The sequence below is a fragment of the Haliotis asinina genome, chromosome 12 (genome assembly GCF_037392515.1).
Source record: "Haliotis asinina isolate JCU_RB_2024 chromosome 12, JCU_Hal_asi_v2, whole genome shotgun sequence".
Lineage (NCBI taxonomy): Eukaryota > Metazoa > Mollusca > Gastropoda > Lepetellida > Haliotidae > Haliotis > Haliotis asinina.
The window spans coordinates 41,710,279-41,816,438 of record NC_090291.1 but is presented as its reverse complement, the minus strand read 5'-3'; the positions used below and the strand labels follow the sequence as shown (position 1 = coordinate 41,816,438).

The 106,160-nt window shown below is 40.9% G+C and overlaps 1 protein-coding gene across 1 annotated transcript; it reads right to left on the bottom strand.

Annotated features, from left to right (window-relative positions):
* Nucleotides 1-3,857: 3,857 nt before the first annotated feature.
* On the bottom strand, nucleotides 3,858-78,078 carry LOC137258921 (sodium- and chloride-dependent transporter XTRP3-like). The gene is made up of 11 exons (XM_067796617.1): nucleotides 77,890-78,078; nucleotides 53,911-54,537; nucleotides 31,034-31,341; nucleotides 29,818-29,979; nucleotides 20,428-20,538; nucleotides 18,327-18,528; nucleotides 14,785-14,909; nucleotides 13,889-14,090; nucleotides 11,109-11,268; nucleotides 10,074-10,236; nucleotides 3,858-7,147 (listed from the first exon to the last, which is right to left on the bottom strand). Exons 2-11 carry the CDS (start codon nucleotides 54,233-54,235, stop codon nucleotides 6,914-6,916), a joined length of 1,992 nt encoding a protein of 663 aa, XP_067652718.1. The 5' UTR covers nucleotides 54,236-54,537; nucleotides 77,890-78,078; the 3' UTR covers nucleotides 3,858-6,913.
* Nucleotides 78,079-106,160: the final 28,082 nt, after the last annotated feature.

Below are 106,160 nucleotides of genomic sequence, written 5' to 3'. Positions count from 1 at the left end.
CGGGACAGGGGTGGATGGAAAACCGGCACTGGTGGGTTTCATCTTGAGACCTGCATCACTGTTAGGTATCGCTGTCCAAGCCGACACACCGTGATATGACAGGAAGGGGTGTGTGCCCAGTTTGCCAGCAGACAGCAGGGGGATTACCTTTCATTAGAGGACACGCGTGAATGAGTGTGCAGTGCAAGTTGTTCCCGGTGTAATAATGACCGGGGTAAAATGGCTACCCCTAAATATGACGCTGTGACTTCATTCATTCAATTATTTCAACATGTGTCACTTTGCCCCTTACTTTCTCTTTATCACCTGTTACCCCCCTGTCGTAATCATCTGCGGATTAAAGATTGACTTTAATCCTAAACCCAAACAGTAATTCGCTAAATTGGCAAGTGCTTGTCAAGAACGATATTCTTTCACTAAGACCACAGGCACTCATACACGCACGCACGCACGCACGCACGCACACACTCTCTCCTTTGCCATTTCATCTTAAAAAATCGTATCAGGACACACGCATTCACTGTATACATGTGTTTAGGTACACAAATTAATACTTTAGAATTCCCAGACAATAAGGCTGAGTCGCTACAAGGCTCGTCGACCGAACGTAACATAAGAATGACATGTAATGACCGCATCACTGAATTGGTGGATATTGTCGATATGTCTGCCTGTAGGGAGCCTGCAAGATATCACCACGGAAGTTGTCCTGTCAGCCATGTCACATTCTACACCGTCATCATAGTGTCTCATTTACTGGTCCATCTTATGGGCAGTGAACAGTATTATCTCCCCTTCCACCCTGCCGTCCCCTGCAATATTAAAGCCCTTATTGAAGCGAGTCTATAGTCTGTTCGCAGTGAAAACGTACCGATGATGTTTACTTTAAACAAATTTTTACTTTAAAGGCCACATGCAACCAAAAAATCGAACATAATTAAAACAAATTTATCACTTATTCATGACATACAATGTACATTGCTGCTTAAGAAACCCCAAATAAACAAAATTATAAGCGTACAATATCGATTCAATAGTGCAGTATTTTGTACTTGGGCTCACTTCCCCCGAAGCCCGCGGGAGACCGAACCCAGTCATAGCGGGTGGATATGCACTCAAGTGAAACGACGGCTTCCGATTGGCTGCTTCATTTGCTGATATGCTAGGTTTCATTGTGTGTACAGAAAGATGATCTGTTTGATGGGCATTTTAGAAGTATAGGCAGTCACAAGAAAGTAAGATTCTTTATGGATAATAACTTCTTTTTGTGTACTTGATGCGTCGTTTCAGTATGGATTCATACACTGTTGTCAAACAAAATCATAAACACTAAACGAAGTCGTTATCCATGAAGAATGTATATAGAGATGTTGGGTTTGGAAAATACATGTTCTCTGAATTTGCGCTCGATCCAATCAATGTTAGTAGAGATGGTAAACTACTGCGTGGCTGGAATCTGTCATTCGTCCAAGTACAAAGCAGGACTTGAAACTGACAAGAGTTTGCACCACTTTCCGTCAGATCCAGTCATCCGAAAAAAAATGAATGTAGTTTGTTTGCAACCCACACACATAAAAACATGTCATGTGTATCACACGTGCCTAATTACATAATGTGGCAGACACGGGACTCGGGTGCACGAGTCGTAAATCAACTTATTTTCTTTATGTCGTATAGTCTGATAGGTGTTAAGTTCAAATTGCACGTGGTCAATGATTGAAGCTGTGTATTGCATGTTGTCTTTAGCAGACAGGCAGACAGACATATAGGGGCGAATAAACCAGACACTGAGCTTTCTCTGTGACAGAGACTGCTTACCACAATGAACATTTTTTTTTTACGTAACGAGTAGATTATTTACTTGTTTGTGTACACAACCAAGATTAGACTACTGCTCACGACCTCAGACGCTGGGCATGCTTTCAAGCTCCGCGAATCTATTCACTGCGCATGCGTTATGGACGCAGCGCAACACAGCTGTTGAAACCAGTTTTCCCCCCAGCGCTGGGGGGAATTTAGTGAAACGTTTGAACTCCGATTTCGCGGGCTTTTTTTCCATCGCTTTTTTTCAACTTTATAGGTTGAATTAGCATTTCTTATGATTTTGTTTCGGTAAGTGCATAACGAAAGGTACCAGAATCTGCAAAGTTGTGTTTTACGTTGCATGTGACCTTTAAGTAAACCAAATGAAGTGAAATTAAGGTTGCGAATCCTCACACTTTTCGTTTGCCGATTGAACATTTAAGTCTCAGAATTTTATTCAACTTCGGATAAAAGCTGCCAAACAAACGATCATACTTTCAAATCGCTGTGATTTGTTTGTATTATAAGAAGGTAAGCACATTAAATGAAACACCGAGAACAACGCGAGGACGATTTAGAAATGGATGTTGGCCAGACAATCCTGTGATCTACCGATCTACATAAGTAGGATACAATTTCCATGATCCACTAATCTGACCACCCGACTTAGACGGTCATCTCTTCAACAAAAGTTGTCTCCTAAGGCCAATTCGAACCCAGACATTGGCGAGTATTCGTGGTGTCATCATAAAACCGTATACACAAAGATGGGTGAATGGGTGCGTTTGGTTTTAGGCCGATTTGGGAAATATTCCAGCAATATCACGGTAGGGGACACCAGAAATGGGCTTCACACATTGAACCCATGCATGTGGGAGATCGAGTCTTCCGAGTCTTCCTTTAACGACTAGGCTACCTCACCGCCCCTCAACACCAATGAGGTTGCTGAATGACTGTTATAGTCATTTTCTCATTCATGATTCTGCAGGTATTGAGCAGTCTCAATGACTCACATGTCATTCTCTCGTATCCATGTCCAATTAGCTTCAAATTGTTTGTTAAAAATAGAATTCTAATCATGTCCTTTCCGCTGCTGTACCATATGCCGGGAAGCCTCGAGAACTCATCTTAGTGCATTCATGGTGTTTCAGATAGTGTGAGGACAAGCGTGCATTTGCATACAAATAACATGTAATCTCTTCCCCACAAGGAAATTGAAGCCGGAATGTAAATACAGCGTCTTTCCTGGATTTTTTGGCTAGCTTTGATTGAGGGCTGTGTTTGATATGACTGAATTCGTGTATGGTGACGTCTCAAGCCATTTCCTTTATCCCAGGAACGCGAGTATTTGGACATTTGGAATAACAAGATTACAAGTGTTATTGGCCTTTAATGACGTGCTATGGGAACACGGGTTGCCCAGTCGTCAGAGGGGTTACTAGTCGCTGTCCAGAGTTGCTTCCCTTTACACTCCTGACGCTCATGATGATGGATTTGTATTTCGGTTCGTGCCTATTCTGTTTCTTGGTTTGCTTGTGAGTTTCACCAAAGTAAGACCTGCATATGTCACTTCCGGCTTTTTTCCCCATATATCACTTCCGTTTTTTCTCCCATTCACCACCTCCGGTTTTTCTCCCGTTCACAACTTCCGGCTTTTCTCCCGTGCATCACTTCCGGCTTTTTTCCCATATATCACTTCCGGCTTTTCTCCATGCGTCACTTCCGGCTTTTTCCCCCGTTAAGCTATGACAGTGCTGGAACTTAATTTAGTACTTTCTGACACCTCATTATATTCAGTATATATATTTCGTACGAAAAGGAAAGGTCTAAATGATGTGACCTCGATTGGTGACTTTGTAATTTTAGTGAGAGCACCAACCAACCAATCAGGATTTTGAGATTCGAACCTACCAATTCTGAATTCTCAGTAAGGAACCCAAATCTGCACAGAGAACTGTAACGTTTAATTTTAAACTTTTTTAAAGGACGAAATATTCTATCCAAAATTAAATAGAATGGAATATACCTGTTAACAAAAACAACAAACGAATATGTCCAACTAAGACATTTTATTGTATAATTTAACGTCATATAAGAATTCTTTTGTCTACAGATAAATCTTTCAACAATAAACATTCTAAGCTACTTCGTCATCACAAAATAAATCTGATTTTTGGAAATCGAATCCGGCATTAAAGGATGAAATTTTAAATTTAAATTTAGCCAAAGCCAAAATGCGCGCAGCATCTCTTGTTTCCACGGAAATGACATTTTAGCTGTGTAAAAATACCGTAAGAGTCGATTAACAAGTCGCCGCCTTGGTTGAGACATGTCATCGGTTCCGAATTGTTCAGATCGATGCTCATGCTGTTGATCACTGGATTGTCTGGTACAGACTCGATTATTTACAGACCGCCTACATAGAGCTTGAATTATGCTGAGCGTAAATCTAAACCCACTGTAAACATACAGCTGTATTGTACTTGTGAGACGGGAATGTTGAGGAATGGATCGTTTCTTATTCAGCACCGTGCTTTCCTAGTTACAGCATAGGTACAGGCATCATTCATTCATTAGTAGTTTACCGTAGAATCCCTTCTAACACACACCAAGGACGTGGTTGACAACCATCTTAATCTGTACTTTCATCCTAAATATTTCTATACTACGACCGTACATACTATTTCCAGGTGTACATGTATATACTATGGACGTACAATATACTTTTGTTCCTAATCATTGACCGATCCTAAAAAGCGACGCCAAATTAAATTAAAACGAAAAAAAAGTCCACATCTACATTTCAGTTTGTACCTTACATCCTCGAACTAATCATTACATCTCTACCCACAGTCTTTTAAAAGAATAATAAGAAACACTATTTTGGAGTTGCTTAAGAAAAACAGAAAATAATGCAGAATAATGAACGCTAACTGTTGTTTCCTTTCCAAGAATTGTCATCATATCACATGAATATCTATTCGATATTCTATTCAATTCTACTAATTTCTGTCATCATGACATACTATAGAATTCTACCACACTATGTGAGTACGGCGACTCGGTCATGAAAACACACGCTGTGAAATGCGTCCCAAAGGCGTGCCCGACAGTTCGAATTTAGGATACATGATCCCGGTTTGCCTGCACCATACCCGTGGGTTTTACCATAGTGCAAATGTCACATCTGGCTTGTCTCCCGAATAACGCTGACACGCCGTGACGTAGTCTACATACACCTTTTACGTCGTTAATGCAAATTCTGCGGCATAAAGCAATACTCATTCATTCATTAAAACAATGTAACTCGGTGTTATATCACAGCCCTGTAGTATCACAGGCAGGCCCATCACACAACACAACCTCGGTATATCACAATGTTGGGGGCGATGGGGTAGCCCAAAGGTTAGGGCGTTCGCTCGCCACGCCGACAACCCGGTTCGATTCCCCCACCGTGATATTGCTGAAATATTGCTACAAGCGGCGTAACCATACTCATTGATGTCAGACATAGCCTGCACTATCAGAAATACTATATATAACTTTTAACAGCTTCATCCCAAACACATATTTTAACACAGTTTGAACAAACATTTCGAGAACACATCTATGTATTTTTATGTTATATTGCTACAGATTGTACAACAGCCTGACATCCACTCACAGCAAACCCCATTTTTACAGTGAAAGCTTTCACTCACCTATTCATTGTCGTAGGTTGGGTAGTCCAGCGGTTGAGGTGTTGAGGCTTCACGCCTAAGACCTTGGTTCGATACTCTACTATCATATACAGGGGCATGGGGAATCATCCACAGATGATGTTGTCTTTAGACCCTAGAGCAAATCCTTTCTCCTGTCGATATATGGTAAACGGTTTACTTAAAAAAGCATCAGACTACGTCTTGCTGTCTCAATGTGTCTGAAGCGTTCGCCCGTGACGTCGAAGTATTGGATTTCTCACGTGTGTGAAACCCGTTGCTCCACCCTGCCATGACGTTGCTAGACCATTCCTAGAAACGTCGAGAAACCACACTCACTCACTCATCCTTACTATTGTCTGCAGGTTTGCTTTAATGCCTCACCGAAACCCTCCCGACAATGATCATTATTATTACATATGCGATCGTTAAAGAAACGAATGGTCATACATGTGCCATGTTAACATGTTAACCCAGTTAACATCACATTTCCAGTCGTCTCAATGTACTTATCTACTATGCATGAATGTATTTAATAATGATATGGGATGTTTCCTATAGTGATATAGGATGCATACACCATCACCTGACTCTGTTAGCGTGACATTTGACTGCAGTACAATTGGCAAAGATCACACATTGTAACTCATCACAACACAAACATCAACGGCTCCTATCTACGTACATGTTCTCACAACTAAAACTTAATACAGACGAAATTTCACGGCTTATTTCAGTGCTACGGTTGAAATCGACAGTGCGCACATTGTTCATTAAATAAATACGAACAGAAAACATTAACTTGCGATTAATCTATGAGCTTTGGCGTCCAAAGCACGCTTTCACTACCAGATGTGACGTCATTAGCCTGCATTTTTTACCCCAGGAAGTGACGTCACCAGTCATGTTGGTGTTCTGAAGCTGCATCGGTGGGCTTGTAGTGTAGTTACCTCACAAGACAACGACAAGTAGCTGTACAAGCTCGGAAAATAGATTCGATGTTACACATCTTCACTTCAAAATATACATGCATAACTATAATTGAACATTTGATTGTTGCATTGGTGAATTATGCTCGAACTCCTTGGGCCTTTGGTATTCGGTAATGGTATCCGGAGCACTTTGAGAACCGCATCTTCCATTTCCAATTTTGCGCTGTCAATCCGACTTTACAAATATGCTACACACTTATAGTTCACTCACACAAATCCACTGCAACAGCTACAGATACTCATCACGTTGTTACAGCCTCTTTTTTTTTTGATACCCGGAAGTCGTCTGCTTCAGGTTAAAAGAAGTTCGTGTGATGGCAGTCATAAGTTCGATCACGTTTCCTCATCGCTGCTGATTTGTCCATTACCGGAAATAGTCTGCTCAATGTCGGATGAAGGTCAAATAGATGTAAATGAAGGTCAGTCCCTAAAGCCGAACAAGTATTTTTCCACTGGTGTAGAGTAGTGGGGCTGTATCCCCCTTTCTTCTCGTAGTTCCTCTGTTGGGAAGAATGCTGGAGGTTCTTCCTTGACCTCCACGAAGCCGAAGTATTTGACAAGTGCGACTCCCGGGATCCACAGAACAGAGGCCAGGATTAGAACGACAGCCATGATCTGACACCACCATGGCCACGGGAGGAGTACTGGCATGCCCTGTGAAAAAACAAATGTGACGTGATAACTGATATTATATATGAAGCACACCTAGTGCAAGGGGAGAGAAGAAAAGGCATACAGTTCACACAACGATCAGATCGTCACCATAACCTATCCTTTCCGCGAATATCATCCATAAACTTTTCAGTGAAAATTTCCCCGTTCGTTGATCTAGAATAGAATTCTCTAGCATTCAATGTTTATTTGAACTGGTTACAAAATTATCGGGCAGAGCCATAGATGCATCCAGGGTGTAGTGGATATGTATCGTAACGTTTACCCTGGAGATATCGAGGATGATTGCGAGTAAGTCATTTGAACTTGCACTTAAATTTATTATTCTTTTTTTGTCTTTTTTAAAGCACATTCCCTCTATTTAAGCGGGATTGGTGAGTTAACTGACCCAGGACTTCTGCAAATGACAATGCCCTGAAACAAATCGTTTTGGTGAATCGGTTTACCAATTGCGACCGTAGATCTAAATGCTGATTGTACGGCCGGACATTTAAAACCTGGACCAATCATAACTATTCATTGACAATAAGTTGAATTAGAATGCTTGATATGAACAGGTTATTTGATGTAATTAAAATAATCAAACAGTAAACAGGCCTGTGTGTATGACTGTACATGTACATGCGATGTACATATTCCGTGTCAATTGCAAAATACATCTCCCGTGTCAACTGCAAAATACATATTCCGTGCCCTTTCCATCTATCAGTATTCTGTTCCTTGCAACGACTTCACTGTCGTTCGAGGTAACCGCTGTTGTTCCCGTTAAGGGATGGTTTCATAACACGGACCTCACAAAGAGCCAGTTCCGGCTCCTTTGACCCCCATTAATAACGCGGCATTGATCAGTTAATGGAAACCTCGTTACAGCAATGCCTGCTATCGTTTAGCCGCCATGTGACAAGAGTCTTTATAGCCCGTTTACAGATTTGTCGATATATTTGCATACTCGTTGGAAGTAATAAGTAATGACAATATTTTTAGTCAACAATGTGTACTTTCTGAACGCTGATACGTCTAGACACGATATTACAACGGTACAATGTCACTTAAGTACGTTTCATTGGTTTTTTTATGTTTAGTATTCATCACCACAAACTCAACCAAAGGCAACTGTGGTTGGGGACACGTAGTCTGTTAAGATTAGGTGAACGCTTTTATCCTTTGCCTTACCTTGATGCCCAGTTTTCAGTGAGTGAGTGAATGCGGTTAGTTTTACCCCGTTTTTAACAATATCCCAGCAATGTGAAGGGGAGGTCACCAGAAATGGGCTTCACATATTGTACCCATGTGGGGAATCGAACTCGGATCATCCTCGTGACGAGCCAACGCTTTAAGCACTACACTACCCCGTCAGTTTTCAATGTCTTGTTGCAATATTGAAAAGTTACAGATTACTTTGATAAATAAGTCATTATCAAAACAGCCGTAAATCTTTAGGAAGTCAATTCCATCGGGAATACTTGTGGGTAGGATAATGAGATTTCGATTCGGATTTCGATGTAAACGTTTTAAAAATTGTGTTCAGAAAAACGTACTGGTTCTGAATTTTTTCGCATGGACCTTTTCTTATTCGTCTTTGAAGGGGAAATGGGTTTTATTCCTGGAAATGTTGGCATTCATCACACTGCACAAAGTCAAATAGTAACTGATCAGATTAATTGAAAACGCAACCTTGAATCGATCCCGTTACCCAAACGCGTTACCCTGTTTCCATGGAGTCACGCGGAAGAGATCTCGTCTCGTGAGAGTACATCTTAGACACCGAGGTTGTTACTTGATTGTAGAGTATCTCCGAGACCACTGAAATTCTGCTTGAAATTTGGTTAAATGTAAAACTGTTTATTTCAATCGGAAGACCACAAAGCTCCCGGCTCCACAGCAGGGTCATGCTTAATCAGTAATCGATATAGGTTTCATGGGGATGTAATCTCCTTAAAGCGGGTTTCCAATACACTTGAGATGGAAGCCAAAGATTCACTTGCATTTAGTCAATATTTTGATTCTATTGGTTCTAGCGTAGTTTCTTCAGTCAATATGTGTTATATTTGATTGGAGACTGTACCGTCCAACGTTCATTTGATAGTTAATATGTTGACATTGACGAGCAACAAAGAACATGTGTCCTAAGAAGGATAATCACTACACAAGGGTACAGACACGGTTGTCAGCAACCCAGCTTCTACAGAACAGAGTCGACTTGCACAAAGCTATAAGGATGCCACGACTATCATGCGTCCATATTAAAATGTGGGAGTTACGATAATCGTAGAGTTAAGATTGTCTTGTACCAATCGTTTACAGAGCAGGGCCCACATGCACAAAGCGCTACCACTATCTTCTGTCTGTGTTAGAGCATAGGAGTTACCATTATCGTAGCGGTAAGACCGTTACACTTAGCTGCAAACTGCTATTTATCGAGCATTTACATAGCAGGACCCACCTGCATGAAACTTAGTGGTTAGACTGACTTTAGTCTGTGTTAGAGTATCGAAGTCAGTCTAGCGTACAATCGTTACATGTAGCTTCAGGTTGTCATATATCGACTATTTAGGTCATCTATAGAACAGGATCACCTTGAATAAGGCAAGCTTACCCCTACCTTACACGAAATTCTCATTCTCGAACATAAACTTGAGATAGTCCAGAACTGCCAGAAACAGTCACACATACGCAAATGTACAAATCAAATCTACTCAGTAACATTCAGGCACACTCTCAAGCATAAACACACTTGTAACTCCGAAAAAGATCTTTCAAGCGTTGACTACAGTATCATAAGAACATACACATACATACTGCATCTTACAAGTACGCTGAGACTGACATCACAGCAATCACACACACATACGTACACACAAAACGCTTAAGCAAACACATTCATACGCACGGACGAAAGTGTCTCTACCTGGTCAGCGTCCCACGCCTCGTACGCTACTCCTTCCTTGAAGATGGCCAAGAGGCTGGCAATGAAAATGACCAACATGGCGGTGGGTGCTAAGAAGCGCCAGCAGAACAGGAAGAAGTAGCTGGGACGGGTACCCAGCATTAGCTCAATGTCTTCGCTCAGTCTGGAAGTAGAGTTAGACGTGTGAGTGTGTTGAGTATAGCAGTACAGTGAGTGATTGTTGCTTGATGTGTGAGGAAAAGCTCATGGACATAAGCTTTATCGACATTTGCCACTTAAAAGGTGACACACACAAACATGGACTTAGTACTGGCAAAAATAATAAATCATATCCTGGGTTCGAACCAACCCATAGTGGCTCATGGTACGGCGGTACCTTGTACCACTTGCCAACTCTTTCTGCTCCACTGAAGGCATGTCCCTGTGTGCACAGTGGACTGCCTGCACCCAACACAGTAGAATACGCTTATAACAAACTGGCTGATATTATGAACTGTTTTACTGTCCTTTAGTGCAGACAAAAAGCATACAACAAATCACATTTGTAACAAACTACAACGACTGGTTCCTTTGAGTTCGTGGATGTCACTGACTGTAATCCTGTCAGTATTACTGTATGTTTTCCATGTAGATCTTGCCAGTGATCTGTGTGTTCTCAATGGATCTTGTGTAGATACCACATGTACTCCGTAGTGATCCTGCCAGTATTACTACATCTACTGCATAGGGATCTTGAAAATGATCTACCTAAGCTCTGGATGTATCGTGTAGTTGAGTGAGTGAGTGAGTGAGTGAGTGAGTTTAGTTTTACGTCGCACCTAGCAATATTCCAGCTATATGGCGACAGGTATCGTGTAGTTGCTAGATGTACCTTTATAGTGATTCTGGCAGTGATCACTATATCACAGGTGGATAAATAGAGCATGCGTTGTAAGTAGACTGGTAGGAATTCCAGGTGTACAGTTGAGAATCCTGTCCCATGTCATTGTTTTCTATTGATTGTGTGCACAGAGTATCACAATGTTGACTACTCACTGTTTCAGACCGTAGATGTAGGACACGGCGATGCATTCAGTGAAGGCGATGATGAGGAGGGGGATGTTGGCCGAGAAGGAGTCGAAGAGGGAGAAGACGTAGGGCCCGGTCGTCGTCCCGAAGCAGAGTGAGACAACACAGGAGACGAGGCACACGATCCCTGTACAAGAGAGGATGGCACATGCGGCTAAGTGCACAACACACTCAGTGTGCGAAATAGCTACCGGCCCACTACCCCGTGACTAGTAAAAACCCAGTCGGGCCAGCAAATCTCCACAATCACTGACCCGACTGGCTAGTGAATTTTCATGGGGTCTTTTTGTAAATATATCACTTTCTCCTCTTTGTTATGTACTTTTAAATTGTGCTAAAATATGGTCTGGTAAAAATATTCGTCATATTAGCAAACTTAATGATGAAACCCGTGTCTGCATTCAAATATCAGACTGTGGGCTCGTAACTTTCAGGCATAGTCATCCAGATTGTCTTGCAAAAACTGAAAACTATTTCACACTGTACACACTATACATAAAAACACACACAAAACAACAACCAACCAACCAAACAAACAAAAAACAAAACAAACTAAAAACAAAACAAAACAAAAAAAACCCCCCAAACAAACAAACAAACAAGTAAACAAAACAAAGACATCAGCCAACAAAACAAAACAAAACAAAACAAAACAAAACATTGCTGGTCCAGTAACACAAAACTTGATCATATGTCGGTATGGCTGAGGACAGTGAGGTAATAGTTCAGGTATTAACTCGAAGAATCGAGTTAAAATCTTTAAGACTTCGATTAATAATCCTGCACCGTATTACTAGCTTAGGGTTAATGTATGTGATACATGTTTTTTCTGAATCTTTTTCCTGCGCTCCCGTCCCTGGTATTTTGTTTATTCTTCTTACAACTGAAATAACTATTAGGATCATGTAAGCTTTTAGAAAAATAGAAGGACGAACTGAAATACCCACATTTTTGCCACAGGGAGTCAAATTGATAATAAAATCGAACTTTTCATACTGACGAGTGGGTATCATTCTTCATCAATATTCTTCCTATATCGGTCAGTCAATACTCGAGTCTTGACCAGACACACTCCACAGCACGAATTGTCATCCACGCCTTCGGGTCCTATGCCGCAAAACCAGCGTTACAAGTACTCAATCCTGAAATAAGTCTTCGATATAGCTTTCCTAAAACGGAAACCCCTTAGGGTGTAGCACCGCCAGTAAATATATAACGATAAAGCCAGAGAAAAGTCTGTCTCGATCACCAGATGAAACGGATCCGCTGGCATAGAGGCCAAAATATTAATGGGACACCGAAAATCAGTGATGACACCAGGTGTTCACGAAAAGAGGAAGGATTTCCTGCCCCATCAGTAGCATCCGCCACATACACTATCCATCAGAAGTTTTGATGTTATTAGGGCTCGATTTGAGAGATGTTGACCTACTTGCACCAGGTGCAACCTAAGATAAAAACCTCCTAGTTGCACCACACAAATTCCAGATACACTGCTTTTATTGCAATATGTAATGAAATAAATATGCTTTTGAATTATTTAGATGTTTTACATAGACGTTTACCCACTCACAAATTGGCATGTACCTTGGTGCAGGTCACACTATATCGAAGATGATTTTCTCCTCTAACTTTGGGGAACCAACTACAAAATCTATACAGATGAACTGCACGAGTATCATGCATCAAATTGATTGCTGAGGCTACGTGCAAATTTTGTGCATGTGTACTGTTGCGTTTTAGTGTAAAGTTTTCTTTAGAATTCACCATTTTACTTGCTGAGTTCCATCATTTGTTAAACTCATGACAATAATCTTTCCAACGTTACGGACTCGCTTTACAATGCAGGTCATACCTCAAAACAGTATGGAATGTTTTGCAAAATTTAGTTCAGGACAGAGGACCAAAGTAAAGGGCTGCACTAGTGAGTCTGAACTTGTGATGTGTAGTATAGTTTAAAAACGGTTGAGCATTTCTTGAAATAGATATATAGAAAATCTCACCCAAATGTCTACTGATATTTAATATATCAACACGAGTTGATAAGGTAAGAGAGGCTTGGTGACGATATTTTTGCCTTTATTAACGCTTGTTGATATGACTGATATCGGCAGACATGCGGGTGAGATTCTGTTTACCATCCAAAATCATTCTTCGTGAGTTTTCAATGAAAAAATGTACATCTTTGAACACGGCACTCCAATTGCAGTGCAGCGATGTCACAGCATTGTGACGTCATCAAGTTCATGATGTCATAGCATTGTCGGGACATTATCCAAACAATATCTCCAAGGAGATATCGTCTGATCTGACACAAGCGATATCTCCTGTAGAACACAATTTTAGATGATAAATAGAGTATACTAAACGACCTTTAGTGTAATTCAATTTTTATTAAACGAGTTAATGATTTGGTATCAAACAAGCGAAAGCGAGTTTAATACTAAATCTTTAACGAGTTTAATAAAAAATGGTATTTCACGGAAGCAAGTTTAGTATTCTGTTTATTACTCGCCAACATAAATTGACAGAAACTGCGACGAAATTCTCTACAGTGTGAGGACTCTAAGCTTTCAGGGAGTCAAGCAAGGTCTAGTAAAGCTGCCACAACTACATTACCATTGTGACGTCACAACTTTGAACCATTTTGACAGCATACGTCAAGCGGTATTACACTAGTGTAAGATTGCCGTAAAAATATTACACTGCAGTATCTTGAACGGGCGAGTAATAAATAATGATCTTACCACACACGACCTCCTTTCTGATACGGGGGAATAACATCATGTCGTTGATGGATGTAAGAGCGCCCTCTAACGTCCCAAACATGGAGTCCAGACCCAGAGTAAGCAGCATGAGAAAGAACAGGACAGCCCAGAGAGGTGCAACCGGAAACTGGTTGATGGCGTCTGTGAAGGCGATGAACGCCAGACCCGTCCCTGATGCTGACTGCAAGATACGTTTATAATTAAACACTCTTTTTGATTTTAAAGGCAGTTTAATCAGTTGCTGACTAAAATATATATCACAATAGGTTATCTGTGGTGACATGACTGATGATAACTTTTTCTCCTATAATAGCACATCCCGGTCTGGCTAAGGGACGCAACTCGATAAGATCTTAAAGAGGCTGATCGACTGCGAAGTGAAATAATATCAGAATAATCTGTCTGTGATGTTATCACCGACGATTATCTTTTTTCCTGCAATAGAAAATAGCTGGCTAAAATAATATCCCATCGTCGCCAATCACATGTTCTCCTACAACCTTCGGATCCTGGCTAGGGTAAGGGGAACTACTCTACTGTATGGGATGTCTTTGCATCAGACCAGTGTAAAACATGAAGACAATGATATAGTAAGATGTCGAAACAAATAAAATGATTGATCTGCCTAATGATAAAAAAGATAAAATATATTATGCTAAGATGACAGATTTTCCCTGGGGCCATCCAGCAAACTAACAATCATTGGTATCAACCTTTGTTTTAGACATCTGAGAGGAATGAATCTATTCATAATTGATAGGATCTTTGCAACGTCTCTCACCCACTCACTTGGGCTAGACAGACGTGCGCTAACCTGACCATTAACACATACAGTTAAGCTCGTTGTTCGCCGCGGATCTATAAAGTCAACTTACCTCTTCAATGAGTTTCTTAAAGTTACACTCCGAGGTATTGTGAGAAGACTCGAGGTGTGGACCCATTGTCGAGTGGTTGGTGTGGTCAGCGAGACACTGTTCAAAGGCCATGGTGGCCTTGAAGCCTGGACAGTGAGGGAAACTGGGTGTTAGGACTTCACGTCATACAGATGAATGACGTATTATATATGCGCTTAACGTGCTGATTGTTTACGTCAGACAGATGAATGACGTGTTATATATCAGCTTAACGTGCTGATTATTGACGTCATATAGTGAACCGCAAAAGAAATTATTTTTTATTATATAATGTTCGAAAAAAAAATGAAATCTCATAAAAGTAAGCGTCCATGTGTATGTCTTCAAATTGACAAAAAGCCAGAGTTGCGTTTCTTTTGCTGGCAGTATACATCTACCTAATAGTATCTATCTAGCCATATATCTGTATCTAAATGGCTGAGGTGTGCGGGTTGCCTAGTGGTTAAACCGTTCGCTCGTCACGCCGAAGACTCGGGTTCGATTCCCCACATGGGTACAATGTACAAAGCCCATTTCTGGTGTGGTATTGCTGGAAGATTGCTAATAGTGGCGAAATTCCAAACTCACTCACTCACATCTATTCTCTCATCATCAAGTTCCCATATGAAATAAGTATGTGTATCCGGGTTTCTAAAATGCATCTGAGAGACACTCTGATCCGAAATATACCTCCAACTAAATTTTCCAACTTGGAACCTGGAAATTTGGGGACTGACATCCGGATGCAGACTATTTTCTGATACGAGATATTTTCATCTTAGTGTCAGTGTGATACGCCTGGTGTTTATCAGCGGTCTTTTAAAAAGGAGAAGTGATGAACACATTAAATTAGTGTTTACAGATAAATTTAATTATTCGTTTGTTACATAGTAGAATTCTTTTTTGTTGTTTTTTTATAGTCATGTCTAAAACTCCCTAAAAGTTTTAAAAAGATCTGAAAATCTCATTTTATTGCAATCGAGCTCAACGGCGCCACACCTGCCAAAACAATCCTGATTTCAATTGTTACAGCAATGTTCCATTACACAGAAAAAATACAGCTAACAAACAAAACATGTATTCAGTTTTTAACTCAGACGCGATCGTATAATGGGATAAGGTCCACGACCTAAACGGAATGTTCATCGACAATGTCTGATGCAGCCAGACTTGTTTGACAATAGCGGTCTTGCGTAATTGTATCTAACTGACTTGCCTTGTCTGTTAAAATACTGGGGTTCCAGAGGTCACAAGGAACTATCATCAGCAACTGGTTCTTGCAATCTCGTGTGTAAACGCCATCTATTGGCGGTTGTGTTTACGTCACCTAGCGGCTTCAATGCAAGGGCGGGTAATTGGGTAGTGTTGGCCGTAATTGCGGTGTTGAGAGAGATCATGATCGATTCGCTGCAATTCTTTTCATTCCAAATTTGTTTGAAAGTCAATCACCTTTATGCCCTACTCTCTTCTGCGTGGAGTCGGATAGGCAAGTAGTTGAAAGCGTTCGCTCGTCACGCCCAATGTTCAAGTTTCAATCCAGAAATGAACGCGTACATTGAACCAATGCTGATACAAAGCGGCCAAAACAATATAACCTCACATTTGTAATACCGTACTGTTTCTTTTAAACGCCGATCACACGACACACAAAGGTAAGTATAACTCGAGTGTGTTAAATTAAACACAAAACAAACTTTATAAAAAAAATTCTTAACAGTGTGCGATATTTCCATGCACTATGAGCGATTTTGGTCCGATATTGCCACGCTTGGTGTATTTTCTTTGTTTATTTGTGCATGCGTCGTTCGTGCATGAGTTCTTAGAGGTAAATGTCTTTAGACAATGTTTTTGGACTAAATGGGTTACGCCTAAGTAGTTAAGATGTCTGTGACCAGTATCAGACAATAGAGATTCGATCTCTCCCAAATTCCAAAGACACCAGGAACCACTAGCAATATCTATTCTACCGAGTCTAAGTGCGTTCCAAAATAACTACAACAATATTTCATTTGAACAGTAAATCTGAAGTAAAAAATACAAACAGCATTTGAAGGTGAGGTCACCGTGAGTCTGCAGGAAGCTAAAAGAATCAATAATTTCTTTGAAGGACGCGATAATGGTTCCCCGAAACAAGGTAATCTAATTTATTTAGGACCAAATTTAGAGCAGGGCTTAAAATGTGTCTCCTTGTGCGCGGCTGCTCAAGGTTAGAAAGACAGACACAGTGTCGTTTGTTTGGGCACAGGGAACGAGAGGAGACGAGAATTCTCGTGATACAGAGGACGTACCGAGTTTAGAAACTCGGTACTTTGTTAGATATGTGTGTGCCACTTCACACGTAATCCGATGTTTAATCGTTGAAATGGTTTAAAGGATTACTTCAAACATCAAACATCTGATCGAAGTTGTCTAACCTATTTGAACCATGGGCAATATTCGTTGAGCACTTAAAATGTACAAAAATAATATTTTCGGTAACTTCGTCAAAAACACAATGCTAACTGTGGGAACATTGCGAGTGCCCCTATTAATCTATCAATTGTTTCCTTTTCGTATAGGAACAGCTACCAAATGTCTCCCTGTTGCACCCTGTTGCACCAGCCAAATTTACGGATGGTCATGATCGTGTTCAGAGCCCATATTCTCGAAACGTTAGAAGCGAATTCTTAACTTTGATCGCAGCCAATGTGTTAAGGATGGGCTTAAGAAGTTCGTAGAGCTACTAACGCTTCGAGAATAGCTCGGCTGATTTTGATTTGATTTAAATCCCGATGATGTTCAGGCTGCCGCGATATAGCCGTTATTGATGTTACTTACTAAAATATCGGGCAACTAAAGCAAAGCTTAATCTCTGATAATATATATTTAATAATAACTCCTTTTAAATATAGGAGCCTTTCTGAGATAATATTGATCAGTTGTAACTCTGGGCTTGCTTCTAGTAGTAGCATTATAGGAAGGGCTTGACTAAATGAATAGTGAACTAAAAGCTAGTGATCATTTATTTGGGGATATTTGTTTTTAAGTGAAGACTGCTCACATAATGTAATAAAATACTAGTACCCCAAAGTGTTCATCATCAATGTTTCAGACTGAGCGTTCACCGTGTGACCGTTTTTTATGTAAAACTCGTTTAACATTTATAATACAGTGGAAGCTGTCTAAACCGGCACTCAATGTGACAGAAGAAAATCCAGTTTAGTAAAGGTGCCAGATTTTTAGATCTGGTGATAAACGTGCGAGTTATGAATGGGACTGAGATTTTATGCCGGTGTTGACAACTTACCGGATTGGGCAGATGACAAATTCCACTACAGTACATATTTCACCGGGACTACAGGATTAATACATATTTCGTGCAAGTGCGGAGGAGCGTGAGTCGTCATACAGATGACATCCAAAACTTGCCATCTTCCTTTGGGTGACAAGCGGTTTAGTCATGTGGACAAGGTGTCTGTTCTCGGACCAGGTTTTATACGTTACACCTGTCATACAAGCAATTTTACACGCATTTAGTAACGTACCTAGCACCGAGAAGACGACCGTGGCGGTGAAGATGGAGGTGAAGAAGTCACAGATGGTGACGAAGAGCGTCTCCTTGAGGAAGTTACTCCTCACAGGGTTGTAAGATGACAGTGCGATCAGACAGCCAAACGCCAGCCCGAAGGAGTAGAAGATCTGTGTGGCCGCGTCCAGCCAAACCTGGGGGTCCTTAAGACGGCTCCACTGTACAACATGTAAATACACATTAGGCCCGGAAATAGACTTTATTTATATAAATATACATTTACCATGTAAATACCATAAACCAACATGAGACCAGAACAACACAAACGTTAAGGTGTAAAGATGAGGGAATGAATGAATAAATGAATGAATGAAGCTGAAATGGAAGTCCCCTTTCTGTGTATTTCTTGGGGTCAGAGAAACAATCTTTATAATATCCTGTTTAGCTCATTGTGTAATTGTCCGTGGAACAGTGTTTACTGAAGTGAAAAAAACCCGACCATCCTAAGAAAGGCATCGGAGTATTTATCTTTCATATATCGAAAGAAAATACACAAAGCAAACCAACCCAAACCAAAGTAGAAACCAATGTACCACTCAAACATTGACCACGCATAAACAAGACACGGAAAAGACATGACATGAACGGGCGTTTTTCACAGTAAGACTTAAAGCTCTTAATCAGCGGAAATGTGGTTTACTTCATTTACATATTTAGCTTTAGCTAGCGATACAGAGTAAGTGACATTGTCAGTTTGTGCAGGTGGTAACGGCAGTTATCAGAGATCACCTGTGAGCGACTTAAAGACAGCTCTGACGGGGAGGACAGGATAAGCCATCAAGTTATCAGCTAGTCAAGATCCAAACTCTTCTCATTGAGCAGCTATACGACGTGCAGCTGGTAACCATTTCATAACGATGGTAACTTACAAATCAAATCCATCTTCAATTGTACATGTATTTTTGACGGGCTCACTGGTAAAATTCCCTAGTGGCCTCGGTGACCATTAAATAATCTGTAATGTTTATAGCCCAGCTGATGTCTGATTTCTAATTGGCATCTCATCTGAAAGTCATATATGTGTCAGGAGACACGCGTACCAGCATCCGAGATACGGTCCTCGTTAATCATCCTTGGGGAAGTCTAGTCACTTTAGGCAAGCGTAAAAGTACATTTCTCACCCATACTGCGGTATTTCATGAACACTTTTCAAACAGGAACGTGTCGGTTCGTATTAATGTATTTACGTATGGGAATAATGGGACCAATATGGGTGCAGTTGTCTCGAGTTTCGTGACATCTGAGTTTAATAAAATAAGAATATACCAAAACTAGAAAGGGTCGCAGTTTCATTATTATCAGCTAACGGTGACTATGTAGACAAGAAATCACAGGGACCAAAGCCCTAATGAAGCATTACAAGAATTAAAAGCCAATGCTGGACAATGTCCATGCTGGTCTACCAGCAGCGTCGTAACCACTGTTACCTATGATAAAGCTATATCAGTTCTCTTTATGCAAGATAATCGACAAGCTTCATAGGCAATCCCTTAATATTCGGCTGAGGTCACCTAGCTACTGATATAATGCTCCATAGAGCGAGTAACCTCGGCTTACCTAGGAAGAAATGAACACTGAAGATACCGTATTAGTAGTACTTATTTCATCCCACTAACGTAGATGACGTCGCAGGGCAACACAATGTAACATCTTTGAGTGGCATGTTTAGAGGTTGGTGAAGCAGATAAGGGCCCACCTCATTGCTAAAGACATTTATTCGGGCGAAGCGATGTTTCGATACAAATTCTTGTATCGTTGTCAAGCAAGATTCTTGTATCGTTGTCAAGCAAGATTCTTGTATCGTTGTCAAGCAAGATTCTTGTATCGTTGTCATACTTGCTTGACAATGACAGAGGAATCTGTATCGAAACGTCTCTTCACCCGAATAATGAAGCTGTTCATGCATAAAGCTTATCTAACAAAAGGTACTACAGTTTGACATATTTTGGTTTGGCGAGGCCAGGATCGAATCCAACCGCTGTGCGAGGGGACACTATGTCTACAAGACCACGGTGAGCAAGGTGCAATGCAGGATAGGAGAACATGCTAAGTCTTACCTCTGGCACAAACAGGTGCTCCAGGCCCTTCTCAAAGCCGTGCAACGTGACTCCCCTGAAGAAGAAGATGATCAGCACAAGGTACGGGAACGTCGCTGTCACGTACACCACCTAGAGGACAAAGAACGTGATTGTATATACGTCGTGTTATTTCTCTTGTCACGTACACCACCTAGAGGACAAAGAACGTGATTGTATATACGTCGTGTTATTTCTCTTGTCACGTACACCACCTAGAGGACAAAGAACTGGATTGTATATACGTCGTGTTATTTCTCTTGTCACGTACACCACCTAGAGGACAAAGAACTGGATTGTATATACGTCGTGTTATTTCTCTTGTCACGTACACCACCTAGAGGACAAAGAACTGGATTGTATATACGTCGTGTTATTTCTCTTGTCACGTACACCACCTAGAGGACAAAGAACTGGATTGTATATACGTCGTGTTATTTCTCTTGTCACGTACACCACCTAGAGGACAAAGAACTGGATTGTATATACGTCGTGTTATTTCTCTTGTCACGTAAACCACCTAGAGGACAAAGAACGTGATTGTATATACGTCGTGTTATTTCTCTTGTCACGTACACCACCTAGAGGACAAAGAACTGGATTGTATATACGTCGTGTTATTTCTCTTGTCACGTACACCACCTAGAGGACAAAGAACTGGATTGTATATACGTCGTGTTATTTCTCTTGTCACGTAAACCACCTAGAGGACAAGGAACGTGATTGTATATACGTCGTGTTATTTCTCTTGTCACGTAAACCACCTAGAGGACAAAGAACGTGATTGTATATACGTCGTGTTATTTCTCTTGTCACGTACACCACCTAGAGGACAAAGAACGTGATTGTATATACGTCGTGTTATTTCTCTTGTCACGTACACCACCTAGAGGACAAAGAACTGGATTGTATATACGTCGTGTTATTTCTCTTGTCACGTACACCACCTAGAGGACAAAGAACTGGATTGTATATACGTCGTGTTATTTCTCTTGTCACGTACACCACCTAGAGGACAAAGAACGTGATTGTATATACGTCGTGTTATTTCTCTTGTCACGTACACCACCTAGAGGACAAAGAACTGGATTGTATATACGTCGTGTTATTTCTCTTGTCACGTACACCACCTAGAGGACAAAGAACGTGATTGTATATACGTCGTGTTATTTCTCTTGTCACGGATACCACCTAGAGGACAAAGAACGTGATTGTATATACGTCGTGTTATTTCTCTTGTCACGTACACCACCTAGAGGACAAAGAACGTGATTGTATATACGTCGTGTTATTTCTCTTGTCACGTACACCACCTAGAGGACAAAGAACGTGATTGTATATACGTCGTGTTATTTCTCTTGTCACGTACACCACCTAGAGGACAAAGAACGTGATTGTATATACGTCGTGTTATTTCTCTTGTCACGTACACCACCTAGAGGACAAAGAACGTGATTGTATATACGTCGTGTTATTTCTCTTGTCACGTACACCACCTAGAGGACAAAGAACGTGATTGTATATACGTCGTGTTATTTCTCTTGTCACGTACACCACCTAGAGGACAAAGAACGTGATTGTATATACGTCGTGTTATTTCTCTTGTCACGTACACCACCTAGAGGACAAAGAACGTGATTGTATATACGTCGTGTTATTTCTCTTGTCACGTACACCACCTAGAGGACAAAGAACGTGATTGTATATACGTCGTGTTATTTCTCTTGTCACGTACACCACCTAGAGGACAAAGAACTGGATTGTATATACGTCGTGTTATTTCTCTTGTCACGTACACCACCTAGAGGACAAAGAACTGGATTGTATATACGTCGTGTTATTTCTCTTGTCACGTACACCACCTAGAGGACAAAGAACTGGATTGTATATACGTCGTGTTATTTCTCTTGTCACGTACACCACCTAGAGGACAAAGAACGTGATTGTATATACGTCGTGTTATTTCTCTTGTCACGTACACCACCTAGAGGACAAAGAACTGGATTGTATATACGTCGTGTTATTTCTCTTGTCACGTACACCACCTAGAGGACAAAGAACGTGATTGTATATACGTCGTGTTATTTCTCTTGTCACGTACACCACCTAGAGGACAAAGAACGTGATTGTATATACGTCGTGTTATTTCTCTTGTCACGTACGCCACCTAGAGGACAAAGAACGTGATTGTATATACGTCGTGTTATTTCTCTTGTCACGTACACCACCTAGAGGACAAAGAACGTGATTGTATATACGTCGTGTTATTTCTCTTGTCACGTACACCACCTAGAGGACAAAGAACGTGATTGTATATACGTCGTGTTATTTCTCTTGTCACGTACACCACCTAGAGGACAAAGAACGTGATTGTATATACGTCGTGTTATTTCTCTTGTCACGTACACCACCTAGAGGACAAAGAACGTGATTGTATATACGTCGTGTTATTTCTCTTGTCACGTACACCACCTAGAGGACAAAGAACTGGATTGTATATACGTCGTGTTATTTCTCTTGTCACGTACACCACCTAGAGGACAAAGAACGTGATTGTATATACGTCGTGTTATTTCTCTTGTCACGTACACCACCTAGAGGACAAAGAACTGGATTGTATATACGTCGTGTTATTTCTCTTGTCACGTACACCACCTAGAGGACAAAGAACGTGATTGTATATACGTCGTGTTATTTCTCTTGTCACGTACACCACCTAGAGGACAAAGAACTGGATTGTATATACGTCGTGTTATTTCTCTTGTCACATACACCACCTAGAGGACAAAGAACGTGATTGTATATACGTCGTGTTATTTCTCTTGTCACGTACACCACCTAGAGGACAAAGAACGTGATTGTATATACGTCGTGTTATTTCTCTTGTCACGTACACCACCTAGAGGACAAAGAACGTGATTGTATATACATCGTGTTATTTCTCTTGTCACGTACACCACCTAGAGGACAAAGAACGTGATTGTATATACGTCGTGTTATTTCTCTTGTCACGTACACCACCTAGAGGACAAAGAACGTGATTGTATATACGTCGTGTTATTTCTCTTGTCACGTACACCACCTAGAGGACAAAGAACGTGATTGTATATACGTCGTGTTATTTCTTTTGTCACGTACACCACCTAGAGGACAAAGAACGTGATTGTATATACGTCGTGTTATTTCTCTTGTCACGTACACCACCTAGAGGACAAAGAACGTGATTGTATATACGTCGTGTTATTTCTCTTGTCACGTACACCACCTAGAGGACAAAGAACGTGATTGTATATACGTCGTGTTATTTCTCTTGTCACGTACACCACCTAGAGGACAAAGAACTGGATTGTATATACGTCGTGTTATTTCTCTTGTCACGTACACCACCTAGAGGACAAAGAACGTGATTGTATATACGTCGTGTTATTTCTCTTGTCACGTACACCACCTAGAGGACAAAGAACGTGATTGTATATACGTCGTGTTATTTCTCTTGTCACGTACACCACCTAGAGGACAAAGAACGTGATTGTATATACGTCGTGTTATTTCTCTTGTCACGTACACCACCTAGAGGACAAAGAACTGGATTGTATATACGTCGTGTTATTTCTCTTGTCACGTACACCACCTAGAGGACAAAGAACGTGATTGTATATACGTCGTGTTATTTCTCTTGTCACGTAAACCACCTAGAGGACAAAGAACGTGATTGTATATACGTCGTGTTATTTCTCTTGTCACGTACACCACCTAGAGGACAAAGAACGTGATTGTATATACGTCGTGTTATTTCTCTTGTCACGTACACCACCTAGAGGACAAAGAACTGGATTGTATATACGTCGTGTTATTTCTCTTGTCACGTAAACCACCTAGAGGACAAAGAACGTGATTGTATATACGTCGTGTTATTTCTCTTGTCATGTAAACCACCTAGAGGACAAAGAACGTGATTGTATATACGTCGTGTTATTTCTCTTGTCACGTACACCACCTAGAGGACAAAGAACGTGATTGTATATACGTCGTGTTATTTCTCTTGTCACGTACACCACCTAGAGGACAAAGAACGTGATTGTATATACGTCGTGTTATTTCTCTTGTCACGTACACCACCTAGAGGACAAAGAACGTGATTGTATATACGTCGTGTTATTTCTCTTGTCACGTACACCACCTAGAGGACAAAGAACTGGATTGTATATACGTCGTGTTATTTCTCTTGTCACGTACACCACCTAGAGGACAAAGAACTGGATTGTATATACGTCGTGTTATTTCTCTTGTCACGTACACCGCCTAGAGGACAAAGAACTGGATTGTATATACGTCGTGTTATTTCTCTTGTCACGTACACCACCTAGAGGACAAAGAACGTGATTGTATATACGTCGTGTTATTTCTCTTGTCACGTACACCACCTAGAGGACAAAGAACGTGATTGTATATACGTCGTGTTATTTCTCTTGTCACGTACACCACCTAGAGGACAAAGAACTGGATTGTATATACGTCGTGTTATTTCTCTTGTCACGTACACCACCTAGAGGACAAAGAACTGGATTGTATATACGTCGTGTTATTTCTCTTGTCACGTAAACCACCTAGAGGACAAAGAACGTGATTGTATATACGTCGTGTTATTTCTCTTGTCACGTACACCACCTAGAGGACAAAGAACGTGATTGTATATACGTCGTGTTATTTCTCTTGTCACGTAAACCACCTAGAGGACAAAGAACGTGATTGTATATACGTCGTGTTATTTCTCTTGTCACGTACACCACCTAGAGGACAAAGAACTGGATTGGATATACGTCGTGTTATTTCTCTTGTCACGTAAACCACCTAGAGGACAAAGAACGTGATTGTATATACGTCGTGTTATTTCTCTTGTCACGTACACCACCTAGAGGACAAAGAACTGGATTGTATATACGTCGTGTTATTTCTCTTGTCACGTAAACCACCTAGAGGACAAAGAACGTGATTGTGTATACGTCGTGTTATTTCTCTTGTCACGTACACCACCTAGAGGACAAAGAACGTGATTGTATATACGTCGTGTTATTTCTCTTGTCACGTAAACCACCTAGAGGACAAAGAACGTGATTGTATATACGTCGTGTTATTTCTCTTGTCACGTACACCACCTAGAGGACAAAGAACTGGATTGTATATACGTCGTGTTATTTCTCTTGTCACGTAAACCACCTAGAGGACAAAGAACGTGATTGTATATACGTCGTGTTATTTCTCTTGTCACGTACACCACCTAGAGGACAAAGAACGTGATTGTATATACGTCGTGTTATTTCTCTTGTCACGTACACCACCTAGAGGACAAAGAACGTGATTGTATATACGTCGTGTTATTTCTCTTTTCACGTACACCACCTAGAGGACAAAGAACGTGATTGTATATACGTCGTGTTATTTCTCTTGTCACGTACACCACCTAGAGGACAAAGAACTGGATTGTATATACGTCGTGTTATTTCTCTTGTCACGTACACCACCTAGAGGACAAAGAACGTGATTGTATATACGTCGTGTTATTTCTCTTGTCACGTACACCACCTAGAGGACAAAGAACGTGATTGTATATACGTCGTGTTATTTCTCTTGTCACGGATACCACCTAGAGGACAAAGAACGTGATTGTATACGCATGTTATTTCTCTTGTCACGTATACCACCTGTAGGACAAAGAACATGGCTGTTTATACGTGTTATTTCTCTTGTCACGGATACCACCTAGAGGACAAAGAACGTGATTGTATACGCATGTTATTTCTCTTGTCACGTATACCACCTGTAGGACAAAGAACATGGCTGTTTATACGTGTTATTTCTCTTGTCACGTACACCACCTAGAGGACAAAGAACAGGATTGTATGTGTCTTGTTTCTTTTGTCAGGTTCACCAGTCACGATCACATTGGACACGTTTTATGCATATAGTTTTATGTCATGCACACTACCTGTAAGTCAATAAGGCGGTTATATACAGAACTTAAGTCCAGTGTCACGTACCACACCTAAAGGAGAAAGGTCGTGGCTGTATATATGTTATTTCCCCTGTCGCGTAACCACCTGGAGGACATAAACCACTTTACTGTATATGCCACGGAATAACCAACTTCGGCTAGCGATATACGTGACAGATTGGACACATGGTCATGCTCCATGATACTCCACAGTAGGTCTAAGTGATTAAAGTTAAATGTCTTTATGTAATTAGGGTCGAGCATAACCCTTATATTAAACTCATGTACCAATATTTGTTTCATAGTGTTTGTTTTTGGTTTGACTATGTGAAGTGAGTAATGTTGATATGAGCTGAAGGTATGCCGTTTCCTTTAAGCAGGATCTGAACTGAACGTTGCCCACCAACCGGTAGCGTCGTTATGACAGAACGTATCAAATCATTCGATCAACCTGCCCCTGCACAAACTGGACTAAAACACTCCAATTAACCCTACCCAATGTGGATTAACGTAGCCGACCAACCCCCAGCCAAAAAAAATCAAGCCAATTCCCCTTGCCCCCTGGGACTGTAGCTAACATGTGAACATGGACGACCAACTACCCATCTGTACACATTAACTGTCCAACATCGTCACATGCCTTCAAGTAACCCCTGAAGTTGCCCCCGGTGGTAGTTAATTCCGGATATAGAGCTTTACAACGCTGAAAGTATATACAAGCACCATCAATCTCATCACTATAACCACACTGAACCCAGACAGATGCAACCATAATCAGCAAATAATTCCGCTTTGGCAAATTTCTTCCTCTTCCAAGCACTATAAAGCCGCCCGAGTTGATTGAATACTCACGACTCTCCACATGTAATGGGAAAGCAATCAAAGGCAGAATCGATTCATCTGAGGGGACGGGGTGTGGGGGTGTGGGGGTTGTGTGATGCGAATTGTCAGCCACATGCACATTTGGGAGGAAGGGTACGAGGGAGAAATGGTTTCGTCGCCGAATGCAGCGGCGGGGGGTGGCTTGAGCTAGTGGAATTGGCTGCCGCATGGGATTGAAAGAAAAGAGGAAGAAGGTTTTACAGGAAAGTTAACACTGAACGTTCAAATAATTCCATTACTTAATTTGTCAGTGTTACTGCGCATTGAAACTCGTTTAGATCAAAGATTTTCCCTGAATTTCGCAATATTCATTTAGAAGTCTGCAGACCCGTCTCCTTCACACAGCTCTGGTGTTTGTGTGCCTCCCTTGTAGGATCAAGGAAACGTGCATGTTGCCACATGGCGAGGAAGTCAATATTACAGCAGGAATTAAACTTAGTGTCACGATGAATGAAATACATTTTGAAAATGGGTCAACAATGGTCAATAACTTACTACATTTATTAACCACATAGTTAAAAACACATAGTTAAGCACATAGTTAAGCACATCGTTTCACTAAAAATAATTAAGAACAGCAGCAGCAGTAGCAACAACACCACCACCACCAACAACGACAACATTGCGATATTTGTCATTGGAGAAAGGGCAGACACAGCGAGTGGGATTGATGACGTTTAACATCACTTTATACTGCTTTATCTCGGAGGTTAATGGGCAAAACACGTTGAATGTTCAGTTTAACTACTCTGGTGAAAAATGGTTTGATTCAAAAGAGATGAATGGCCGTAATCTTTAAGAAACTGTGACTCGACCCAGAGCCATGTTAACCCAGAGCCATGTTAACCCAGAGCCATGTTAACCCAAAGCCATGTTAACGCAGTTATCGTAGCGCCGCGACCAGGCAGTGTTCATGTGGATGAGTAGCGCTACTTCCGCCGCCAAGTTTGTGTCGTGAAACCCTGCAACGGCGACGGATGAAGGAAAACTCACATTAGTCCATACATAGGATGCATAGGTTTTTCATCACTCCACCCGACATGGGTACAATGTGTGAGGCCCTTCGTTTGCGTCCCGCGCCCTGATGATGCTCGGCCACATTGGTCCTTTTCTCACAACCTTTTGACAATATCCATCAATCTATCCATCCATCCATCCATCCATCCATCTATCTATCTATTTATCTATCGGTCTGTCTGTCTGTCTGTCTGTCTCTATCTGTTGACTTATTACAAGTATTGATAACATGTTTTTCTTCTGTGGGATAAAACTAATGCGATCCATCAGTCCAGAGTCCAGAATGCGGTGATAAACAACCAGCCAACCAAGTAGCTGTACCAAGTAGAGTGGTCCTATACAAAATCACCAGCTTGCATTAAACTAGAGAATATGTCAGTGTACCTTTAGATTTATTGGGTGAACTGTAAATGTACGCTGACACGAGTATTTGTTGAGGCGATACTATCTAAGGCAGACAGAGAGGTTCACTTTGTCAGATTAGAAACCAGTCTGCTCAGAAGGTGCTGAAGAATCGATGGAGTCTTGTACTGATGAATACCAGCCTCCGCAGCAGACGTGTGGTAGTGAATGGTTCTTGTCAGGTAGATTTGGTCTTCGAGGCATCCCCGACTTCCCACACACCATCGGACGGGTCTATGTAAATCTCTGATGGACATCATCGTCCCTACACACGCAGACAATTAGGCTATAGATATTGTTCTAGAGACTCCAGTGCTTGGATTCCTTCGGGGCGGGTCGCTGGTTTAAATAGAACAGGTATCCCCAATGCATCAACCACTCATCTTGTAATTGTTCCCTGTGCTGGAAGCTAATAATTAATTCAGTGTCATCGTTGGGTTCAATGGAGATTGTAGTTAGGATAGCGGGGTTTAAGGCAGGGCAATGAGGATGAGCTTATCTGAACTGATGCAGGAATGTCTTGGAAATAGAGGGTGGGGGAGTTGTCAGATGTACCGAAAATGCTGGTGTCGAGTACAGTCAACCAGCGTCCTGAGTACATCTCAAGCTTTTGATGGAGCGAGATGAAAACACAAGTTATTTCACAGGGGTATATGGTAAAAGAAGGAATGCCCTAATGAGGTGACAAGTTACAATGTTAACAGTGAAATGAAGCTAATCCGACCATTTTACGAATCGTCGGACCCGTGAAGATCCGGTTTTTGAGTTGATCTTCAGTAATCCTTGCTTGTCGTAAGGGGCGACTAACGGGTGGTCAGGCTGGCTGCCTTGGGTGACACATCGCATCCTAACTGGGCAGATCGATGCTCATGTTGTTGATCACTGGATTGTCTGGTCCTGACTCGATTATTTACAGACCGCCGTCATATAGCTGGAATATTGCTGAGTGCGGCCAACAACCAACCAGCCTATATAAATAAGTCAGAGAGGTCAGCAATAGTGAGTTCAGTTCAGCAAAAAAGAGAGAATAAATAAAAGGGAGAATAAATAATCATAATTATTTAAAACACGTGACTCACTTTTCCCGATGACTTGATACCCTTAATGATACAACAGTAGACGATGATCCAGGCCGCCACCAACCCTACACACATCTTCCAGTTGAGGCTCGGAGGGGACTCCACCGTGGGGGCAGTGTTCAGCGTCTCACGGTACCAGAAGTACGTAGTGGGGCTGCTTTTCTTATGAGGGAGGGAAAAAGACAACATCAGACAAACATTGAATAGGAACAAGTAAAAGGAAACAGACTTAGAAACGTTTTTGTATAGTAGGAACAAGACTTGCGTACATGTAGTTTGCTCATTATCAAGCAGGGAATATTCGACCAAAGTAATCAGGAATTCAAGTCTCAGATTTTGAGTTGAGTCACATGTAATTTCTTAAATCCTCCCCCAACAAGAAAACCCAAGAACTCCCCCTCCCCCACCTGCCACACCGAACAAAAGCAAAAACAAACAAAAAACCCAAACACCCCCACAACAAACACACCCCAAGATTAAACAAACCAAAAACACAAACAAACCAAAAACGTCAATAACACACAAATACAAAACAAAACAAAACAACACCCGCCCCCACTCCCCAAAGAACAAAACAAAACAAAACAAAAACAAACAAACCCCAAACCAAACAAAAACAAAAACAAACAAACAAGCAAAAAAAAACAAAAAAACAAAAAAAACCCAAAAAAACCAAAAAAAAAAAAAAAAAAAAAAAAAAAAAAAAAAAAAAAAAAAAAAAAAAAAACAAAAACAAAAACAAAAACAAAAACAAAAACAAAAAAACAAAAACAAAAACAAAAAACCCAAAACAAAAAACGAGTCCATTTGGTGAGGGACCCCAAAGTTAAAGCCACATAGGTGTGTCAAAGTGCATTGTGACTTTCGGAATCAAGGACAATTCAGGCAGGTAAGAATGCTGTAAACCAGATTGTTTTTTCACGTTTTTATCGCCAGAATTATGTTTACAGACTTTACCTGAGTAGTACAGTACAGTAAAGAACTTCATAGTACACAAGTACGGTGTTTCATTGATCACGTCAAACATCATGCACTTCACTAATATGTAAAATGGACAAACTAAGCATGTATATGAAGTGTTACGTGTTTACAGACTTCACCTCAGTAAACCAGTATGTTGGTAGATCGTGTTGGGTGGCGAGAATGATGTCTTACTTGAATTCCGTCATGAGTGAGATGCAGACAGATGTCTGACTAGACAAGAATATTGTCTTACCTCACATTCTGGGTCCAGGATAATCGTACTGTTCCCCTCCACCCGGTGGGGGCACGACGCCCAGGGGAGAGGGCTCTGAAAGCTCTGGCCGAGGTAGATGAGGCACCATGCCATGATGGTGTTGTAGTAGAGGGCGACGTTGAAGGAAACTACGGCAGAGGCGATGCCGAGGCCCCCCAGGTAGGGGGACACCTGGGTCCAGGCTCCTATGGCACCTTTCCTGAGACGCTGACCGATAGCAAGCTCCAGGAAGAAGAGGGGGATACCCTCAATGGCCAGCATGATGGCGTATGGGACAAGAAACGCGCCTGTAACGAATTCAGCGCAATGAGAATCATTCATCTGTTGATCAGTATCATTATATATTACTACCCACCAAACGTTTAGATTCACTGGGGGAGCCACTTACTTCAACCAACAGCTGTAAATTAGATTTTGCGAAATATTCCATACTGTTAAAAGATACTGTTTACTCATCAACTGATGTATTGTAAAACAACAACAACGAGTTAAAAAAATGTTAAAAATCGGTAGAAATTGGCGAATCCTAACATGCACGATATTTGCACATGCTCTTCAACATGATCCTCATGCAATTCATCTGCATAAAGTTTGCAGTTGGTTCCCATGCTAGTGGAGAAATCAATCTTCGATGTAACCATATGTATATATGTAACATAAGTAAGTGCTTTAAGTGAGTCCAAGCATTTGATGGGTGGTACATGTGTCACGGAGCTCCTGATACTTGAATGTCATTGAATAAAAATATACCACACAGATAACAGCTTTGTTATTAGATACTAACCATGAATATGAACAATTCGTAAAATTGCAAAGATTATTGTCATGAGCTCCAAAAATGATGAAACTCACTGAAAATTGGCGAAATCTTAACAAAACTTTACACCAAACTTTACACGATATTTGCGCATACCTTTTCAGCAATTTCATACATGATCCTCAATTGCGCAGTTCATCTGCATAAGGTTTGCAGTTGGTTCCCAAGTTAGTGGAGAAATTCATCTTCAGTGTAACCATATGTGTATTACAGTAAATGTCTACAGGCAATGTGTACAGTGACTGAAATACCAGTATCCAGACCATGTGTACATTGCCTGATTCACTCAGTCATTGTGTACATTGCCTGATTAATTAGTCCAATTAATGTTGAGATTGACTATTGATCACCGATGCCTTTTTTAATCAAGTAATGTTTATAGTCTAGATTAATACATTAACCCAATGGTTATTTCAGTCATTGTCCACTTTGCCTGATTGTAGACATTACCTGTAATATTGCCTCAAGCACAGTGAGTGCTTTAAGTGAGTCTAATTTTTAACATGTAGTACACTATTTCAAACAAGTGAAAAACCCTTGGCCATTCACGGGACCATGATTAATGAGTCATAATATGTCATGATAAATTAAAAATTGCAACATGCAAGAATTTTTTCATGATAGGAGTACTGTAGTGCAGCGTCAGACAAAATACTTCTTTTATAGACACTTTTTTGTGAGTAGCGAGTGATACCGGTAGGACGGGACGTGCGTACCCTGTTCGCGAACACCTGGTGTCATCACTCATGATCAGCGATCCATTCATACAATTTTAACAGCTATTGTCTCCTTTACATCAAAAGGGATTTGTATCTGAAGATAGTCAAGGATGGGTATAGTCAAGGATGGGTATAGTCAAGGATGGGTATAGTCAAGGATGGGTATCCTTTGCCCTGACGTTCTGTATTTAACCTTTTCGTGTATTCAGAAATTCTTGTTACATGATGGCGGAGGGTAAAGTATCGAATCTGGGCAGACAAACCACTTATTAACTTATGATAAAGGGTACGAAGACAGGCTATAATCGCCTGGGGTAACGTGTCATACAACCCGATGCGTTAAGTCACCCCGTACAGAATAACACTCTGACTAGCAATCGTATCATTCGTTCATGACTGAAAGTAATCTATATCTGAAACAATTGTTACTGACTTGTGTCACAGTAATACATCGGAATACCAACTTCAATGCAGGTACAAATGCGACTTTTAAATGGCCAGATATTTTTCACAGGCACAGTAGTTGTATCCTTATGCATCTGTATGGCCATTAACCAGTGAAGGTCAGGGTTACCACTGGTCTTCAGTTAGGCTAAATAAAAAAGGTGAAATGTATCTCGGGCATCGGTGCGTCGCTTTTATTAATTTTTTTTATCTCCATTTAAAAAAAATAATTTTGACTTGGCCACGTCCTGATCATCCATTTGTCCACTACAAAACTGAGTATCTGTAAGAACGACTGTGACTGAATCTACTATTCATAAACCTCCCAAGCTGTATTTCTGAGAGAAAAAAAAAATAAAAATGTGCTCCTCCCGCGTCACCTGTTTTCTATAAAAAAATATAAAAAAGTCCTACCGCCCTCGTCACATTTGAAAACAATTGTGCCCGAGAAACATTTATTTTTTCCATGCAGGGTAAGCTACACATATTGAAAGAGGAGACTTAGTCTAGCGGAATCAGGTGGTCAGGCTCACCGACACTTTGACAAATATCATCGTATTCCAATTCCTTGAATCGATGTTCATGATGTTGATCACTGGATTGTCTGGTCCAAACTCGATTACATGCAGATTGCCGCCATATAATTGGAATATTGCTGACAGTGGCAAAAATCAACCATCCAACTGCAGGATCACTAATTGTGAGTACAAACACATCATATTGTAACCACTATGGGGTTAGCATTGTTTTACTGTTTCCACCCCAATCGACCGATCCATGTTGACCCACCGTGGGATCAATTTTCATTCAACGCGAGTGTAATGAAACTTAAAATACTCAATGTTAACCTAATACATTCTTTACACTGGCAATCCCACCTCAAATCGAGGACGCTGCTTGCGTTCCTAAATCTCCTTGGTATTATCAACATTAAACAGTTTTCTTTTCATGTAACTCCTGTTTACATTAGTTTTCAATCTAACTAAGATCCCGCAGAGGATTTGACAGGAAACACCATTGTGCTATTGAAGACCGTAATGGGAACATCATAGGTTGTATTGATTAGTTTAGTTTTCTGACAAGAGGAACCACTACGAGTTAGCTGCATGACTGTCGATGTTTAAACACCTTAGCGAAAGGATCACTTACAGTCTATGAATCACTCTGCGGTTGTCTCCCTTCGAAGAGTCCTCTCGACCAACATAAGATCGAGTAAAACTGTAGCTTTATTAGCTGTGGGCCAAGTCAATCGATGAGAACAGAATAAATAAACACCTTTACATCCCGCTTTATCATCTTTCCTTGATAATACTGCTGATACCATTGAAGGCGGATCAACTCGCCTGACAACGCTTGGCAGGACAAGATGGCGCCGGATGTACGACTCACGTGTCGAAGCTTGAATGAGGTGATGAGGTACAACTGTTGACGTCATGTTGCGTGACGTGGAATCTTTGGGTTAATCAGAATCATTTCCCGCCCCCAATGTCGTGCGACAGAAATTACAGTTTATTACAGCCACGGATCCCTCTGTACACAAATCTGTTCCCAAGGTTATTATCTAAAAAAAATCTTTGTGTTTAACGAGAGAGTATTATCCTCGTCTTGACACGGACATGTTTTTATCATGTGGTCTATTTAGTAGACAATACAAAATGATCTGATTCATATTCACTGAATGTGAATGTACACGGGGTGGCACAGCGGTGAAAGGCGCCATAATTAGCTGTAAAGAGTTGCCTCCCTTAGTCAGACCCGGAACCTATCATTGTAGGCCTTAATCCCAGTTCTCCATTATGTTCCTATTTCTGTCAGCACTATCTGAATTATACTTTTCCCACCTAATTGGTCAAACCACGAGACTTGCAACGCGTCAGACATGATGCCCAGATAAATGAGTGTAGTTTTACGCCGCTTACGCAAAGTAAATTGAATGTGTGCATGGGTATGCGCGCATATAAACTATTAGTAAGTTTTCAGTAATTATATGAGTGCGTGAGTTCAGTTTTACGACACTTTTAGCAATATTTCAGTCGGCAATTTCACGACGTGGGACACCACAAATGGGCTTCACACATTCGGGGAATCGAACCCGGGACTTCGGCTTGACGATCGAACACTTTAACCACTAAGTTGCCTTAATGCACCCCATGAAACAGACGCCATAATGTGACTGGTATACTGTAAAAGCAGTGTCAAACAAATTGCTCTTTATCCCTTGAAGACCCTTGAAGATCCTGGTTAGAGTACTGATCTTCAGCCTATGCTTGTAGTAAGGGGAGACTAACGGGGTCAGGTGGTCAGGCTCGCTGACATATTTGACACATATCATAGGTTCCCGATCCCGCAGATCGATCCTCGTGTTGTTGATCACGGGATTGTCTGGTGCAGACTCGATTATTTACAGACCTTCGCCATATAGCTGGAATATTGCTGAGTGCGGCGTAAAACTAAACTCACTCACTCATTTCCTTACAAAATTATCAAGAGTAACCACACGTTCGTTTTATTCCATTATAAGAAACTAAGTACGTTCAGTAACACAATACTGAAATATTACAAAGTGATGAGTTAAACAACAAACAACAACCTTTGACATTTTTATCTCGTTTCATCGCACGACGTATAATTTGGCATTAACGTCTGTTTGTGTACCAGAACGACATGTTGATAATTAAGTTTCAGTGATCTTACAGATCGATTTTAATTCATTTGATTAAATTTGAATTAAATCAGGTGATCTGCGTGTTCTTAGGTAGCAAGTCCATAACTTCCAATCCAGCTTCAGCTACCTTGAGGCACGACCCAACACGAAGGTCGAGTGTTAAGAGATATCCTACATCACGAGGTCAATTGGATATTGAAGTATTTGCTGACAGTTATCGATCTCAAATGAAGCCAACATTGTTTTGGATGTTTAGCGGTCGAATGTCGGCTTCAACAGAACTATTTTGGAAAAAGGTTGGCCTGAAAATGACCTTTCGTGGGAGAAAACAGAAAGGACGACCCGGCGAACAAACGAACCAGGGTTAATTAACGAATGAGTGCATGTTTACATCGTCTTCAGGAATGCTCAAGAACTCAGCAGTTCCAGCAAGGGAGACCAGAGGTGGGCCTTCACACTTTTTACGACGGGAAAAGATACTAGATCTTTACAATTGAAGTGGTGTGTGACATGTCCCTATATTCAGGATCTCCTACAACGTTAGGGTGGCATAAGCTATAACTAGACGTAGCTTAAATACTACTCACATCCCTCTCAAACAAAACTCACCCATAGACTGTAAACATGTACAAAGCCTACCCACGTGCGATAAACTTTAAATGGGAGAGAACTATCAATTTTCTATATTATGTTGCACGTATATATATAAGCTAGAGACTTGCACCAAACCATGTTCTGATTAGTTTCTTAGTTTCTTCAAAATGGCGATCCTTTGAGTCAGTGACTATTGTTTTTCCCTGCAATATTCCAGAAGTATCACTTCAGAGGACTCGGAAATGGGCCTACCCATGTGAGAAATCGAACTCGGATCATCGGCGTGACAAGCAAACGCTTTAACCATTAGGCTACCCCATCCCGCCCTCCTTTGTTTAAGGTGTAAAACTGATTCACCTCTTCAAAAGACAGGACTGGTTTCGATGACGTCATAGGTGAAACATGAATCACAACTATTGCATTCAATATTAATACTGTCGGTATTTGCGTAATATCGCCGTCACCTTTCTTGTCTTTCCAGTCGACAGTATAACCGGATACCTCAGTAATTGCCATAAATTTATGACATATTCCGAAACTCTCATATGAAACTTAACCCTACTTTTCTTATCATATTTGCACCAATCTGCTCAAGACCTCTATAAATAAGGGCTTTCAACGCTAATTCATTCCCTGCATCGCAATAACTCAACAAGGACTGACATTTCCGACAATGAACAGGAAGCGCCGAATCGATATATGGTAAACATCCTGCACGGTAGATATCACACCTATAGTCGAGGAAATCCTGGCATTAATGTTGACTTAAAGCATCGGGACAAAACAGGTACGATCGAGCGCATAAGTTCCATGTTTCATTGAACGCTCGCCTACACATGATCTGTAGGAATGGTTTTCCTGTGCTTTTTACCCGTGGACTACAATGTCGCGCCAATGTTTTCATTGGTAATAACGATGGTAAATAATGGCTTGTCATGATTACATCATGATATGTGTTTGTCACGAATGCTCTGCACAGTGATGACAGAACAGATACATAGGCGGTAATTTACAGGTTTGTATATTTTAGCAGCCACCGGCATCGACAGACGGTATGGGCGTGACAGACTGGGCTCATAAATGGAAGAATGGAATTCAGCTGTCCAGGCTGGGCGATTGCAACCCCAACTGCGTGAGTATGGTCTTACGCTGCGTTTAGCAATACATCTGCAATATTACGGTTGGGGACACCAAAATGGGCTTCACACATTCTACCCATGTGGGGAATCCATCCCGGGTCTTCAGCGTTTAACCACTAGGCTACCCGTCCGCCCCTCAACGTTTTCTGAAGTAATATAACTGTGAGACCACTATAGGCATGGTTAAACGGGGCACCATTCGAGTCATGACATTGTCTATAAGCATTGACATTCGATATACAGTGTTGAAAGTTCACAGTACTTAGGGGCGGTGGGGTTAGCCTGGTGGATAGTGAGTCAGCAAGTCATGTTAAAGACTGGAGTTCGATTCCTATGATGGGTACAATGCGTTAAGCACATTTCTGTCCCCTGCAGTGATATTGCTAAAGGTGGCGAAAAACATTAACCAGTCACGTTACAAAAATGAACATTCAAGATTAACATAAACCTGTCATACTTTTGTTGAAAATTCAATTTGGAAAATATTCATATTCCATACTGAGAATCATTCAAGTTGAAACCTGAAGAAACTGCACATTATTCCAAGAATCGTATACTGAAGTTTCATATTTAAAATACTTAAGTTAAAAATATCCTTATGCTATCTTGAAAATGGTTCATTCTATCAAGCTGAAAATTAAAACAAATCAAGATACTATGAAACTGAAGTCATTAATGGAACTTACCAAGCCACCTGCTCTTTTTGTGTTGACCTGGTAGCAAGATAATAACTAAAAGTTTAAAAGTGATTACTTCAAAGTTCAAGACAGCATTTTTACGTGGTCCGACCCCACGCTCGCACTCATACAAGTTCCACTGTGAATGTAAGAACTTATCAAGCTTATAGTCACTGATACAAATATTGCCACACCATCATGATGCCATTACCCGGCCTTCAGAAGAGTGTACTGATTGAGCGAATATGATTTTATGCCGCTTTTAGCAATATTCCCGAAATAAAAACTCATACATCCAAGACATACCTTGGGGATATCATTGTCCACGCACATTGGGAACCTGTAACCTTTGAAAGGCTGACCCTTACTCTTGTTGTTACGTTTCAGAATACAAAAGCAGCGGTTACGCACCTACGATTTCGCAGTTTCTGAATGAGCGAGTGATCGAGTGAGTGAGTGAGTGAGTGAGTTGATATTAATAGTATCCGGTAGTTGCTGCTCGATGCGGTTGTTGGAAATCATCATCAAAGGTACGCGCTGACAAACCCAGAAAACTAGACCGGGATTCGAACCCAGGATTCCGAATAACATCACCAAGGACAACAAGGCCAACCATTCCCAACTGAAATCTGTTTGGTACCGAGGTCGATTTCAGTTTTTACTTCTCTGACTGAAAACCCATTACACTGTGATAGAATTTTGTCTTAAATTATCTTGTTCAATTCCTACTCAAAGGCAAACTGTCATTTTCACACTGCACGTAATCACGAAAGAAATTCAATCTCAGATTCCTTCACATCGCTAAAACGGGAATCCACAGCTGTCAAAATGCAATTTCACTTATCAAACCGAAAGTTTTCATCAAAACGTCGAGATTGGAAACTACAGCATATAGGAATTGTTACGACTTTAAAACTATTGAAAATGTTTCAAACATTCGTAAAAAATATGCCCGAATGATATGTATTCAAAGATTTCGACTTCATTTCCGCATATCAGTAAACCTGGTGGAAAATAGGCCTTCAGCAACCCATGCTTGCCATAAAAGGTTTCTATTCTTGTCGTAAGAGGCGACTAACGGAATCCCTGACTTGGTTAAATCATATCATCGGTTCCCAATGGCGCATATCGATGCTCATGCTGTTGATCACTGGATTGTCTGGTCCAGACTCGAATATTTACAGACAGCCACCATATAGCTGGAATATTGCTGAGTGCTAAAACTAAACCCACTCACTCACTCATGACGGAAGTAGTGTGAAAAGGCGAGGGGATTGGAGGTGAAGTCAGTGGTGCGTGGGTGAGTGGGTTTTAGCAATATCTATTTGGATACATCAAAACTTTCCTATGTCGGGCGTGGCAAATCTTGACGAGCGAACGCTTTCCCCGCTAGGCTATCCCACGTAAGTAGTGACTGAGAGTGAACGGCTGTGTGATAAATACAAAGGTACTGGTCGTAGTATCATCTACAACCCATACTGCTAGTCATAACGATAAAGAGAACAATAATATATCCAAAAATACAGAAGTATTCTTTGTCGAAACAACTGCTGAAAACCTGGTTCTTTCATATTACTTCAGTCTGTCAAGTCATGACGGGTTTACTACAGTATGAGAAAAGACAGGAGTCTTCTTTCAGTTTTTTTGAGTAGCATGGCAGATAAAGTATGGGAATAGGAAAGAATGGGTGTTCTTAACTTCCTTCAAATAGCATACATCGAGATCTTACATGTTATGACTCGGCTTGGCCGATATGAAGTCATGTCACGTTTTACGAGTATCCGGTAGTCGATGTTTTAATGTCCCGTTGTCTTATAACACACACACTAAGTTGTTTCATATCCGGTATATGGTCCTTTTTGAGTGTAAATTAAATAACATGCACATTTCGACATATCTTATTAAGTTTATAGGAAGCCTGAAGAATGAAGTCCATAGCTAAGACGAAGACATCCCAGTTATAATGCCAGTACCACACTTCAGTGTTTCAATAAACCGTTACAATGCTCCCCACAAACGGCCCCCAAGGGGAAGTAACTCAATTTATTATTCGACTTAGGTTCTTGTGTTTTCAAATTCAACAAATAACAAACACATTACCATGTTCTGCGAAAATATCTTAATTCAAATTACCGTCACATCCATAGCCACACCTCACAGACCGGCCACAATGGCAGTGACCGAGTTTAGGACAGACTGCAATATTGCCGCCATAGGCCCCTATGGACAAGATAACGAGGCACACAGCTTCGCTTGAAGTTACTCCACAAATGTAATCAGGTTGCCAACAATGTGAAAGTCAATTCAAGCATCTGGCTCTGGTTGTCTGATCAATTCCGCCTTGCACAGCCAGTACGTGATATGTGTTGAATGATCGGACTCTGAGCTGGGATAAATGGAATGTTATCTTATATACATTATGGTAGGGACAAATGTATTGATTTGTCAGCCTTTCGTGTCAGGTTTGGGTGTAACTTCGTATCCCCATCTATTGAGAATCCAAAATACAAGAGTCGTCTCAACTCCCTGGGGATAGTCGGATGTCTTCAAAGAGAATCCCCTAACCGAGGGTCTGATTTAATTACCTTTACAGAATACTCATCGACACAGACATCGGAATCTGATGCCTGGAGCAGGAACTCCGAAGAATGGTACTTTCCCCAAGATAATAGCCATATCTTACTTGGAGGAAGATCTGTTTATGTCCATTGCCCGCCATACTCCTTATCCTCAGTTCCGTACATATTTATCAACTCACTGAGAAAAAAAATTGCCGTCATTTACAGCAGGAATACGTCAAAAACACCGGTGTCGTTATTTGCATGTATAAAACAGGGAAGGGAACCTGGCGACTATAGTCTGGTGATGGGGGTATGCCTTTTGTTTACTGCACATATTTTTTCAAGATGAAAAATAGCTGACGTGGATGTTTAAGGTTTCAACAAAGTATTTGGGTTGGAGGGTAGTGATTCTCACGAAAGGCTTTCCACCTGGGGAATCGAACTCGGACCTTTAGGCGTTACGAGCTAACACTTTAACTACTTGACTGACACATTGTCGGAATGTATTGATATTACAAGACAGATAAGATCTTGCAAAACAACTAATGTAAAATACGGAATGTGACTTGATAATCTGCACTGACTGTGACGTAATTGTGACCATACATGAATGTCCAAGCAAGAGATTTTTTGTTTAAAAAAAATGACTTGTTCACAACATAAATGCAACTAGACTGTAATGTTTCGTTATTTTAACGAAATTGGTTTGTTTGTTTCTTAACCACAACCGAGCGAGTGACTACTTTGATTAGCTTAGTACTTGACATGAGAACAGAGCATTGAAATGAATCCTTATTGAAGGGAAAACGAGGTGACACACTGTCAAGAGCTATACAAACAATGTCCATCTACTATCCATGTAGTGAACACAGTAAAAACTGAATTGAACCATTACCCAACTGCTCACCGGTTTATTGAGCCGGTTTAAGACTGGGGTTGACGACAGTCCTGTCATCTCTGTGGTAGAATGCCTGGGTGCTCTTGAACAAAGCGATCTTGGCGCTAATATGATCATAACTGTCATACGACAGACTTAGACGCTCGTAGTGTCAAGGCTGCTTTGTACAACGGCGCCCTGGTCCGGCACAACTGACGTCTTTGATGACGTAGCTTAGATGGATATTCATAACAACAATCACCCGTTGCAGAGTGAGTGAGGTACGTGGGGTATGGGATGTACGTAAGTGAGTGAGTGACTTTAGTTTTAAGCGGCACTCAGCAAAACTCCAGCTGTATGACGGCCTGTTTCAGAGACAACTTTTTTCTGTTGCCTTTAAATGAACAGAAGTACCGAAGATATCTAACAAAAATATTCAAAAAAGTTGACGCTTTGGTGGAACCACAAGACAAGAGATTGGCCCAGACAAACCAAGAATCATAAACTGGTCAGTTGTGGAATTCGAACCCAAATGCGTAGGATCATTACACTTGAAAGAGGAAAGCTCTTAGACAACATATTGAACTGGGGTACCTGAAGACAGGGATGTCATCTCGTTGGTCGAGAATCTGGTGGAAGTCGCGGTGGCTGAGTGGGCTAGGCGGCTGGCGATTAGGTGCCTGACTTTGAGGGTGCGGGTTTGAATCCCGGATGAGACTCAATCCCCAAAAGTACTAGAGGTTGTACTTTACTAAGAAACTGAAATCCCAAATATGACATATGTTGCATTTGACCACTTTCTACATGGCATTGTGTAATCAGAGAATACAGTTGTTGGTGGCGCCTCGAAATATCCACAGCTGTGTATATTTATATGCGGGTGTGTACAAAAAAAAAATCTGATTTCACAGTAGACACATTGGTGTCCATATGTACCTCATACGATCCCACGCATGTAATTTTATTGACTTTCTAGAACATCTAGCCGTAAAGGAACACGCGCTGCCGAATGAAATAGCTTAAACAGCCATAAGAACAGGGCAGCATTTAACTCTGAGTGTGCAAGAGTCGGACGTGACTTGCTCAGAAACGAGACAACAATAGCTTACGTATAAAATCATTGCCGTGCAAATTGACACTGGGTAATTCTCATCGATTAATGCAAATATATTGGCAATGAAGCTGGCAGCACCACGGTAGTCGAATGGTGGGAATAGCATTGACGGAGCAGTTGCTCCTTCCAGGACATAAATAGTTTAATAGCTTGAGAAATATTATCATACAAACTAGGAGTAGTATTTTTGGACGAGGGTCAGTGCTTATGTCGATCATCCACCATCATCTTGCTGGCAATTTACGTGAGTTTGGGTCGACTTCATCAGAAGGATCAGATGATTGTGGACTTCGTATTCGCGTACTGCATACAGAGGTGTAACCTATAGGTTTTTCGTCAATCTTGGTGTTAGTTTTTAGGTTTTATTGCATTTTATTACTCTAATTCCAGAAATACAGTACTCGCATTTGTGCAAATGTACAATTTGTATTAATGCATTTGTGTCAGTGGTTGCTGAACCACGGTATTGTATGAAGCCATCCAGTTATTTTAGCAAGGCTGATTCTTGGAGGCATCGATGTTCATATGAATTGACGTTAAATTGCAGAAATTCTGCTAGTATTAAACGATGCATTTCGAATGGAAAAGATTCGGATTTGATGTGAACTTAATGAATGAGAACTGATGCTTCTGTCATTCAGAGTAATTGAGTGAGTTAATTTCATCAAGAAATACCTTGCATCTTGACATATTCTGTTGATGCGAGATGGCACACGTATGATGCGAAATAACACATTGGGATTCGAACCCATGCCTTTATTGTTGCAGGTGAAAGTACAATAAGTTCCCAGGGTGCCCTCCGGGAGTGAACATTGGCAAACCTGCCATTTCCTTAGCTAAACAGTATAATCATTTCAAGGTATGCGAAGTCAACTCTTTTCATTTCCTTTAATATCAATTATTAATTCGGTGAAGGGTCCAGTCTGGATATTTATGTATGACATTTTGTTCAGTTATCTGTTTACGTTGAAAATGTATCACTCTTCGAAATATGTTTCTTCGCAGGTGTTATAATGATGCTTGATCGAAGTAACTGTTTTGAACTAGGTCTTTACCTATCATCCCGTGCATTAGAGACCACGGACATGACGAAAAAACAAGGAAGACGTTGAACAAAATCGACTCTTCTGAGGTACATCCCATTTACGAACACACGCACCTACGCACTACCACAACGCCGACTTTACCCCAGACAAAAGTTTCTCAATCCTTGCAAACTTGCAGCATTGTACACTGGACGTTTAAAAAATCTATAGATTTGGAAAACCTCTAATCTCTCCGTTATTTACAACAAAAGAAGACTGACTTTGAAGTTCGCAAACATAACGGGTCCTTTAACGACGTCAAACATCGTCTCCATGACAGCAACATCAACGCCAGCATTACAACAAACATGAATATAACATTGTCACTGATAGCCAACAGCGTCTAGTACCAACAAAGGACAACAAGAAGGTGTGAGGCTAATTTCTTCAGTGTTGATCGACTCCCAGGAGAAGTCTCGAAAACAACATTACTTTCATGAAATTACGCCATAATCAGCAAAGCGAGAAAGGGAGCCGTTATTTTATTACTCCCTTGATGACTGTGTCGAAGAACGAATTATACAATGACGGATGAGATTGTAACTCGGCCGGTTTTCATACCAATCGGGGAAGTATTGGACTGGATGATTGAAGGACTCAAAGAATACGAAAACAAAGTTGTTATTCCACGAATGAACAACATTCTGCAAGGTGTAACAATATCACAACAAGACCTGGTTAAGACGTAATGAAGTATTTAAAAATTCATCATTCGGAATACAGAAAAGTATTACTCTTACACGAACAGTATGGAAAACACGCATTTTTTTAAAAACAAATTTTCTGAATCGTGAATTGTAAGATGGCGTCAACAAGAATTGTGTGTGTTTCAGCAACACTTCACAAACAGTTTGAGTGTTGTGAAGTTAGCAATGTGTGGCTTTGAAAAAATGACCTTCGTGTTTCGTGTGTTTCTTAAAGAATCAACGTTTATCGTATATTGAGGTGAGTTAAAATGGTTTTACGCTGCTTTTAAGAAAAACATGGTTGGGGAGAGCGGAAGACAGTTTCACTCTTTGTACCTGAACGGAGCTAGGACAAAAGGACGACCCATAAGGTCTTGACTAGGGAAAGTCAGTGTGGTACGTTTGACTCCGCAATGGAAGGAACAAAAACTGAGTGAGTGAGTGAGTGTCAATAAGTGGATCCGGACAGAACAATCCTGTGATTGAAAGTATTTGATCCCTTGTCCAAGCAATCGTGAACATCACCCATTATATTACATCATGTATATTCTAACCTCAAATGCTATGTGAGGATCTCTACAATGTCAAATGATACAAAGAACGGACTTCACAAATTTACCGATCTTTGTATCGAAATGTGATCTTTGGCATGACCAGAGATAGGCTTTTGTCTGCATAACCTTGGTTATGTGTGTGACGTCATGCAGATTGTTGATGTAGATTTGGGCAACAGGTAATGGTTGTTGGAGGTCACCAAATGGACAGAAGGATAAGGCCCAGTAAGTAAATGATAGCGTGTCATTGTACACCGTCGATTGTACACAGTCCTGACTGGATTATTTTTAGACCTGCTTTACATAGATAAAATATGTTGCGGTGAATGATACAACCCCCACCCCCAAACAAACAAAACACCTAAAAAAACATTAACTACAGAAACGCAAGGCAGAAGACGGAATCAGTGTACAGCGTACAAAGAGCTAGAAAACTGAAATGAGACATAGAAACAAAAATCAACTACAGTAACAAAACAAACACAAACGGCAACAACAAAATGAAAACTAACCCAACAGTAAGACAATAAATACCCAACAACCTCCTATCCCTTCCGAAAAGAAGACAAATGCAAAATGATTAATCGAACCCCCCCAAAATAAAGCAAACAAAACAACAACAACAACAACAACAACAAAAACAAACAAACAAAAAACAAACAAGCAAGTAAACAAAAAAGAAAAAAAAACAGAAGTAAGACACATAAACCAAAAATCACCCCCAAACCCCCAGCCCTCCAAATACAAACAACAAAATTGTTAGAGCTTTATCAAACAAGGATTCAATTAAACACAGAACTCCAAGATCAAACAATTCAAGGCGATCTGCTGATGTCACAATAATCTGCAAAGCATTGTGATCTAATATCAAATTGTTTCATCCCAGCCAGGCAACAGACATTCTTGGATGATGAATTAGCTTTACCCGAGCCTTGGGGTTTATTTTTGTGGTTACTTAGCATCTGGCAGCATTGAAGGAACGTTAAAACACAGCCTGCATTCCACTGGGACCATTATCGATAATTCCACTTTGTAGTACTCTAATGTGTAGCTCATTTATACTAATATCACCCTCAGAGGTCTGTTTTCAAATTGGTTGTAATCGGTGCGTTGTACAAGCATGTTAGGTCTTGTCAGTGCATGGTGTCTGAACGTTGCTGCATTCTGTAGAAGCTGGATATTTTCTGTGGACAATGGTATATAATTCGTATATTAGTATACAGAACTTGTGATATAGGGCTTAGAAGGGATATAATGGCTTCTAAAATCTTCATACCGTGGTCACATGAGAATAACATGATTTTCATCTACAGTATTATAACACATTCATCTGGATTGGTTCTCATTTGCATGACATACTTTGTAATACATTCAAACATAATACCCATCATCTAACAATCGATAATGATACTTTACATTTCCTTACATTTACAACTGTCGAATATTTTTCTCACATATAATGTTTTGAAAATGTTCTTTAATAAGAAATTACGAATACGAACATTTTAAAGTTTGAGTGCTCCTAGTCAGTTCTTGGTGAACTTCAGTTCTTTTCATTTTTGGTAAACAATGGATACAAAGCTGTAATATCTCCAAATGCACACATTTCTTTGCAGGGTAACATTATTTCTTTTCTCATAAGATTTATTTTCCGTGATTATACCAAGAAAACCCATCTTAATGACATGTCAACTGTCCATCATGACAACGCTTCATTCTAAAGCAATTATTTATACCACGCGTGGTCATGAATTAAAGAGCCCGACTTGTGCATATACAGAGGTCTGAACTTCTTTCCCTCTTCACAAATTCAGATCATGAGTCGAATATTGATTTGTCAGTCTTAACATAACTATTACATTTCTTTGAATTCACGCGAGTTATTTCCCTTTGCGGAAGATCGACGTGATCAACGTGACGTTATACGATCAACATGTAATCAACGTAACACTCAGATCACAACACGTTTCCTTGGAAACGTGTCTACGACATTTGAAGTGTGTCTTCAAGGTTGAATAATGACTACAAGTTATTGAGTTTCATGTCCAATAAATGTGTTACATGCTGCTCTACTTTCAGATTCCATCATCGCTTTCGTGCGGCGCCATACGTAACGAATTGCATGTCAGTTTCAGGATTGTCCAAACACGTTACACTTAACAATACATTTCACCGGGCACCAGCTGCCCCAACGTAAAACCCTCATCACTGAAATGCCACCATGGCCCAGGGCTCAGCAAATGTAGGCTAATGATGTTCATATTAACATGTTTATTAACGTCCATCACAGCGCCCTTAATTACCAGTTCTTAAAATAAACACATCAAAAGGCCACGCTAATTCTTAATTTCCTTCTTCACTTGGTATAATGTAACAAGGAAAATATCATTTCACGAGTGAAAAAAGAAAAACAGCCACGGCCATGTTTTTAAGCATCTTGTCTGTGTGATGACTTTGTTATTGGGGCAGTACTATAAACTGTTCATTAGGCATTTGTAACGTAATATACGTAGGTGACTACACAGGGACTGAGTTCTCTCCTGGGGCTTCTATTGCTGGAGGCTAGATATTGGATTTAGACCACAACTCTGTATGGACAGCTCAGATGACAATGGACCTCATTAAGGAATTTATACACAGATGAAACAGATGGGTGTTTTATGAGACGTAATTAGGCCTGTTATTGCTTTGTAAAGAATATTAATTTAATCTTCAAGAACGTATTTTTTAAAAAATATTTTCACGGTCATGTTTACTTCAAATGACCTTCTCTGTCTTTGAAACCCGGTTCAATAAGGTTTCATATAAAAAAGTGGTTCTGAAATGAACGTGGATTAACTGTGTCTCTATGAGATTATTCAGGTAACCAAATTAATGAAACGTCTACTTGAGCTGTTATTTATCTGCATATGAAACTACTTACAGGTAGAATCTGTAAAATCTGAACACGTTATTTGGCCAAGAAACGTTTAACATTTTTAGTTTACGGTATATTAGTGATCCGATGTAGTTCCATAATGAACAAAAAGCCATTTTCATTTATTCAGTTTACCCATCTGATCCAGAATCAAAAGTGACCAACGGGACTGTCTGACCCGTTTCATGTTGACCGAAACTTGAAAGCGGGACGACCTGAACTTTGATGAATCAGTGACAAAGTGATAATTCCATGCAATTTTCAGCTTTGAATTCTACCAGATGTTCCCGCACTTTTTACGCCAATGATTTACTTTCCTTTGCATGTGTTTGTGACAGGCGCGATCAATATGGCGACCATCTAGTACCGTCTGTATTTCACAGTGATAAATCAACAGGTGGTCCTAACATAGTCGGAATCACACATTGGACTTTACAGCTAGTGGAAATTTCTGAGACGAGGAAAATGTTTTCGGTCACTTTGTTACGTCTCATAATGACATAGAAGTGGCACACAGTACACGTTCAGTACAGATGTGTGTCCGGATATTTCAGTATTTGGGACATGGCTTGTATGCTTCCACGCAATGTCATGCAGCTCTGTCTGTCTTCCAAACGTTATAGCATAAATGTAATGAAAATGTTTTTGTTTGAGCATTCTCTTCCGAATACAATTTCATATGTATGGAATAAATACCAGTTGCAACAGAAATGTATCAAAAGGTATCAAGGCCGGGTGGGAAAACTTAGGAATGGCCAGCGAGTCCTAACTTGACACACAGAAGGGAGCAAGCTACAAAGACATATTTTATATCATTGGAAAGGTCTCGAGGAGATGAACACGAAAAGTTTATGTGCCAGTGTGTCCAAGTGTTAATAAGCTCGCAAATTGGCTCTGAAAATGCACTTCTGCAGAAATTTCTGGCAGAAATTTTTATTTCTGCAGAAATTTCTGGCAGAAATTTTTATTTCTACAGAAATTTCTGGCAGACATTTTTTTCCCTGCAGAAATATTTTTTCTTGCAGAAATTTCTGGCAGAATTTTTTTTATTTCACTACCAGAATTATCTTAATTTAACAAAATTAGAGAGATAATGTAATGATACTGATGCGTGAGTGGTAGTTTCATGTTTAGTCCAAGTAATAAGCACTTAGGTGATCAACTGATCTGATATATTTGTTTCGCTACCAGAATTATTTTAGTTGAATAAGATTAAACACCATCGTTATATATTTTGATATAGGCTGTTTATAAATGATGTCGTTTTCCCTGTTCAAAGCCAATTAGTACCAGATAACCGAGTATTTTACAGTGAAAGATTAATTTAAAAGTATTGGGGTGCATTTGCCAATCCCAATAAGCCTACATTGTTTTTGTATGCGATATGGGTTGAAGGCGAATAGAGGCGAAACCCGACATATACTACATACATACAATAATAACAATGTAAGACATGTGAGCCATAATTTGAATTCATCAACAAGCCCGAAAAGACCAGCGTACCAGATGAGATGATAAACAATGCCTATGCGACAATGCATGAGTGTTCAGAGTGACAATGCCCGCGAAAATGTAATTGCCTCGTAGAAACAATGATTTATGCCAAAGTGGCCACCGAGTATTTACACCTGTTAATTGGTGGTTTATCAGGTTGTCTCTATAAGCGGTCATCGTTCCGGTTTGGTTGTTCGGTTGGACACCGCGGTTAATAATTGCGCAAGCCAGAGAGCGACCACTCGTGGAATACACCGAAACAATGCCAGTTGGTGCTGCATGGACAATAGACGTTTTATAGAGTATGTGCAGTACGTCTTGTCGGTTCAAGGTCATATGCAACACAAAACAGTTCTTTGCAGATTCTGATTCGGTTCGGAAACAAATTATCAAAAATGCAAATTAAAGTTATGAAGTTGAAAAATAACGCGATTAAAAAACGCTTCCCCGGCGCAGGGGAGGGAAAGTGGTTTCACCTCCCATAGCACATGTGCAGTGATTAGCTTGAACCGGAAAACCAACTCGTCACAAGTGATGTGTGCAAGATTATCGTTGCAGTCGAAGAGGGAGAACAAGAGATGTTTGTTGTGGTTACAAGCATCCTGGTTCGGCAGAAATAACAATACACTGGTACAGTACCTGCATATTTGCAACCCATGTTTTTAAAAAATGTGTAGTATTAGAAATGCTAATTTCACTGTTCAGCCTGAAAACTAAAATGTTTTAAATCATGTATATGGAAACATAGAAAATATATTGATTGTGACAAGCAGTCTATGTCAAAGACAAAGCGCAATGTCTGTTAATTGTCACCTGTCACTCTGCTTGTCTGCTAATGTTAATATGCAATACTCAGCTTCAATCATTGACCAACTTAACACCTGTCAGGCTATACACCATAAACAAACTACAATGAATTATGGCTGGGGTCTGTCTCTGTCACATTATGTAATTACACAGACAGCCGGGGGCGATTCCTGTACACATGACATGTTATTACGTCTGTGGGTTGCAAACAAACTACCTCCATTTTTCCGGGATGACTGGGTCGGACGGAATTGGGTGCAAACTCAGATTGTCAGTTTCAAGGTCTGTATGTACAAAACCCAACATTTCAGTATATAATAGTTATGGATAACAACTCTAACATGTAACTGATAATATGCCGACGGTACATTAGAACAGTGATATAAACTGTCATCATCACAAACACATTTATGCAATTTAACATTTCAACCACTGGCCTCTTCTACGAAAACACGCCAATCAACTTTTCTCACTAGCTTCTGTCATGATGGGACGACAATCCGCTCACTAGGGTCTTGGTGAAAAAAAAGGTAGGAATAACAAATATAAAGTGGATATTGTACCACATTAGTCATTCTTGAATGGGATTAACAGGTGTGAAAACTCGGTCGCCACTTCGGCATAAATCATTGTTTCTACGAGGCAATTACATTTTCGCGGGTATTGTCACTCTGAACACTCGTGCATTGTCACATAGGTATTGTTTATCATCTCATCTGGTACGCTGGTCTTTTCGGGCTTGTTGATGAATTCAAATTATGGCTCACATGTCTTACATTGTTATTATTGTATGTATGTAGTATATGTCGGGTTTCGCCTCTATTCGCCTTCAACCCATATCGCATACAAAAACAATGTAGGCTTATTGAGATTAGAAAATGCATCCCAATACTTTTAAATTAATATTTCATGACGTGAATCCACTAAGAAGTTACAACTGTCTTATAATGAAACAGATGGGAATAATGCATAAGCCTTTTAAATTGTAAAAGCTATAATGAAATACGGTCTAATTCACACTGTAAAATTGTCTGGTACTAATTGGCTGTAAACAGGGAAAACGACATCATTTAAAGAAAGTCTATATTAAATTATATAACGATGGTGTTTAATCTTATTCAACTAAAATAATTCTGGTAGCGAAACAAAAATATCAGATCAGTTGATCACGCTAAGTGCTTATCACTTGGATTAAGCATGAAACTACCACTCACGCAGCAGTATCATCACTTATGCTCTCTAATTTTGTTAAATTAAGATAATTCTGGTAGTGAAATAAAAACATTCTGCCAGAAATTTCTGTAGAAATAAAAATTTCTGCCAGAAATTTCTGCAGAAATGCATTCTCACAGCCAATTTGTGAGCTTATTAACACGTGGAAACACTGGCACATAAACTTTTCGTGTTCATCTCCTCGAGATCTTTCCAATGATATAAAGTGTGTCTTTGTAGCTTGCTCCCTTCTGTGTCAAGTTAGGACTCGCTGGCCATTCCTAAGTTGTCTCGCCCGGCCTTTATCGCATGAACTGTTTCAATTATTAGAGAAAAAGTCATTTATTTGAAAGCAAATGTGTTTCTCGAATACATCAACATCCCACACATGTCGTTTCAAATATGATACTTCTGGTACTTTTTTTAAAAACAAATATATACTGGCACGATACTGGAATTGTAATACATGTTATGAGTTAAAATATATCACATCCTGAATAATCTCTATTTTCTCAGTATCTCATATATTTATGTGGTTACATTAGTGTGTATGGTTTTACACCGCTTTTATTCCAGTAATATCACGCGGGGACACCAGAAATAGGCTTCCCGCATTTAACCCACGAAGGGAATCGATCCCGTGTCTTCAGCGTGACGAGAAAACGCTTTAACTATGAGGCTACCCCACCGCCCCGATGGAATTAAGGAAAATGTTTATCGAACATTGTGTCTTGAAAAGATGTCCCCGAAATCCATTTATATATGCATGTGTTGATTAACTCAAACAATTATGCCATGAAAATAACCTTACATCCTTAATGTCAGACAGTCTTACGGTTTCTTTACCACATTTGGGATGCGATGAGGTGTCAATCAAGTCAGCGAGCTTAACCACTCGATCTTGCTTGTCAGCTGTTGGGCAACACATGTTGCGGAAGATCAATTCTAACCCGGATCTTCACACATATACACCTATTGTTAAACAGTGGTTCTGTTTATAACATTGATGGCTAAATTATCATTGCAGTATTCCCTTTAGAAGAAAACCAGAAATTGGCCATTATAAACACAATAGTAATGCAAAAGGTCCTCAAGCGTTTGTTTTGGGTCTGCTCTCACCGACATCGAGTGAAGCATTGAAGTGCCATCTGCCGGACATTTCAGCTAGTTCCCATGGCAGCATCTGGAACTGCACTTTTGTGACGTTATTCCGACTTAACGTCATAATATGATTTGAATCACGTCACTGCTGCTGACGTCGCAACATTGCAACTGTGTGCGATATTTGTACGTATTTATACGCGGTCTAAGTAAACTTATCCCCAGTACTTTTCGTTACACTCCACTACTGAGTCTAACAAAACCTTATGGGAGGTCGGGTCAGGTAACCTTTAAGACTGACCAATCAGAACACAGCTTACCAAATCACGAAAGTGGACATTCGCACATACCTTTTGAACTTTTTATCTCGAAATGATTCGTACCCGAACGATTCAGAATGCTATTTCGTTTCCGGGTGATGCACACGACGTACGTACAACCATGACAAGTGTGAGTAAACAGTCGCTGAAAATAGTTTTTGGGCAATATTCAAGAATGTCATCTTGCGGAAATATTAGCTAATTGTAACTAAAGTCAACAGAAACCATATATACTGCAGGTCAAATAACTGTGTCATGTGCGGATTTTTGTTTGTGGAGACATCTGTGTCAGTGTCTTGAATATTTTGAAAGTCTGATTGGTTAAATCTACTTAACCGTCTCGCGTTTGATTGGACGGCCATTTGTCGCTCAAATGTTACCTGACGCGACCTTCTACTAGGTTTTGTTAGACTCAGTGGTGGAGTTAACGAAATACACAGAGACTAAGTTTACTTAGACTGTATTTATACGCAGAGTGTGAGTGAGTTTTGTTTCACAACGCACTCAGCAGTAGTCCAGCTATATGGCGTAAATAGTCAAGTCTGGGCCAGACAATCCAGTGATGGACATGAGCATCGATCTGCGCAATTGGGAACCCATGACATGTTTCAATCAAATCCGCGAGCCTGACCACCTGATCACGTTAGTCGCCTCTTAAGACACGCATAGTCACCTTTTATTGCATCGCCTATCCCGTACCTTCAGGGCGAAAGAAGAGAATAGTCTTACAATTTCAGGGAAGTGAGTACCCACCCATAGGTTTTTCAACCAATCAAACTAATGAAGACAGTGGATTTTGTTTGAAATGTCAAACAGATACACCTGCAGTTCGCACAGTATAATATTGATCACTCATGTCCACTCAGAACAATCTAGGTTTACTCCATAATCGAGGTATATGAGCGAAATAAGTACAACGTTAAACCACATTTCACGTCGCCAGACCTAATTCACGATTTAATGACACTGCAACTCACCCTAGGAAAAAAAATCTTAGAAATACACAGTGATAAAAAGCAAAATGTATACCAATCCACATCAATTAAGCGTACGGGAATATAAATAAAACGTACCGCCACCATTTTTCTGTGTTAGATAGGGGAATCTCCAGACGTTGCCAAGGCCAACAGCGTAACCAATCAGCGACAGCATAAACTGAAACCGGTTATCCCATAATTCCCGCTCCTCGCCAGTATGGCGACTTATCTTCTGCTCGAGATCGATGCGCAGAAGATTTGCAGTGGATGCTATTGGTCCAATACTGAGCGTACTGCCGTAAGATGGCGTTGATGCTGTGAGAGACAACCTAGGATCGTTGCTAGGCTCCGGTTCCTTATTCAAATTTGGCAGAGCCAGGCGGTCCATCTCTATCCCCGGATCCAATTCTTGGTCCGACATTTTGCACCAATATTATTCCGAACGTTTTTTGAATTTACACTTCCTAATGCGTGTCCTCCTAAGTCTGCCCTTACTGATGCTGATATATCACCATGGCAACGTTTATTCCGAATTCCAGGAAATGATAGCAAAATGGATTCCTCTCTGTGCTTCACAATATTTGCTTCACTTCCGATACAGTACAGTTACCTCCCTTCCGGTGACTTCACTTCCGGTGTACACAAGTGCCCGTGAACGGGTTATCCTCATACATGTTCCAGTGTAGTCAGACCCGGATGTAGCACCATTGTGACTTATTAGACCTGAAACAGAAGGATACGGGTCTTTTTATGTACATTTTGTGAGGATTAAACAAGAAAGCTTATAAGACTGTAGGTAAACTACTACCCTGGACGGTAAATCTTTCGGAGCTGTAAATGTTGGAATATTAATATGCGGGGCGGTAATAACGTCAGTCTGAAACAATACCCTCCTGTATTCAATATTCATGAAAAGACATTTAGCGCAACTCTCATAGTTTTATCGATTAACACCCACACGTTACAGAAAAGGCATAACTTTACCATGGAGTCCAGAGACATAGATATAAATCACGTGAAAGCTTTTGTTTGTGGGTAGTGAGGACAAGGATCTGGTTGTGGAGGGAGAAAATGCTTGTGGGGTGTTACATGAGACAATTACTATTCCGTTTCTTTTGAACGTGGGATTGGTGTTTCTGCTGTTTATTGAGTTAAACGAAATTCTTTTTCTTGTGAAAATGATATTTCTTTTGTTGCACGAAATTGATATTACCCGCTTTTTCTGTTACACGAGATTGTTATTTCCAGTTTCTTGTGTAACACGAAATTAGTATATCCCCGTTTCTTGTGTAACACGAAATTGGTATATCCCCGTTTCTTGTGTTACACGAAATTGGTATATCCCCGTTTCTTGTGTTACACGAAATTGGAATTTCCTCGTTTCTTGTATTACACGAAATTGTTATTTTCCCGTTCCTTGTGTTATACGAGATATTTGGCCATTTCCTGCGTTCTCTGAGATTTATGGTGATGTGTTACACGAGATTGTTTATTCTTGTTGTACGTGTTAGACGAAACTGGTATTTCCCCAGTTCTTGTGTTACAGTACAGTCACTGTTTCAATACAGACTAGACCTCGTTTACCCAGAAACTCATAGGTCTGGAAAGAGGGAGAAAGGTGTTTCTCCTGTTACAGAAAGGTGACTACCGTTAGACATGGCCTTGTTTACCTAGAAACTCATTTTTCTATCGCTAACATATAGAAACACGTTCAAGCGACAATTCCCACCGAGCGATGGTATGTTGTTTCATTAACACTTTTGTTAATGAAAATAAAATTGCGAAATGCATACAACCATTACACGACGCCTCTGTAGCCGATGTTTTACTTGTAAAATGATGCTTGCCCTGTGCCAATACGTCCATGTCTACAATAACAAACCTTTGTTTTTTTCTGCTAGTGCTGTTAGCACTATGCTGTGCTTTCTCTGGGTTTTATTGTACAGCCTTGCATTAGACGACAATCGAATATCGATTCTTTAAAGGTTAAAGAGGCAGCTCCATATTTGCGTCACTTGAAGTAATGGCAATTCAGAGAATACTTCAAAGCCATAGCAAAACGTATTTGGTCGTTCAAACTGGCAGCATTAAGAATTCAAAGGGATTCCATTCTGATATTGATGAACTTTTAGCAATCGTCAGAATTCAAAGGTGTTAGAGAATTATTTGGATAAGTGTTTCTTCGCGGGTTAGGTGATTGCAGTATTGGCAATATATTAGAAAAACGAAAAAAACCCACAGATAAAAAAACAACAACAAAAAACAAAAAACAGAAAACCAAAAAAACCAAAAAACCAAAACAAAACAAACAGGACCAAGGCGGTCTGCAATCGAAAGAGAGGGTGAGTGAGTTACGACAAGCATGGGCCACTGAATTTTCCCGGATCTTCATGAGTGAAACCAGTCCAGGAAACCAGTGAATGACATCATGAACACCTATCAGTATCGCCGGGGCACGGTGACATACTATCGACCATGGCATACTGTGACATAACCAGTCTAACATCAGTGGTCTGCAACTGACGACAACAATTTAAACAGATGACCTATTCTGTGAGGGAAACAACGCTGAGAAAACCGTTCCTCATAATTTGCGCGCAAGCAACGATAAAGTTACACACATTCCCTTTCAAACATTTTGTATATCAAATGTTGTAGCCAAAAGCTTCATGGTAATACAACGATACTGAAGGTACTAGTGAGTGAGTAAATGTGATTTTGGCTTTTAGCAATATTCCTGCATCGGCACGGAGAAGAACCACCTTCGGGTGATGAGCGAACGCTTTAACCACTGTGCCCTCCTATGTTTTGAAGGCCCCTAATCAGTTTGACATTCTCATCAAACACCTATAAACTACGTTTAATTCAGTTTACTTGTCAATTACTACACTCCACATATGTTCTTATGAAACAGAGCACGTCACTGATTCACAATTTAATGCGTTTTCGTTGAACAAACATTTCTATTGATTTTTCAAAAGCTTCAACGTGTCGAGTGAGAACTGTCAGATCTTTGATCATGAAACATGACAAACAAATGTCAAACAAATGTCAAACAGAATTGCATCAGTGAAAGTAACTACTTTTGCCATCAAAGATGTATTTTCATGTTTTATAGATCTTAAAAAGGAAGGAGAAAAAAGCGACAGCAGATATTTTTTGGTATATATTCTATATAATGTACAGCATTTACAAAAGATATTAAAAGTAAGACCTTTTAGAAATACTTTCCTATCAAATAGCCTAAAATAAAACTAATCGTGCTTTTGTGTGACGCTGCACCGTACAGTGGGGCATGGGATGTACGTGAGTTTAGTTTTACGCCGCATATGACGGTGGTCTGTAAATAATCGAGTCTGGGCCAGACAATCCAATGATCAACAGCATGAGGATGAATGTGCGGAAATGGTGTGGGTGTGGGGGTATGGGGGTGTGTGTGTGTGGGGGGGTGGGGGGTGGGCCGTATGGGTGTGTGTGTGTGTGTGTGTGCGGGGGGGGGGGATGGATCTACATGACAATTTTTTGTATTTTTCTTTTTCAGTAAACTACAGATTCAACTGCTCCTAAAGTATAGCATATTTTACATTTGATCTCTTCCTTAGTGACTTTGTGTATTGCGTTTCATAAACAGTAGCACCACAGTTGATCACTACATGTTCCGGACTCGATTATTTACAGACCGCCGGCATATAGTTGAAACATTGCTGAAAACAACACTCATACACACAAGAACTGAGAGCCCATATTGTCGACTAGAGTGAAGAGGTCTTCATATAATATACTTGCTTTAAAAGTTTGAGGAAATCACCAGAGAGTATGGTTCTTTCTTTCAAATTTGAAACAATTGACTTGGCTTTGCGTGTGTTTGTGACATCTGCGGTCAGGGCAGGGCAGGGCAGGGCAGGATGCTTTCGCCTTTTTAGCTTTTTAGCGAACAGCAGAAGTTAACACTGAGTGCGAGATAATGGAAATGGCTTTTCTGCATTTTATTATTTGAACTGTCACAAATAGGAGACCGCAGAACTCAATAACCTGTCAATAGAGCAAGACGCCATGTTGACTTTGTATGTAAGTAGCACAACACCGTCGTACCGGCACAACAGATCGGGACGCTGGAGGTCACAGATAACGGGTCTGTGTAAAAAAGTGGGTAAATAAACAGTAATCAATAGAACACGGATGTAAGGCAGTGGGCTGATAAGGCAGTTTCCTGTCTCCAGTATCGCGTAATATAGAATGTTATGGAACTAATTGAGTGAGGTGAAGTTCCACCGGTGAACAATTTGATGTTGTTTTTCAAAGTATGACCAAATGCTTGTGAAAGTTCAGAATAAACGGAATTATCGACGTTCTGTGAGGCATACTTGAGAAATTAAAAAGTGTGATAAACATTTTTTACATTTTGAATCAAATTATCAGTCAAACACAATCGTTTCGAACTTTGATCGTTGCAACTTATGGTTGTCTCGAAGTAGAACCTAGATCCTGCATATCCCTTCTTAATTTATCATATTTCGGTTGTCTCGAAATAGAACCTAGATCCTGCATATCCCTTCTTAATTTATCATATTTCGGTTGTCCCTAAGTAGAACCTAGATCCTGCATATCCCTTCTTAATTTATCATATTTCGGTTGTCCCTAAGTAGAACCTAGATCCTGCATATTCCTTCTTAATTTATCATATTTCGGTTGTCTCGAAGTAGAACCTAGATCCTGCATATCCCTTCTTAATTTATCATATTTCGGTTGTCTCGAAGTAGAACCTAGATCCTGCATATCCCTTCTTAATTTATCATATTTCGGTTGTCCCTAAGTAGAACCTAGATCCTGCATATCCCTTCTTAATTTATCATATTTCGGTTGTCTCGAAGTAGAACCTAGATCCTGCATATCCCTTCTTAATTTATCATATTTCGGTTGTCCCTAAGTAGAACCTAGATCCTGCATATCCCTTCTTAATTTATCATATTTCGGTTGTCCCTAAGTAGAACCTAGATCCTGCATATCCCTTCTTAATTTATCATATTTCGGTTGTCTCGAAGTAGAACCTAGATCCTGCATATCCCTTCTTAATTTATCATATTTCGGTTGTCCCTAAGTAGAACCTAGATCCTGCATATCCCTTCTTAATTTATCATATTTCGGTTGTCTCGAAGTAGAACCTAGATCCTGCATATCCCTTCTTAATTTATCATATTTCGGTTGTCCCTAAGTAGAACCTAGATCCTGCATATCCCTTCTTAATTTATCATATTTCGGTTGTCCCTAAGTAGAACCTAGATCCTGCATATCCCTTCTTAATTTATCATATTTCGGTTGTCCCTAAGTAGAACCTAGATCCTGCATATCCCTTCTTAATTTATCATATTTCGGTTGTCCCTAAGTAGAACCTAGATCCTGCATATCCCTTCTTAATTTATCATATTTCGGTTGTCCCTAAGTAGAACCTAGATCCTGCATATCCCTTCTTAATTTATCATATTTCGGTTGTCCCTAAGTAGAACCTAGATCCTGCATATCCCTTCTTAATTTATCATATTTCGGTTGTCCCGAAGTAGAACCTAGATCCTGCATATCCCTTCTTAATTTATCATATTTCGGTTGTCTCGAAGTAGAACCTAGATCCTGCATATCCCTTCTTAATTTATCATATTTCGGTTGTCCCTAAGTAGAACCTAGATCCTGCATATCCCTTCTTAATTTATCATATTTCGGTTGTCCCTAAGTAGAACCTAGATCCTGCATATCCCTTCTTAATTTATCATATTTCGGTTGTCCCGAAGTAGAACCTAGATCCTGCATATCCCTTCTTAATTTATCATATTTCGGTTGTCCCTAAGTAGAACCTAGATCCTGCATATCCCTTCTTAATTTATCATATTTCGGTTGTCCCTAAGTAGAACCTAGATCCTGCATATCCCTTCTTAATTTATCATATTTCGGTTGTCCCTAAGTAGAACCTAGATCCTGCATATCCCTTCTTAATTTATCATATTTCGGTTGTCCCTAAGTAGAACCTAGATCCTGCATATCCCTTCTTAATTTATCATATTTCGGTTGTCCCTAAGTAGAACCTAGATCCTGCATATCCCTTCTTAATTTATCATATTTCGGTTGTCCCTAAGTAGAACCTAGATCCTGCATATCCCTTCTTAATTTATCATATTTCGGTTACCCCTAAGTAGAACCTAGATCCTGCATATCCCTTCTTAATTTATCATATTTCGGTTGTCCCTAAGTAGAACCTAGATCCTGCATATCCCTTCTTAATTTATCATATTTCGGTTGTCCCTAAGTAGAACCTAGATCCTGCATATCCCTTCTTAATTTATCATATTTCGGTTGTCTCGAAGTAGAACCTAGATCCTGCATATCCCTTCTTAATTTATCATATTTCGGTTGTCCCTAAGTAGAACCTAGATCCTGCATATCCCTTCTTAATTCATCATATTTCGGTTACCCCGAAGTAGAACCTAGATCCTGCATATCCCTTCTTAATTTATCATATTTCGGTTACCCCGAAGTAGAACCTAGATCCTGCATATCCCTTCTTAATTTATCATATTTCGGTTGTCCCTAAGTAGAACCTAGATCCTGCATATCCCTTCTTAATTTATCATATTTCGGTTGTCCCTAAGTAGAACCTAGATCCTGCATATCCCTTCTTAATTTATCATATTTCGGTTGTCCCTAAGTAGAACCTAGATCCTGCATATCCCTTCTTAATTTATCATATTTCGGTTACCCCTAAGTAGAACCTAGATCCTGCATATCCCTTCTTAATTTATCATATTTCGGTTACCCCGAAGTAGAACCTAGATCCTGCATATCCCTTCTTAATTTATCATATTTCGGTTACCCCGAAGTAGAACCTAGATCCTGCATATCCCTTCTTAATTTATCATATTTCGGTTACCCCGAAGTAGAACCTAGATCCTGCATATCCCTTCTTAATTTATCATATTTCGGTTGTCCCTAAGTAGAACCTAGATCCTGCATATCCCTTCTTAATTTATCATATTTCGGTTACCCCGAAGTAGAACCTAGATCCTGCATATCCCTTCTTAATTTATCATATTTCGGTTGTCCCTAAGTAGAACCTAGATCCTGCATATCCCTTCTTAATTTATCATATTTCGGTTACCCCGAAGTAGAACCTAGATCCTGCATATCCCTTCTTAATTTATCATATTTCGGTTACCCCTAAGTAGAACCTAGATCCTGCATATCCCTTCTTAATTTATCATATTTCGGTTACCCCGAAGTAGAACCTAGATCCTGCATATCCCTTCTTAATTTATCATATTTCGGTTACCCCGAAGTAGAACCTAGATCCTGCATATCCCTTCTTAATTTATCATATTTCGGTTACCCCTAAGTAGAACCTAGATCCTGCATATCCCTTCTTAATTTATCATATTTCGGTTGTCCCTAAGTAGAACCTAGATCCTGCATATCCCTTCTTAATTTATCATATTTCGGTTACCCCGAAGTAGAACCTAGATCCTGCATATCCCTTCTTAATTTATCATATTTCGGTTACCCCTAAGTAGAACCTAGATCCTGCATATCCCTTCTTAATTTATCATATTTCGGTTGTCTCTAAGTAGAACCTAGATCCTGCATATCCCTTCTTAATTTATCATATTTCGGTTACCCCGAAGTAGAACCTAGATCCTGCATATCCCTTCTTAATTTATCATATTTCGGTTACCCCGAAGTAGAACCTAGATCCTGCATATCCCTTCTTAATTTATCATATTTCGGTTACCCCTAAGTAGAACCTAGATCCTGCATATCCCTTCTTAATTTATCATATTTCGGTTGTCCCTAAGTAGAACCTAGATCCTGCATATCCCTTCTTAATTTATCATATTTCGGTTGTCTCGAAGTAGAACCTAGATCCTGCATATCCCTTCTTAATTTATCATATTTCGGTTGTCCCTAAGTAGAACCTAGATCCTGCATATCCCTTCTTAATTTATCATATTTCGGTTGTCTCGAAGTAGAACCTAGATCCTGCATATCCCTTCTTAATTTATCATATTTCGGTTACCCCGAAGTAGAACCTAGATCCTGCATATCCCTTCTTAATTTATCATATTTCGGTTGTCCCTAAGTAGAACCTAGATCCTGCATATCCCTTCTTAATTTATCATATTTCGGTTACCCCTAAGTAGAACCTAGATCCTGCATATCCCTTCTTAATTTATCATATTTCGGTTGTCCCTAAGTAGAACCTAGATCCTGCATATCCCTTCTTAATTTATCATATTTCGGTTACCCCTAAGTAGAACCTAGATCCTGCATATCCCTTCTTAATTTATCATATTTCGGTTGTCCCTAAGTAGAACCTAGATCCTGCATATCCCTTCTTAATTTATCATATTTCGGTTGTCCCTAAGTAGAACCTAGATCCTGCATATCCCTTCTTAATTTATCATATTTCGGTTACCCCGAAGTAGAACCTAGATCCTGCATATCCCTTCTTAATTTATCATATTTCGGTTACCCCGAAGTAGAACCTAGATCCTGCATATCCCTTCTTAATTTATCATATTTCGGTTACCCCGAAGTAGAACCTAGATCCTGCATATCCCTTCTTAATTTATCATATTTCGGTTGTCCCTAAGTAGAACCTAGATCCTGCATATCCCTTCTTAATTTATCATATTTCGGTTGTCCCTAAGTAGAACCTAGATCCTGCATATCCCTTCTTAATTTATCATATTTCGGTTGTCCCTAAGTAGAACCTAGATCCTGCATATCCCTTCTTGATTTATCATATTTCGGTTGTCCCGAAGTAGAACCTAGATCCTGCCTATCCCTTCTTAATTTATCATATTTCGGTTGTCCCTAAGTAGAACCTAGATCCTGCATATCCCTTCTTAATTTATTATATTTCGGTTGTCCCTAAGTAGAACCTAGATCCTGCATATCCCTTCTTAATTTATCATATTTCGGTTGTCCCTAAGTAGAACCTAGATCCTGCATATCCCTTCTTAATTTATCATATTTCGGTTGTCCCTAAGTAGAACCTAGATCCTGCATATCCCTTCTTAATTTATCATATTTCGGTTACCCCGAAGTAGAACCTAGATCCTGCATATCCCTTCTTAATTTATCATATTTCGGTTGTCCCTAAGTAGAACCTAGATCCTGCATATCCCTTCTTAATTTATCATATTTCGGTTACCCCGAAGTAGAACCTAGATCCTGCATATCCCTTCTTAATTTATCATATTTCGGTTGTCCCTAAGTAGAACCTAGATCCTGCATATCCCTTCTTAATTTATCATATTTCGGTTACCCCGAAGTAGAACCTAGATCCTGCATATCCCTTCTTAATTTATCATATTTCGGTTGTCCCTAAGTAGAACCTAGATCCTGCATATCCCTTCTTAATTTATCATATTTCGGTTACCCCGAAGTAGAACCTAGATCCTGCATATCCCTTCTTAATTTATCATATTTCGGTTGTCTCTAAGTAGAACCTAGATCCTGCATATCCCTTCTTAATTTATCATATTTCGGTTGTCCCTAAGTAGAACCTAGATCCTGCATATCCCTTCTTAATTTATCATATTTCGGTTGTCTCGAAGTAGAACCTAGATCCTGCATATCCCTTCTTAATTTATCATATTTCGGTTACCCCGAAGTAGAACCTAGATCCTGCATATCCCTTCTTAATTTATCATATTTCGGTTACCCCGAAGTAGAACCTAGATCCTGCATATCCCTTCTTAATTTATCATATTTCGGTTGTCCCTAAGTAGAACCTAGATCCTGCATATCCCTTCTTAATTTATCATATTTCGGTTACCCCGAAGTAGAACCTAGATCCTGCATATCCCTTCTTAATTTATCATATTTCGGTTACCCCGAAGTAGAACCTAGATCCTGCATATCCCTTCTTAATTTATCATATTTCGGTTGTCCCTAAGTAGAACCTAGATCCTGCATATCCCTTCTTAATTTATCATATTTCGGTTGTCCCGAAGTAGAACCTAGATCCTGCATATCCCTTCTTAATTTATCATATTTCGGTTGTCTCGAAGTAGAACCTAGATCCTGCATATCCCTTCTTAATTTATCATATTTCGGTTGTCCCTAAGTAGAACCTAGATCCTGCATATCCCTTCTTAATTTATCATATTTCGGTTGTCCCTAAGTAGAACCTAGATCCTGCATATCCCTTCTTAATTTATCATATTTCGGTTGTCCCGAAGTAGAACCTAGATCCTGCATATCCCTTCTTAATTTATCATATTTCGGTTGTCCCTAAGTAGAACCTAGATCCTGCATATCCCTTCTTAATTTATCATATTTCGGTTGTCCCTAAGTAGAACCTAGATCCTGCATATCCCTTCTTAATTTATCATATTTCGGTTGTCCCTAAGTAGAACCTAGATCCTGCATATCCCTTCTTAATTTATCATATTTCGGTTGTCCCTAAGTAGAACCTAGATCCTGCATATCCCTTCTTAATTTATCATATTTCGGTTGTCCCTAAGTAGAACCTAGATCCTGCATATCCCTTCTTAATTTATCATATTTCGGTTGTCCCTAAGTAGAACCTAGATCCTGCATATCCCTTCTTAATTTATCATATTTCGGTTACCCCTAAGTAGAACCTAGATCCTGCATATCCCTTCTTAATTTATCATATTTCGGTTGTCCCTAAGTAGAACCTAGATCCTGCATATCCCTTCTTAATTTATCATATTTCGGTTGTCCCTAAGTAGAACCTAGATCCTGCATATCCCTTCTTAATTTATCATATTTCGGTTGTCTCGAAGTAGAACCTAGATCCTGCATATCCCTTCTTAATTTATCATATTTCGGTTGTCCCTAAGTAGAACCTAGATCCTGCATATCCCTTCTTAATTCATCATATTTCGGTTACCCCGAAGTAGAACCTAGATCCTGCATATCCCTTCTTAATTTATCATATTTCGGTTACCCCGAAGTAGAACCTAGATCCTGCATATCCCTTCTTAATTTATCATATTTCGGTTGTCCCTAAGTAGAACCTAGATCCTGCATATCCCTTCTTAATTTATCATATTTCGGTTGTCCCTAAGTAGAACCTAGATCCTGCATATCCCTTCTTAATTTATCATATTTCGGTTGTCCCTAAGTAGAACCTAGATCCTGCATATCCCTTCTTAATTTATCATATTTCGGTTACCCCTAAGTAGAACCTAGATCCTGCATATCCCTTCTTAATTTATCATATTTCGGTTACCCCGAAGTAGAACCTAGATCCTGCATATCCCTTCTTAATTTATCATATTTCGGTTACCCCGAAGTAGAACCTAGATCCTGCATATCCCTTCTTAATTTATCATATTTCGGTTACCCCGAAGTAGAACCTAGATCCTGCATATCCCTTCTTAATTTATCATATTTCGGTTACCCCTAAGTAGAACCTAGATCCTGCATATCCCTTCTTAATTTATCATATTTCGGTTGTCCCTAAGTAGAACCTAGATCCTGCATATCCCTTCTTAATTTATCATATTTCGGTTACCCCGAAGTAGAACCTAGATCCTGCATATCCCTTCTTAATTTATCATATTTCGGTTACCCCTAAGTAGAACCTAGATCCTGCATATCCCTTCTTAATTTATCATATTTCGGTTGTCTCTAAGTAGAACCTAGATCCTGCATATCCCTTCTTAATTTATCATATTTCGGTTACCCCGAAGTAGAACCTAGATCCTGCATATCCCTTCTTAATTTATCATATTTCGGTTACCCCGAAGTAGAACCTAGATCCTGCATATCCCTTCTTAATTTATCATATTTCGGTTACCCCTAAGTAGAACCTAGATCCTGCATATCCCTTCTTAATTTATCATATTTCGGTTGTCCCTAAGTAGAACCTAGATCCTGCATATCCCTTCTTAATTTATCATATTTCGGTTGTCTCGAAGTAGAACCTAGATCCTGCATATCCCTTCTTAATTTATCATATTTCGGTTGTCCCTAAGTAGAACCTAGATCCTGCATATCCCTTCTTAATTTATCATATTTCGGTTGTCTCGAAGTAGAACCTAGATCCTGCATATCCCTTCTTAATTTATCATATTTCGGTTACCCCGAAGTAGAACCTAGATCCTGCATATCCCTTCTTAATTTATCATATTTCGGTTGTCCCTAAGTAGAACCTAGATCCTGCATATCCCTTCTTAATTTATCATATTTCGGTTACCCCTAAGTAGAACCTAGATCCTGCATATCCCTTCTTAATTTATCATATTTCGGTTGTCCCTAAGTAGAACCTAGATCCTGCATATCCCTTCTTAATTTATCATATTTCGGTTACCCCTAAGTAGAACCTAGATCCTGCATATCCCTTCTTAATTTATCATATTTCGGTTGTCCCTAAGTAGAACCTAGATCCTGCATATCCCTTCTTAATTTATCATATTTCGGTTGTCCCTAAGTAGAACCTAGATCCTGCATATCCCTTCTTAATTTATCATATTTCGGTTACCCCGAAGTAGAACCTAGATCCTGCATATCCCTTCTTAATTTATCATATTTCGGTTACCCCGAAGTAGAACCTAGATCCTGCATATCCCTTCTTAATTTATCATATTTCGGTTACCCCGAAGTAGAACCTAGATCCTGCATATCCCTTCTTAATTTATCATATTTCGGTTGTCCCTAAGTAGAACCTAGATCCTGCATATCCCTTCTTAATTTATCATATTTCGGTTGTCCCTAAGTAGAACCTAGATCCTGCATATCCCTTCTTAATTTATCATATTTCGGTTGTCCCTAAGTAGAACCTAGATCCTGCATATCCCTTCTTAATTTATCATATTTCGGTTGTCCCGAAGTAGAACCTAGATCCTGCCTATCCCTTCTTAATTTATCATATTTCGGTTGTCCCTAAGTAGAACCTAGATCCTGCATATCCCTTCTTAATTTATTATATTTCGGTTGTCCCTAAGTAGAACCTAGATCCTGCATATCCCTTCTTAATTTATCATATTTCGGTTGTCCCTAAGTAGAACCTAGATCCTGCATATCCCTTCTTAATTTATCATATTTCGGTTGTCCCTAAGTAGAACCTAGATCCTGCATATCCCTTCTTAATTTATCATATTTCGGTTACCCCGAAGTAGAACCTAGATCCTGCATATCCCTTCTTAATTTATCATATTTCGGTTGTCCCTAAGTAGAACCTAGATCCTGCATATCCCTTCTTAATTTATCATATTTCGGTTACCCCGAAGTAGAACCTAGATCCTGCATATCCCTTCTTAATTTATCATATTTCGGTTGTCCCTAAGTAGAACCTAGATCCTGCATATCCCTTCTTAATTTATCATATTTCGGTTACCCCGAAGTAGAACCTAGATCCTGCATATCCCTTCTTAATTTATCATATTTCGGTTGTCCCTAAGTAGAACCTAGATCCTGCATATCCCTTCTTAATTTATCATATTTCGGTTACCCCGAAGTAGAACCTAGATCCTGCATATCCCTTCTTAATTTATCATATTTCGGTTGTCTCTAAGTAGAACCTAGATCCTGCATATCCCTTCTTAATTTATCATATTTCGGTTGTCCCTAAGTAGAACCTAGATCCTGCATATCCCTTCTTAATTTATCATATTTCGGTTGTCTCGAAGTAGAACCTAGATCCTGCATATCCCTTCTTAATTTATCATATTTCGGTTACCCCGAAGTAGAACCTAGATCCTGCATATCCCTTCTTAATTTATCATATTTCGGTTACCCCGAAGTAGAACCTAGATCCTGCATATCCCTTCTTAATTTATCATATTTCGGTTGTCCCTAAGTAGAACCTAGATCCTGCATATCCCTTCTTAATTTATCATATTTCGGTTACCCCGAAGTAGAACCTAGATCCTGCATATCCCTTCTTAATTTATCATATTTCGGTTACCCCGAAGTAGAACCTAGATCCTGCATATCCCTTCTTAATTTATCATATTTCGGTTGTCCCTAAGTAGAACCTAGATCCTGCATATCCCTTCTTAATTTATCATATTTCGGTTACCCCGAAGTAGAACCTAGATCCTGCATATCCCTTCTTAATTTATCATATTTCGGTTGTCCCTAAGTAGAACCTAGATCCTGCATATCCCTTCTTAATTTATCATATTTCGGTTACCCCGAAGTAGAACCTAGATCCTGCATATCCCTTCTTAATTTATCATATTTCGGTTGTCCCTAAGTAGAACCTAGATCCTGCATATCCCTTCTTAATTTATCATATTTCGGTTACCCCGAAGTAGAACCTAGATCCTGCATATCCCTTCTTAATTTATCATATTTCGGTTACCCCGAAGTAGAACCTAGATCCTGCATATCCCTTCTTAATTTATCATATTTCGGTTGTCCCTAAGTAGAACCTAGATCCTGCATATCCCTTCTTAATTTATCATATTTCGGTTACCCCGAAGTAGAACCTAGATCCTGCATATCCCTTCTTAATTTATCATATTTCGGTTGTCCCTAAGTAGAACCTAGATCCTGCATATCCCTTCTTAATTTATCATATTTCGGTTACCCCGAAGTAGAACCTAGATCCTGCATATCCCTTCTTAATTTATCATATTTCGGTTGTCTCTAAGTAGAACCTAGATCCTGCATATCCCTTCTTCATTTATCATATTTCGGTTGTCCCTAAGTAGAACCTAGATCCTGCATATCCCTTCTTAATTTATCATATTTCGGTTGTCCCTAAGTAGAACCTAGATCCTGCATATCCCTTCTTAATTTATCATATTTCGGTTACCCCTAAGTAGAACCTAGATCCTGCATATCCCTTCTTAGTTTATCATATTTCGGTTACCCCGAAGTAGAACCTAGATCCTGCATATCCCTTCTTAATTTATCATATTTCGGTTACCCCGAAGTAGAACCTAGATCCTGCATATCCCTTCTTAATTTATCATATTTCGGTTACCCCGAAGTAGAACCTAGATCCTGCATATCCCTTCTTAATTTATCATATTTCGGTTACCCCGAAGTAGAACCTAGATCCTGCATATCCCTTCTTAATTTATCATATTTCGGTTACCCCTAAGTAGAACCTAGATCCTGCATATCCCTTCTTAATTTATCATATTTCGGTTGTCCCTAAGTAGAACCTAGATCCTGCATATCCCTTCTTAATTTATCATATTTCGGTTACCCCGAAGTAGAACCTAGATCCTGCATATCCCTTCTTAATTTATCATATTTCGGTTACCCCTGAGTAGAACCTAGATCCTGCATATCCCTTCTTAATTTATCATATTTCGGTTACCCCGAAGTAGAACCTAGATCCTGCATATCCCTTCTTAATTTATCATATTTCGGTTACCCCGAAGTAGAACCTAGATCCTGCATATCCCTTCTTAATTTATCATATTTCGGTTACCCCGAAGTAGAACCTAGATCCTGCATATCCCTTCTTAATTTATCATATTTCGGTTACCCCTAAGTAGAACCTAGATCCTGCATATCCCTTCTTAATTTATCATATTTCGGTTGTCCCTAAGTAGAACCTAGATCCTGCATATCCCTTCTTAATTTATCATATTTCGGTTGTCTCGAAGTAGAACCTAGATCCTGCATATCCCTTCTTAATTTATCATATTTCGGTTGTCCCTAAGTAGAACCTAGATCCTGCATATCCCTTCTTAATTTATCATATTTCGGTTGTCTCGAAGTAGAACCTAGATCCTGCATATCCCTTCTTAATTTATCATATTTCGGTTACCCCGAAGTAGAACCTAGATCCTGCATATCCCTTCTTAATTTATCATATTTCGGTTGTCCCTAAGTAGAACCTAGATCCTGCATATCCCTTCTTAATTTATCATATTTCGGTTACCCCTAAGTAGAACCTAGATCCTGCATATCCCTTCTTAATTTATCATATTTCGGTTGTCCCTAAGTAGAACCTAGATCCTGCATATCCCTTCTTAATTTATCATATTTCGGTTACCCCTAAGTAGAACCTAGATCCTGCATATCCCTTCTTAATTTATCATATTTCGGTTGTCCCTAAGTAGAACCTAGATCCTGCATATCCCTTCTTAATTTATCATATTTCGGTTGTCCCTAAGTAGAACCTAGATCCTGCATATCCCTTCTTAATTTATCATATTTCGGTTACCCCGAAGTAGAACCTAGATCCTGCATATCCCTTCTTAATTTATCATATTTCGGTTACCCCGAAGTAGAACCTAGATCCTGCATATCCCTTCTTAATTTATCATATTTCGGTTACCCCGAAGTAGAACCTAGATCCTGCATATCCCTTCTTAATTTATCATATTTCGGTTGTCCCTAAGTAGAACCTAGATCCTGCATATCCCTTCTTAATTTATCATATTTCGGTTGTCCCTAAGTAGAACCTAGATCCTGCATATCCCTTCTTAATTTATCATATTTCGGTTGTCCCTAAGTAGAACCTAGATCCTGCATATCCCTTCTTAATTTATCATATTTCGGTTGTCCCTAAGTAGAACCTAGATCCTGCCTATCCCTTCTTAATTTATCATATTTCGGTTGTCCCTAAGTAGAACCTAGATCCTGCATATCCCTTCTTAATTTATTATATTTCGGTTGTCCCTAAGTAGAACCTAGATCCTGCATATCCCTTCTTAATTTATCATATTTCGGTTGTCCCTAAGTAGAACCTAGATCCTGCATATCCCTTCTTAATTTATCATATTTCGGTTGTCCCTAAGTAGAACCTAGATCCTGCATATCCCTTCTTAATTTATCATATTTCGGTTGTCCCTAAGTAGAACCTAGATCCTGCATATCCCTTCTTAATTTATCATATTTCGGTTACCCCGAAGTAGAACCTAGATCCTGCATATCCCTTCTTAATTTATCATATTTCGGTTGTCCCTAAGTAGAACCTAGATCCTGCATATCCCTTCTTAATTTATCATATTTCGGTTGTCCCTAAGTAGAACCTAGATCCTGCATATCCCTTCTTAATTTATCATATTTCGGTTGTCCCTAAGTAGAACCTAGATCCTGCATATCCCTTCTTAATTTATCATATTTCGGTTACCCCGAAGTAGAACCTAGATCCTGCATATCCCTTCTTAATTTATCATATTTCGGTTGTCCCTAAGTAGAACCTAGATCCTGCATATCCCTTCTTAATTTATCATATTTCGGTTACCCCGAAGTAGAACCTAGATCCTGCATATCCCTTCTTAATTTATCATATTTCGGTTGTCTCTAAGTAGAACCTAGATCCTGCATATCCCTTCTTAATTTATCATATTTCGGTTGTCCCTAAGTAGAACCTAGATCCTGCATATCCCTTCTTAATTTATCATATTTCGGTTGTCTCGAAGTAGAACCTAGATCCTGCATATCCCTTCTTAATTTATCATATTTTGGTTACCCCGAAGTAGAACCTAGATCCTGCATATCCCTTCTTAATTTATCATATTTCGGTTACCCCGAAGTAGAACCTAGATCCTGCATATCCCTTCTTAATTTATCATATTTCGGTTGTCCCTAAGTAGAACCTAGATCCTGCATATCCCTTCTTAATTTATCATATTTCGGTTACCCCGAAGTAGAACCTAGATCCTGCATATCCCTTCTTAATTTATCATATTTCGGTTACCCCGAAGTAGAACCTAGATCCTGCATATCCCTTCTTAATTTATCATATTTCGGTTGTCCCTAAGTAGAACCTAGATCCTGCATATCCCTTCTTAATTTATCATATTTCGGTTACCCCGAAGTAGAACCTAGATCCTGCATATCCCTTCTTAATTTATCATATTTCGGTTGTCCCTAACTAGAACCTAGATCCTGCATATCCCTTCTTAATTTATCATATTTCGGTTACCCCGAAGTAGAACCTAGATCCTGCATATCCCTTCTTAATTTATCATATTTCGGTTGTCCCTAAGTAGAACCTAGATCCTGCATATCCCTTCTTAATTTATCATATTTCGGTTACCCCGAAGTAGAACCTAGATCCTGCATATCCCTTCTTAATTTATCATATTTCGGTTACCCCGAAGTAGAACCTAGATCCTGCATATCCCTTCTTAATTTATCATATTTCGGTTGTCCCTAAGTAGAACCTAGATCCTGCATATCCCTTCTTAATTTATCATATTTCGGTTACCCCGAAGTAGAACCTAGATCCTGCATATCCCTTCTTAATTTATCATATTTCGGTTGTCCCTAAGTAGAACCTAGATCCTGCATATCCCTTCTTAATTTATCATATTTCGGTTACCCCGAAGTAGAACCTAGATCCTGCATATCCCTTCTTAATTTATCATATTTCGGTTGTCTCTAAGTAGAACCTAGATCCTGCATATCCCTTCTTCATTTATCATATTTCGGTTGTCCCTAAGTAGAACCTAGATCCTGCATATCCCTTCTTAATTTATCATATTTCGGTTGTCTCGAAGTAGAACCTAGATCCTGCATATCCCTTCTTAATTTATCATATTTCGGTTACCCCGAAGTAGAACCTAGATCCTGCATATCCCTTCTTAATTTATCATATTTCGGTTACCCCGAAGTAGAACCTAGATCCTGCATATCCCTTCTTAATTTATCATATTTCGGTTGTCCCTAAGTAGAACCTAGATCCTGCATATCCCTTCTTAATTTATCATATTTCGGTTACCCCGAAGTAGAACCTAGATCCTGCATATCCCTTCTTAATTTATCATATTTCGGTTACCCCGAAGTAGAACCTAGATCCTGCATATCCCTTCTTAATTTATCATATTTCGGTTGTCCCTAAGTAGAACCTAGATCCTGCATATCCCTTCTTAATTTATCATATTTCGGTTACCCCGAAGTAGAACCTAGATCCTGCATATCCCTTCTTAATTTATCATATTTCGGTTGTCCCTAAGTAGAACCTAGATCCTGCATATCCCTTCTTAATTTATCATATTTCGGTTACCCCGAAGTAGAACCTAGATCCTGCATATCCCTTCTTAATTTATCATATTTCGGTTGTCCCTAAGTAGAACCTAGATCCTGCATATCCCTTCTTAATTTATCATATTTCGGTTACCCCGAAGTAGAACCTAGATCCTGCATATCCCTTCTTAATTTATCATATTTCGGTTGTCCCTAAGTAGAACCTAGATCCTGCATATCCCTTCTTAATTTATCATATTTCGGTTACCCCGAAGTAGAACCTAGATCCTGCATATCCCTTCTTAATTTATCATATTTCGGTTACCCCGAAGTAGAACCTAGATCCTGCATATCCCTTCTTAATTTATCATATTTCGGTTACCCCGAAGTAGAAACTCGATCCTGCATATTCCTTCTTAATTCATCCCATTTCGGTTGTCTCGAAGTAGAAACAAGATCCTGCATATTCCTTCTTTATTCATCATTTTTCGGTTGCATTGAACCTCCAGTATTTAGTATGTAGAACTAGTCCATTCCACTTGGCTACAGTGTTGGGCGGTGGGGTAGCCAAGTGGTTAACGCGCTGGCCTGTTACGCCGAGACCTGGGTTCGATTTCCCCACATGGGTATGATGTGTCAAGCCCATTTCTGGTGTCACCCGCCGTGATACTGCTGGAATATTGCTGAAAGCGGCGTAAATCCTTACTCACCCACTCACTCACTCGATACAACGCTGTCTGGCTGTATTACTTTATTGTCCTATTTGCCTGCATGGTCTCATGAACTAACCTTTACATGAAGGCGACACAACTCTTATAGTCTTTTCACAATCATAAGGATTCCCTGCTCTTAAGCAGAGAATGTGTGATTTCGGATAGATTAGCATGCGTCAATGCACTATCATGATCAAAGACGGATGATATCAGATGTTCGTGATAAGTTTTGATCCGATTTACGGATGGGGAAACATGTGTCAGCGTTTTAGCGCATCCTTCACTTATGATTTCATATATCTATTTGTTATTATGGTTATGTATTTTTAGAGGAGATGTGTTGTAAAATCCAGGAATAGTCTCCATCCAACACATCTACCGTGACATGACGCATCTTAGAGAGCGCACGTCAATAACATTCATTGACATTAACAAAACCCAGCGCGATGACACATATCAGATATTTAAACCCGATTCCAATGAATAAATCATACAATACTTGAAACATAAAACCAGTAGCACAGTTCAGCATCTGTGACAGGGAATTAACATGTCAATCGTCATCATGAACTGAACACTAATGCCAAGGTAGACTGGCTGTAGCGCACTCTGGATGTTATGTTTTCCCCATGCCGTAGCTTGCACATGGCGTCTCTCCTCGCCCTGGTTAACGAATACTTTCTTATGATTGGTTGGTTGGTTTGTTGTGTAACGCCGCTCTCAGCAATAAGCCGTCGGCGATCTGTAAATAATCAGCTATGGACTATGACAATCCAGTGATCAGCAGCATGAGCATTGATGTGAGCAACTGGGCTATGATGACCTGTTTCAGCCAAGTCAGTGAGTCTGACCACCTGATCCTGTTAGTCGCCCTTTACGTTACTGAAGACCAATTCTAACCCGGATATTCACGGGTAGAGTTTCTTCTGAGCCTACAAGATAATATACGACCGGAGGCAGCAGACACCTTGGTAGACCGGTCAGTGGAATAGTATTGGTTTGACACTGGTCATTTCAAAGTTGTCATATGATCTCGTTCTGGGGCCATGAGGTTTGCATATGATAAGAAATCCATTCTGACATGCTCGTTGGAGAGCTGTCCTTGAAACAGTTACACGTTCTTTAGAGGTTCATGCATTAATGTAAACAACCGGTCAAAGAAACACATATACATCTACTTGTAGTGTGGAATTTGATCAAGATTACAACAGTTATTGAAAATCACATCCGAAGCTCTGTAAACGTAGAATAGTGGGACTGTCTAGGGGTACATGGAACGAACAACAGTAAGCTCAAGGCGGTATCTGGGTTAAAATAGCTTTGGACAAGAGAAACCCTTTCCCCGAAGGTGCGAGATTCGACCTGCTTTGTTGGGGTGTTTACAACATATAACCATCTACTTAAGGCGGTTTATACGTCGGGTACTCGACGCGATTAAACCAAACATATTCAGCTCGTTTTCTACAGGAAGAGAGGAATACCAACACTACTAAATATAGCATAAACCATGCGTTAGTAAAGGACTGCCTCTGTCATCAAGAGAATAAAGAGTGAAATGTTGGCGGTTCGATTCCTTTGGCTGTATCTGTACAAGAGTCCTTAAAAGATGATACTTGTTGTTGCCATGCCTCTAATGTGTCTCTGGGAGAACACATTAAACCGGTGTTTCTGTTCGGTCCCGATACAGTCAACTGCATCCATAGACTGACATCACATAACGTTTTACAGTACAGTCTCCGCTGTTCCGAATAGTGCAGGACTGTACAGGTTATCTAATCTGATCACCCGACAGACAAAGACATGTTTCTGTAACATGTTACACCTGGTGTTTAAACCATGAACATGAATTTGATTATTATTAAGCCGTCCAGCGATTAACGGGCATACTAAGGGGTTGTACAATCGATTTGGACGGCAGTTCCGAATACTTCTAACTTGCATTACACTAATTGCTATGGCAGCCCTCCACAACATGATCAAAACAAAATGCGGTTTGTTTGTTGAATTTGTTTTCTCTGTTTGTCGTGTGACATGGCTAAATGGAGTCGGTGTGTAATCGACTCTGGAACAGACAAACCAGTGATCAACAGCATGAGCATCTATCTCCGCAAATGGGATACGATGACGCATGTCAACCAAGTCAGGGAGCCACACAACCCTTTGCTGTCATTAGCCTCTTACGACAAGAATGGGTTACTGAAGACCAATTGTGTCCCGGATCTTAACATGGACGATGTACCAGGAATCACCAATAATATCGGATATGTACAATCTCATACTCCAAGAAAAATTCAGTAACATTTCAAATCTAGTCTTTGTAGGGCATTTTGAAGTGGAATGCATAAGGCAAGCATGCGCATGCTCCGAAACGTCGCGCTATTCACAATAAAGACGCTGACATCTATAAATCTTTTCTTATTTAGAATCTACCATTCACCCCAAGGTCACACTGAAAGACAAACAGCATTTATTATGTCACGAAAACTATAGAATATACAGATGGGGAGATGCACATGTTGATAAGAATTGACTGACATTGATAAATTCAAGACACAGCTAGAGATTTGACATCAAATTAAACCCCTGGCTAACATGAACTCAGTCAACAATACATTCACGACTCCTGAATCACGATACTGAAAAGAGACAGCGCTGTCACTGCAACCCATAATGAATCCAGGCAACGAAAAAAGGGTTATTTAAAGTGACGTTTGAAATACAAGTGTTAAACAAATATAGGAGGATATCGATTGACCACGATTTGTTGTGAACCGCAATGAGTGACAGTCAGGGCATGGCGCAGGTATTCTTCAGAGCACGGATGTGTTGCGCAATTAAAAAAAACATGTCGAAATTGGTACCATGTCAAAACATTTAGGTTAGATAGAAGTTGTACTAGTAGTAGTAGTAGCAGCTGAAGTAGCTGTAGCAGTGGTAGTTGTAGTAGTAACAGCAGTGGTAGTAACAGTAGTAGTAGTAGCAACCGTAGTAGTAGTAGCAGCTGTACTAGTAGTAGTAGCAGCAGCAGTAGTAGTATTAGTATAAGTGGTAGTAGTAGTAAAACAGTAGTAGTAGTTGTTGTTGTAGTAGTAGTAGCAACAGCAGAAGTAGTTGTAGTAGTAGTAGTCGTTGTAGTAGTCGTTGTAGCAACAGCAGCAGCAGCAGTAGTAGTAGTAGTAGTAGTAGTAGTAGTAGAAGGAGGAGGAGGAGGAGGAGGAAGAGAAAGAGGAGGAGGAAGAGAGGAGGAGTAGACCTTTTTCAACCCGAACGGCCCATTGCACGCGTAATTATTATAATGAATATATTTCTGGATAAACAGTTCATTAAGACATAGAAGCCTCCGAAATATTGATTTCCTTCCAGAAAATGGGGAATGTGGTCTACTGGTGTCCGCACTGGTCAGGTTCCAGTTCTACTGACAGAAACGAGAAGATCAATACATCTAAAACATTGACATATTCAATAAATTCACTTTGTACTAAGCACTGGGATGACGTCTATCTGGGCCGACATGATGACGGCGTTGGTGGCTTACGTTTCTAAAAAGGTTGTAATGAAACATTTACCCTGGGGTTTTACGTAAAGAAAAACATCGTCCTGTGTATTTGCTGTTCAGAAAGTCTGTGGCGCTGCTATCAAAGTAAGCATCTTTGTTTTTCAAAGGTTGACTGAAAATATGTTCTGTTTCAAACAATTGGAGGGATTGACTGGAAAAAATGTACGTCCCCTGCAGCGTTAGGGACTCAAAGAACGACAAACTGCAGCACAGAATGGCAATTTAGAATTCACATTATGTCGACAAATCTCTTTCTTCTTGTGTGAATGCCTTCCCAATGTAAAACACTAGATCGTCACGTTTTAGCTATAAGCTAACTGGTCAACCGAAGGTCACGAACAAGTCGTACTTGACTATAATAACACCTTCCTCAATTGGTTAACGTATGGATGTTGCGACGAGGTCCATGGAGTTGTGTCGAAGTCGTGTCAGTTTCAACCTCAATCACTATCACCAAGAGCAACGGTGTGGACAGCCAAGTCAGGTCTAGATGGGATTTGATAGGAAATCGATTACTCCTTGGGGTACCAATAACGATCAGAAAATGAACCGTATTGATAAGGAGCGCCATGATTAGAACCCTCTGTTTACTTACTAAATCCATACCAAGAATTCCTTATTTCGTGATTTGCGTCAAGAGGACATGTTAATACCATCAATAGATGTCGAATACGTGTACATACAACTGCAGTAAATCGATATATTATATTGATTTGTTGGTTTAGGCCAGTTAATCAATCATTAAAGTAGCGTTCATAAGGGATCTCCAGAACATTATTGCAAATTACCGAATCACCCATACTCAGTTAAAGGAAAAAAACGGTTAAACTTTTTCCGTATTTATTGTCTCAATGATTCGATGGAAGACCCGAAATGAACAGGAAATTTCTCTTCATACCTTACCTGAACTCGGGGTGAATAGATTCCCAGCGTTCGGTATAGAATTGAATACAGGCGGTAGATCCTTGGAATCAAAACAATCCAAGAGTCCGAATCACAACATTTTCTTTCCGGCGGAACCAAGGTTTTGTTAGTAAGGAATTCCTCCGCTAGAGAAAACAGGTCCCAAGTCAGGGTAGACGCACGCTCTGAGAGTCGTGGAATGGTGCCCGTAGACCACTCACTGCTGTATTGATCGTGGCTCGGTCAGCTTTAATCAGCCACCAGAACTAGTTGTACTGCAAGCAGTTCTCACTGTCTCAACTGCGGCCGCTTAATTAGAACCAGTGACAGCAAAATAGCATTTGCTTGTAACAGCAGGTGTTGAAAGGTGTTTTGGGGCGATGTAATGAGAATTCGACGATTTGATCAGAGCTAGCGTGGGTTTGAAGAGCAGGATAAATATTCCTTGATTAGATATGATCTCTTAGGATTGTGGGTGTGATTGTGGACAATCAGGTTTGCTGTCTGATTAAGCCATTGTGGTATTTGTATTATTTGATAGTTGTTTGTTGGTCAGCCGTATTCAGTCAGAAAAACAATCGAATCTGAAAATGGTGAACAAGTGGTTGATATTATGAAAGACATTCCATGCCGTCGGTGTCCAAACTGGCAAAGAGTTACGCCACCGAGTTGGACAAGCCGGCTCGTTCAGTTTCCTTCCTGCATCGTGTGCATCGTGTGCTTTTAACCAGCCGTATTCACAACGCTGCTGACCCGCGAGAGTCCGGGGTAGAATAAACAATCCATGCTTGCCACAAAAGGCGACTATGCTTGTCTTAAGAGGCGACTAACGGGATCTGGTGGTCAGATTCACTGATTTGGTTGACATATGTCATCGGTTCCCAATTGCGCAGATAGATGCTCATGCTATTGATCACTGGACTGTGTGGACCAGACTCGATTATTTACAGACCATATAGCTGGAATATTGCTGAATGCGGCGTAAAACAAACTAAACTCACAACGCTGCTAACCGTAAAACTGGGGGTTAGAATTGACAGGCCCATGCTTGTTCTCCTTCCCAACAGAGCTCATTCCAAATAGAAACACATCACATTCAGAACAGTGAAACGGCCGCTCGGCGACACATGGCGGATTTATTCGTTTTACAAAATCATCATATAACCACATTTCAGCGCTGATAAAGAGATACGTACATCACACAACATGCAATACAACATCATCATATAGAGTAGAACCAGCCCGCCACATGAACCAGAGATAACAACATGAGAAACAACTCTGAAACTGTGATGTTCCAGTGAATGCTAAAGTTCTTTATTGAAGTTTATAGTATTTACTGCATGATGCAAGATGAAACAAACATTGTTCCACGACAGGACAACAAAGTCATAGCAGTGTTCTCATGGCTCTGCAGCCTAGTTTACAAAACATTGCTGGCAGTTCATTATGTACTAAAATTATGATATATCCAGTGTATAACAGGATATTACAATGGCTTCGCAGCCTTACCTGTGAATGAAACAAATTCACATCAAATCAGAGTTATGAGGCTCTGCAACCTGACTATAAACATTGCTACTCATTACATACTAACAATTATAATGCGTGTGGTAATAGTCGAACAACATGATCGAGTGGTCAGGCTTCCTGACCTGGTTGACACATGCCATCGTATCCCAATTACGTAGGTCGATGCTCATGCTGTTGATCACTGGATTGTCCAGTCACGTTTAGTGGGGTGGATCTGCATGACATATTATATTTGGTATCTCACTACAGATTCAAGTACTCCTAGAATAAAGCAAATGTTGCATTTGACCACTTTCTAAATGACATAAATTATATTATATTGTGCTTTGGTGGGTTTTATAAACGGCATTAGCCCGGCTGATCAATGTCTGATTCTGACTCTGTTATTTACAGACTGCCGCCATTCACCTGGAAAAATGATGCGTAAAAGAACAAATAAAAAAATACAACGTTGCTCACAGAAGATTAGCAAAACCAGAAAGGAAAATTCCTTTGAAGTAATTGTGTTGGCAAAATATGCAATAAATAATATTTACTACAAACGACAGTTCACCTTGACATTCATCCTTGACGTCGGATTGCCTGTTACTGGTGCGGTATTGAATGAGGCTAACCGACTTTTTAGCTGTCTTAAAAAAAAAGAGAAACCTGATACCAAAATCCACCAACTGTGTCTCCCAAGGACAATTGCTCTGTTCAAGGATCAAAGTCTAAGATGCCGTTATTCATAACATACCCTTGCTGTAACCATTCGTTCATTACTAGGAATGCGAGCGAGTGAGAAATTAATCGTGACAGTGAGGGCTTCATACAGAGATTCCTCCCCGTCCGGGATTGGGTATTTGCTTAGAAGTCCAACACTATTCACACCGTCTTTGATTACTGCTTCTTGTGCTTTATGACCACAGGGTCGGATCAGATGACATCAACACTCATGGAGATAGTTAAAGGTTAAAGGTGGAGTTGAATTGTGTTTTACGCCGCACTCAACAGTATTCCAGCCATGTGGCGGTAAAGGTTAAAGGAACCACGAGAGTGAATGTTCATGCTACAACGTTAAAACAACCTTCACCTTCGTCTACATAATTGGCTTGATGAAATAACTGATTAAAACTGAATAACACAGTTACGAAATAATATGATAAAATATAATAAGATCCAAGCAAGCAACTAGTCAATAAACACACCCCAAAACGAAATGGTTAACCTATCAACAACTTCTCGCAAAAGCCCGTAATAAAACAAACAAAAACAACTAGAAACTAAACAAAATAAACTAAACAACCCTCTCCCCCGCCAGTAAAAGCAAAAAAAACCCCAAACAACAAACAAACAAACAAGACACCCCTAAAAAAATATATATAAAATAAAAAAAATAATAATAATAAACAAAATAACAACAACGTCGACAACAAAGACACAACAACAACAAGAACAAAACAAAACTCCCCAAGACAAAGATAAACCAAAGAAATTTTACGGCTGATGTATATGCTGACTGTGCCAAATGATGTTTAAGTGTAACAATCACTACAAATCTAGGATCGGGACGCACAATCAAATGATCAGGCCATGTATAAGGGCCGCAACTCTATACAGCCAACTGTGACGGGAAACCTGATACCGACGGAGTGTCACTTGTAACTAGGTTATTATCTTATTATCTATGATGCATACAACAGCAAAGACGTAAATGTAGTCAATCTAAGGTAATGAGCTCTGGGAGTCGCTGGCCTTGGATTTCACTTTACCGTATTTGTACATACATGGTTTATCAAGGTCCCATCTTACATTGTACAATACTATACAATGATATAGAATAACATACGATGATATAAATACATGTATATACAATTAGACAAATTATACAATAATATACAGTGGTATACGATGATAGAACATAATGCACCCTCTGTAAGTATATATGTAATCACATGGACACACACTCTTCAAACAAAGTAGGGGATGTTTATTTTTTAAAGTTACGATTAAAAATATTTAGAAGGTTTATCGTTGATATGATATGATTGAATGTTTTGAGAGTGCATCACCATTTACAGTTCCTTACAACCAGAGTTATTTGGAATGTAGACGCTTTTGAAAGATGACTGGTGTATGGCATGTAATTTGTATGAGTACGATTTTCATTTTAAAACAAACGACTAGAAACAAGCACTAACAAATGTGTGATGCAAGATGAGTGTCAAAATTAATGTTCTAAGTGATTTCTCGACCTTCTTGAAAAAACGTCAACATCAAGAATGGGACCCCATGTACGTGCATGGGGCTACTGTGCTGTGTACGTGCATATCATGCGTTGTGTTTAGGGGTGGTCATAGAGGGAAATGGTGGTGCATTATTCTTCCCATCCAAACTGAAAGTTCATTATCCCGAATTTTTTTGAAGAGTATATTTTAAATCTGAACAATGCAGAAATGTAACCAGAAACTTCCACTGCGATTTCAGTTCACGAATCTGTTGTCTGACTGGAAATGAACCCTTTGTAGTCAATGACAATAGATGCGTCTATTAACATATTCCTCTTTATCAGATCTACACGCACCGATGACATCAACTGCAAGACATCAAGCGTGATGGCATGCATGCCACAACCGTGCATCATTACCAATACTATTGAATATTTTCAATCTGTACATTCTATGCGATAGTTAGATGGCAATGTTGTTAAATAGAAGCAGTAGTATAGGGAATAGGGGTTCTGGACCACTTTCAAGAAATGTCTCTACAAAGCCTTATTTACTAAATAAGGCTTTGGTTGGGCCATTAGCTCTTGCTACTATTACCCCTACTACAAAAAAGTTGGCGGTAATTACTATGCCTACTTTGTATTGGTTGGAGGTAACACTGTGCCGTACGGTACGATCAATAATTCTTCTCTTACAAAACCCCTACCCGGCCCATCCCTCAAGTAGTACAAGTTAGGTTCGTCGGCTTTCATATCCACTTTATCTATGTTGTAAGTTTTGACTGACCATATAGGATCGGTGGCCCGCTTACGGCTATCGCCCTCGTGTTCCCCCGGCTGGTATAGATACCTCACTTTGGCGGCCTATGTCATGTTTATATCGATGAAACAGTTTAACATGAACCGCCTACGATCTCTTTGGTGTTCATAATAAAGGCTTGCTGGGCTTTTTGTATCCCCTGTTCTATGTACTTTTTTTTCTCGTCCTCGCTGATAGCAGACTTACGAGACTTGGATCGAATATCTTGTTTCATTCCGTTATATTTTTTGAGTTCAGAGAGGATTGAACGAAACTCCTCTTCTGAGATCTTACTATCAGAGAGTGCCGTGGAAATACGCTCACTCACTGTGTTCAGCTTTGCTTCGGCCAGAACCCTGATCTCGTCGTGTTTCAATGCCTTACGATTAAGTCTGCGTGATACTAACTTAAGCGCCAACCCTGCCAACCCTGCCACCCCAGCCGTTATTTCAATACCTAGCACTATAGGTGCAGCCACGATGGTAGCCAACAACCCAACGCCTGCCGCCCCTAGTCCCATGCTGGTTGCCATAAGGGTAGTGTCAACCCCGTCCACGATATTGAAAGCTCTATTGTACTTTTTACATAGTGCTTTCCGCGTGTCACGGTCTTGTTCTAGTTGACGTTTCACATCACATAACTGTCTCAAGCGGAACCCATCTACGGTTTCCAGCGTCTTCGCTACTTCCTCTACGACTGGGTACAGACCCATCTATAATATATATTTTGAAAAATATTTTAATTGGGTTTCAGTTAATATTTCACGAATGAATTTGAAGCCTACAAGGGATAGATCATAATTAAGGATAATAGGTGTGAAGCCAATAGACTTTTCTGTTGTAATAAAAACCCCAGGGAGGCTTATTAAGCGGTTTATAGGACCCGTGGGGGTATCCCGTTGTATAACAATACGGCAATATTGACCTACGTGTTCGTTATACCAGTGTATTGTCAACCCAGGTAAAATTTGGCGTCCTTTCGAGGAGTTTTCCTGGTTAAAATACGTAAAGACGACTTCTATGATGATTGTGTAGAGGTAGTTTATTTGACCAAGATGCTCCTTGGGTAAAAAAAACTTACTGCTAAATGTTAATTTACTTTCTGTGTCAGAACTTAACCTACTTTTTTCTTCAATATAATAATCTATCGAGACTGTTGCGTTATTCTCCGTAATGAAATCCCCGGGCAAGATACCGTTATTCCTAATCTTAGAGATGTACCCCCCCTTTTCTTCTTTTAATGTGATATAAGGTGAGGCGATTGTTAAGTTGAGCAGCCATTCAGGCTCTTTTAAATCTGATAACCGCACCCGTCTGTACACGTTGTCTTTGAAGTGTAGGATGTATAATTCATCTTCCTCACCAGGTTGATCGAATCCCTCCGTGTCTCCTAGGTCGTTAAGCGTAGTGTTGGGATGATGACTGGTCATTATTATACTATTACGATATAATTTCCAACTGGTTTTCTGATAATAATTCATGGGTTAACTTCATACCTATGAAGTGTATGTTGTCAGGCAGGAAGATATTGGTTAGTGATATCTTATTTTCCACGATCACGTTGACCCCCTGCAGACTGGTCTTGGAGTCGACACCTATCCGCACGTAAACATTGCAAACTTGAAACTGATGTTGTTTGCCCCACCTGAGTTTGATCCCCTTCACGATCTTGACATCATTCCCCGATGGTTCCCCTAGGTAGACTTTGATGATCAGTGTTCCGTTTCCTGTTAGACTCTCTAGTATCTTGACCACGCCTTCGAATTCAGACACCAACTGCAATTTCACGTTTTGTATGGCCGGTTTACTCGATAGCATGTGGGCTGCTATAGTGTTGGCTGGGCTGACGACTACGCTACGTCTCTGAGTTGGGACGTAAGCCACGAGCAGGATTCCATTGTTCACGACTTTGTTTAGGTGGTTGTCTTTGTTATCCGTGAACACGTAAGGGGAGACGAGTCTAATATTGAGAGGCCAGTCGTCGTTATCGGGTAACAACACCCACTTGTCATCTTCGGTGAAGACGAGCATATATGGCTTGTTTCGGACGACGGTAGTGCTCTCAACATCGTCTAAGTCGAACAGTTTACCCCCGAACGATGGGTATATTATCCAATTATTATCACCGGTGTTGACAAGGGCGTACTTAGTGTTGACTGTTGCTCTTGTGGTATCTATCATATCACTTAGGGTTCCACCGGAGGGGATTTCAACGCGTTTGTAAATGTTGTTTTTCAGTTGCAAGGCGTACGATTTACCATCTCCTCCGGGAGCGTCGAAACCGCGTGTGTCTCCGAGGTCGGAGATCCCGATATTGACGCATTTTTTCACTCCGGGCCCTTGTGCGCTGGTCATTTTACATGAAGCGTTAAGCTGAGGTATCCTATATTTACAGGATTATGATTTATATCTAACACCGATATTGTCAGCTCAGGTATGTTGCCCTGGGTTAATCTCTTATACTGCCGTGGTGAAAACGACTCGGTTCTACCGTCGTTGAATTTCTCAGTTTTCACCGGCACTGCTCTCAGTATAGTGGAAGGGTGACCTCCTTGAATGTTGTACGTTGTGCTCACCTGACCGAGATGAATGTACAGCTCTCGGTACGGTACTAGGTCGGGTAACTTCGTGCCTGTGACGGTTGTTGTTGGTTTTATCTCGTCAGGAGACATACCGAGTATCCTCGCTAATGGTCGGCCGAGCCTCAATGAGGTTCTTCCGTTGTTGATTAACACCACTGTACCGTTTGAGTCGTTCATCTTGAGTTCGGCTCCCAGGGGTTTGAAGACCTCGTCGTTTAGAGAGCACACGCTGTAGTAGCCGTCAGTTATCTGGCTGCGAGCCCCACTGACGAACAGCTTATTGTTGCTGACATTGATGTTAGTCCATTGCGGTAGGTAGGTGATATCGCAGAGTGCGACTTCGAGTTGACCTGACGTGTTATCGATCGCGTGCGTCAGCTGAACGGCCTCACCGCTCGTTATTCCTGGAAGTGTTATGTACATGTTAGAGTATATATGCTCATTATATAATAGTTTTAAAATGTATTCCCCTGGTGTGTTTTACCCTAAACTGGACGTAGATTTCTCCCCCATGAAGATCGTGGTTGCTCCTGAGTTGTATTTCAATGCCCAGCTTTTAGATGTGTTCGATAAGTATAAGCTTTCGGTGACTAACATCAAGGCAGTCCACGCTTGGTTCAACAACCCTATGCAGTTCTGGCAGAATCAATTCAACTTTGCCGTGTGGTGCGCTACAACGGGGTGTGGTGTGACATTGGCCGACACTCGGCGTGGACCGCTGAGTCAGTCTGTGTTCAAGTTCCACGTGTACTACCAGGTCAGACGTATCCTTAAAGAGATCAGCGCCCCCCTCCCACAGGACAAAGCGTGGGACGCAACAAACAACCCGTACGATAGACGGGCCTACGAACGTATTTGCAATGAATTCGAAATAAACCCGAAGACGGATTGGCGTTTGCCGGGGCCGAACCACGGGTTGGGTATTCCTTATGATGGCGCGCGATCAGTGAAAGAAGTCAGTGATGATTTACTGAAACGAGATATACTACGCCAGGACTTTGCTTTGTCGAGTAATGGATGGAGGGATGATCGTATGAACTTTAAAGGTGGTGTTGCTTTCACAGTCCAGAAAGTGGAGCAGTCAACCGCAGACGGGTGGAAAATGTTCATGCTGGACACGTCGAAAGGATTCACTCGTGCCGGGGTAGTCAGGTTGAACGACTCGATTCGAACGTACGTGTGGGTGCTGTTGGGTGCGCAGTCTATGACGCGTTCCAACATCCTCGGTAAGGGAACTGCTTACGACGCTCAGAAACAGTTCGTTTCCAACGTTGAGGATGCTATCAATTCTCCAGTTGATCTCCCGAGGGCCATCGACCGTTACCAAAACGTGTTAGAATACGCCAGATCGAAAGTCAATTACGTGTTCGGCGTGGGGTTGTACATGGCTCCGAGTGATATGCAACTGAGAATAAAAAAAAGTGGTGGGTTATAACAACAAAATAGTCATAGCCACGGCGGACCAAAAGTTGGGTATCAACCCCGATATTAACACCCCCTATATCCCACACATCCCACCACGTGAAAAGGGTATAGTGGCGCCACCCCCGGAGTCTAAAGTTCATGTGGGGGTACCCCCCACACACCCCCATATTCAGGCCTCCAATCACATCGATAATAAAACAGCCCTAGTGGTTGGTGGGGTAACTTTGGGACTTATTTGGTTAAAGATTTCTTAGCCGCTACGTACACCAGACCCGCCACGGCGACGATGGCTGCCCACAGGTTTTGACTGAGCCACATGGCAGTTTTAGACAGAGCGCTCAACAACCACGAGACGATGCTACCCAGGATGCCGGGAAGGGCTTCGGCGGCTTTACCAGCCAGTTTAGCTAGGCCTTCCCCGAGTTTTTTTATCCAGTCTTTAACACCACTTGGAGTTCCCCCGCCGGCAGGTGTGGGGGTTCCCCCTGTCAGTGACACCACCAGGGTTGATATAATGAAACCCAATGCAGTCAGAATGCTGGCGATGGTGATCCCTTGCTCCCGGAATAATATCCGAATCCTGTTGGCTAAAGTTGTATCCTCATTCAGTATTCTATCGATTGTTTCCCGAATACGACTGATCTGGGATCGAAGCTGTTCACGATTCGAGGAAGCGGCTTCCAATCGTGTACGTCTCTCGTCTTCTAAATCACGTATTCGTTCATTGATACGACGCTTCATATCATCGTTTTCAGTTTCGTTGAGTTTGGTTTTTTCCCTAGCGATGTGCTCGTCGATTTCGTTCAGTTTCCCCATGTTGTTCACGAGTTCTCCACGCACGCGTTTCACGGCTTACCGGCTTTCCTTACCGGAAAGTCAAACCCCGGTAACGGTTTGTCCCAGTAGGTGCTCAACAGTTTTTCTATGCTGTCCGAGGCTTCTGTAGCACGCTGTGGTGTCATTTCATCTCTAATGGTGAGGTGGGATCTGGTAGCTTGCAGATCTTCTTTAACGGCCTTAGGTATTGCACCACCGTAATCATTCATGTTTAGATTTTTACGGATAAATTCGACACCATGGCGGCTGGCTAGAGTTGACAAGGCCAGTGGTTTTTTATTGCTCTTGTTAAAGAGGTCAACCCCTGGGTCAGACTTAAGGCGTAGAACACCCTTTGTATCAATAAAAAAATTCTTATGGTATCGACCCTGTGGTTCAACGTAGTTTTTATCTCTTCTTAAACTTTCGTAATTTACCGTTGTTTCCAAGAGTTCTTGGTTCAATGGTGAACTAGTAAATGAGGTCTCCTGCTCATCATCGAATGCCTGGGCACTAGCGCCCGGCATCTCCGTCATATCTATGTCTTCATCCATTAGTATTAAAAATATATTTCTTTTATATAACAATGTACGGCAGAAAATTAGATCCTTTCAGAAGATTGAGAGAGCCATTAGGAGCCAGAGCCGTGCGACAGTCGGTGACCATCACCAACAATCCCAGCAAGATAGACCAGAATCAAACTCTGCTGGTTAGATTTCCAAATCTTGGTGAGAATGACCTCATTGTACCAGGCACTGTTCGACTGGCGTTCAATATCACGTTGACCTCCGACAACGACAAACGCGAGCTAGTGCGGAACGTGGGTCGAGCTATCATCAAGAAAACGACCGTCAAGATCAGCGGTAACGAGGTGTTGAGTATCGACGACAGCGACGTGTTTCACTGCTACAAGGATCTCTGGAAAAGCGAGAGAGAACGAGTCAATGATGTGTACCAGGGCATCAGCAAATCAACCCGGGCGCGCATAGGATACGTCTTCACGCAAGACCAGCAAGACAAGCTATCGGACGGTGAAAAGGCCATCGCTCTAGCATACGGGAATCGATTCTGCGTGCCGCTCGACTTCGAGTTGCTCACGGGACACGCGCCGTTTTACCAGGCCGCGCTGGGTGATAGGCTCGAATACGAGCTCACGTTTAACGACTATAGCAAAGTAGTGCGTACGCCGAACGGTGATGAGGCCAGTTATACCATAGACAACATCTCCCTGGAGTTCGACATGGTCACTAGCCCGGAGCTGGCCAGGCAGGTTCGAAGCCAGTACTCTGGGAAGATGGCTATCCTGTACGATCGCGTACTGAGGCATAGATCAGTCGTGCGAGATAAGAGCGACACTGTGTGGAATATCAACCTGAACGTGCCGGCGCGATCGATGAAAGGTATCCTGGTCGTCCCCGTGGAGGATTACGATCCATTCCGGAGGGACAGTGAGAAGTTTTTCAACCCCGAGATTGAAAAGGTGGAAGTGACCATCGAGGGCGTGCCCAACCAGCTGTTCAGTCATGGTTGGACATGCGATCCACGGATGATGATAAACTGCACGGTAGCGGGCGCCGTATAGATAACGGCAGCGAAGGGATAACCATCCAGATTACTAAGAAGGCTCAAACCGCTGGTAAGTTGAAATTATATCTGTACGTTATTATGGACGCGCAACTTAATATAGACAATGGGAGATTCGTGCAAGCCATCTACTGATGGGGGGTACCCCCACCTCCCCACTGACCCACACTGTGCCATAGTGTGCGGGCAGACTGGCTGTGGGAAGACCGTTTTCGTGTTGGATATGTTGGAGGGTTACTACAAGGATGTTTTCGATAACATCGTTATCATGTGCCCTACTCTGAGCATGAATAAAACGTACGCGCGACCTTGGGTGATGACGGACCCGGACGTACACAAAATCGACCCTGGAACACGCCTGCAGGACTGGTTGAAAGCTCTTCACGAGAAATTTAAAGGGGAACCGACGCTGTTCATACTGGACGACTGCAGCGCTAATCGCGAGATAACAAAAAAGAGAGACATGCTATCGTACCTGGCCTTCTCCGGCCGGCATGCAAATCACAGCGTCTGGGTGCTAACGCAGAAGTTCAACTCGGTGTTGAAAGACCTCAGGGAGCAGACGCGATGGGTGGCCTTATTTCACTGCAAGGACAGGGATTCGTTCGAGGAGTGTTTGAGAGAGAACGATGTGATGAGCAAATTAGAACGGGAACGGGTAAAGAAACAGCTCGCTGAAACTAAACACGCTAAGCTCGTGCTAAAGACCGACCAACCAGTAGCATATAGAGTATACTAAAGCTAAGCAAAGCTAAGCAAAGCTAAGCAAAGCTAAGCTAAAGCTATGATATTTGAAGTGTTTGTCGTGTGCAACTTAACCTTCATTTCACTGTGTTTTGTCTGCATCGGGTATTATATAGTTAAAACTAAATCTTACTTGTTATATTATAAGATGGAGTGTGAGGAATTGCTCGAACAGTTGGGGGGTACCCCCACTGGGGGTGTGGGGGATTCCCCCAAGCGAGAGAAACTGGTGGCGTTGGCTGTTGGCGGCAAAGCCAAACATTACTTTGGAGACTACACTCCGGATAAAATTCACAAAATGTCAGCCGAAGAAATCGATAAGCTGTACGCTAGATACGAGTCCCGGCTCGGAGCAGAAATGACAAAGACAATAGGATCGGCTATGACCCAGATATACACCGGTATTGTATCACACTTCCTTCCCATTCCACCAGAGCGCCGACTTTACCTGTGGGAAGACCTCGAGAAAGACCCTTTTATCGGACACGCCGTGAGCTCTATCAGCTGCGGGCTGTACCACAAATATGGTATGTTGTTGGCTCCAGTGACGGCGGCGATTATCACGGCAAAACATTGTCAATTTGAGAGAAAAAATAATAATAATAGTATAGATGGATGCTGCACAGGAACCAGTGGAGGTACCCCCAACAGTGGAGGAGACCCCTTCACAGGAACCAGTGAGGGAAGTGACCAGACAGAAGAATCCTAAGAGAGTAGCTGCCGGTAAAAAACGGTGGTGTAACCAACATGAAGTGACCAACCCCCGACTGTTGTTGGCTGTAGGTGTAACTGCTGCCTTGGCTATCTCGTGGTTATACGTGGGGGTACCCTCCCACAGTGAGCCACCACCCAACAGTGAGCCCCCCACCCCCACGGTAGACCCGCATATCATGTTATAATTTTAATATTTTATATCATATACATAATGTCTGAGGGGAAAACGTTCGTCAACGACGCATACCACGCCACAGTGGTAGCCAGTCTAGCCGTAGGGTACGCTCGGTTGACTAAAATGGTGCTTAAACAACCAACTATCAAGCTAGATTTCAACCTGCAGGATATGGGTATGCTCATAATGAACCTTGGTATGGCGATGGCCACAAAAGACATCCTAGTAAAACAAGGAATAATACCTGATAATATAATGAAATAAATATAGGGATGGCCACGATAGCTATGATGGTCGGTGGGGCGTTAGTGAATGCCCTGGCATTTTCCGGGAGTAATTTCCTCTTCTTGAAACTACGAGATGATCACGCGGCTGAAATACAGGAAGAAAGGAAGCGGCACGATCTCGCTACTGAGAAATTACAAAGAGCACAGGACGAGTACGCAAAAAAACGTCTCCAGAGGATCGATTTTATTAACGAACAACTCCAGCGTGAAAACCATGCCGTTCAAACATTCAACGATGTCGATGAAGCAATGAAAGAATACTACCTACTAACTGGTAAACAATTGGAACCGCTCAATAAACCCACACTCGCTCAGTACTACACACCATCCAAGGGACAAATGAATCGTGAACTGGGCTTCATAGTGTTGGGTATAGCAGCTACTGCGTTGGTTGCGAAGCAATTAAATTAAAATACCTATATAAGTAAACATGAGACCCGCTCCATACCGATGCGAATACATACTTATGGGGAAGACCGAGGCCTGTGGTAGGAAATGCAGGAATCAGGGGTTCTGTTGTTTCCATATGGGAAGTCCTAACTACACGTGTTCTGTGTGTGGTATCGGGGTTAAAGGACACTACTGTCTATGTAAAGCTCACGGAGCGAACGTAGTCAGACATCAACTCATCTACGAGAATAAAAAAGGCTACATAAAAGAACGTAGGCGACTGCTCAAGATAGCCACTTAAGGGTTACCTCCCCTTACTGTGAACCAATTAGACATTGGTTCTCTTAGGTGTAAACACGATGTCTACTGTAAGCGAGCTGAAGAGGGTCGCAAAACAGAGAGGTGTGATCGGGTATTCTAGAATGCGGAAGTCAGCATTGTTGAGATTACTAGGTTTAGAAGCCCCTCCTACGGTAAAACAATTAAAAGCTCAAGCAAAACAGCTTGGATACACGGGTTATTCAAACCTGGGGAGAGCCGGGTTAACCGCATTGTTATCACATGCCCCCGTAGCAAAACCTCTCACTGTAAAACAACTGAAAGTCGAGGCACACGATTTGGGTTTAGGCGGGTATTCCCGTATGAGAAAACCACAGCTTTTAGAATTATTACGACAGAATAGAGCTATTGACCTACAGTTCGTGCGCACTGAGCGCGCTGTAGGCAACTATTTGAGAGGTTGGCGCATGCACGTTGATAGAAACATAGACATTACAGATATCAAGCCTCTGATAGCTGATAAGGTCAACCAGGAACTAAATAATCTAGGAAGTATCAAGTTTCAGATCACAGTGAAAATGTCGCTCGATAAGCAGGTTGGGGGCCCCACAGGGGCCACTGAGTATGTTCAGCCTTACTTCCGAGGTCAACAAGAGGTCGCCACACATACAGAGACCATTGATACATCAATCGATACCAGTTTTCAGCAGATACGAGAATACCTAGAACGCTACACACACTTGGGGTCCGGGTGGGCTGTAGATAAAATCGATAATGTCTATCTAGACATAGCTAACTACGTGCCGTTCAGAGGCGGGTCATACCTAGCCTTGCCTCCCTACTATAGGAACAAACATGCCATAGTAAACGTTAAGAATAGAGGAAACGATTGCCTGAGGTTAGCTATCAGGTCAGCCTTATTTCCAGCTGGCACTCATTCAGATAGGCTTTCTAGCTATCCCCAAGACGATGGGCTCAACTGGGATGGTATAGATGAACCCACCCCCATATCCCAGATCACTAAAGTAGAAAAACAGAATAATCTGGCTATAAATGTCTTTGGGCACGAAGGTAACACAACAATAGTACACAGGGTCAGCCCGGTGAAGGATCGCCAAGTTATCAATATATTCATGATCCAGCGAGGTGACAAGTATCACTACACATGGATAAAACACTTTAGCAAGCTGTTGTATGACCAATCAGCATACAAAGGAAAGACCCACTTCTGTGAACGATGTCTACATGGTTTCACCCGAGCTGATTTATTAGAATCCCACCGGGATGATTGTCAAGGTGTGGGGCAGACGGCCATACGAGTCGACATGCCTAAGGAAGGTGACAATATCCTAAAATTCGGTAACCACAAGAACCAAATGTCTGTGCCTTATATCATATACGCCGACTTCGAAGCCTTAGTGGCTGCCGCTGTCGAGGCTCCCAGTGGTAGCTTCACCCACAAAACACAAGAGCATAAAGCCTGTTCGTTTGGATACATTGTCGTCCGTTGTGACGGGGAAACGAAAGCTCCGGTAGTGTATAGGGGGCCTGACGCGGCTGAAAGGTTTCTAAAGTGTTTGCAGGAGGAAGAAAAAATTATTAGGAATGCATTGTATAAAATCGCTCCCATGCGTCTGACCCGAGTCGACAGGCTAGCCCACGCTAGTAGCACTAACTGTCACGTGTGTGAATCACCACTTAACGGTGATTCGGTGAGAGATCACTGTCACATAACTGGTAAGTATAGAGGCGCCGCTCACAACGCGTGCAACCTCAAGCTTAAAATCAACCCTAAGACAATAAACATCCCCGTTGTCTTTCACAACTTGAGAGGGTACGACTCACACTTGATCATGCAGGCCATCGCGAAAATCGATGGTAATATAACGTGCATCCCCAACAACATGGAGAGATACATCTCCTTCAGCTTAAACGGACTTAGGTTCATTGACTCGTTTCAGTTCCTCCTGTCGTCACTCGACAGTCTGGTCAAGGCCAACAATACCTTCCCTATCACCGATCGATACACAGACGCCGAGACTAGACCCCTGCTTATGAGGAAGGGTGTGTACCCCTATGAGTACATGGATAGTTGGGCTAAGTTCACCGAGACCAGACTACCCCCTATTGACTGCTTTTATAGCAAGCTGAATGAGGCGTCCGTCTCACGAGATGATTACTCGCACGCGACTAACGTATGGAATAAACTGGGTTGTAAGAACCTGGGTGATTATCACGACCTGTACTTGAGGACAGATGTACTGCTGTTAGCCGACGTGTTTGAAACGTTTAGGCGGACATGTTTCAAGCAGTATAAACTCGACCCCGCATGGTATTACACCAGCCCAGGTCTGTCGTGGGACGCCTTGCTTAAAAAGACCGGAGTTAATTTGGAATTGCTCACAGATTACGACATGCACCTATTCATTGAGAAAGGTTTGCGAGGTGGGATTTCCATGGCATCCAAACGATACGCGAAAGCAAATAATCAATACGTGAAAGGTTACGATCCTAACAAACCAACCAATCACATTCTCTACCTCGACGCAAACAACCTGTACGGCTGGGCCATGAGTCAGTATCTACCTACAGGGGGATTCGAATGGGTACCCCACGTTGATGTTATGGGGGTTGCACCAGATTCGAACAAAGGTTATATCCTCGAGGTTGACTTAGAGTATCCCAAGGAATTACACACATCGCACAACAGCTACCCCCTGGTCCCCGAACGTATGAGGGTTAACCCAGACTGGATGTCTGAGTACCAACATAACTTGTCAGGTGGGCGTGTGACAGATGTTGAAAAACTCGTGCCTAACTTAATGAATAAGACCAAGTACATCGTTCACTATCGCAACCTACAGCTGTACCTGTCGTTGGGTATGAGGCTGACCAAAATACACAGGGTGCTCATGTTCGACCAGAGCCCATGGATGGAGCCCTACATCAGAATGAACACAGACCTACGAAAAAAAGCCACCAGTGATTTTGAGAAAAATCTCTACAAGCTCATGAACAACTCGGTGTTTGGTAAGACTATGGAGAACCTGAGGAAACGCGTGACCGTGAAGCTGGTTCGGTCGAGTGAGGAAGACAAGCTCAGGAGATTGATAGCCAGTCCGGCATTCAACCGTAGTAAGATATTCACAGACAACCTGGTTGCCCTACACATGAAGAAAAGTCACATAAAATTCAACCGGCCTGTTTACGTGGGGATGAGCATCCTTGATTTATCCAAACACCTGATGTACGACTTTTACTACAACGAGCTCAAGAAACAGTACGGCGACAGGTGTGAAGTGCTGTACACTGACACGGATTCCCTGCTGATGGAGATTCGAACCGAGGACGTGTACGAGGACATGAAAAAACACCTTGATTTATACGACACCAGCGATTACCCTAAGACCCATGCCATACACAGTACTGTAAATAAAAAGGTCCTAGGTAAGATGAAGGACGAGTGTGCTGGCACGCCCATAGCCGAGTACATAGGGTTGAGACTGAAGATGTACTCCATACTGAAAGCCGACAATAGTGAGATCCGGAAGGCTAAGGGGGTTAAGAAGTATGTGGTGAAACAACACATCAAACACACCAGATTCAAGGAAGCCCTGTTCAAGACCCGTACCTTTAGGCATAAAATGAACACACTTAGAAGTGATGGGCATAAGATATACGGACTGACTATAAACAAGACGTCCCTGTCACCTATGGACACGAAACGTTGGATAGCTATTGATGGGATAAACACATACGCGTATGGACATGAGAAAATTTGAGGCTATTTACTACAGCCCGCGTGGGTACTGGAAAGGAGCTAGCGCAGTAGATAAGCTAGCTAAAATAGCGCGAGTACCCCCGGAGGAAGCCAAAGCGTGGCTTGAAAAACAAGCCCTGTGGCAGATCTATTTACCGGCACCACGCTACGTGCCTAGAAGGAGGTTCGGTATTAACATACCTAATAGCGTTCACCAGGCAGACCTACTGTTCCTACCCCACGACAAGAGGTACAAGTATGCCTTAACCGTAGTGGACGTAGCCAGTCGTTACAAGGAAGCCGAACCCTTGACCACGAAAGATTCGGCCCAGGTAGCCAGAGGATTCGAACGCATATATAAACGCAGCCCGCTGACGTGGCCAACAGAGCTGCAAGTTGACCCCGGACGGGAGTTCATGGGTGCCGTGTCACAACTGCTAGCCAAACACGATACAAAGGTCAGGCGTGGCACGGCCGGAGCCCATCGCAGCCAAGCCATAGTTGAGAGATTTAATAGGACTTTGGCTGAGCGCTTGTTCGGCTATCAGTATGCTAGGGAGATGGCCACCCCTGGAAAACGATCGACTGAATGGGTCACGAGGTTACCCAAGGTGGTGTCGGCAATCAACCATGAAGTCACCCGTCTCACCGGTAAGAAACCGGCAGACGCTATCAAACTAAAATCAATAGTTGCAGAGTCGGCCGCTCCATTGCGTGCGAAGGAGAAACAGATACCAGATAGGGCCCTAGTGAGGTATCTATACCAGCCGGGGGAACACGAGGGCGATAGCCGTAAGCGGGCCACCGATCCTATATGGTCAGTCAAAACTTACAACATAGATAAAGTGGATATGAAAGCCGACGAACCTAACTTGTACTACTTGAGGGATGGGCCGGGTAGGGGTTTTGTAAGAGAAGAATTATTGATCGTACCGTACGGCACAGTGTTACCTCCAACCAATACAAAGTAGGCATAGTAATTACCGCCAACTTTTTTGTAGTAGGGGTAATAGTAGCAAGAGCTAATGGCCCAACCAAAGCCTTATTTAGTAAATAAGGCTTTGTAGAGACATTTCTTGAAAGTGGTCCAGAACCCCTATTCCCTATACTACTGAAGCGATATGACCCTTTTAACATCAGTAAGTAATATTTGCCGAAAAAGCATATTTGTAAACTTTTGATCGTATTATGAATATTTGAGCCCTCTACCTCCCTTTAGTGCCCATGGTGCAGATATTGAAAAATACTCTGAAATGTTCCTCTCCACAAATTCACATTAAATCCCCTCTAGCGGTGCGTTGTTTCCTGGACATATTCCCCGTCACTGCAGCACCAGTCATCTTCTCCAAGACTCTGCCAATATCCGTTAAGTATTATCCAGGATCGTACTTCTGCCGCTCAGGCAGCCCAGAGAAAAGTCGCTTTCAGGAGAAATCAAATCACGATGAATTTACCGACCGCTTCTGACAGCAACAGAAAGACGATTGCCGATTCGCACCCACACGGGCAAGATAGAGATCCACCTTTGAGGGAAAAAGAAATTCGATAAGGAAAATCTTATCTTCCTTACACGTTAATCTTCGCCCCTCTCTAGTCGGCCCGTCGTGATATCCTAATTTGTTGTTGAAGTAGATTAACGTGTAATGATATTTCTACCCAACATTCCAGGAGCACACAATTGATGTCGTCTGCTCCCAGATGCTTTCCCCCCGTTATCGCGTCAAACCGTCCTGGAAGTCAAGCGATCGTTTGAACCATGTATCCCAGTTTCGAGAGCTCTTGTCTCTATCATTCTCTGCAGAGGAACTTTAATGGAGTTTAACCGATGGCGAATAAAGCAAACAAAGCTGTATTGACCGACATTATGGGTAAAAAGCAAGATGGGGTCGAATGGTTGCCACTGTGATTTTCTACCTCAAGGTTAATCTAATTTGACAAATAGCAGACGTCGACCTGGGCCAGGAAGTCACTGCACATATGGTATGGAGGCACAGGCGACAGGTTCCACTACACTATATTAGAATCACACGCTCCCTTAGCGGGCACCGTAAGTAAACAACTGAAGAGACAAGGCTTGTGACAGTTGTGATAGGATGTAAATAGTGTAATGTGTTTATGTTTTTGGAAAGCACTTAAAACTGGCCACAGTTGTAAGCATTTAGTGCTGTCATTTTTATCACGATGACGTATGCTTATATGTGTAAGGATATTTTCAAGTAGGTGATATTTGGTGCGAAACTAGGGTTGATGTGTTCCAATTCCTGTGCTTGGAAAATACGCCGGACAAATTGGCTAGAAATTGTGCTTTATTTGAAGGCCTGACTGTACCCATGTTACTTGTAATGAATGTTGAAAGCCTGGATGATTTTTGAGAAAAATATAAGATTACTTTGGAGGTGTAAGGGAAAACATCTGGTGTTGCGTAACCGTCAGTTGTAACGAGAACATTCTTTAATCTCTAAAAATCTCTACCACGGTATCAAATAACAAAAGGGACGCCACTCTGGACAATAAATTAAGTAAGACTGGGCATTGTGTGTCCGCTCACACGTATTGGATCATTTGTGCTATTGACACTGCTCTAAACGGTATTAAAGGTTTATTATCGGAGGAAAATCACTTGAGACACAGACGCTTAAACAGGAAGGATTGTGATCAGGATCCTCATATAGCTAAGGGACGTAACTCCTTGCATGGAACTGTGATGCCTTGCACTATTGTTCGTCTTCCCCAGGACGATATAGAAACGAGTGAGTGACTGAGCCGATTTCAACAATATTCCAGCAATATCACGGTGCGGACACCAGAAGTGAGTTTCACACATTGTACCCGGATTGAAAAGCGATCGCTTTAGCCACCGTCCCTTAAAACAACTAAAGCAACATGTGACATCAGGTTAGACACAAAGGAAGCACACAACTTGTAATGTCAGTTAGATCTGTTTGCACTTCAGTTGAACACCACTGGAACACACACTCACCACTTGATGGAGCGTTAAACTCGAAAGTGATGAAAGAGGCACTGTAAGTTGACACAGAGTCAGTCTCTTGGGTCAATAATCACTGGAAAGGATAAACGTCCTTTACCTTATTTTAGCACGATGATAAAACTTGCTGATGTTGTTTGTATTGCACTTGTTTGAACCATGAGCGAATACTTACAATATCAAAAGAAGGGTTACACTGGGGAGGACGCTGTGACCTGTTTTCCTTCATGGCTCGAGAATGCACAATTTGCCCTCAGTGATCTCATGTAAGATTCAACTAATCCATTACAAAGAATATCCTGTTTTCTACAGTGAGGTGGAAATGAATTTGTCACAATGCTAACCAACGCGCTAGGAATGTGTGTAATTTTTTCATTTTGCATTATTCATTGAATGGTCCAAATCTTTGTTATGTTTGCATTTTTGCAATGTGCATATCAACGAACATGAAGCTACATGGGAACATGAAGATTGGCCTTGAATCTGTTCATCCTGCAGATTATATCACAAAGACATAGAATTCCTCAAATCCGCCTTAAGTGGACACATATAAAAGTACAAAAATATGAATGAAATTTATGTTATTGCAAACAGTCGAAAATTTTTGAATACTCCATTCGTCATTTATGTGCCGAGCATAAAGACAAAATAGAAGCCATGAAATTGTTTCAGCAAAAGCAATTTCTAGTGAAAGCTGACTCCTGCTATATGAAGAATTAGTATTTATGAATTGAAATGAGAACCTTTAGGCTATGTTTCACGTATTTGAGAAATGAGAACCTTGAGGCTATGTTTGACGTACTTGCCTTGCAGGGCCCTGAAGAACTCGAGTAACTAGCAGATTTAAACAGAGATGTATCTGTAGCAGTATTCTGTGCAGAATATCTGTACTGTACTTTGAGCAAAAGCAGCAGAAACAGAATATTCTACATTTCTGTGACATTACGTGATTGTAATTACCGTGGAGTTCCTTATGTATCACAAGTTGCCATCTTGTGTGAACATGCCTTAATCTCAGACTGTTGAATGTTGGTAAGCAGACTCCGAAGCCACGTGGAAAATAGTGCGTTGATTGGATTGGCATGCAATAAGTCCATAGGCATAAGATACCGTTGACCATAACAACTAACAGGTTCCCCTAAAATATTGAACATGAGTCTGTGGATCAACAGACGTGGGGGGGTGGGGTGGGTTGGGGGTGAGGGTGGTGGCGGATGTTGCTCGTCTTGATGTCGAGGTCTTTCTTCAGTGTTAAACATGAAGGAATCGTAGTCTTGCGAACTTGCTACTGCAAGAGGCTGTGCTTTCAATGGGGATTGTGCATTACTAAACTGTTTGACCTCCAAGGTACAAAAGTCCTCAGGTCGCAGTGCATGAAAAATATTTTTCATAACACATGCTTTCGATCGTAGCATTAGTGTTCGTTTTAACTGTTCGGCTAAACACTCTAATATTCGTCAGTAGCCTGTGCGTGTGTATGTGAGTGCGTGCGCACGTGCGTATGTGTGTCAATCGGGCTGGGGCTCATGTCGGTAGCCAAAGTACTGTAAGTCCTTTTAGTCCCTAGCATTGGCTGCTGGTGATGGTTGCCCAGTTTTATATTGTATCCTATTAAGATTGATATTCTAATGCTTACATATCTAATTCAAAATGAAAATAAGTACCCAACTCATGTAAATAGAGTGTCGTTGGCATTATTGTGTTTTCCACGTTAAGTATCACATTGCAAACCAAATCACCAAGAGATTGCCAACCAGTTCTGACAGCAACAGAAACACTGACGCTGACTTGCATCCCTACGGGAAAATACAGATCCACTTTTAGAGGCTATATGACATTCGATGAAGAAAATCGTATCTTCCTCACTCGTTAATCTTCGAAAAGTCCCCAGTTCAGCCGTCGTGATATCTTAATTTGGCGTTGAATGAGATAATCAAATAATGATATTTCTATCCAGCAGACTAGCAGCTCACAACTGATGTCGTCTGCTCCCACCAATACAACCTCCGTTTTCGCGCCAAATCGTCGGGGAAGTGAAACGATCACGTGAATACATGGACGTTTCTGAGAGCTCTTGCCTCTCAGTCTCATCAGTGGAACTCTTACATATGGTAACCTGTGATATTTTAGGAAACATGTCATCACCGTGTGTCACCCGTCAGTGATAATGGTATTGTACTGATAGATCACGAATATATATTCAGGATGCTGATACCGTTCAGAGACGAACATCAGACTCCAGTGCTTTAAACTACACTCCGATATTCCTACCTGGTAATGTCAGTTAGATCATCATGACTTTAGCCGGCAGGGCAATCCGATGGATGCGAAAGGCTACTTGATGGAGCATTGAACTTGATAGTGATGAATGTGACACCCTATGTCAGATATATGAGAGTCAGTTTCTGTTATAATCATTTGAAAGAAAAAATCTATTTCACATATGGTTGTGGTTCTGGTAATGCAATGTATTTGAACCAAAATGCACGTTACAACATGTACTGATGGACTACATGTGGACAGAGTGATCTGGTTTCATTCTTGGATAAAAAGGACAGTCTTTTCCCATTGTGTCATGTAAGGTTCAACTACTGCTGTGAGACATGAACACTGAATGTATTTAGAATGCAGACGTTTGCGAATCAGTAGGGCCTGGCATATCTAACATATGCAATCAGTGTTTCATTTGTCACAGACCAGTTGGAAAAGTACAGATTTAAAGCTACAGACCCCAGTAATTGCCAGGAATTTGTCAGTGGTGCCCGTATTTCCTACATTTTTCAAGAAAAATCCATAGGTCATTTGATCGTATTTGGCATCTAAGTCACGGCAAACAAAACTGATTGTTAATGTGAAGCATCAGGAATTTGACAAAACAGTTTCGACATAATAATGTTCATATCTTGTTTTACAAAGAGACAACCACCATAAAGAAGTCATGCACTGTGACGGTAAATTGCTGTTCTTGATTGTAGTGTATTATATTTCTTATATCACAATAAACACCATGAACCATTCATAAACACAACTGTGAGAAGTCATATCATCAGCTAGGCCAATGCATATTTAGCTTTGTGTTATTCTAACACAGTTCAATCTCAAGCTACAACAGAGAATGGTTCGAGGTTAGCTATGGCAATAGAGCTGGAGCATAACAGAAGGATGGGACGGTCCTACGCTGAGGCAGCAATACCGATGTTCAGCGAGCTGTGAACACTGTCAACATGAGTAGTGTTTCTGTTCCACTGGACTATGGAAACATATCTTGCTTCTTAAGGTTATGTACAGAGATCTGTATCCACCAGAGCTCTACGGTTACGTTTTACTATTTTCTGAATATTATGGACATACAACTGAACATGTGTGCACATCCTAGCCTTATGTCTACAGTCTCTTTTTCAGAGAGCAATGAAACTGAGCATACCAAATCACTGTACTTCTGAAGGATATGGTCGGAAATATTCTTAGATACACTGAGTGAGTAAGTGGGCGGGTGAGTGATTGAGTGGATGAGTGAGTGAGTGTCCGTTTAAGCATCACCTAAAACACATTACACCTATTTCATGAGTCTAACTCGTTTCATTTGGAGCTTCAACTAGTGGGCTGGCTACCTAACCGCCCCATCAACACAAAAGAAAGCAAATGATCTTTCATGCCCGCACAGAGGACTGTACTGATATGTAAGTCACGTGATATATGAACAGACAGAGATATAGAGGGCGTCGTCAGCGCGTGTCTGTTCATAGAGCAGCCAGATTCAGGCGTTAAACCTGTAACAAAAATGACACCGGTGAAGACGTTGATCTCGTCGACGAAGACTCCAACAGAGACGCCACTGTGACACGGGCGATATAATAAGCCTCGATTTGTTTAATTTTGGATACTTTCAGAAAACATCCCAGGAAAAAAACGGAATGGTTAGTTGAAAGGGACGAATCCAAACAAATCAATTCCTGTGTAATTCTATCCGGTGTTCATTCTCTCAGTAAGTTTTTATGGCGGTTTACTGCCCTTTATATCTGCGTTCCTGAAGATCCGTGTTGTAGATTGAGCACATGACACAGTGACTAAATCCAGACACTACTATCAACCAATAAGATGTTCTGACTTCATTGTTGAGAGGACTTGGCGTGTTACCATAAGTGGGTTAATGGCATTTGAGCTATGGTTTATTATCCAATCAATTAGAGGTAATTTTAGTGTTGTGTACAGAAATATCGTTTGAGCATGACTTAAACGCAAATGACAAACCCTCGCTTTCAAGACATGACACGTTATGTTTCGATTGTCGGTTTTGTATCTTAAGGTGTTTTACGTTGGTTATGTCAAAGGCAGAAATCTAGTCCTCATTATAAGTTATGCATTATTCCAAGACGAGATTCACATTGTTGTACGAAGTTACCAGTGTGGTGAAAGCTAAGGTGTGGGTGCACACTCGTGAGAAAAGGGGCAAAGGTGGTGGGGTAGGGGACGCACACATAATTTTCACCCATTTTTACGAGAGTTTCAATTGTCCTTTAACAAACTTTCATGACAAAGGAGGGGCGAGCTCCCCTGTAACTCCGTAACCCCACCCTCCACCCCCCTTACACTCCCCCTAGATAGCAGCTTTTTCACCTCTCAGTATGTGATAAGATTTGTGTAAACATCAGTTGCTGCTTCTCAGATAATGTTGAGGGATCTTTAACCTAATCACGACATGCATGATGCACTCTGGCGGAACCATAAGACCTCTCGCACGCATACCTGTTTATTATTGAAGACAATCCCTGAAGTAACCATGGCATCAAGACGGGCAACATGCCCCCGTTCATTGATCTACAGGTGTGTGTTCAATATTTGAGTAGAAGCTGTCACTTGCTATATTCAACATGGTCTCGTTCGTACTGATCTGCTGTAGTCGAATTATCTCGCCATTGCTGTGTGGTTATCTTCGATCTGTTCAAACATCTTGCTTGAATGAATCGTCTTCTGTTTCGTTTCCTGTAATATTTCAGCAATGCCTAATCTGTAGATGGTGTTTTTGTACTGTTGGTTATTTTCACCAACCCCACTGCATGTCTGGATTATATTTTATATGTGTGGTTGAGAAACCCATGTGAGGTTATTTGTATCAAACACATGTGTAAGATTGAATTCCCGCTCAGTGATTGGCTACTCCATTGCGATGACCTCAGGTCAAATTGTGGCTCCTTTCCTGGTTGTAATTTGATGATAACGTCTAATGGCGTCACATACGATCGTTGTGTTATACATTGAGGCACCTGAGTGATCCCGAGAATAAACAAACTGTATGCCGTTTCGATATTAAAACGACATGTAAGGAATACATCACTACAGTCGGACCTGTCAGATACTATTTTTTCTCACCAAAGACAAGAGTCAACAGTCACGTTTCCTAGTGACTGGGTTCCGTCATTTAACTGGAAACATAGATATTTATCAGTGTGATTTGATACGCCTAAGCACGTAGATGTACAGCGCGCTCTGTCGCATAGCGAGCTCTGACAAACGGAAACTAGGAAATCTTAGAAACCTGAAAACGAGGCTGTGCCGCCTGAAAGCTTTGGCGTTCTGGTACGGAACTGATGTCATATCAATCTGATTGTGCGTTACGGATTTACACTGAATAAACGCAAAAAACCCAGACACATTACAGGTGTAACCAGTGAGCCAGAGGCATCGTGAATCATTTTACCACCTCATCAGTCTGTGACGATTTAGTTAAGGTCATGTTGCCTACACCTCGCCATTAAATATAGAAATACGGTGTTATTAAAGTTTACAATTAAAATCATTTCTAAATACAATTTTCTTATATAACAAGAATTCAGTGTAACAAGGGTTGTTTGTGATGTCTACTTTCACTTTCACACGCGAAAATTCGGATCGGCTGAAAAGCAGGTCATTGTCTGAATATTTTTCGGTATGGACGTTTTCTCAACGTTCAGGTACAGCTTAAAATACACATGACTAAAGCCCCATGCATGTTGACATTCAAACAGTGAAGTGAATTTCTGCTGTGTTCTTTATGTACTGTTCACTGCTCCGTTAAATGGAAAGTTAATACAGCGTACAATACGTTAGCATTAAATAACTTAACCTTAATAACTTAACTAAATAACTTAACAAGGTCAGGCCACAATGGTGTCACAATGTAAATGGGAGTCCACAAAATAACGCTGTATTCTCTTTCACAGCGAAAGTATAACGTCGTGACATATTTGTGATAACGTGACATTGTTATCATCTTGGTCATCGTCTAACAGCCCTAGAGAATACACCTTTTCTTATGGATAGTGTTTTAGCTAAGCAGATCAATAACTGCCACGATATACAGAGTACGATTCCCATAATAGACCAACATTTGCAGCAAACTCACTCGTGCTATTAAGTACCCTAACTTTTGGTTGTATTTGGACTTTTTGTGTCTCTTGTTTACGGAAGTTGCTAAGCTATGCCGTCACCTGTCGTCTCAGTAAAACTGCCTAAAGGTCGTGTTATACAACGGGAATAACGACAATCACAAATATGTCAATCGTAGATATAAATACATACTAATGATATTATCTGAATTTGCTTTGAGCAACATTGTAGCACCGACTGATCTTGATTATGGGTACAGATGTGTTTTTGGCTGGCTTACACAACCACTGGGCACTTTAACGTAACATATTTTGCTATTTCAGTAATCCTATGTGTTTGTGTCTAAGCCAGACGACTGTACCGATTAGTCAATGCTATTTACGTCTGCGCAATGCTGATTCGCGATGAGGCTGACTTGCAGGTTGAGCAGATTAAAGAAGTCTCTTAATGTGTTTCATGATCATTAGTATTTACATGTACAATACAAATTAAACAATGATTCTTTGTTGCTTTGACATCTGTCCACCGGATATTGCAAAACAAGATAAATGACATTAGTGCTATGACTACCTTAAGTGTATGTTATGGTATAGGAGCCATGGTCACTTTAGGGATAAGGTCGCTTTGAACAAAGGCACCTTGGCCTCCTCCTAGAAGCGCCGATAAGCTTTATGACAAACACACTTCCAACTCTGTGTACGACAACAGGACAATCTTTTATATGAACTGGTGTAACCGTACATGACAATTCTGGGAACAGGTCGTGTGTTTTCGATGCAAGAATGAAAACAGATGACTATGTCCTCTCGAAATTAGCCCATCTGTTAAGATTAAAACTTGCATTTATGGTTCAAACAAGTGCAATGCATCACCAGCAAGATGGCGTGTTATCAGCCCCTCGTGCGGTAAAACTGACGTGAGAGACATTCATCGTTTCAAATGATTATTACGGAAATTGACTCTCATTTACATGTCAGTTTATCTGCATTCATTTCTCTCAAGTGTAGTGCTCCATCAAGTCACTGTTGTCTTTGTTGGATACTGTTGTTCCATAGCAATTGACATAACCTGGATGTGCTTCATCGGTGTCAGACTACAGTAAAACTGAAGCAATTACGGTCGGGGTTCAAATCTATACAATGGAAGCTGTCAAAACTGGCATCTGTCCAGTCCGGCAGGCTGTCAACACCGGCATAAAATTTCAGCACCAAAGATGGCTCTACAATCCAGCTCTTTGTCTCAACTGGATTATTTCTTCAGTCCCAATGAGTGCCGGTTTAGACAGCTTCCATTGTATACAGATAGGCCATGGCCACCCCTTACCTTTTCAGAGCTGTCTTTCGATGCAAAGCAATGCAATATTCTAGCACATTCCATGAAATATCACGAAATCGACTTACCGGTTCATAATGAAATTAAGCCATAGTGTAAGGAAGTGTTATCAAGGCTCACTTTAAAATGTATGGTTGGAGACAGCCTACTAAAGGGTTGTCGGATATTTACTTTAACACACATATTTATTCTAGTAGTAAATTCCAAGGTTTATCTTTCGAAGCCTCCACTGCCATTATAATCTTGTCGTCCATGGCCAGATGACATCTAAACTTCTGAGGAGTAGCCAGTGGG

What these genes read in the sequence shown, in the direction of transcription:
- LOC137258921 (XM_067796617.1), bottom strand. Translation starts at nt 54,235, where the DNA reads ATGTCGGACCAAGAATTGGATCCGGGGATAGAGATGGACCGCCTGGCT. An exon ending in AACACAGAAAAATGGTGGCG is followed by an intron (nt 31,342 to 53,910) that starts GTACGTTTTATT and finishes AATTCGTTACAG; the next exon opens with GCGCGTTTCTTGTCCCATAC. An exon ending in AGGCGTGGGACGCTGACCAG is followed by an intron (nt 7,148 to 10,073) that starts GTAGAGACACTT and finishes GTTTTTTCACAG; the next exon opens with GGCATGCCAGTACTCCTCCC.